This window comes from Castor canadensis, chromosome 6 (assembly GCF_047511655.1).
Source record: "Castor canadensis chromosome 6, mCasCan1.hap1v2, whole genome shotgun sequence".
NCBI classification, from domain to species: Eukaryota; Metazoa; Chordata; class Mammalia; order Rodentia; family Castoridae; genus Castor; species Castor canadensis.
Window position 1 is genome coordinate 166,284,929 of NC_133391.1, and position 144,179 is coordinate 166,429,107.

General features: G+C 36.7%; 1 protein-coding gene and 1 long non-coding RNA gene across 2 annotated transcripts; both read left to right on the forward strand.

The window, feature by feature from the left end:
* The first annotated feature begins 9,188 nt into the window (after positions 1-9,188).
* Positions 9,189-85,454, forward strand: LOC141423943 (uncharacterized). The gene is made up of 4 exons (XR_012448709.1): positions 9,189-9,351; positions 58,013-58,105; positions 83,768-83,873; positions 84,219-85,454. It is a non-coding gene; the product is annotated as an uncharacterized lncRNA (long non-coding RNA).
* An 11,667-nt stretch (positions 85,455-97,121) lies between these two features.
* LOC109674760 (DNA repair protein SWI5 homolog) lies at positions 97,122-98,827 on the forward strand. The gene is given in 3 exon segments (XM_074077885.1): positions 97,122-97,203; positions 98,220-98,500; positions 98,502-98,827. Coding segments are annotated over 3 exon segments (579 nt in total). The 3' UTR covers positions 98,718-98,827.
* The last annotated feature ends 45,352 nt before the right edge of the window (positions 98,828-144,179 follow it).

Here is a 144,179-nt window from a genome sequence, read left to right on the forward strand (position 1 = left end):
CTGCATATGTGTATGAACATATATGTACTGTGTAAATATATGTTTACACAGGTATATATTACCTTGCCTATTACAGATTACAAATGATCATGCTTTCTATGATCATTAAAATTTTCAAACACGCATGCACAGGAAATCAATGTGAGTCAACTCCCTGTATAGCTACATAATAATATTCAAAAGCAATGTTTCTATGGTGGCAGATAAAAAGACAAAACTCACCAACCAAACAACCAAAAAAAAAAAACCCTAAAAAATGTGTGTGTGTGTGCATTCACAGTGAGGTGGTGTTAGCAAAATCTGAGTATCAGAGTAGAAAATTGGTCCTTAAAAAAAATTCTTCTTACAATAATTAAAAAATTGTTTCCCTACTAAAGGCACAAAAGAAACAAGCAAAGCTTTGTTTGACTTTGGTGTCTACCCTTATGTTTAACAAATGACTCTGCTGTCCTGAAACTCAGAGGCTTCACTGGGGAAATGTGGAGCCAGCCTGGGAGAGTGCTGCCATGTTAGCTGGTGGCCACAGGAACCTCCTTGCCCAGTCTAATCCCAAGAATCCTCTCCATGAATTAGGGTTGCCTTTTGAGGGCATGTGTGCTGTATTTTGGCAGGATCCATTTCCTAGGAGCAAAGTTAGAAAGACATTTGTTTTCTGCCCTGTTGGCAGCCAGAGCAGTAACTGTGTCTCATGATTTTTCCTGCTTTTGTTGTTGCTGTGTTCAGTGCAGGAAGAGAAAGAAAAAAGACAGAAAATCGTATGGCCAATGGAGCCTTTACCCTGGCAATAACACACAAAGAACATCCAGCAGCTGGTCAGTTGTATCTGGAGACCATCTCCCAGTGCTTTTAAGATTTTCAGTGCGGTTCATCAAAGTTCCGCTGATTCTATGAGCTTTCAATTATGCTTTATCTAACGTTACATATATTTTCTTGAGCACATGGCTTATATTGTATGCATTAAGGAATATTTATGAACATATAATTTAATCAAGAATAAACACTCACTTGCACCCCTGTGTAAACTCTATCTAGCTTCAGAAATAGGATATTAAACTAAAATTGCACTTAAACTTCTTTGTGTTTTCCTGGCTATGTACCTCATTGTCCTTATCATCTATGTAAATGCTCTTTGAAATTTATATGAACAATTTCTGTGCCTTTTCTGTAGATTTATTACAGATGTACATATTCCTAAACAACATAATGTATAGTTCTTTCTCATTTGAATTTTACAAACCAAAATCTGTCTGTGTACACTGGTGAATTTCTGCTCTCGATGTGTTTGTGCGATATTCGTGATTGTGTTTACCATCACTTCATTTGCAATGTGTGACAGTGGTAAATCAACATGATGAATGTTTGAATCAGCTGAGAAGATTTGAAAACTATCCGTGCCTGAGTCTCACCACATAGTAGTGACTCTATCTCTTGGGGGTAGGCACTAATTGTTGGTATCTTTTATTTTATTTTTTTACTATTGTGCTGGGGGGTACGTTGTAGCCTTTACAACAGTTCTTACAATATATCAAATATATCGCACTTGAATTCACCTCCTCCACCATTCTCCTTTAACCTCCTCGGTCCCCATTCCTGGAATAGTTTCAGCTGGTCTCATTTTTCCATTTACATGCATGTGTATGCAGTGTTTGTACCATATTCACCCTCCTACTCTGTTTCTCCACCTCCCCCACCCCGCTTTGCTGCTAACAGTCCCCCAGACAGGACCATTTTTTAAATTAAACATTTTTATATTCGTATCTTTTAAAATCTCCCGATTGGAATGCCTACAAGTGCTTGTTGGCATTCTGTTGTGTCACGTTATTCTCTTCTCTTGTTTCTGTTGTCTTGCTATGACGCAGAAGGCTGATTCAAATGATCTTATAAAACACATTTCTTGAGGCCTTATGCAAGATTTTCTATAGGCAGTACAGGTGAGGATAACATTTTCTAAGTCATAGGATATGTGTTCAAATTTGCTAAGCTATAGTAATTTTTTATAATTGTTTCCATTTGTCCAAGTCTTGCTAATATTTGCTATTTTTCTAATTACTACTGAAGTGTGCATTTCCTTATATGACTTTTAGACATTTGAGTTTCTTTTTTTCCTGAGAAATGTATGCTCAAGTTTTTTCTCATTTTTCAGTTGGAAGGCTTTTTACTGGATTTGGACAAGATCATAATTTATTGTGAAAAACAGGACAAATTATATATGAACTTTCCCTGCCTTTATATGTGAAAAATTTCCCATTTGTAATGTGTTCTTTATTCTATTTCTTGTGTTTTAGGATGAAATCTTAATTTTAATGTATTATAAGTATCTGTCTTTTCCTTTATGGAATTAAATTTTAAAATGTTAAAGAAATTTTTGGTCACCCCAAAGTCATGAACCTATTCACCTTTAATATTCTTTCACATTTAAGTCTACAACCTATCTGTGGATTTAAATAATCTTTGCATTATTCTTGGTAGATAACCACACCTTCCAGTTCTGAGCTTTCATTCTGTTCTGCTGATATTCTGTTTCTCTTTTTCTCTCCCCAAACAACATTGTGTTACCATCAACAGATTATTTTAACAATTCAGTAGCAATGGAGGTAATTTTGATTATTCTTTTTCAAGAATGTCATGACTGTTATTGGACCTTTATTCTTTCAAACAGATTTAGCATTTTACTTACCCAGTTCTAGTAAAAACACATCTGTGATTGCAATTGGATTGTATTCAGTCTGTAAATGATTTAAGAATATTGATCTATTTATAATTTTGTATGTATCTATGAATATGGTATATGTATTATTTATTTTCTTTGGTACTTTTTGGGTCTTACAACTTTCTATAAAATGTTAATGCAATTTGTTAATTTAATTTCAGTTGTCTTCTTTTGCTTACAATTGAAATGATGTTTTAATTTAATTTTGTAACAGTTTTTGCTGCTGGAGTGTGTCAATTTTTATTATGATAAATATACTAAATATTATTTGTCATTTTTAGCATTTGTAATTATACAATTCAAAGGCAAGTTACGTTCATGTTGCTGCACAATCATTACTGCTCTCTGTACACAAAACATTTTCATTTTTCCTGACATAAACTTTATAACTATGAAATACAACTTACCTTTATCCCTTCCTTTCTATTCTAGTTTCTGTGTATAAGTTTCTGTATTTCTAGGTACTTCATATACATGGGATTCGATATTTGCCCTTCTGGATTGGGAAGGGCACTTAGCATAATGTTTTCAAGGTCAGTACATATAGTTACATATGTCAATTCTTTTTCATTTTAAAACTAATAGTCCAGTCAATATAGATCTTACATTTCATTTATTTATCTACGGACACTTGGATTGTACCCATCTCTGGCTATTGTAAATCGTGCTGCTATGAACATTGGTATACACATATCCATTGAGTTCCTGTTTTCAATTCTTTGTTATATAACTAGGAATAGAATTTCTGGGTCATTTTATAGATCTATGTTGAACTTGTTGAAGAACCTCCAAACTTTCCTACTGCAGCTGTCCCATTTTATGTTCCCACTGGCAAGGCACATGGGTTTGAGCTTTTGCACATAAATCACGATTTTAAAAATTATAGAAGTATTCCTAGAATGGGGAGAGGGGGAGTTAAGGAGAATGATGGCAGGGGTAAACTTAACTATGATATTTGGTAGGAATTTTGGTAAATGCCACAATGTACCCCCAGCACAACAATAAAAAAAATCAAACTAAAAAAATTATAGACATATAAGAGTCATCATTAAAAAGTCACATAATAGTCATAACTGTAATCATATAGTAGTCACCACTTAAAATTACAGTTAAGTATCATCCCATTTTGCTTGGACTTGCATTTCAATAGTGACGAATGGTGTGAACATCTTTTTATAAGTTTGCTGGTACAATAAGTTTGATTATTGTACCTTCGTTGGAGAAATGTCACTTTGTTGTTTCCTTTTATGCATATAAACTTTAATTTTGATGTACTCCAGACCATTTATTATTTTTTCTTTTTGTGGCCTCTGATTTTTGCATCATATCCATGGAATGATTACAAATATAATGTCATAAAGGTTTTCCCAAATGTTTCTTCTAAAAGTGCTATAGTTTGATCTGTTACATTTAGTTGGTTTCATCCATTTTGAGTTAATCTTTGTTTACAGTGTTAGGTAAAGTTTGAACCTTATCTTTTTGATTGTGGATATCTGATTTCCCCAATAACAGTTCTCAAAAAGACAGAATTTGATTTCATAGATACTTATTAAAATTTATTTACTGTAATGATTTTTCCATAGATAAACTAATCTATAGATAAATTTGGGCTTTCTTCAAAGATGCATATCAAGGGGCAATATAGCTCTATAATGCACCCCCCCTTTTTCTGATTTTTCGTGTCCTTGTAATTTCTTTCTACTTGGGTGTGTGCTGGATTTATTAACTTGTATTCTGTAGTGAACAGAATGCAGCAGATTAGTTTACAAAAAGATTGTGGCTTTCGTCTTAGGCATCCTCTCTTGCTCTTACACTCTTCCTTGGTCTAATGTTTTCATGGTGTACACAATATTGAGTGAACATTGCTAGTTGGCATCCTGCCCTGTTTCTTATTTAAAAGAAATGCTATTGCCTCTTGCAATTATGTGTAATATTTGTCTGAGTTTGGTGTGTGTGTGTTTTACATTTTTTATGAGGTTGCTAAGTTTCATTATAGTGTGCCAGAGGATTTAATTTTGCATATTTTATAAACTTTATTTTGTTAAACAGGAAGCATAGGGATTTACCATATATTCTTTGTTCTATAACACATACAAATTTCCTTGTTGTCGACATCCTTCAGTAGAGTGGTAAGTTTGTTACAACTGGTGAACCTGTGTTGACATATCATTACATCCACCAAAGTCCATAGTTTGCATTAGGGTTCACTCTTGGTGTTGTAAATTCTATGGGTTTGCATAAATGTATATGACATGTACTTGTGATTATGATATCTTCAGAATAACTTCATTGTCCAAATAAAAATCATCTGTGTTTTTCCTATTCACCTTCCTTTCACTCCTAACTCCTGCAAACACTGATATTTTTATTCTTTCTGTTGTTTTGTCTTTTACAGCATGTCATATAGTTTAATTCATGGAGTACATAGCCTTTTCACATTGGTAGCTTTATTTCTGTGTATGTAAGTTTCCTCCATGTGTTTCCATGGCTTGATAGCTCATATCTTTTTATTTCTGAATATAGTCCATTGTCTGAATTTACTGAAATTTATTTATTTCGTCACTTACTGCAGGTCATTTTGGTTGCCTACAAGATCTAGCAATTATATACAAAGGTACTATAAACAGCTGTGCACAAGTTGTGTGGAAATAAATTTTGAACTCTTTTGGGTAAATGCCAAGGAGTGTGACTGCTAGAATACAAAATAAGAGTATGGTTAAATTTTTAAGAAATTGCCAACTCTCTTCAAAGTAGATGCACCATTTGTAGTCATATAAGCAATGAACAGGAGTTCCTGTCACTATATGTCCTTGTCAACATTTAGTGTTGCCAGTGTTCTGGATTTTGGGCATTTTAATAGGTGTGTAGTGATCTCTCATTATTGTTTTAATTTGCCTTACTCTGATAGTATATGCTATGGAGCATCTTTTTAAGTACTTATTTGCCATCTGTATCTTCTCTGGTAAAGTGTCTGTTAATATCTTTTGCATTCTCACCAGTTTGCTGTTTTTTTTTTTGATGTGCTTTAATAGTTGTTTGTCTTGGAAAACAGTCTTTTTTAAAGATGTGTCTTTTGCAAACATTTTCTTTCAATCTATGGTTATCTATTTATTCACTAGAAGGTGTGTTTTGCAGAACATGTGTTTCAAATTTTAATTAAGTCTAGTTTATCAAGTGTTTTTCTCGTGGGTCATGCCTTTGGTGTCATATCTAAAATATTACCACCAAACTCAAGGTCATGTAGATTTTCTCAGTCATCTTCTAGGAAGCTTATCATTTTATATTAGGTCCTTGATCCATTTTGAACTGATTTTTCTAACGGGTGTCATCAATTCTGTGTTTAGATTTATTCCTTTGCATATGAATTTCCATTTGTGCATGCATACACCATTTGTTGAAAAGATGGTTTTTCCATTGCATTATGTCTGTCCTTTTGTCAAATATCAGCTGACTATAATTATGTGAATCTATTTGTGGACTCTATTCTGTTCTTTTGTCTGTCTATTCCTATAGGACTACCACACTGCCTTAATTCCTATAGTCTTATAGTTAATCTTAAAGTTGTGTGGCATTTGTCTTCTATCCTTCTCTTCAATATTGTGCTGTTTATTCTGGGTCCTTTGCCTTTCTATATAGCTGTAAAATCAGTTTTTCAATGTCCATGAAACACTTTCTGAAAATTCTGTGGAGATTGCATTGAATGTACAGATTAAATTGAGAAAAGTTGTCATCATGATAATATTGTCTTCCCACCCATGAATTTGACACATCTCTTCGTTTACTTTAGTTCTTTGATATATTTATCAGACTTAGAGTTTTCTTCATATGATCTTGAACATATTTTAATATATTTTACCTAAGAATTTCATTTTGGAGGGTGATGCTAATGTAAACAGCATGCTGTTTTAAATTTGAAATTCCCACTTTCTGAATTTCATTGCTTGTTTCTTGGAAAGTTATGTATATGTCTATTTATCTATCTATTGATAATCGATCTATCTATCCATCTATCTATCTATCTAAACCTTGTATCTTGCAACCTTGCTATGATTGCTATCAGTTCTAGGAGCTTTTTGTTTTGTTGTTGTTGGGTTTTTCGGATTTTCTAAGTAGATGATTGTGATATCTTGAACAAAGACAATTTTATTTCCTCCTTCCCATTCTGTACATATTTTACTTCCCTTCCTCTATTACTGAGTTAGGTAGAGCTTGCAGTATGATGTTTAGAAGAATCTGAGTCAGGACATCTTTGCTTTGTTCTTGATCTTACTGGGAAGCTACTAGTTTCTCACCATTAAATATTATGTTAGCTGTAGGGTTTTGGTAGGTATCTGTCATCAAGTTAAGGAGTTTTCTCCTTTTATTCCTAGTTTAATGAGTGTGTGTATCATAAATGTGTACTCAATTTTTCACATGCTTTTTCTGCATCCACTGAAGCTATCATACAGTTTTTCTTTTCTATGCTTGCTAAGCAAGTGCTCTACAACTTGTGCTACGTCCCTAGCCATTTTGTTTTTAGTTTACTTTTCTGAGAATGGATTTCATTAACTTTGCCTCATAATCCTTCTACCTCCATCTCCCAAGTAGCTTTCACTACAAGGCATCCACTACCATACCTGGCTATACTGACTGATTTTGAAAGTTGGACCTTTCTTGCATATCTGATATAAATCCAGCTTGGTCACAGGGGACATAATTTTTTATATATTATTTGACTGGGTTTGCTAATATTCTGTTGAAAATTTTGCAAATATGTTCATGAGAGATGTTGGCATATAATTTCTTACTCATTGCAAGACATTTCTTCTAGTTATGTATTTGGTTTTGGATTTGGGGTAATGCTGACCGTGTATCATGAGTATTTCCTCAGCTTCTCTCTTCTGAAAGATATTGCAGATAATTAGTTTAATTTTTTTCCTTAAATGCTTTGTAGAAAACAGCAGTGAATACATGGAAGGCTATGCTTTCCATTTTGAGAGTTTATGCATTTTTTAATTTGTTTTTACAGTACTGAGATTGTAACTCAAGGCCTCATGCTTGTTAGGCAGGTGCTGTTCCACTTGGGCCATGTCCCCAGCCCTTTTGCTTCAGTTACTTTGAGGACAGAGTCTCAAGTTTTTGCCTGGGCTGACCCAGACCATAACCCTTCTATTTATGCCTCCTATGTAACTGGGATGACAGGCCCATACCACCATGCCTAGCTTTTTTGCTGACATGGGATCTCACAAACCTTTTTCCCAGACTGTCCTCAAGCTGCATTTCCTCCTGATCTCTACCTCCCCAGTAGTTGGGTTTATAGGCATGAGCCACTGTGCTTGGCTGAAAGTTTAATTATTGACTTGATTACCTTAATAGTTGTAGGACTGTTCAGATTGTCTATTTCTTCCTGTGTGAGTTTTAGCAGATTTATTTTTGCAAAGAAATGGTTTACTTCATCTAGATTATCAAACTGGTGAATTTCAGTGTCCAAGGGCTCTACTCTTTCCTTCATTTCTGATATTAATAATTTTTCTATTCTTTTTTTCTTAATTAGTTTCTTTAGTTAGTAACTGTTTTGTATTGATCTTACACACATTTTAAAAACTATTCAATCTTTTTTCTTGTGTATTTTTAAATAATCATATATTGCTTTAATGTGAAAAATCGTGAATTATAAATTTGAATCAACTTTACATTCTTGGAATAAACACCTCATAGCTATGATATTCTTATTGCCATTTTATTTATTGATGTATATATTGGCCTAATGTTTCTTTTTGAAATTTCACATTGGTTTTCTCATTTAGGGACAGTATATGCTTCAGTGCAGGCCTTGTGCTTGCTAGTTAGGTGCTATAGCACTTGATCCAGGTCCCAGCAAATGCTCTTAAAGTTGATTACAGTGTTTCTTTCTCATATTTTTGTTGTCTAGTTTGCTATTAGGGTAACTTCATGAAGTTAGTCTGGGAATGTTTTCTCTTTTTCTATAATTTTCAATTATATTTTCCACATGTATGGTAGATCTTAATCATTGATACTTCTGTAAATAACCTTCTGTTTTAGAAAAATTTAAAGATCAAAATAACAATTTCGTATCTTTATTTGTTCTAGGGGTCTGAAATTGTTTTCTAATTCTTGGAACCTTTTGCAATACATTTCTCTTTAGAATTGTCTTTGTCAATTTTTCTTAGCTTTCAAATTTACCAACAACATCAGTTATAAAGCTTTTTATAATCTCTGCAGCATCTCTGCTTAGTCTCTGTGATGGTTGATTTTTTTATATCAGTTTGACCAGGTTAAGTGACACCAAGATAGCTGGTAAACATTATTTCTGTATATATTTGCAAGCTCATTTCTTGAAGAGATTGGCATTTGAATCAATAAACTGAGTTAGCAAAATCTGACCCACCCAGTGTAGTATTTATATCATTCAATCTCTCTAGAACCTGCATTTGCAAAAAGGCAGAGAAAAGCAAACTCATCCTCTCTTTCAGAGCTGGCACACCATCATCAACTTCTCTCGGCCATCTTAACTCCAGGGAATCAGGCTTTCAGACTTTGAGAGCTTTGCCAGCTCTTCCCTAGGCTCTGAGGCCTTTTATACACACTGAATTACAGCATCAGTTTCCCTGGCTACTCAGCTTCTCAGCCTGTGTAATCATGTGAGTCAATTTTCATTATAAATCCTGTCTTATTTATCTATCATCTATCTATCTATCATCTATCAATCTATCAATCTACCTATCTATCTATTTTACATTCTGTGGGATTTCTAACTTCTTTTTCTGTATTATTAGTCTTCTTAGAGATATTTCTTTTAACTTTGTTGTTACTGTCTTGTATTGTGGTTTGAATTTATTATTTTCTGCATTTGTTTTAATTGTTCCTTTTTGTTATCTCATTGTTTATTTCTAACTTCTTAAATTCATGCTTTGCATATTCATATTCTACCTTTCTTTTAAAATATGCTTTAAGGATATTCATTTTCTTTTGAGCCCTGATTTATCTGTGTCTGGTAAGTGTGTATTTTCATTATTAATTTTTTTCATGAGAATGTTTTCACATTCTTTAGTATTATATAAGTATTTTTCTTTTTTGGCTTACTAGAATTATTCTAAATATTTTATATGTCCCAATATAATGGTGAATTTGTCACTTTCTCCTTATAATATTTTCATATTTTTCTTTAAAATATTTAAAGCTGTTGCAGAGTGAACTTCTGGAGAATTGAACTCTTTATTGATAAGCAATGGTTTTATTTCCAGTAATATGTTATTTTACCTTGATTTCTGTCACTTGTAACCAGAAGCTTTAAAGAAATATGTTTTATTGTTTGAGATTATTTGAAATGTCAAATAGTGCAGTTTCTATGTTAACATGGTACCAATTAGTCAGTAAATCTGGATTGTATTTCTGTTTCATTGTCATCAATTTTCTGATCATACAATCTCAGTGATATTGAATTTTTTTAAAAAGGATACTCTGTAGAAGGCATTCATTACATTAAAGTCATATTTCTTTTGGACAAATATTAGCTATGGATGACAGAGGAGATTTTGAGAAGGAAGTGAGTAGACCTCTATCACTTAGTATATTATGGCTGTAAGGATAGGACAAATGTTTTTCCCATTATACCATCTATCCCATCTGTAGGTTTTACTTTAATTCGGAAAATATTCCAGTTGAGATCAGGGAAATATTTACTGAACTTGTTTCAAATCGTAGAACAAGATCAGAATGAGAGAGTAAGACTGCTAATTTTGCTTTTGGAGTATTGATAAGTGTGAAACAGCTAGCACAAATTCATTACCAGATTGGATTCCTTCAGGGCAGAAGTTGGTAAATAAGGAAGGGTTTGTTCAATTTCAAATGTTCTGAATTTCTCTTCAAGCCATGAAGCTTCTGTGGAGACAGTTTATGCATATGCATGGGGAGTATTAGCAGAGTTACATTTGAATTTCATATGCTCCTGGTTTGAATTAGACTGCTAATCCTTAGTATTTTAATATAACTTGCAATTTTCTTTTTATTTTCAAAATTAAAGTTTCCCACATTTTAAAACGCAATGTGCCTTATGTTCAACTATAGAAATTTTAGTCTTTGCCAACAACTTTTTTCCCATAATACACAATGTAGTTTAAATGAACTGTAGTACCTATTGTTTTTCTTGAGTGATACTCAAACTCTTACATTTTGTCTCCTTGAAAATGAACATGTATTAGTAGTTTTTATTTTATTTATTTAAAAAATTTTATTGCATCTTTTTTTCCCTTTATTGTGCTGGGTGGGGGTACATTGTGGCATTTACAGAAGTTCTTACAATATATCAAATATATCATACTTGAATTCATCCCCTCCACTGCTCTCCTTTATCCTACCCTCCCCCAATTCCTGGAGCAGTTTCAATAAGTAACATTTTTGCATTTACATGCATGTGTACACATTTTTTGCACCGTATTCATCCTCTTACTCACCTTCCTCATCCCCCTCTCACTTGTGATTCCCCCCACATTCCCCCCAGGTCCTGTTCTGCCCCTCTGCTCTCTGATTTTGTAGAAGAAAAAAGATAAAAGGTAAAAAGAAAAACATGACATTTTTGCTTGTTTGAGATAAAGGTGGCTACACAGAGAATTTCCTTGTGATATTTCTGTGTATGTATATATTGTAACCCCAATTGGTTCACCTCCTCTAATTTTCTTCATTCACATTAAGTAGTTTTAAAATTATTTTTGAAGAAAGATAGAAATAAGTTTTGGTGATCTACTGTACTCAACCAAGTTATATATATATATATATATATATATATATATACACACAAAACTTGTCACTTCATCAAGAAAAATTATTTCCCATTTGTCTAATTTCTATTAATTCTATTTTATGAAATTTTTTAAGAAAATATTTTCAAAATAGGTGATGATTTGTTGCATAATATTTCTTTTGAGAGTTGTAGTTGTTACAGTATTGCTTCCATTATCAATGAAGAAATGAAATATGGCTTCATCTTAACCACTGTTTCACCCAGACACAATTACAAACGGACTTACATTTCCCTGGACAGTTTTTTTTTTAAAGAAAATAATTTGTTCATTTTATGTGAAATATTTGTGACTATTTCTTCCTATAATTGGGCCACCAAAACTATATTTTAATATAATTAATCACACACATACACAAGGTGCTTATGCAGAATATTTCCCATCAATCCAAAGACATTCACATCTTAATTCCCCAAATTTATGACTATATTAGGTTTACATGGACAAGAATAATTAAGGTTAAAGATAGAATGAAGATTGCTAATTAGTTGACCATAAAACAGGGAAGAATTTATCTTTATATTACATTAGGGTGAGGCCAAATGTAATCTCAGTGTCTTTTGAGACATAAAATTTTAAGAGGAATTTGGCTCAATGTTGCTGGCTTTGTGAATGGAGGGAGAGGTCACAAACCAAGGAATGTGGACATCCTTTAGGAGTTGGAGAAGGCAAGGAAGCAGATTCTCTCTAGAACTTCTAGAAAAGGATGAACTCTGCCAACTTTATTGTAGCCCAGTAAGACCCATTTCAGATTCTGACTTCCAGAACTAAAAGGTAATACATTTATGTTGTTCTAAGTTAACAAAGTATATGGTAGTTTGCTATAACAGCAAGAAAAAAAAAAGCAGTGCAACAATACATAAGTTTGTATATATTATTTTGAGTAGAGAATAAAATAATTGCAAAGCTCCAATCTAGTTGGCTGATAGATTTCTTAAAGTTTATACCTTCTGATTTATCTACCTTAATCTAGTGATGTTCGTATGTGTCTAGTGTGGCTCAGTATAGAATGAAGGGCTTGCATGCAGTGATGAGGTAAGGATATTAAAACAAAGCAATTGGTATAATTTATTGTAATTCAAGCAAAATTTCAGATTATTTCAGGTAGCTATGTTCAGGTGGGCTTTAAATGGAAGAACTTTTATGGGTTATTAGTGTTACATGCAATTTTTTCATAGCAGGGCAAGAAAATCCAACTATCACTTGTTTAATTCTTTGTAAATACTAAATGGAAAAGTGCCAGCTACATTTTAACATCTTCAGAATAACTTTCTTTTTAATTTTGGGAAAAACAAAGATAAAGAGTAAAATCCCTGACCTAGAATGGATAACCTTTAAACTAAGTTCCTACATGTAGTGAGAGATGGCCATTAAAATATTTTATGAGTAATGTGCTAATATTTTCTGGGTTCAAGGTAATTATTTTTGTAGTCTATAGCTAACAGGAAAAATATACTAGTTTTTTTTAGGTGTTGTTATAGTAGGGTTGGCTAGCAAGAAATGCATAGCATGAATGTGCATTGGTAGACAGAGATACCCACTCCACCATTCCAGGGATTCCCTGACATATGGATGAGAAAGTAGGGAAAATGCAGAACCAGAGAACTGAATCTGGTGAAGTATGTGCATTATAAGTCTAGGGGATCACAGATTTGCTGAAGCTAGTGTGTAATTTCTGATTTGAAAACTGTCTATATTTAGTAGGGTGACTTACATGGGTGTTTGATAATTGGTTGTAGTAATGAATCAGGATATACAGAAGCCATCAACAAAAGAGCAGAGATTATACTTTTCCCTCTCATTAATCAGGAATTTCTAGTAAAGTAATTAGCGGGAATTGATGATTAACTGTAAAACCACTCTTTATTGAATGTGTCAATTATCTATAGTTCTTGTAGCCATGTATATTATATGAACATATCTATCTACATCTCTCTATGCTTAAGTTAATTGTGTTGACTGATTAGATCATTATATACTATCAATTCTACATAATACAAAGTATTTTATTTGAATACTCTCTTGGCTTTATAAAAATGTACAATAGAAGAATTTCCTGTTGTATCATTTAGGAGAAGATGTAAACTCGGTGAAATCATTGGCATTTGAACCAGTAAACTGATATTAAGGAGTAGGGTTTCTAGGCTAAGAAACCTGTGTGACTTCATGAATGAGAAGAATCAGAGTAGCAAAGGACAGATTCTATCCCAAAGAGAAAAAGAGAGGAAGATCATTGGGGATCAGGAAAGGGGATAGCTGAGAATTCATGGAAAATCAAAAGCCACCCAGAGAGAAGTAGAAAATAGTCCCCAGCAACAACCCCTGTTTGGGAGAGGGTGTTGAAGAGGAAGCCCAAGCCACAACCATAAGGTGAGCTAGGTGACCCTGGCAACAGACTGGCAGTTCTCAGCTCAAGAAAAAACAACAGTTTTCCCAAGTTTTAAATCCAGCATGGCAATTTTGAGTGATAGCGACTCCTCCTGTGTGATAAGCTAGCATTAGGGAAAAAAATCCATTTTGGTGCTCCCTAATGGGCAGCTATACCCAAGTGCCATTTGTGAGAGTGCCTATGTCTGAAACTGAGCTACTCTGAAAACCTGAAAATAAGAATCAGTTGCAAATCAGGGAACCTGTGGATGGACACCCTACATAGTGTTTGGGAAAGGCAGCTGTGGGAAGGGAGCAGGACAGATGAGGATGAGCTGAGGAATCTGGCCACTCAGAAACTCATGCTGAAAAATATGTGTGTATGGTGGGGGGATTGGTGGCTCTTCCCTCTGTGGCAAGGAGGTGCCCTTGCACTTGTGTATCATCACAGAGACTGTGAGATCCAAGTCTGAGCCTATAGCTAGAAAACTTCCTAGGCTCTGGAACTACCTACATGCTGAGTGAATGTGATTGCTGCCAATCAGAACTGAGGACTCTGAGTCCAGGTCCAATGGACTACTCTATTTATCCAGCTTCCTTGCTCCAATAGCAATAGCTCTACTGCTGGGCAGGATTTGAATCCTGTGAGACCCACAGGAAGACCACTGTCTTTTCTTGGTTTTCTCTTTCCCATACAGACCTCAGGGCTCTGTTTACTTTTTCTACTCTCCAATGAACTTGGAGGAAGTCCCGAGGCTTGGCCATTTTTCATCCCAGGTGCACAAACTAGGGGTTAGGAGTCAGAAGGAAACTGCTCATCCTACTGGCTGCAAAGCTCATTGAGGTCAGCAGCAGCTATGGATGTGCAAAGAAGGGAAGCATCTAAAGTGGAGGCAATCCTGACATTGATACTGACCTCAACTAGCTCCACAATCAACCTGCATACAGCACTAGCTTGACACACACAGTTCTTTCTGTTACAGTGGTTTGTTTTCTCTTCTTTGAATGGTAATGAAGATGAAGCCCTCAAGAGAAGACTACACACTATGAAGTATACTTACTAAAATTGGAAGAGATATCTGTCCCAACAGATATGATAATGACAATCTAGAAGCACAAGAAATATGAAAAAGTGAGGCAATTTGATACATCTAAAAGCTCATAATCCCTCAATAACAAATCCAAATATACTGAAATGGCACACATGCCCAACAATGAATACAAAATACAACCTTTACAAATGATTGGTGACCTCAAAAAGGATTCAAACAAATAACTGAATGAAGTACGGAAGTCAATTCAAGACTGCATGAGAAAGTTAGCAACATGGTTGAGATATTCAAGGAAACAAAAACAAACAGAAATGTTGGAAATGAGAAACTTGATAAATCAAATTAAGAAAAAAAAAAAGCACCAAGAAAGTATTACCAATAGACTAGACCAAGCAGAAGAAAGGCTATCAGGTGTTGAAAACAAGCACATGGATATATTATATTCATACAGCAATAAAGAAACAATAATAAACAAGCATGATTACAACTATCAGAACTCTGAGACATGATCAAGAGGCTGAACCTAAGAATCTCTGGGTAGAAGGAGGAGGTGAAATACAACTAAAGACATAGAAAACCTATAAGAAATTATAGCTGAAAATTTCCTACTTCTAAGAAAAGAGATGGATATCCAAGTTTAAGAGGCTTATTGCACCCCAAGTAACATGACCAGTAAAGAACCATGTCACTTTATAGTCAAAAGGCTAAGACTACAGAACAAAAAAAGAATATCAAAAGCTGCAAAAGAAAAATGCCAACTTATAAAGGAAAACCCATCAGAATTACATCAGACCTTTCAGTAGAAGCTCAAACACCCAGAAAAGCATGGAATGATAAGCTTCAACTTGTGAAAGTAAATAACTGCCAACCAAGATTACTATGCCAGCAAAGTTCTCTTTTAAATCAATGGAGAAATAAAGAACTTCCAAGATAAACCCAGGCTACAACAACTCATGATCACTAAGCCAGCACTGCAGAAGATATTTCAAGGACTCCTACACAGGAGGAGTCTTGATGAAGAAGAAAGATAGTTAAAGGCTATAAAAGATCAGGATATATAAACTTCAGTAGAGGAATAAGTAAATAAATAAGAAGAAAGAATCAAACATGCTCAACTCAGAAAATCAGAACACTCCTCAGAGTAACAAATCAGAAAGGAAACAACCCATGTTTATAGCAGCACTGTTTACCAAAACCAAGATATGGAACTTACCTAGGTGTCCAAAAACTGATGGATAAAGAAAATGTGGTACATATATAGAATGTAGTATTATTTAGCAATAAAGAAGAGTGAAGTTATGTTATTTGCAGGAAAATGGGATGGATGAACTGGAGATCATCACATCAAGTGAAATAAGCCAGACTCTCAGAGAAAATCATTGTATGTTTCCTCTTATATGTAGAAGCTGGAGCTAAAAAAAAGAATGTGAACATAAAAGAGGTTTACTGGTGGGGGAAATCAGTGAGAGGGTGGAAAAAAGGAAGGGGAGAATATGATCTAAGTGCCTTGTATGCTTGTATGCACATAGAAAAGTGGTAATGAAAACCCATTTCAAAAATTTGTAACAAAGTTAAAAAAGATAGTTTGGTTGTAGCAGGGATAAGAAAGATTAATAGAGCCTATCACTGGTGGCTCACACTTGTAATCCTAGCTACTCAGGAGGCAGAGATCAGGTGGATCACGATTTGAGGCCAGCCAGGGCAAATTGTTCACAAGACCCAATCTTGAAAAAAAGCTATCACAAAGAAAGGGCTGGTGGAGTGGCTAAAGGTGTACACCCTTGTTGCCATTTATCAGCTGGACCTGGGTGACCAGAGCCATAAAATATGAGGGGACTACCAAGTCTTGCTCAATAGCCACTTTAATGAAGATCACTTCTGCTTTTTATAAACTCCTTTTTCGCAGTGAGCATTTGGTCAGGAAAAGCATGTCAAGTACTATGTATCAAGGTTACATTAGCACAGGGAAGCGCAGTTGAAATTAACTCTCTGTTATGTCTCCTTTAAAGTGGGAACAGAGAAGCAGGAGAACCAAATGGTGAGCATAACCTTCTTCTTTACATCAGAAGGACACGAAGCCATCTGGGGAAACTTGAGCACTGTTGTTTTTCTGGATGTCTGGTTCTGAAACTTTTGCCTCAGTTCCTTGGAGCTTTCTAACAAGGCCAGATACCAACTCACACAGGCATGGCCCCACTGCTGGCTCCGACAGGCCCTGAGTTCAAACTCTAGTTTGCAAAAAAAAAAGAAGGTTGATGGAGTGACCATGATATTATATGTACAGTATATGCATGTATGGATGGATCACAATCAAACCCTCACTTTGTATAGTTAATGTGTGCCAATAAAATAATTTAAACATTCCTACCACATTCATTCTCCTACATTATGTACTCATATAAGAAAATGGAAAAAATCAGACCTATTGAAACTATTCCAGGAATGGGGGGAGGGGAAGAGAAAGAATGCTGGAGGGGGTGAATTCAACTGTGATAGATTGTAAGAACTATTGTAAATATCACAGTTTACCCCCAGTAACACAAAAATATGATAATTTAAAAAACAGCATTTACCAAGGGAGAATACATGGTGTCTAATCAGGACCTAATCCTGTTTGCATGCACCAGTACTCACATAAATATTATTAAGAGGAGGTTTAGCAAGTAACTGTGCAACAGCAGATGTATTTAACATTTATTGCATGGTTTTTATAACTACCTTGTATCATTTCATTCTCAAAAGAAAATGCTAAGAAGCATACACAATTATCCTGATTTTACAGTTGATGAAAATGGGGATGAGAGATGTATGTAATATGTCCAAATCACACAGTTATCAACAGAGTAACTGAATCAGGGTTTGAATACAGTGTTGCTTAGACCCAAAAGGCATGAACAAGATATTCCTGAAAAGCAAGTAGGGTCACGCTGTGCAAGAGCAGTTTTTATTTTGACACTTTCCAGTTTTTAATTGCTAAAATCACTTATCAATATCACTAGGTTGGGAGAGACCTCAACCCACCCTCTTTTTTTATTTTGTAGGCTGGGAAATGAAAATGAATAGTGGAGCAGTGGCTATGTTGTCATTCACTGTGGCTTACATTCTTATTTGAGTATTTTACTGAGTCTTATTTCTTTCCTAGGCTGCAGCTTCCTCACCTACTCCCCAACATCACTCTAGCTATGAGGGGTAAATGGAGGAACTGGCCTTAAATGCAGAACATAGACCTTCTCAGTCTTGGTCATATCAATAAATACACTGGACTTGTGCACAAAATAATCAGATTAAGCAGTTTTGGAGATACTTGCATACCTCTGTCTACTGTAGCACAATCCACAGTAGCCAAGATATGGAATCAGCCTAGGTGAGCAACAACCAATGAGTGGATAAAGAAAACATGGTGCTATAAAGAAGAATGAAACATTGTCATTTTCAGGAAATGAATGGAATTATAGATGATCATCTATAATTGATCAGCCAAGCTCAGAAAGACAGACATAGATGTTTTTACTCATATGTGGAATCTAGACCTAAAAAAATAATAATATGATTGATTGTAAAAAGAGGGACTGTTTTAGGGAGGACCAGTGGTAAAGGAGAAGGGAGAAAGGAATGATAGTGAAAAAAATGACTGAAGTGCTATGTGTGTGTATATATATGTATAAATATATACATACATATATGTACATATATTTATGAAAACAGCAAGTGAAGCCCATTAAAATCTGTTAAAGCAGGTCAGAGGGGAAGAGGAGTATTATGAAAGTGTGATAGAATGGCTCAAAGTACATTTACATGCATGCAATATTCAAATGAAACCCTTTGTACAATTAATTTACACTACTAAGATAGTAATATATTCCAGTTATGAAGAAATATGACAAGAAACATGGCAAAATGGCTGGGACCCCCACATAATGATTTATTCAACCATATTCAAAAAAAGAATATCTGTCTTGTCAGTGTTTCAGAGTGATACCAAGACTCTAACACAATGAAAGATGGCTGAAATGTTGGGTGATTTTCTTAGTGAGTCAGCAAATGGCAAATGTATTTCACTAAAAGAAAGCAAAATGAACTGACCACAAATGCCATGGATTGGAAAACAGATTTTCATGCTTGCAATATAAAAATGATAGAAGCCATTAGTTTGATGCATAACTCATAAGCTTCATTTCAATACCTTTTTTAGCATGTGCATAGATAAATGAATAAGGCATCGTTCATACATTTGTTATAGCCTGAAAACTCTTAGGGTGGGCTATTATCATCATGGGACTAGTACATGGCTCTGAATATAATTGATCTAAAATTTTTATGGGAAGAATTTCACCTTTCAGAAAGCAAGTTGAAATTCAAGAATCTCCAACATCATAAAGTAAATTCCTTGAGAAGAATCAATATATACTACTATTAGAATAAGAAGCTGTATTTTTAGTTTAGGTAAAAAAACCACTCCAAATAAAGCTAATATACTCTTAAGTTAAATCTGTATTTCTACATGCATTAAATTGCTAGGTCTACAATAATGAAGTAGCACAGACTGGTGCCTTAAACAGCAGAAATTATGTTTTCAGTCTGGAGTCTATGGAGTCATCAGGACTCCTTTTTGGAGTTGTACATGGCTATCTTTTTCTGGGTCTTCATGTACTTTCTGTGCTTGTCTGTGTCCTAATAGTCTCTTCTTATAAGGACATGGTTCTGTTGGATTAGGGCCCATGGTAAAGAGCTTATTTTGACTTAATGGCATTTAAAAAAACAATTATGTCCAAATTCAGTCACATTTTGAGTTACTGAGGTTGAAGATATCATTAATTAGATTTTGGTGAGATATAATTCATCCCATAACACTACCTTTTAAGTATAATCTAGCATTCTGACTATGGAACAAATATTGACATGTTTTATATGATAGAAACATTTGTGTTGAAGTTTGAAATTACAATTGTCTAGTGTGTGGAGTCTAACTAGATCATAAAGTAATATTCTCATTTTACACCATCTCAAGCTAGTTTCTATGCATTTTATTCCTTTTTCTCCCCAGAGGCACAATTTACTGCCTCTGGCAGGCTCAGACCCACTTTCCAGATGCAATAATTAATTAATTTATTCATCAAATATTTAGTAGAATGTTTGTACAGTTTCTCATTGCATCATCAGTTTGCCTCCATACTGACTAAAGTTGAGTTGAATTACAATGTCATTAATTAATGATGTTATGAAAAATAATAAAACAAAAAACAATAAAAGCACTTGGTTGATATGTGTTGGCAATGCAATAAATTGCTTTCATTATTTCATTAGCTCTGACAATGCTCCTATGAGGCAGAGAGAGTTTTAAAGCACATTGTACAGATGATGAAAATGGGTACTAAGAACTAAGAGGTTATTCCACAGCATCACTTTTCTACTGCTGCATAACAGATTATCACACATCTAACCAATTTAAACACCCTTTTATCAGTTCACAGTTCTGTAGGTCAGCAGCCTATCATGGTGTGGATGGGTTTTCTGCTTAGTTTATCACAAGGCTGAAATCAAGGTGCTGGTTTGGCTAAGTTCACATTTGGATGCCCCAGGGAAATTCTTTGTAAGGACATTCAGGTTGTTGACTGTGGTATCTATTTCTTTGCTGGTTTTTGTTTAGAAGACAACTCTCAGTTTCCTGAGGTCACCTGTAACCCAGGCCATTGGTGTCCTTCCATCTTCAAGCTAGCAACAGCATATCAAATTCTTCGAATGCAGCAAACTTTGACCTTCCCTTTTTTCAATCTCTAGATACAGATTCAAGTGGCTGATATGATTATGTTATTGTCACTTAGATAAGCTCCCTTTCTTAAAGTTAAATATGTCATGTAACATATCCTAATTGTGAAATTCAAATGTTTCATACTCAGTCTGGAATTATGCAGGTCATGAATAGTAGGGGGTGAGAAATATTGAGTACTATATTAAAATTCTGCCTAGTGAAATCATTTATCTGTGATCCTATTGAGTCTGTATAATCAATCATCCTGAAACCTCCATAGAATATATCCCTCTGCATTTAATTGCCTAGTACGCCTGGGGACTGGTTGGTAAGTTGTAAGAGGAATGTGCCAATTATTCAGACACAGGCCATGGTTGGGCCAACTTTGTTACTTGTACCTCTTGTCCTCTGCCTTAGAGTCATGAACTAGCTGGTCACAATTATAGCTGAGCAACAAGGCAAGCAGAAAAATGTAAGGCTCTTATACTTAGCTCAGAATTGTACTGGTTACTTGATATGCATTTTATTAGTTAAAGCAAGCCACATAACTGAATAAAAGGGACAAAGAAATATAATCTGTTTCTTTAGTGGGAAGAAATACAATGTCAAATGGCAAAGAAGATAAATACAGGGAGAAATGAAGAACTGAGACCAAATATGAACCTACCAGTTCATATTTGGCTATGCTTTGCCAGAGTAAACTTCCTCTCAGCATCTTTTGGGGCTTTCTAGCTAGCAGCTGTGCTGTGTGAATAGGTCAGCTCATCTCCAGTCACTTCTCTATGAATCATGTTCACTATTAGGTTGGCCAGTGGTTTCTATAATGAAACAGCAGATATTTTAGGCTTTGTAGACTATACTATATATTTTTTACCATTGTTGTTAGGTCAAGAGACAGGAAAGCAGCCACACACAGTATGTAAATAAAACTTCATTTACGAAATTAGCTGCAGACTAAATTTGTCCTGTAAGTCATAATTTTCTGATCTTTGGTCTATGTCCAATTAACTGAGATGTAACTACACCTGGTATTATGAGGCAATGCTGAAAAATACCATTAAATAACAAACCATGCCGAACAAATACTCATTAATTATGCTCAAAGCTCTGAAGAGAAACTTCAGTTTGACTAATCTAGGATAGGCATGGTTTGGTGGATCCTTTTCAGGCTGTGGGTTGGGTAGGCAGGGCTTCAGGGACCAGTGTTTCTTCTTGGACCCAGATGGAAGGGGCAATGGTTATCTTGTACAAGCTTTATTTAAGGTGGTTCACCAGAAATGGAAGATCCAAGAATGCTATATGAGGTCTCACATACTGTCTAGCCAATCCAAACATAAATAGCATGATCAAGTATATTCTGTCCTTGGTGAGAAAGGAAGGTGAGTGAATATTTGGAGAAAAAAATCCAAGTTATCATGCCTGGTCAAATTATAAAATATGAAAATTTTCTCATATAAATAGAAACAATGTACAAATGAACTCATTTCTTATAATAAGGTGGAGCAATTTTAAGCAGAGAGGAAGCACTCCACTTTGATTATGTATAGAGACATGTCTGTGTCATGATTTATTGATCCCCCCACCATTAATTCACTTTGGATATCCATCAGCTATTAAACAACAGGAAGAAAACTGACTAGAAGAGGCCGATCACTGCCCATAGAAATTATGCCAAGTAGCAATCAAGTTCTCAGCGGGTCAATTTGCAGAAGCACTGCAAGGAGGTTTGTAGAACCTCCTCTCCTGTTGATCAGTTCAATTTCACGCACTTCATGGTGCATCTGGGAGAGGTTAGATCATATAAAGCAAGAGGGAAGTCCAGATGCAAAGCTTACTCCTTGAGTTGCAAGCAAGTTTTTGTAAGCAAGTGGTTCTCAACTCTGGCAGGACATTAGGGTCACCTGGGAAAGCCGGTGAAGATAGTGGTTGTGGTAACAACTTGCCCCACTTCTACACAAAACCAGCTAAAGAAACTGCAAAGAAAATCAAAAAAATATTTGGCTCTTATTTACAACAAAACTAGGTAGCAAGGTGTTTAGGTTATCAATTGCTATACAACAAATTACCCCCAAAATTTGGTGCTTGAAATAATATCTTATTATCTCCCATGATATCTGTGGATGAGAAAACTAAAAGCTTCGATGACTGGGTCTAACTGAAGGTCTCTTCTAAGGTTGTTGTCAGATAGAGGCTGGACCTAGAATGCAGGTGCCAACACAGCCCAGGATTGGCTTAGCACTCTCTCTTTTCATGTGGTATCAGGCTCTCTGCATTTGAGATCTCCAGGTAGCTTGGACTTGGAGCGTTAATCCCCTGGGGAGTTCAACTGCTTATATTCTGGGTGAAAGCTTCAGGAATATTCTAGCAGACAAGGTGGAGGCAGCAGTGACTCAGACCCTGTCTCAGAATTAACTAGTGGCATTTATCCATATGTGCTTACAGATTCAGTCAAAACAGCTGGCCAAATTTCAAGGAGCAGAAGACCCAGACCTAACTTCTCTGTGGATGGTGTCATGACCACATTGCCATGTGACCATGTGGAATGACAATTATTCCTGCACCCATCTTTGAAAGTATTATCTTTCCTGTTCTCTGCATTCCAGGAATGTGGGGAGAGGGGATAATCGAGAATGGAGGGGGTGAATTCAACTGTGATATATTGTAAGAACTTTTGTAAATATCACAATATACCCCCAGTACAACAATAATTAAAAATGAAAAGTATTATCCAACATGTCTCCATGAGCCACCTCCTATACAAATGATGGGGACAAATTGTCCATAGGCCCAGCACTTAGTTAGTATTGGCATGTGTAGGACAAAGATGAAGCAGCAAGTAGCATGAGATGGCATTATGGACAGAAAAATCACAAAATAGCCAACATATTCGCTGTAAGCACAGCAGGTAGATTTTAAAATAATAGCCAAGCAGCTGAAATGATGAGAGATTTTCCAATAATGGGAGAATTTAAAGGTTCAGCTGGAGAAGTCCAAACTTATCTTCTCTTCAAACTGACCAGCCAGTGCTTCCTTATCAGGCAGTACCAGGTAAGAGGAGAAACTGCTGGAACGTTCATCAAGATTGAGTAGGAGAAGGCATTAGAGATAAAGGAAAAAGGTGTTCTGGTAAAAGTTGGAAAGAGCAGAATCAAGATATCTCAGGAAGCAAGTTATTATATTTTGGTACTATGCAAACACAATAGGATGTTGGTGAGCAAGCCGTATAAACTAAGGTTGAATGTGCTAGATTCAAGAATATAGTAGTGCAGGGCAGAAAACTGTCTCACAACACCTAGAATAGAATCTAAAAAAAGGCAAATGCCAACTAGACGCAAGAATAATAACAAAGGCAAAAAAAGATCACTTAGTGTTATTATTATCCTCCTGTCCCCCAGTTTTATGTTCAGAATACATAGCCAGGCAAATGAAACAAACATTTTGCTGTTGGAATTTCCATCCAGTTGCTTGTGCATTCATTTCTTCATTCACTCATCAAATATTTATCAAGCCCTATTATGGATCAGGAACTGTGGCAGGACTGGAAATATAGATTCTTTGTTTCTTTGCTCATTTGTACCTCCTTTATTTTATTCCCAGTCTGATCTTTTTTGGATCCTAACTCATTTTGCTTCAAATTTCTTTGATGTCTACCTAGTGTCAGAGCTTGCATTAGGTTTTCTTCAATTTGGCTTTTTGTTTTCTAATGTGTTTTGGATGGGCTAACCTCTGTCTTCTTGCCCTGACTTATAGAAAAGATCTGTCCACCCTAGACTTGAACTCTTGGGTCTGGCAGAACTATTGCTGTTCTCATGTCTATAGGAGTAGTCAGAAGTTTTGAATAGATACCACAGGGCAATTTTGATAGTTATTGAGGTCATACTAATGCATTGGGTACAAAGGAGCCACATCAGATCCAATGATGAAAAAGAAGACAATGTGTTCTTCATATTTTAAGACAGAGCTGTAACTTAACATGGAGTACCTCTCTTCCTGTAAATTCAAGAAAGGTTGTGCTAAATCTTAGACTAAAGACAACTCATGTTTGATTTTCATAAGCATTTATGTTGCTAATATTCTATGATTTTTGATTAAAGAGAGAAAGCATCCTATGACATGGTTATCAGATGTGTGAGAGACACAGTTGGAAATTGATTTTGAATATTAAAGATGTTCACAATACTCTTTCCTAAAAGTAATATCATGTTACTTTTATACAAGAGTGGATCCAAAGATTATCAGCAAATAGAGCCCACATTTTTTTTAATCAAAAAAGTAATTTTAATCTATTTTAAAACGAGAGAGATACATTCTTCTGTGTCATATTATACTTGAAACATTGATTTTGGTATTAAAAGTTGAAAAGAAAATGTTAGCAATTCAGAGACATCATGACAAAAAGATCTTGGTGTCCCTCGAAGGACTTTTACTTGTGAATACAACTTTGGGCAATTCTTACATTACTATGGGTTAATCACAATAAGTTGACTTTTTTCAGAACCATTTAACACTGCCCTTTTAAAAGCTGAAGAATGAAAATACAGATTAAGTAACTGATGCTAAATTTTTCTGTCTGACAACATTTAGTTAAAAGGTTTAATTGCTTCTTAAGGTAGTACTTTTTTTTCCTGGTGCTTAAATAGCAACATCAGTATAGACAGTCTTGTCTGCTTATAAGTAATGGCAATTAGTCACCCATTAAGCTCATTGAGTGTACCATCTGTTATTTAATGCATATGTGGGAGAAGGGGAGGCAAACTCTAATTCAGCCCTGTTTTACAGCACTTTGAATGGAGATTCTATTTGTCAAAACATTGATCTTGCTCCATCTTGAGTCTAGGCTTTGAGGGAGAATGGATAGCTTTGAATCCATACTGGAATTATAAGTCTTGTTGCAGATATAAATTTTAATCAATACAAAAACTTAATCTTTTCTTCAGTGAAATGGAAGGAAGTAGAAGTTCACAGAGCACTTGCACGGCACTTTCAAAGTCTTTTGGCATAAAGAATCCACTTGATCTTCACAGCAAGGTAATTTGTCCAAGAACATGGACAAAAGTTGAAGCTAGATCTTCTGAATTCCATCCAAATTATATTTCTAGTAAAGAGTATTATTTTAGTATTTGATGGTCAAATGCTTAATATCTGGTTTTACAATCTGGCTTTAATGGAAGACAATAAATAACTTGGTACTAGGAGTGTAGCAGGACCTTCTTTTCTGAGACTTGACAACTGAGTCCTATCTCTGAATAAGGATAGCTAATATTCCAACAAGGAGAGGTGTGCTGGGGATGTTCCTGAAAGAATGTCCTGGCAGAGGAGAAATGTGTGTGTGTGTGTGTGTGTGTGTGTGTGTGTGTGTGTGTGTGTGTGTGTGTGTTTGAGAGAGAGAGAGAGAGAGAGAGAGGGAGAGAGAGAGGGATTAAGGAATTCATTCACACATTTGTGGAGTCTAGCAAGTATACAACTGACAGGCCTTATGCCAACAAACTGGAAACTCAGGCAAGAGGTGATGTTTCAGTTTTATGACAAAATCCCTTACATCAGAAGTCTAGAGATTCAGGAAGGGTTTCTATGATGCAATCTTGGGCAGATTTCCTTCTTTTTCCAGAAATTGCATCTTTCTTGAAGCCTTAACTGATTGGATGACACCCATCCACATCATGGAAGGAGACCTGCTTTACTCAAAGTCTACTGATGTATGTATTGATTACATTTACAAAGTACCTTCTCAGCAACATTAGACAGGTGTTTGACCAAACAACATACCCTAGGCAATCTGCCATTTAAAATCAACTATCACAGTTGGGATTGGCAATTCCAATTGAATGGCGGTCACTCACACAGTTTGGGGCATAAAGGAAAGTGCATCAGAGAATGTAAAGTGATGCATCCAGCCAGGTGACCAGCTAGAAACTAGCACAGATCTTAAATGGTAAGCAATACCTAGGAGATCTTCTGTGTCTATCCCCAGTGGCACCAGTCTTTAACACTAAGTTTTTCCCTGTCAACCAACTGACTGAAGCAGCTTTGAAAAAGAGCATTCACCACTGAGAGTGAGTTCACTTCTGCTTTAGGCTGAAGCATCATCCCCAGAGTGATAGAATGTATGAGAGAAGTAGACAACTTCTCTGAACTATTACAGTCTCTTCTGCTCTGAAGATAGATAGATAGGAGGCTGTGAGGTGATGAGAAGGAATGTAGCATCATGGGGGACCAAAAACCCAGAAATGACTACTACTTTAATAGCACAGGTTATTGAGAAAGGTTTTTTAAATAGCCTGACAATTTTCAGAGATGGAAATTGCTTTTGAGAAGTGGGCAGGGAGTGATGGAGTCTGGAGTCACTAGGACATTTCAAATCAATACTTATTTATCCCATAACCAATAGACTTCTGCCAAACTCATATTAATAGGATAAGAATTCCTGCAAAATATTATTTCATTTAATTAAGCATTAGAGAAATTAACACAACAGCTAGTAGGAGGCAGATTTAAGACTTTTACTCTAGAACACTTGAATTTGAAATTCATTCCTTTTTTTCTTTTGGCTTTCCTGTGTTGCATTTTATATGTCTATAAAATTTCTCAAATTGATGCTTCTTTATAAATGTGATTTGAATGAGTGAGACTGTCAAATGTCATCTCAAATAAGTTACTAATTTCATACATGTCTTGTTTTCATACATTCTATTTATGTATTTGGCTTATGCTTACTTTAAACATTAAGAAATTATTTGGTGTCCATTTGAAGAGGCAGTTTTCAACCAGCTAAATAGATGTCAGAGTCATAATTTGATTCTTTAATTTAATTTATTTTATTTTTTTTTGGTGGTACTGGGGTTTGAACTTGGGGCTTTGCACTTGCTAGGCAACATAAGTAGATTCTTAGAAGAGCTGACAGTGTTTGTGTATATGTGTACCCTGTAAGCAATCCTTTCATCTTTTGAGGAGAGCTTCTGTAGGGGAAAGGTTTCCTTGCCAGAATGTCCCAGTCTTATCTGAGGCTTTTACTAAATATACTTTTGCCTCTTATCTTGTTAAAGGATTTGTCTTTCTCTTCTCCATTGCTTATGTTAGATTATCCTTGATTAACACTGTTTCCCAGGCTTCCTTCTCTTTTGTTCTTTTACATAAAAAGAACTTATCACTTTTACTTTAGTTCCCCAGCTAAGGAGAATTTGTACTTCAACACTGTAACTGCTATACCCTGCAGCTAACAATGATTTTGTGTGTGTGTGTGTGTGTATGCATGGGTACTATATATATCTTGTAAATTCAAATGGTAAATATATTTCTCTTCTTTTGATAGTTTTACTAGTAGAATTATGTCTTTCTGGGAAACTGCAATATTACCTTTATTAGAAAGGACAAAAACATTTATGGCAATTTGATGAAAAAGAATTTTGTTGCTTACCCAAAGGCATCTAAAAGTTTTGAATAAGAACCCAGAATCCAGGCATCTACAAATGTGTGAAAGTTGTGATTGACTGCATCACAACCACCATTCTCTCTTGGCCCATTCCCCTTGTGAGCAATGTGGCTCTAGCGATTAGTTGAAGTTCAGCATCTTCTCACCCACCCTAGTGATGGTGTCAAATGCAGGCTTGAGATGGAGGGGATATTTTTCTAGGAATAATTGCACTCAGATACTCATTCTCTGTCTCTCTGTGTCCGTCTACCTGTCTCTCTCACATGTCTTTTGAAAGTTCTTTTTACTAAGACTTTCTTAAATGAAATTTTTCTGACTTTGATGGCTTACCACATGAGGCACATTGTCTAGAACTCCTGTGCCCCTCCAGCATTTCTCTTTATCTACCCTGTAGCTAAGTTTCTTTGTGTTTCTTGGCTTGAACAAGTGTCACCACCTCTAAGAATATTTTCAGAGACACAGAGTCATAGCATGGTGAGATCATCGGTGCACCTCCAGCTTCTTAAGCCTCAAGCACTTGAATTTTACTGTGCTGCGAATATTGAATTTCTGATCTTTCTCTGGAGGTAAAAAAACATCCAGGGATAGTGTCCAAGTCACCAGAATAGAGTAATATGCTTTTTAAAAAAATTATTGTAGGCTTTTCATTTCATTCCTGCTTGGGTATTTCCTAACTATAGAACTCCTTCTTAGTGGTGCAAATTTTTTTACTATTCTAAGCCTGAACTTTATTTTAAATAGAGAGAATGTCTACTTTTAAAAGAGATTGTATATATGTGTGTGTATATGTATGTATATATATGAAAAACCATGTAAAAACCATTAAAAATATGGTACATTACATACTTCCTGTTAATAGAAAACATTCAATATCTTTACCAAATAATAAGTGAATATCTGCTCAGTTCAGAATTCAAAGAGTCAAAGTTGGTAGAGATCTTATATTTAATTTCCATTAACATGTGGGTTCTGTAACATCATTGTAACACCCACTAAAATAATGCAATAATGCCTTCAAGGTCACCAATAGCTCAATGATGTTCCTTTTTTTTTTTTTTTTTGTCAGTACTGGAGTTTTAATACAGGACTTTGTGCTTTCTAAGCAGGTACTCCACTGCTTGAGCCATGCCTCTAGATTTTTTTGTTCCAGTTATTTTGGATAGATGATCTAGCCTTTTGCCCAGGCTGTCTTGGATGACAATCCTCCTATTTTTATGCCTGCCACTATTGATGGTATGACAGGCACACCAAATCTGTTGAGATGAGGTCTTGTGAACTTTTTGTCCAAAGGTTGACCTAGAACTGTGATCCCCCTGATTTCAGCCTCCAAAGTATGTTGGGTTGACAGACACATATCACTATGCTCAGCTGTTGGTTGAGATGGGGTTTCACAAACTTCTTGCCCTGGCTTGCTTCAAACTGTGCTCTTCCAGATCTCAGCCACCTGAGTGGCTAGGATTACAAGCAGGGATGAGCCACCAGTGCCTGGTGAAGAACTAATGTTCTAAGTTTCTTCTCTTTCTCTCTAAATATAAACGTGTATCTTTTTCTGTGTTTAAGTTTTCATCATTGATACAACCTAAGCTAACCACCTTAATGGAGGAAGAATTTATTATTTTGGCTATGGTTTCAGAAATTTCAGTTTGTAGTCCTTGGCTGCATTGATTCTGGACCAATGATGAAGCAGAACATCATGGTGGAAGGGACATGTGGCAGAAGTTACTCACCTCACACCTGACAGAAAGCAGAGAGGGAGGAATGGGAAAAGAACCTTTAAAGCCATGACCCAGGTGACCTACTTCCTTCAGCTAGGCCCCACCTCCTAAAATTTCCACCAACCTCCCAAAATAGTGCTCCCAGATGGGTACCAAACATTCAACTCAGAAAGCTATGGGGGATGTCAACTCACATTCAGACCATAACAGTATGTTCAAGGATACATTGACTCTATTTGAGTTTGGATCATCAGCAAATTTACATGCTGTGTCATCTTTATCTTTAAAGTGATTAATTTTTTTAAAGGAAAATGAAGAATTTGGGTTATGGCAGGAAAATAGTAGCAGTATATTTTTGCAAAACTCATGAGAACCAAGAATAACTAGAATTAAAGCTCCTATAAAGAACATCTATATAAACAGGTGACTCCAAGGTGTTTTTATCATTTATAGCTGCTAAGCAAATCACTTCCAAACTACTTGTACAACTTAACCATCTCATTATATGTCTTCATTTTGTGAATCATATATTGGAGTAGGGCTGATTTTTCCATGTGACATGAGAGCAGAGCCCGCTCTGTGGTGCTCAAGCTAGTCTATGGGTTGAAGTGGAAGGTCAAAAATGGCTTCACTCTTCGCAGGCATGGCTAAAGGATCGGCTTAGCTGGTACCTTTGATGGAGGACATAATGTGTGGCTTTCCCAGCATTGTGTCCTCAGGGTTCCAAGTCGAATATCTTGCTTGGGTGGTTCAGGGATCTAGGAGAGAGTACTTTGGAAAATAAGGTAGAAATTTTGTGATCTTTTATAGCTCATCTAAGATATTGCATACCCCTATTTCTGGATACTTTGTTCCTGAAGTATTCACAAACTCTCCATTATAATGTAACCGAAATTACTTCATCCTTCTATTTTTCTCCTTCTTACCTTCGTCCCCTTCTTAGGGTGATTTCAATAGGTTTTAAAAAAAATCTATATTCATTCTTGTACAGAGAGTACATCAACCATATTCACCTTCCTATCCTCTTTCTTTTACCCTCCCTCTCTCTCATGTGTGACCTCCCCTTAGCCTGACCTGTTTTATATAATATTGTTTGTGTTTGGGTCTATATGCTACATATGAGAGAAAACATGCAGCCTTTGCCTTTCTGAGCCTGGCTAAGTTTACTTAAGACGATGTTCTCCAGTTCCATCCATTTATCTGCAAACGACAAAATTTCATTCTTCTTTATGGCTGAATAAAATTCCATTGGGTATAAATACCACATTTTCTTAATCCATCCATCAGTAGTGGGGCATCTTGGCTGTTTCTATAACTTGGCTATTGTGAATAGTGCTGCAATAAACATGGGTGTGCAGGTGCTTTTATTGTAACCTGACTTACATTCCTTTGGGTAGATTCCTAGGAGTAGAATTGCTGGATCATTTGGAAGTCCCATGTTTAGATTTTTGAGGAGCCCTGATACTGTTATGGAAAACTATGGAAAGTGGTTGTACTAATTTACATTCCTACCAACAGCATATGAGGATTTCTTTTCTCCCACATCCTTGCCAACATTTGTTGTGGTTTGTGTTCTTAATGGTAGCCATAAGAACAGGTGTGCAGTAGAATCTTAACATGGTTTTGATTTGCATTTCCTTTAATGCCAGGGATGTTGAGCATTTCTTCATGTGTTTTTTGGTCATTTGGACTTTTTCTTTATAAAAGCTCTGTTCAGTTTATTTTCCCATTTCTTCATTGGGTCACTGATGTTTTGGGAGTTTAGTTTTCTGAACTTCCTGTATATTCTGGTTATTAATCCTTTGCCAGATGTATAGCTGGCAAAGATTCTTCTCCCATTCTGTGGATGTGGTCCAGGTGTGAATGAATTCCCTAGCTTAGTTTCTCTTAATCTGAAGACTGTGACCCGAATCACTCTACATACACATACATATCCAGTATAAAGTACAGGTAAAAGTTACTTGTTATAGAAAGCCTTGTGAAAAAGGGATGAAGCAAGGACACATAGAAGTCACTATTCCATGTCAAATCTAAAATCCAGTTGGACTGGTTGGGTCCAGTCACATTGGGGCTTAGTCCTACATACTCCCTGGAAAAGAGTTTCTGTAATTCTCATTTCTGCCCTTTTGTCTCCAAGTTTTGCCTTAATTTTGTGGTTATGGGTTCCTTTCATTTCCATACTTGGAATTGAGTAGTTTGTAAATCTGCTTGCTACATTTTGGAAAGACTTTGTTTTGTTTTATACTTGTAATCTAGTTTGGAACAATTACCTTGAAAACTTTATATATTTTTTGAAACATATAAATATATAATCCACTCCATTTTTCTCCAGAAAAAAAGAGAAACCCAGGAATAAATATCTGTTAAATAAGTCCTTCTCTGTTTTGAACTCTTTGCAAAGTGGCTATTAGGAAAAACGCATAAATGTTCTGGAAGCAGCATTGTCTATTCTTAAGATCACTGAATAGATTTTGCTTTATTGAAATGCTGTATTTCAATAAAAAATATGAAAAAGGCACTGCTTTTCTTATTTTTGAAATCCTACCAAATTGTCTTAAAGGCATACCACAGATTCCTTGAGGCCATATTTCACCAGAAGTATTTTGGATTTAATTTTGCTCTTAAGACAGTGGTTCTTGTCCATGTCTGGGAGGAAATTCTTTTTCGCAAATGGGAAGTGCTATTGTCATCTGTAGGTAGAAATCAGAGATCCTGCCAAACATCCCACAGTGCTCAGGATTGCCTACAAGTGCCTACCCTCACCAACAGACAATTCTCTGTTACCAAATGTCAGCAGTGCCCAGGTTTAGAATCAGTGCTCTGAGGCCACTTATTTTTTGAGAATATTTCTCTGAAATTAAAGACTGTCCAAGAGTCTTTTCTTATTTCTTCTGAACATTAATTCAAAATTGAAAAGTTTATTTTTAGCTCAGTTCTATTCCTCATGCTTATAATAGGCAATAAGAAGAAGGCAGGTGGTCATTCTTTCATCAAGATGTCTGAATGTCCCTGGTGAGATCATCAAGTTCATTGTGTGTACTTCCTTCTCTACACATTACCATTCTAATAACAATGTCACTTTTTAGATTTTGTTACAGTAGCTCTCCTCTTTCACATATAAAACCTATGCTCCATTTTATGCTGCAAAATTTAAGAGCATGAAATAATAGTTGTCTTATATCTCACAATTTTTGGGGTCAGAAGTTTGATTAACAGAGATCACGTGGTGGTATTAAGAAGGCAGATGGGTGGGTTGAAGTGTTCAATTTGTTTTTCCTTGGGCACCTTGGCAGACATGAAAGAAGACCTGGGAAAACCAGAAATGCCAACAAACATAACCACATTTGGGTAACATTGTAAGTTGCTGATCTTAAAGTAGTCACAGATGGCAACAGAGACACCTGAGAAGCTTTCTTGCAAACTGGGAAATGCTGTCTGACCTTGTATGGTCTGGTGTCAGGATCAAGCAGTGTCATTCCTCTGTACTCTTGTCACTGCCTGCCGCTAAATAGAAGGAAAGTCATGGAATTTCCCAGTACACACAGTACTGGGATTTGAACTCAGGGCCTCTCACTTGCTAGGCAAGTGCTCTACCACTGGAGCCTCACCCCTAGCCATTTTCTGGTGGGTCTCACGTTTTTACTTAGGTCTGGTCTCAGGCCATGATCATCCTATATACTATTTTCTTATAGCTAGGGCCACAAGTGTGCATCACTACACCTGGCTTATTGATTGAGATGTGGGCTCACTATAATTTTTATTTTTGCCTGGGCTGGTCTCAAACCATAATCCTCCCAATCTTTGCCTCCTGAGTCTCTGGAATTACAGGTATGAGCTGTCATGTGTATCCTTCATCCATTTTTCTAAGATAATTACACATGGGAATGCCAGAGTCAGAGGTTCATCTGATCACAATAATGTGCATTCTGTCATTAACTTTGTTGGAGGAAGAGAGGGAAGGAAAAGATGACCTCTGTGAGAGGAATAACTTAGAAAATACTTACCTTATACAGAGACTTCACCTGTGTAATGACTATCACAACTCAGAGTTTGTGGTGACTCTAAAGCAGTGTCACAACATCAGAATCCCCAGGTTTTCAGAAAGTTCAGAAGACAATCTAGGAAATCTTTTCTATAAGAACAGAGTCTCGCCTGTGGGGAAATGTTAGGAACAGAATGTAATTAAGTAGGACAGGAACGATATGTGCAAAGAGAAGACAATTTTAGAGGAAGAAGGCAGACAAATCCAGAAGTAGGTTTCCAAGGTTTGTATCAGTAAAATTCAACATTCAAGGAATGAGCACTGCTGGGAAGTCTAGGCATCTCAGACCTGAAAATCAGAAGGGTGGGGATTCAAAGCCTTTTTGACTCAACCTTACCTTTGAAAGGTAGGGAAGGGATGACAGAGAGTACTATCAACCCCTTAAAACAACAGTGGGAACGAGAAGAAAGCTGTGAAAGCCACCCTGTCTGACAGTGCCTCCCAGTCACCACTCCCTAACAGACCAACCATGGAAAATAAACAAAAACACATATAATATAATTTTGATAAATAGTATTAAAGAAAAAATGAAAATAAGTGAATAACATGTCAAAATGTGATGATCTGAACCAAACAATGCACGAAGTAATTCTAATTTGATGTCACAATATGATAAAAGAAATATTATGATGATATAAGTAATGGATAAGACAGATTAGTAACACCAGATTAAAAAATATTTCTATTACACAACAGAAGACTGAAAACTGATCTTAGGTAAAATCAAGAAAGGTGGAAGGAAAATGCTTCTAAAAGGATTAAATTAAAAGGAACTCAAGAACCAACAAACACTATGGAATTCACAGTAGTAGAAATGGAGGCCTGGCATGGTAGTGAATACCTGTAATCCTAACAACTCAAGAAGCAATGGTCTGGAAGATTGTGAATTATGATTCAAAGCCAGCTAAGGTCAAAAGGTTAGTGATACCCATTTCAATACATATGCTGGGCATGGTGCTGCATTTCTGTAATCCCAGCTATAGGGAGGCCTAGGTAGGAAGATCACAGTCTGAGTCTGGCACAAGGCAAAAGTGAGATACTATCTGAAAAATAAACTGAGACAAAAAAGGGAAAAAGGTGAAGCTCAAGTGGTAGAGTGCTTGCAAGTGCAAGGACCTGTGTTCAAATCTCCATACCACAAGAAGAGGTAGAGGAGAAGGAAGAGGAGAGAATAACAGGAAAGAAAAAGAAGAAAGAAGAAAGAAGAGGAAGGAAAGAAGGAGGGAAGGAAGGAAGGAAAGAAGAAGAAGAAGAAGAAGAAGAAGAAGAAGAAGAAGAAGAAGAAGAAGAAGAAGAAGTAGAAGAAGAGAAAAAGTAAATTATAAAGGAAATTAAAAAATTAAAAGAAAGTATCAGGTATGAAAGACAAAGAAATATAGTATAAGTGCCTGGAATCCCCCAAAGAGAAAAAGTAAAATGTTGGAAGACAAAAGGTACATAAAACTATACCTCAAGAAAATTTTTTCTTAAATTAAAGACAATCTAACCTACTTACTGAAAAAGACACAATTTAGCATGCTGTTCTAGATCAGCCAATGCTGACACTATGTTGGACACTATAGAGTTAAATAATATTGGGAGATCTTTTGTCAAAAATTGTGGAGTAGTTTGTCAAAAAACCTGAGCAAGTTATAAGAAAAATAAAATATCAAAAATATTATGGTAAAGCCTAATGGGGCAATATTTTTATTCAAAGAAAGAATGAACCAAAGGTCTTATATCTAGCTATAATTTAAGCAATGAGCAAAAAAGATTATATAGAAGCAAAAAATTAAGAACTCAAGGAATTTCATAAGAGATCATCCCAAGGACTGTATAGTAATGGAACCTCAGCCAATTATGAGCCATTAAACACAATTTGGGATAAGTTTTAAAAGAAAACATTGAACATATTAAATTGTAGAATAAATAAAATTTGAAGGGTAAGGTCTAGAGCAAGCAGAAATCATAATAGGTTTGTCAACTAAATTTCCTGTCAAGCATTCACAGGGACTAAAAATATATCCTTGTGGTAGCTAATGGATTGAGAGGTAGAACATTAAGTGTAAAGGTTAAGATCACAAACACCACACCACCAATGCTATATTGTGACTGGGAATAAATGGGGGGAGGTGTAAGTGGTAAACTAATACTTTAAAAATCATTTATTGTAGTGAACTGATAGAAAATATCTTTAAAGAAAGAAAAGGGATAAGGTTGATATAGACAAGTTTTAGTAAAAGGGTAATCAATGAAAGAACAAACTTTTCTAATACAAGCAGAGATTTTTTGAAAAAAAATGAGAAACACATAGCATCATGCAACATAAAGTACAAAGCAACACTAAGATTCCACTTCACCCCTGTTAGAATAGCCATCATCAAAAACAACACCAACAACAGGTGTTGTCAAGGATGTAGGGAAAAAGGAACCCTTGTACACTGCTGATGGGAATGCAAACTAGTGCAACCACTCTGGGAAAAAATTTAGAGGCTTTTTAAAAATCTAAACATAGATTTGCCACATGATCCAGCAATCCCAATCCTGGGGCTATACCCAAAGGAATGTGACACAAGTTACTCCAGAGGCACCTGCACACCCATATTTATTGCAGCGCTATTCACAATAGACAAGTTATGGAAACATCCAAGATGCCCCACTACTGACAAATGGTTTAAGAAAATGTGGTATTTATACACAATGGAATTCTACTCAGCCATGATGAAGAATGAAATCTTATCAATTGCAAGTAAATAGATGGAACTGGAGAACATCATTTTGAGCAAGGTTAGCCAGTCTCAGAAGACTAAAAATTATATGTTCTCCCTCATATGTGGACTTTAGATCTAGGGCAAATGCAGTAATGTTGTTGGACTTGGGTCACATGATAAGGGGAGAGCACATATAGGAGGTATGGTGATAGTAAGAAACTCAAAACATGAAAGTATTTGATGTCCCCACTGCAGAGGAACTAATACAGAAACCTTAAAGAGACAGAGGTCAATATGGGAAGGGGATGAGGAACTAGTGAAAAGGTCAGGTAGAGATGAATCAACTTGGGTTGTAACACATTTGTATGTGGAAGCAATGCTAGGAATCTCTGTTTAGCTATCCTTATCTCAACTACCAAAAATGCTTTGTCTTTCTTATTATTGCTTATGTTTTCTCTTCAACAAAATTAGAGATAAAGGCAGAGCAGGTTCTGCCTGGAAAGGAGTGGATGAGGGGGAGTGGGTGAGGGGGAGAGGGAAGGAGCAGGGGGAAGGGAGGAGGAATGGCTCAAATAGTGTATGCACATGTGACAAAATGAATAAATTTTTTTTAAAAAAGCACATAGCAAGTCTTCTACTAAAAACTTCCTTCCAACAGTGTCCAGTCAAGCTTTGAGAACTAACTTCCCACTGATAGGAAATAGTGGAACTGAGAAGCAATAAGGAAACAAAGAAATGAAGCATTCCGGAAAGCTACTGATCCAGTCCCAGTCACAAACCAGGCACTGCATAAAATGGCAAGGAGTGGGCACTGCTTTGTATTGGAAGAGAATTAAGAGACAACAACCAATGAAGTGAAGGCATTTGACTGTGCAGTGTGTATTTAATGTTGTCAAGCGTGGGAGGCAGAATTTGAAGATGGACCTTTGCCCCTGGGGTTACTTCTGTTATCAGGCTAGGAAAAGGAGGTTATCTGGGTGGGCCAAACATCTTCCCATCAGCCATTTAGCATGGAAGAATTTTCTTTCCCATCAGCCATTTAGCATGGAAGAAACCCACTGCAAAAAGTGTAAGTGGCTCCCAGGAGGTGAGAGTGGCCCCTGACTGGCGGCCAGAAAACAGGACTTCAGTTCTACAATCTTACCAACTATCTTCAGCCAATAACCCAAATACTCCTGGAAGTGGACTCTTCCCCAGAGCCTAAGGAGTGAACACAGCCGGCCTGCCCCTGAGGGTAGCTCCTGACCGAGACCTCTCTTGAGCCAAGTCAACTGTGACCTACAGAAATTGTGGAATAATTAGTGAGCATGGCTTTAAGCCATTAAATTTGTGGCAATTTGTTATGCAGCAATAGATAACAAACACACAAAGCAATTATTATTTTAATTTTAGTAGTGTAATAAAAGCACTATCATTATATAAAAAATGACCTTACTTTTACAGATTCATACTGAAACACATAGAGATGTACTGGAATAGTAATAAGAGTTTTTCTTAAAAACACTTCAATATAAGGAGGAAATGCTTTAATTAAACATCATTTATTAACTTATGTTGGTCCACAATAGATGATTCTTTCAATTTTAAGCCTTTACAAGCTAGACCTAAAGTTTCTCATTTTATATATTTATCTGATATAAATATCAAGCTTTTAAGACAATGAAATTTGTAATCATTTCTCCCCATCTAGTGTTTGCCACCCACTTCTGGCTTTATATTTCCTTGGCAATTTCATTTACACAGCCCCTTGGTAAACAAGAATGTAACTCATTTAAGACAAGAGATTTAATTTCCTTTGAAGTTGCAACAAGCTGTTACAATTTCCTCAGCTATCTGGGATTTTAATTTCCTTTTTTATTTTATACATTTTTTTTTTTAACTTTCTCAGTTCTTCCTGTAGGGCACTCTTATCAGAGAATTTAGAAACAGAAAAGGTATCCTCCCATTCATCTTTCTCTCTCTATTAACAATCCTATAAACATTTCTCAAATGCTTCATTTTTGTGTCATATGTAAAATGATTGTAAAATTGTAGAAATATTACTTTTTGCAATCCCATATTACAAATTATTATAACTCCTGGATCTTTTGTCTGGTTATTTACAGCTCTGTTGGTACAAAGTCCCCATAAGTGCATACCAGAGAATTCAGGTACCTCCCTCCTTTACAAATGTCTGCGTCTAGGGAAGGAGTAGTTAAACAGGTGAGAAAAGTATAAACAAGAGAAAAGGCTTTCATGCATACAATGAAAGAAACAAGCAATGGGCTTGAGAACATAACAAGCAAAGAATTCTGCTATAGATAAAAGGTTCAAAGACCGCTCTAAGGTTCACTCAGTCTTTGAACATGAGCGAGGCACTAAGCACTAGTGACACAGTTGAGAGTTTTAAAAAGACAAAAAAAAAAAAAAAAAAATCACCTTTTGCAATTCCTAAGGGGATAGGCAAGGATTGCAATTTCAGCATTTTATGATTAATATCTTCCCAATCTGTTGCTGTCTCTTCTTAAGGCTCAGATTGTGATACCTGATAGATCACCTCCCTGAACAATAGCTAGTGATCAGGTTCTGAGTGCTACACAAATGCAGTACAGACAGTCAAGAGTTCTCATCAAAGTGTTTAGTTCCTGAATAATATTATAAATTACTATGTGTATTAGTGTGTAATAGTTAAGCAATTACCATTTTATTTTCTGAGTAAGTAAAAGTATAAATAAGTATAAATGTGCATGTGTGTGTGTGTGTGTGTTCATCGCTGGTTTCAATTTGCTAATATTTCATTGAGGATTTTCACATCTTGTTGATGAATGGCCTGCAGTTTTATGTGTCTTTGGCTGCTTTGGAATTATGTTGATTCTAGCCTTCTAAAATGAATTGGAAAATGCTCTTTTGTTTTTCTTGTAGGGTTAGAATTACTTCTCCCTTAAATGTTTGACTGAACTTAGTAGAATGTTCATCTGACAATAGGGTTTTCCTTATGGGGGAGGTATTTAACAGAGATTTTGGTTTCATTGTAGAAACAGGACTACTTATCTACTTCTTCTTGACTGAACTTTAGGGAGTTTGTGTGTTTGAAATAATTTGTTAATTTTATTTAAGTTATTGAGTTTATTATCATAAACTTTTTCATAATATTTCTTTATCATTCAGTTTTGGTTTATTATTTATATTTTTGCATCATCTATTTAAGTGATTCCTTTAATTTTCTTTATCATTTCCATCTGTTTTTAACTTCATGGGAAGATTCTAGTACTGATTTACACCTTCCTTTTTTCTCATATAAAACATAATATATTTCCTATCATTCAGGTCAGTTTTTTCCTTAGTTCTCTTTTGACATTTCATTAAACTTAGACTATTTTGAAGCATGTTCAATTCAAATTTTTTTAAGTACAGATTTTTGTTATTGATTTCTAATGACATTTTGTGCTAAGTGACCACATTTTGCATGATATTTATCCTTCAAGCTTACTGACAGTTGTTTTACATATGCTTGTTGAAGTTCCTGTGTCAATTAAGTTGATTGCTGGTGGTGGTCATTTCTTCATTTATTTGCTAGTGTTCTACTTGTTTAATCTACCCATTACTGAAAGAGTAGCTTTAAGGTGTTTTACTATTATTGTTTATATATTTATTATACATGTTTATATATAATTGCTTGTTTATATGTTTTATATAAGTTAGAAATTAGACATTGCCAAGCATACATTCATAATTTTATATTAACCATCTATTACAAATGGTATGTATTTCCAGTTCTACCTTCCAACTCAGAAGAGGACTCTTTTTAGCCTAATATTACATGATGCAATTTTCCTCATTTCCTGTTTGTACTTTTCACCCTTTCATTCAGATAATTGGATTTTATTCAGTTTCACAATCCTTATTTTCTATGAATGTGTATAAGTTCTTTTATTTTTACTAGTGGTGTTACTAGATGAAATGTATTTAGAATTTCCATTTCACCATTTGTTTTCTACCTCTGTTCTTCTTTTTTTGGCCTCTCTCTCTCTCTCTCTCTCTAGTGGTATTGGGGGTTGAACTCAGGGCCCTGCATTTGCTGGATCAGAGGATCTATCACTTGAACCACTCCACCAGCTCTGCCTCCTTTTATGTTAAACAAATATTTTTAGTAAGTTCTTTCTTCAAGACTTTTCTCTGGATGGATAATTATACAATTTGGGGATAGAGTGTGATATTTTCATATATTTTATATTGATTAGCTTAGACTACTTAGGAAATCCGTCATCTCAAATGATTATCATTTCTTTGTAATGAGAACATTCTGAGTCCTTTCTTTTAGGTATTTTAAATTACAAAATACAATACTGTTGACTATACTCATCCTCCGTGTAATATAACACCAGAACATATTTCTCCTGTCTGGCCATGACTTTGTACCTGTTTACCAATCTCCTCACCACTCCACACCTCTGCACTCGCCTCTGTTCTGCTTTTTTAGTTGTATGTCTTTGAATAGGTTTTAGTGGTTGATCTACAAATGATGATAAGCATCACTGGACTTTTGAAACTGATTTAAAATTAATACCTAAGTATTCCCAGTAAAATATGCTTATAACCAGCATATATAGTATGTACGTGTGAAGGTATAGTTTTCATCTTTCTCTCTAATATTTTCATCTATGTCTATAAAGCTTATATATGTTATAAACTTCAACATATGCTCTTGAAAGTTTGTCTTTAATCAGACATATATATCTTCTAAAACAATTAAAAGAAAAAGTAATATGTATATATACACATATATGCATATACACAAATGTAGTTTTAATTTTGTACACACATATTTAGTAGTTCTGACACATACACACACATATTTGTTTTATTGAGTCAAGGTCTTGTCCAGTCTGGCTTTGACATTTCAATCCTCCTGTCTCAGCTTTCCAAGTCCTTGGATTACAGGTGTGTGCCACCAAGTCTAGTTTTCTGATACCTTTTATTTCTTCCTATGTATCAGAGTTACTTCTAGTGTCATTTTACTTAGCTGAGTAAATGGCTGTAAAACTTTTTCTAAAGTATAAGTCTTCTAGATGTACATTTTGTCAGTTCTTATTAATATAAAATGCCTTAATTTCATCTTTCCACCAGACGCCAAATTTTTACCTGGATTTCTATTTTCTTTTGGCACTTTGAACTCTTTCATTTCCTCCACTCTAAATCGTTTTTGATTAGAGGCCAACAAATTAGTGTATTAATATTTTCTTATAGTGAGTAGTTTTTTTCTTACTGCCATCAGATTTTCTTTTTGTAATTTTGCTTTTAATACTTTTACCATAATGTGACTGAGTTTATGCATGTATGTAAGTGTGTGTGTATAAGCACATGTGTATTTATTTTACAGAGGGACCCTGAAACTTGCATGAGTCAGTAACACACATCTTCTACTAATTTGAAATATCTGCAACCATTAATACTTCAAATTAATTTCTGTCCTTCTCTTTCAGTCCTCTCATTCTTTCAATCCTCTCATCCATTCTATGGATGGCACAATAGCTTCTCTCTGGTCTCTGGGGTTTCTTTTATTTTTCTTTAATCCCCTTTTAGTCTCGTCATTGAATTGGATAATTTTACTGATTTATTGTTATGCTCATTGATTTTTCACCACCCCAATTTCTTTTTTTTTTCTTTTTTTTTTTCATTTAAGTTTTCCAGCTTCATTGACAAACAATTATATACATTTATGACGTACAACATGATGTTTTGATGTCCATATACATTGTGAAATGATTACCACACACTAATGCACATATCCATCATCTCAGATACACACGCACATCTACTCTCTTAGCAATTAAAAGTACACAGCATGGTTTCATTAACTCTGGTGGCCATGTTACACATTAGATACCCAGAATTTATTCATTCCACATGAAAGTTTGTACCTGTTGACAATTTCTCTGTGTCTTCCATCCCCCCACCATGTGACAACCACTATTCTACCTTCTGCCTTTATGAGGTCTACTTGTCTACATTCCCATATAAGTGAGATCATGTAGCATTTGTCTTTCCGTGCCTGGCTTATGTTACTTAGCAAAAGGTCTTCTGGGCTCTGTTTCTCTCTCTCTCTCTCTCTCTCTCTCTCTCTCTCTCTCTCATACACACATATTCTTTATTTGTAAGAATAAATTATTTATAACCTATTGATGTACATTAAGGTTGATTTCATATCTTGACTATGGTGAATAATGCTGCAATGAACATGGGAGTTCAGATACCTCTTTAAAAAACTGATTTCAGGTCCAGGAATGTAGCTGAAGCAGTAGAACACTTGCCTAGCAGGCACAGGGCCCTGGGTTAGATCCCCAGCACTGCAACAACAGCAGCAATAAAACAGAAAGAACCTTGATTTCATTTCATTTAAATGTATACCTGGAAGTGGAATTTCTGGATTGTATGGTAGCCCTATTTTATTTTATTTTTTTTATTTTTATTTTTTTTCATTTTTCTTTTATTATTCATATGTGCATACAAGGCTTGGTTCATTTCTCCCCCCTGCCCCCACCCCCTCCCTTACCACCCACTCCACCCCCTCCCGCTCCCCCCCTCAATACCCAGCAGAAACTATTTTGCCCTTATCTCTAATTTTGTTGTAGAGAGAGTATAAGCAATAATAGGAAGGAACAAGGGGTTTTGCTGGTTGAGATAAGGATAGCTATACAGGGCATTGACTCACATTGATTTCCTGTGCGTGGGTGTTACCTTCTAGGTTAATTCTTTTTGATCTAACCTTTTCTCTAGTTCCTGGTCCCCTTTTCCTATTGGCCTCAGTTGCTTTAAGGTATCTGCTTTAGTTTCTCTGCATTAAGGGCAACAAATGCTAGCTAGTTTTTTAGGTGTCTTACCTATCCTCACCCCTCCCTTGTGTGCTCTCGCTTTTATCATGTGCTCATAGTCCAATCCCCTTGTTGTGTTTGCCCTTGATCTAATGTCCACATATGAGGGAGAACATACGATTTTTGGTCTTTTGAGCCAGGCTAACCTCACTCAGAATGATGTTCTCCAATTCCATCCATTTACCAGCGAATGATAACATTTCGTTCTTCTTCATGGCTGCATAAAATTCCATTGTGTATAGATACCACATTTTCTTAATCCATTCGTCAGTGCTGGGAAATCTTGGCTGTTTCCATAACTTGGCTATTGTGAATAGTGCCGCAATAAACATGGATGTGCAGGTGCCTCTGGAGTAACAGTCTTTTGGGTATATCCCCAAGAGTGGTATTGCTGGATCAAATGGTAGATCGATGTCCAGCTTTTTAAGTAGCCTCCAAATTTTTTTCCAGAGTGGTTGTACTAGTCTACATTCCCACCAACAGTGTAAGAGGGTTCCTTTTTCCCCGCATCCTCGCCAACACCTGTTGTTGGTGGTGTTGCTGATGATGGCTATTCTAACAGGGGTGAGGTGGAATCTTAGTGTGGTTTTAATTTGCATTTCCTTTATTGCTAGAGATGGTGAGCATTTTTTCATGTGTTTTCTGACCATTTGAATTTCTTCTTTTGAGAAAGTTCTGTTTAGCTCACATGCCCATTTCTTTATTGGTTCATTAGTTTTGGGAGAATTTATTTTTTTAAGTTCCCTGTATATTCTGGTTATCAGTCTTTTGTCTGATGTATAGTTGGCAAATATTTTCTCCCACTCTGTGGGTGTTCTCTTCAGTTTAGAGACCATTTCTTTTGATGAACAGAAGCTTTTTAGTTTTATGAGGTCCCATTTATCTATGCTATCTCTTAGTTGCTGTGCTGCTGGGGTTTCATTGAGAAAGTTCTTACCTATACCTATTAACTCCAGAGTATTTCCTACTCTTTCTTGTATCAACTTTAGAGTTTGGGGTCTGATATTAAGATCCTTGATCCATTTTGAGTTAATCTTGGTATAGGGTGATATACATGGATCTAGTTTCAGTTTTTTGCAGACTGCTAACCAGTTTTCCCAGCAGTTTTTGTTGAAGAGGCTGCTATTTCTCCATCGTATATTTTTAGCTCCTTTGTCAAAGATAAGTTGCTTATAGTTGTGTGGCTTCATATCTGGATCCTCTGTTCTGTTCCACTGGTCTTCATGTCTGTTTTTGTGCCAGTACCATGCTGTTTTTATTATTATTGCTTTGTAATATAGTTTGAAGTCAGGTATTGTGATACCTCCTGCAATGTTCTTTTGACTGAGTATTGCCTTGGCTATTCGTGGCCTCTTGTGTTTCCATATAAATTTAACAGTAGATTTTTCAATCTCTTTGATGAATGTCATTGGAATTTTGATGGGAATTGCATTAAACATGTAGATTACTTTTGGGATCTAATGTCCACATATGAGGGAGAACATACGATTTTTGGTCTTTTGGGCCAGGCTAACCTCACTCAGAATGATGTTCTCCAATTCCATCCATTTACCAGCGAATGATAACATTTCGTTCTTCTTCATGGCTGCATAAAATTCCATTGTGTATAGATACCACATTTTCTTAATCCATTCGTCAGTGCTGGGGCATCTTGGCTGTTTCCATAACTTGGCTATTGTGAATAGTGCCGCAATAAACATGGATGTGCAGGTGCCTCTGGAGTAACAGTCTTTTGGGTATATCCCCAAGAGTGGTATTGCTGGATCAAATGGTAGATCGATGTCCAGCTTTTTAAGTAGCCTCCAAATTTTTTTCCAGAGTGGTTGTACTAGTCTACATTCCCACCAACAGTGTAAGAGGGTTCCTTTTTCCCCGCATCCTCGCCAACACCTGTTGTTGGCACCACCCCAATTTCTATCTATTAAATTTTTTCACTTCAAGTAATACACTTTCAGTTCTAGATTTTCTATTTTCTTCCTTTTTGAAGTTTAAATCTATTACTTTCCTTCCCGGTTTACTCATCAATGTCACACTGCCCTTGCATTAAAAAGCATATTTATAGCTGTGTGCCAGTGGCTCACACCTGTAATCCTAGCCAGCCCCAGCAAATACTTCATGAGACCCTATCTCAAAAGAAACCCCTTCATGGGGGCTGGTGGAGTGGCTCAAGTGGTAGAGTGCATGTCTAGCAAGCGTGGCGCCCTGAGTTCAAACCCCTGTATCCACTCACCCACCAAAAAAAAAAAACCTTCACAAAAATGGGCTGGTGGAGTGGCTCAAAGTTAGGCCCTGAGTTCAAGTCCCAGTACTGCCAAAAAAGAAAGCATATTTATAAGATGGCTTGAATATTTGCTGTATCCTCCACTTGGATATAGTTTTAGTCCATTTTAATTGTTATTATTTTCCTATATTCATATTTTCATGTGCTTTGAATGTTTAATAATTTACTAATTGTTGACTAAAAACTGAATTTTAGCAAATAGACTGTAGTAAGTAATTGAATATAATTGTAGTCTTAGGAGGACTTTTGGCTTGTTTTCCTAGAAGGCAGTTATCTTTGTTTCTTTGGTGGTTCTGAGAATCAAACTCAGTGCTTTATGCCTGCTGGGCAAGCATTCTTCCACTGAGCTACATCTCCAGCCTAAAGTGAATGTGGTAACAGTGGTTGTCTCTGCTCAGCAGTTTCCAAGTTTCAGTGCATTATCAGCCTCTGTTGGGGATCTGTACTGTGCTACTAGGGTGAGCCAAGACTGGTCAGAGTTTATATTTACCTTTGGAGTTTACCTCTTCTAAGACCCCCTTGCTATTGGATTGTCTCTCTAGGTGACCAGCTGCTTTATCAGCTTGGAGTTCAGTCAGCATGTCTGTGCTCATGCTGAAAAGCACTGACTCCTTACATGAGGCCACAAATTAACTAAAAACAGGAAAAGCTTGGCATCTGTCTCCATTTTGTATGTCTTTGCTCTAAACCATTTTCTTTACAGTAACTTTACAATCACCTTGTATTCCAAAAAGGACAAAACTGATAATATCCTTATGACAAAGAACTGGAACCATCTGAAGTTGCCACCCTCCCAGTGAGGACAATTATCCCAAGAATCCTCTCGAACAGGAACCAGATTACTCCCTCCAGGTGATAACTTCCAAAACTGGACCAGACCATCTGCTTTACTGAGATTGAGAGCTTCGCAGGTCCACACCAGAGCACACCTATGACTGTATTATTTAACTATGCATACCTTTGTCCCCTCCCCCAGTTCTTTTGTCTACTTACACCTATAGCTTATGTCTGTACCCCAAAGGTGGCTAAAGATCAGCTGAGTGCTCACTCTGCCTCTTCCCATCGCATGCCCTTAGCCATGTAACAAACCTCCTTTCTCTGCCTTCACCATGCCTCTTTATCTGGCATTTAGGAGCAGGTGGCTGGACCTGGCATATGGAATCTCAGGATTTTGGGCCTTGGGTCCAAAACTCTGGTTTCAGTGTTATGCTATAAAGTCTTCACACCCTGCTGCTTGAGCTATGTGCTGGTTGGGCAACTCACCAGGTCTAAAATACAACAATGTGCAAATCTAACAGGAGTAGGTCTGTCTCTAAAAAAAGGAACATCTTCTATTTTCCATCTGCCTGTTGCTGAGCTTTCTGGGTTTCTTGTGCAAATGAGCAGTTCAGCATTCAGACAGGGAGGTGGAGGCAGAATAGGAAGGGTTGGGAAAGGGAAGGGGAGGGCTATATTCTAATTTTTTTAAATCTCATTTCTTCTCAGAAGTTCTTTCAAGATATTTTCCTTAAATATTCTATTTGCCTGCTTTAATATGACATTAACATCTGCCATTTTGAAGTGACAGGACTAGTTTTCTGCTGTCACAGTCAGATGAACTGGGGAGAGTCTTCAAGCTAAAAAAGCATAGGCCCACAGTTCTTTTTAAATTTCTTTCATCTATAAAGCTTTTTTAAAGTATCTCTTTACTTTGGTCATTTTCTCCTGCTTTAAAATTCTGTTTTTAATAAAAGTGTTCATGTTTTATAATTATTGACCAATAGATGGAATTTTCAGATCTCTTTATGCAACCAGCATTGAAAGTCCTGTCTCTTTAAAATCCTGAGCCAATTCTTTTAAAGAAATGATAATCAGGAATTTTATGAAAACTTAGATCTTCATCTGAAGAATGACTGGGTTGTTACTAGATTTCTTTAGTGTATTCAGGCTTCATCGATACAGATCTAGGGGCTAAAACACTCTCCTGATCTTGAGACTTCTCAAATTTTTCCTTCTTTTCTATTGCATAGTAATAATGAAATAATTACTTTCAATGTCTAGATTTAAATATATTTTGGACAGAAGTGAATATTTTTATAACATTAAAATGTTAAATTAACTTGTGCTAGATAAAACCTTTTTACAAATTATTAAGATAATTTAAAATACCCTAGAAGAATTAAGCTCTTAGAAAACAAGGTATATTAATATCATGGTGTCATAAAAGTATATGATGTCATCATACATTACTCCATTATCCTTTATCTGAAACTACTGGGATCAAATGTTTTTAAAATTTTGTAGATTCTGTAAGTTTAATAATTTAGTTGTATTTTAGAATTACAGATTATCCACCTGCATATAAAGACATAGTTAGGATAAGATAATCACTAAATCCTGAAGGTTATATAGTTTCAAATGAGTTTTTACCTTTCTTGTTACACTCTTTCAATGTTTTCGTGATCAGATCAGATTTACTTACACTATCTTTAAAAATAATACATTGTCATTAGAACTTTTATTAAGAACATTTTGTATTTATATTTCCTCATTTTGAAAAAAAATCAACTGCATACCATTTAGACAAGAGTCAAGATCACATAGCAAGTGACCATTGTCTTGTCGGTTCTGGCTGGAATGATTGAATAGTGGCTATGAATCATGATTTTCTAATCAAGCCAGCAGGTAAGTCAGGGTGGTCTCTGGCCAGCTCCACTTACTGGTACAGAGTGCTTATCCTCGAAAAGGTAAATGCAGTGATGTGCTTCAAAACACTTTCCTTTGGATTTCTTTGTTTTGTTCATTCCAACCATTCCCCATGCACAACGCAGAGATAAATTTTGTAAGTAACAAATTAATGAAGTCTGTTTTAATGAGATTTGATAGTGTCTGCTAATGTGCCTCCTCATTTCCATGAACTTTTATTTTTACTAAGACCTTTGTTTTAATTCTCCTTTCCACATTCAACTTGCTATTCAGTAAGTGCCTCGGTGTACTTGGACTTCATTTTCATTCTTCTTCATCGCCAGAGTGATTAGCTACATTTTTTTGAAGTTAGTGCAGGCTATCCACATGAAAGAAGGAGGCAGAGGTAAGAAACGGACAGAAGAATCAGAACACAGAATTTTAGGCTAGGAGTTTCTGGTGTAGAATAGGAGGGAGAACATCTTCACTTGAGTTTCAAATGATATTCTACCTAGATTTATAAAAAGAGCAAACCTATATGTAAATTTGATATTCTATTGATCTTTGATACATGGATAATGTTACAGAAAAAAAGATTAAGAAAGTATAGAACACATATTATTTCCTGATTTGTTTGTTAAATAGCTACTTACTGAGAAATAAGCTTAGAACTTAGAAATAGACCAGAAACTCAGTATTTCTTGTTAGATTCTATCTGCAAGATGTTTGTCTCATAAACCAATATAGAATTCTATAATTGTATTTCTCTTGTTGCATTACCTTTATAAAATTTTGATATCTACATTGTTTTGTAACTACTATTTTATATAAAACAGAATTTTTCGAAATGAGCTGTATAATTAGAAAATTATATGATAATTTCTTAAATTTGCTTTGGATGGAAAGTTAGTGGAAGCAGAGACTGTTGTTTGTAGCTAGCCCAATGGTTATTAATAAATAATCCTGAAAGAAATGGGAGATTGATGACACTGGTACTCTGAGAACTCCATCCTTGTGTGAGTCATTTTATTTTGCTAGACTGATACAATAATTGTAAGTATTTTGTCATTTTAAAATTTATTGCATATCTTGTCGTCATAGAATGTTTACCAATCAAGGTAAGGAGGCAATTGTAATAGGACTAGATCTCCTTTAGTCATTGCAAAGATTATACATTTGTAACTTGAGGCTAGAATACAGTTTGAAAGGCTTATCATAAACTATCTTCTTACTAATTTATCAGCTTTTCTGGTAAGCTTTCATTTACTCACCAAGTATGGTTGTGTTTTGTAATTTTTGGTCTCACTAATATAGTTAAATGATCTCAACTAGTTTTCAAAGCCTATATACAATTTCATAAACTTAGATATTATAGCTGGACTTTTAAAATGGCACCATGTCTCAAATTTGTCTTCCTAGAACTTAAATATCTGCCCTAGAAGGTTCCAAGTGCTGCTTGGCTTATCACAATTACTGACAGTCCAGTCACATCCTTCTTAATAACTGGCACCCTCACGTTTGTTGGTTGGCATATTCATGTTTCTCTTTGTTTCATAAAAAAATTCCGTGACTGCTGAACTAATATCTCTAATTTAGGAGAGGGAAATAATTTAGCTTTAGAGGTAATACAATCTGTTTCCACAAAAGCAGGCACAGCTGAAAGAATCTTTCTAGAGTCCTGATAATTACTTTCTGTTATAGGGTGGCTAGGGAGGAGTTGATCAGTTAAATCAGCAATCCAGCATGATTTGTTTGACTCATTAGAATAACAAAAATTCCAGCTACGTTTTTGTAGCAATTGTGTAAAAGTATAAATTTCAAAAGCTGATATTGTTTATTATATTCAAATACATCAGAAGCATGTGTTGGATTGCTATTTATTAGTGAAGAAAACTGATTCAGAAGAAAATTTGATAGTTTATGTATAGTTGTTAGAATAAATAATGCTACAATGAGATTACTTAGGCAAGGTACAAAACTAGAACTGTACTGCAGAAGAATAAAATCATAACCTTTGTTGTCCTTTTTCTATTGGATGGAAATTATTGCACCTCTATCAACCAAGCTCATTTATAACTCATTATGGTTCTACACGTCTACCTTATATAGACTAGGCCTGATCAATAGTAATCAGTAAGTCAAACAATGGTACAGTTCCTCTGAGATTAGTTAATCCATTCCTGTTAGACAATGTATCAGTGAAAATTAAAAATACATGTTTTCTAGCCCTGTTTTCTAGAGGTTGGAAGACATTTCACTAATGATTATGGTTTCATGGATACTGCAAACACCTTTTTGCACCTTTCACATTTTTTCAGGAGAGGAACCACTTTCTCCAGAGAACCACTAAGTCCTGAACTTTCCATAGTACATTCATGGTTTGGTATTTATAATTGTCAATAGGGACAATTGTCAAAAGGGTCAATAACCTTTACAAAAGATCAGCATATTTCTCAACTTTGGACTATTTTTTTATATCAGAAATACATATACTTATAGGTAATTGCTTAAAATTTGCTTTCATTTCATACTTTGCAACCTAGGAAGTTTTAGAATGCTGGAATATGTAGGAGTCTAACTTAACGCTGTCTGAGGTGATAAAGTTCAAGGATAGCTCTTTCCATTTGAGAATGGATCAGATTCTTTGGGTCACAGCAAATTCAGATTGCCTAGGTGGAAAATAATGTAGGTAAAGAAAAGATGATGTACTTCCTTCATGGATAGCTATCTCTTTAGCTTTCATGTTTAGGAAAGACCTTGAAACCAAGGTGAGCTTGTGGCTTGTGCATCAGTACTGTATTCAGGAAATTTTAGGATTCAAAAATATGAGCTCATATTATTTTTAGGCTACATTTTTTTCAGGTAATTTAGAAAAAATCATATTTACTAAGGTTGTGGTTTAAGGGCATCTTTTATGATCAAGTTTTGCCCTCATGGCAGAGGAGTGGGAAGAACAATTTGTAAATGTATGTCCTGCTTTTTGGTAAATAAATGAAAGCAGACAGTTTTTCATGGATCCGCCTTTATCTCAAAATGATCTTTATGCCAAAGTGGCAAATTTTGAGGTGGCATCTTTTGCTACCTGAACCTTCATAGCCTTTGACTTGCTTTCATAGTTTATGTAAGTTGCTTTATCTCTCAAAAAAGTATTTGCTGAATTTTGTTAATATGTCTACCCTCCAGTAGGCATTTAAGAAATGAAAATTGGCAGAAAAAATGTAACTTTTGTCTATATGTAGTATATAATCTTGTGGAGGAGGAGAACAGATATTTATCAAATAAACACACACATATTTCTTAAAGTGTAATGAGTACTATCAGTGAATTAGCAGGGTGCTAGAGTTGAGAATCTGGGTATACTTGTGATGGACTGGGGAGGATGGAGATTCCAGGATGGTTTTCCTGTAGATTATTGCCTTTTAGCTTGGAGTTTAAGGATGACTCCAAGGACAAAAGGTAGGTTGTTAGCTTTAGCTATTTTCTTAGACTTTTAGAGTTTTTAAATTTATTTATTTTCAGGTAGGAAGAAATTGCTGTTGGGATTTTCACTTCACTTCAGGGAACTTTTGGTTATCAACTTCTGCATTTTTCCACACTAGACCATTCCAAACTTTTCACAAAGACCCTAGTCATCTATTTTTGCATAATTATTTGGTAATAACTGGGCAAAGAATTCCTCTTCCAGGTTTGGTTTAAGGGACAGAATGTGTTGGGGTAAGTGTGTACAATGCCCAGGAATGGTACAGAATGCTTTGTACCATTACTTTCTTCATTAGTGTAGTTCTCAATACATGCTTGGTTTGAATTGGGTAAACAGAAAAAATTACTATCCTCCATTAAGGTGCTTTTGACCCCATTTACTGTGCCAAAATCCCATGCATACTTTTTTGCCTGTACAAAATATAACCAATATGGGCATTTCAGAATAAGTTCAATTTATCTATAGCCACAGCTTTTCAACACCCCTCCATACTCACTATAAACTATAATTGTCATTTGGTAATTACAAGGGCTCTACTAAAAAAACAGTTGACAAGCAACAAGATGAATAATACAAAAGTATGAGTAGGTGACAAATCTTGCCCACTTTTTTGAGTTGCTAAGGCAGAGGCTCATTTTTCAAATATGACAGAATTGCTTAAATAGCTGCAATTTTTCTTTGGGATATTTAGGTTGTCATGCTACATTTGAAAAGCCAATGAAAAATCCATTTTATTTTTTGAGGAGTCTCACCAAAATGTATAGATAATTTTTAATTGGGTAGATGGAGGAATTTGCTCTTCATTAGAGAAATGAAATTAGGACACCATTATAATTTTTTATAAGCAAAGGAGGCTCTAGAAAGAGTTTGCAAACAACAATCACGTCAAAGATCACGCTAAAAGTGATAGGAAGACATGTAAATCTCTCTTTGCTAGATCAATGCAAAGTTGAGAATATTTTTAATAAAAGTTTATTGAAATAAGACAACAATTTCAACAATTTATTGAAAAAAACAACTGATTGTGCTGGTTGCTCATTAATTTTATATTTTCACACTTTGAAATTTTCACAAACAAGTCATACACTTGCCCCTAATGTTTTGAGTTTTCACTAGAAAATAAAACTGCAGGTTATTGCTGTACCTTTTTTTTCATTGCATTAAGGAAGTTACAACATATTAACCCACGTTATTGTGATTGTGATGTCTTATACCTGATAGCAACTTCCAGAAAAAAGGCATTTGAAGAGTCTTATTTACTCGTACTTCTGGATTCCTAATTTCCAAAATCAAAGAGGGAAGTCACTCCCAAATTGCATCAAGTTGAATAAAGCAAAAAATTCATTCTTATGTAGGATCATGTTTTCCTCAGCAATCTTAGAGTCAACTGCTATTCTTTCAACTTTCACAAATCATGCCTTTTGTTAACTTTACATTCCAGAACATTGTCTTTTATTTAACATCTTTCATTGGAGGAATTTCTCATAAGCAGAAGACACGAAAAATAGAAAATGCAAAAGCATCTGCTCCACAGTCATCCTGTAGTATCCAATTGATGGTAAAATGAACCGATAATATATATTCATACAGACGCAAGGATTAGTTTAAAAATGGGTACAAGTGGGTGGGAAGCAGAAAGTCACAAAAAGCCCCAATTCAAAATCCACTCCATCTCATGGAAACTTTAAGATATCCACAAACCAGATAATCACATAGACGATTTATTTTAGAATAAGATAGATTAGTACAAGATTACAGATGGCCTCAGGAGAAGGAAATACACAGGATTTTTTAACAGTCAAGGGTGACAAATGATAATTTTTTATGAATGCAGAATTAGACGTAGCCCATTCTTTACATGCTCAAAATCACTTCAGAGGGAAAAGTAGGTTGGTTGAGACAGGGATGGAGAGGAGAGATGGGGTCCAGGGCTGAATGTATGTAGAAATGGAGTGGATGGCTGCCTGCTTGGTAAATGCCTGGCCTTTAATACACTTTCCAATAATGACTTGGCTAGTCCCAACTGCATTTAATAGGAAAAAGAAAACAAAACCAAGCATTTTATTTCAGCACGTTAGACAAAATTTGAAAATTCTTAAGAGAGCTGACAATGTGTGTCTCAGATGAAGTCCTGTTTGCTTTCATGGAGATTACTGAGATCTTCAGTATCTATTTTGCTTGTCCTGTCAGCAGCACAATCGAATGATATGCACAGCAGAGGTGACTCATGGGAGAGAGGATGTTCTCCAGCTTCACACTACAGCTCTCTTCAGACCATTACGTTCTTCAGTTTATTACCTAGCACTATCACCGGCCTGGCTTGACCATGGTCATCACTGATATATGAGATATATCTGTAAGGCTAAAGGAAAAGAAGAACAGCTCCCTATTGTTATAAAATACTAGCATTATGATTTGAAAATTAAACCTCTCTATCACAGGCAATGAAATGCTATTATTTGACAAATACTAAAAATTCACTGAAAATACATGTCTATGGTTATGAAATGACTGAGCTGCTCTGCCCTTTGCATCAGGTGCCACCCAGCCATGTACAGTTGCATTTAAATTCTAAAACTCGTGCAGGGCATAGTGAGATTTTGCAATCTTAAATCTCTTTGAAAAAGTGAATTTCAAAATGACCTCCTTAGAGGAGTTGCTAAGGTGTTCGGTTCAGTTGTTGTTTTTTTTTTTTGTTTCCACTGTAGTCATTTTTATGTTGTTCTGACATTCAAATGATGAGTTAAGATCAAATTTCCAAAGTTACAAATAAAAACATTTGCCATTGTAACAAACATGCCCATAGTTATTCTACTTATAAATGAGAGAGGTGACAGGACTACAAAGCAGGACCAAATAGTATGTGAGGAACGGGGTGAATATAGCATATAAAAAGTAAAAAAAAGTGTTAGAATAATATTGTTACTCTTCAGAACAACTTTCACTTCCAATGTTTTATAAGTTAATATTCTACAACATGATAAACTGTTAATTAGGAGCATTTTCTTTCTGTCAGAGACACATTTTTCTGTTTATTGACAGATACCTACCAAATAACAGCCAATTATGTATCTTGGACCTTTAGTCAATAAGTAACATTCTTTTGGTAATCAAGTTATTCTGAGGTGCAAATTAAAATATCTCATTAACTGCTACCTTTGTGCATTTAAAAAGCATAGCTTGATGAAAATGAATTTTAAAAATGAAGCAAAACACTGCTGTACACATACCTTGCTCACATGTGAGCTCATCACTACTGGCCAAATAATCCCTTTGCCAGCCCAGGTGCTGGCAGCATCCAAGAGGCAATGGAAAATTTCAAAACAGATTTGTGGAGAGATCTTTCAGATAGTCAATACTACCTGAATTAAAACATATAAATTATAGGATTTATTGAGTAGTTGAAAAATAGCTCACATGCAAATTTGCTATCATTAATAATAATTCATTTGAAGTACTATTTTTCTCAAAGATTTTATTTGTCTGACATCAAAGTGGTTAGAGTGAACGCAATTATTCTAATAGTTTGTTAATTTAGAGGGAGCATTCAGATATACTTTATTGTCAGAAATTTCATTGCATTTTATTAATCTTTTCAACAAATATGTAATTGCTGTGAAGTGCAGTATACTTATTATTCAGGAGAAACAAAGATGAATTTACTCAACTGACATAATTCAGTTCTTACTGTGTGTGACAAGACTCTCTAGGGTCTGAATATGGCATAGTATGAAGCAAACAGGAAAATATCCTTGCCTGTGTAATCTAATTTTATATTCTATCAAGAATGTGGAGATGGATGATGAGACAGTGTTTGTAAATTACTGTTATAGAAAGGTGAAAGGAGAAAAGGTAAGTAAAACTCCTGACTTCATCTTTGGTATTTGCTGACCACTTACCCTCATATGACTTTCTCTTTCTGTTCTACAGCAAGCTGATAAGAAAACCTTGAGTTACCACTTGTTTTTTTTAAATGAATTTTGAGGAGGTATGGAAGAAAGGAATACATTTTATATAATGCTACAATGAGGTCCACTATTGACTTCTGACTAGCAGAAGTTTTAAGTGTAGTTTAAAAAAAATCTGTTATAATAGCAGTGGGGAGACAGAAGCCAGAGTATCTAGAGTTCAAGCCCAGCCTGGGCTACATAACAAGACCCTGTATCAACAAAAACAAGGACTGGGATGTAGCTCAGTGTTACATCCCCCAAGTCAGAGTGCTTGTCTAGTATGCACAGGGCTCTAGGTTCCATCCCAGCAATGAAAAAACAATCTGTAATGAACAGTTAAGTGAGTTACCAGAGTGCGAACGGTGAGCTCACAAAACAAAGATTTCAATGTAGACTTTGTTATTATCAAATGAGCTTAAAGGGACAAGTTGCAGTTAAAGTTGGAGTGGAAGAGCCTGCACTGTTGCTGCACACCAGCTTGTTGCTTGGTCTACATTTTCATAAGCTTTTGAGCAGGTACATGTTAGACACTTCTGCTTCATGGTCAAGACAGAACTTATGCTATCTATACAGGCAATTGGTTATTCTGTTCTTCTGTCCTTTTTCCCTGATTGTATCTACTGCCTTGTCTTGACTTACAATAATCTACAGAAACAAATGGTTTGTAGTTTATTTAGAAATAATACAGAAAAGATTGGTGTTATTTTTGGTGAAGAAAATTAGTTTTGTATAGTTTATTTCAAACTAAATAAAATGTGAATTTTCCTTAAAAAAAAAAAAGAAGAAAACATGTGTTCCCCACTTTGGCACTGGCAGGATGCTAAAACTATGTAAGACCTTGTTCTTCCCATCAAACGTGAATATTTACCTGAGACGCATCCTCAACTGCCCGTCATAATAAAATGAAAGCTAGTGTCATTTGCCACCCTTGCCTGTGTTTTCATTTTATTTTTTTGACTTGTTTACCAAACTGGTATTGCTTTCTCCAGAAAGTGAGGTTCCATAGCTTCTGGGTGTATGTGAGTCAGCTTACATTTCAATATGAATACCAAGGTTTGGGTGTCAGAGGATTGTGACTGTGGAATGTGACCACAGCCTGGAGAGAGGAGGTGTGGTTTGCAGGGAAAAGCTACAGAACAGCGGGCTGAAAATGAACTATGTTAGTGAAAAGTCTAAAGGAAGTCGGGTATGAGTCCTGGGCATTCCTTGGAGGAGGATATTCTAGGAAGAGAAACAAATTGTACAAATGCCTCGGGACAAGGGCATGCAGTCAACTCATGAAACATCAGGAGAGGGCTGGATGAGTGGCACAAGTGGTAGACATCAGCCGAGGAAGCTTGAGGCCCTGAGTTCAAACCACAATGCTGCCCAAAAAAAACCCCCAAAAAGCCCCGATTCAAATACCAAGGGAGAGGGGGGTGATGAGGCTGGATTTGAGACAGAAAGTGGGGCATAGGACCACAGGTACAGATAAGACTGGAGAAGTCCTGGTGGGAGGAACAGATGATACAAGATCCAATGGTACATTTTAAGGAGTTTTTGGTTTTTCTGAATAAGATAAAAAAGCACTAGAGAAATTTTTGAACAAACTTAGGTAATTTAGGATAACAGTAATCTAATTTTCAATGTAACACAATCTCTCTGTTGCTATTTTCGGAAATGACAAAGTTGTGGTTGGGTATGTGTGAGTATGAAACACTTGGGAGATGAAACTTGATGACAAGTTTACATGTGCATGGGTATGGGGGAAGTGATAAGATGTGGCTATATTCTCTTCTGAAAGTGAGCCAGCAGGATTTCTACAGATTGAACATGCAGTATGAAAAAGGTAAGTCAAGAATTACTACAAGGATGGTGTCCTATGCAAATGGAAGAGCAGGTTGGGTACCACACATCATACAATAAGGAGAATAGCAAGGTCAAGTACAATACTAGATTAAAAAAGTGACACTTGTTATATCATAGGGATGGAGATGGGTGAACTTTAGGGAGAAGGAGCAATGGAGCTAAGGAATGAAGAAACTAATTATATTATGTTTACAAACTATAGATTTGGGGTTTGATTTTCAGAATAAGAGTGGGGATTGGGAAGAAGTAAGGCCTTCTAAGTTCAAAGGGAGCAATCCTTCCCAGTTTCTCAGGGTACCACCCTATGGCCAGAACTACTCTACCCAATTCTAGCGATCCTCATTCCATCCACTCTTAGTATAACAGAGTTTTGTGTTCAAAACAGGTGGTTCCTTACCTTCAGTGAAGGCCATAATCTACCCATAATGGAGGAGCAAAGTTTTCTGGTGATCTGTCAAACTTTAGCACCTGTTCTCAGGTAAGATATTTTGAAACACATTATTAATGTACTAGTTGATTTGTGTTTTTAAGAAAGACTAGAAGGACATTTATAAAACCTGAGTTATTTCCAGTGATATATTAGAGACATACACATGATGACGAAATGCAAAACAAATCCCAATTTATAAAAAAAGACAGTGATTCTGGGTATGGAAGTTCTGATCTGGAATTGAATTTTTAACTAGGAGTGCTGACATCCGATAGACAAAGATTGAGTTCAACAGACACCAAATCAGAGCCCGAGATAGTTGTCACCATAACACCTAATACTGAAGCAAGGAATTATGTATGTGGTTTCTGTTATATTCCCATAGTTGATCTGGCTATTAGATCTATAGAAAGTGCCATTAAATGTCAAGAGGCTATAATTCCCTAGATTATTTAGATAACTGAGAGTTTTATAGTCACCTACTGATATAGAGCAAGGATCCCTCTGCCTGTTGTAATCAATCAGCCACTGAATTTATTTAAGATCTAGGTATTGGTTTTTTGTTAATGTCCATATTAACTTCTTAATCATTATAGTCTGTGATGATGAACAGGTTTTGGAATTGGATGGTGGTAATCGTTGAACAATTGTGCATATCCTGAAAAAACATTGGATTATATATTCTAAAAGGATGAATTTTATTACCTGTGAATCTCAAATGAAAGATTGAAATATATTCAAAAAAGACATATATTATTCACATGATCCCTAATATCCTGCGTATAGTCTCTTAAGGAAATGTGCTGGACAGCATGGGGCTTGTCTTAGCCATTCCCAGATGCTGTGAACACGTGGAAATCTCCAGGACAGCACTGAATGATGAGTCTCATCACGTTAAGCGTTAATGATGGCTGCTCTCTCTCTTCTCTATCCTCAGGGTCATAAATAGCTAATAGGCATTCTATATCATCCTAATAGTAGAGTGGAAATATGATTTACTAGTTTCAATCTCGTGGTAGGGTAAAAAAGTACAAAACTTAAAGAACTGTCCAAAAATGATATATGTACATACCATAATGTCCCCGTGAATGTGGTACTAGCATTGTTCTATTAATCTGAAATCAGAATAAAGTTTTAACAACTTGGTGGTACAAGATCCGTGGAACTTTGTGTCATCTTTTTCATGTATATTACTAACCTGCTTCTTACCCTTTCTATTAAAATTTTAAAAAGTCAGCCAATCACCAGGATATTTTAGGGGAGTTATTGACAGAGGAAGGACTGCATACTAGTAGTTCTATGCCAGCTGCCTGCAGCTTACACCTATAATCCTAGCTAGAGATCAGGAGCATCATGGTTCAAAGCCAGTCCCAGGCAAATAGTTGGTGTGACCCTATTTTGAAAAAAAAAAATCACAAAAAGGACTGGCAGAGAGGCTCAAGTGGTAAGAGTCTCTACCTAGCAAGTGTGAGGCCCTGAGTTCAAACCCCAGTGCTGCCAAAAATGAGAAACAGTAGTCCCTATGTTGTTTTACATTGTGTACTTGTTTTCCTTTGTGTCTTATGAAACAATAAGCATAGGCTGGGTTCAGGTTGGGTCCTTAACTCGAGCTACTTGCCTGTCCATTTCTATTATTTGTCTATCTGGATGAATTTGTTAATTTTCCACCTTTCAAACAGCTACAGAGTATCAGTTTGGAACACCTGCTGATAACCTTAAAATTCCGTTACCTCCTAAGCCTGTTCAAGACACCAACTAAATGACAACAGCCCATTCCAGAGTTTTCCTGCCATACCTTCATTGCTTACGATCTTTGAACCAATTGATTCTTTAGGCTAATACAAGTTCTCACAAAAATAACTTTGGTTTAGTCTATGTTTGGTAAGATTTGGAGATTTTAACATTGTTTACCAAATATTCTGGTTTCTTCTCTACATTTCTAACCTTCTTGTCAGGAAAATTTATACCATTGCACATCTGAACTCAATAGTAGTATTGAACTAGCTCTGACTAAAGACATTTGGACAAAAGTCATTTATATCACTTCCAGGCAACTTCATCATCTGGATCATGACTTTCGTGTCCATTTCATTTGTTCCTTTCTGCCACAAAACTAGATAATTTTGAGAACTTTTCCTTCAACTTCAAATATGCTCTTATAATCAAGTCCTTACTTGGCCTGTATGGTTTCTGTTATTTAGAAGGGTATCTCTAAGTTACTTAGCTGTCAGTTTATTGAAGTCATCTTATTGAAAATGAACTTTAATAAGACATTTTCTAAGTAGGAAGAAGAGAGCACATAAACAGCCCTTTCCATGAAAAGAAGACATGTTTGAAAGTTTCAAAGCCTAATGCCAGGTGATTAAGTGAAACTTAAACCCCATTCTCACCCTTGGTATTGGTTTATGGGGAGGCAAGTGGTATCATCTCTAGGCATCCTGAAATCTTCCCCTATCAACCATGACCCTCTTGACCTCTTACTTCTAAGAGTATACTCTGTTTGTGTGTGTGTGTGAATAGACTCATCCTTTTGTTATCATAGACTGTCAACCATCAATTGAGCCTTCAGGATAGTTATATTTTTCAATCTCATTAATGAGGTCCTTGTGCCAAATTTTGACATATGAGCAATGATGAAATTGTTTCTGCAAATTGCCTAGCTTCTTTCTTGCCTTACTCAAAGCCATAATAGAGTCATTCTTTTTCCCTTTCTTTCTTCACACCTTTACAAAACTGATACAGGAAATTAAACTGCTTTTCCAGAGACTTGTTCTATAGCATCTTTTTATTTTTTGGTGCTTCTTTTCATGTAATCTCATGTTGAAGAGTACAGCTTTCTTTACTGAAGCATGAGTAACAATTGTGGTACTAGCTAAGCAGTTTCTGCAAACTGGCTGCTGAAGGTTGAACTTCACATGGCAGGCAGTTGGGAAAGGGAAATGGAAGAAAAGTATAAGGAAACAAAATCAAGCAAGTAAAGCAAGTATCCACAAACACAAACTGGGGTCCATGACTATAGACTGAACTCTATTACAATTCTTCTTGCTTCTACCCCAGCACTGTGGATATCCTGTTGAAGTTGAGGCTCTTACAAAGCTAACTACTCACACTTGGTCTAGGAGGGTAAGAAGACAAAACAGGACCCAGGGGAAGATGCAGCAGTCACAGCTGCAGTTAGTCCTCACATCTGTGATGCAAATCAACAGCTCACTTACAATCTGTGTGAGCTAAAATTTGTTGCTGCTATACTTCCTGTCTCCATGTCTTACAGAAGACTGTCTTATAGTTCACACTAATAGAAACATATAGTATCCATTGGAGGTCAATCAAAAGACACTGACCTTCAAAATCTTTGATCATTCTGAGGATTTGAGTGTGGATAACTTGAAAATTAGTGGAAATTTTCCACAAAAATAGAAGAATTGTAAGAAATGCTTTTTCAGATTAGTCAAAGGACTAGAATCAAATATATTTCATTGAAGTTACCATTAGCTTTGAGTAACTCTCCTGTGAAAATAAAGATCATAAAATTATGTAAGTGTTCACTATATTTCCATGAACTACCTAAATTATTCCTTTTTAATATGGTCAATGAGAAAGATATTGTTTCTCGGGGTTTTATAGATAAAAAAGCATACAAATAGGTTTTAGGAGATTTGCTCAAGGTCACACAGCAAATAATTGGCAGAGTCAAAGTTAGAATCCAGATAGACCTGCTCAGGAACCCATGAGTTTTGCTGTATGCAGCAACACTTCACATCTTCTGGATGTAGTTAGATCTGGCACCTGATTTTTGCTCTGGAAATCACACAACTTTGATTTCAACAGACTTCCCTAACAAGTTTTAAAGGTGGGTAAAGTTTTATGAACAAACAGTAATATTGCTAGAAATTTTATCATAGTCATTTATTGTATTTTTCCCTCAAGATGTCCACCATCACACAGTATTTCGCTAAAAATAAATAAATAAATAAATACAAAACATGCTGACAGCATAACAGGAAAATGTGAGATGAACTGTGTCAAAAATAGAGTAAAAATGTGCCTAAAATGTTACCTGGGAGATTTTGCTGTAAAAAGAAAAGTCCCTTTTAAATAAATGTAAGATTATTTTGTGAATGTTATCTATATAAATGGAAAAAAAAAGCTACCAGTAGTCCCCTCTTGTCCATTGTTTGGCTTTTCAAGGTTTGTGATCTGTGATCCACCACTGTCCAAAAGTATTAAATGGAAAATTCTAGAAGCTTGAGAGGTATAAAAATTGCATGCTGTTTTGCTCCATCCAGCTCAGGGCATGAGTATACACGGCCTACCCTTGAGTCATTTAGTGTTTATGTTCAAGGACTCCTTTCCTTACCTAAAATGGCCTCAACATGCAAGAGTGGGCAACTCAAATATCAAAGACAAGTCATAAAGTGGTTCCTTTAAAAGCAAAGGCAAAAGATTAACATAGGAGCATATGTGTACAAAAAAGTGTGTGTGTGTGTGTGTGTGTGTGTGGTGTGTCTCTACATACATAGCATATGCATATGGTGTATACAGCACATATATGTGTAGATAGCCTAATATGCATAATGGAGTATATGATACATATATGTGTGTATGTTTAAAAGTACTATCTGTGCTTTTAGGTATCCAATGGGTGTCTTAGAACAGATCAACTACTGATAAGGGGCACTACTGTATCATAATTTAGGCTTTTGGTTATGAATTTTCTTTCTCTGTTTAATGAATTACCACAAATCTTAAAAAGACCTGCTTTTATTATCTCAGAATTCTGTAAGTTAAAAGTCCAGGCTGGCTCAGATTCTCTTTATTAGGGTCTTATAAGGACAGAATTGAGAAGTTAGCTAGGCTAAACTCTTAACTGGAGGTTCTGGGGAAAAAAAAATCTTTCCCAAGCTCATTCTAATTCCAGGGAGAACTTATTTCCTTGAAGGTATAGGGATAAGGTATGTGTTTTCTTGCATGTTGTCAGGTGAAGGGTTACTCTCAGCTTCTATAGGTCATTAACTGGTTCTTGTGCACAGACCTCTCCTTCTAGAAGGTTAGAAATACTGTCTAGAATCCTTCTAATGTTTCCAAATTTTTTGCTTTTCTCCAGCCAGAGTAAAGCAAAGGCTCCTGTGATTAGATTAGGCTCACTGAAATAATCTCTTTTTCTAAAAGGTTGTTTTGGTCATATGAGATAACATAATTGTAATTGTGGGCATAACATCAGGTGCTGAAGATTACAGAAACCATTTTTAAAGTTCTACCTATCACAGGTTTTATAATCTATGACCAGACAGAACCCAAGCTGAGTAGGTTGGGATAAATTAAGAACGAAATACTGCAATGAATAAGATTTCACTTAATGTGACCATTAAATGAAATTTTATCAACTCTCCCCAAGAAGCTTATCAGAATGTATGACCTACTTTTTGTAATTTGGTCAGGCACAAAAATGAGTCACTCTGAATTCAAGAAGATTAAAAAACTCTAAGAGTAACACTGTTAAAATTTCACAGAAGGTTTGTCTGTAAAACTTTTACTTGGTGTCTTAGTGTGGTTCACCTCTCAGAGTGGATTTGTTAATACCCTTGAAAAGCTCGACCTGAAATAGAAGTATGTGTCTCCTTAAATCCAGTGAACAGAAAATCCTGGTGGAAAGCAATGATTGAAAAGTGTTGAGATAGAATGTCATCTCTATCTCTTTTGTAAATTCAGATGTGAAGATGAGTGACATCATAGGCCATTTTTAAAGGTCCGGGAAGTGAGAATCTTGAGGAAGAGGTTATAGATGGTGTCTCACTAAAGTGGGATGCCAGCCATGGGTGGTGACATCATATTTTTTCTCCCTTCTGTATGCATGCTTTCCTCATTTTTATATGTTTGCATGGCAGCCCAATCATTTTGAAAGTGAAAAGACCAGAGATATTGGCCATTTTATAGAGAATAAGCTCCATAAAACATTTCACTGGGAATAGAGATTCAATCCTGTTGAAATAATCAAACCAATTTAAGAAGTCCTTCTCACATCTCATTTTCCCTTTAGATCTAAATTCTCATCCTTATACCTAATTGGCTAATTGCTCTCCCATTGTAAGGAATCAGTGACCAAGAATATGTACTTAATTCACGTAGCAAGGCATTCATTTTAAACAATCTTAAGCACCTAATGATTCCTGTCAAGTGTTCTTGGGAGGTTCTCTCAATTACTCCAGCTGGTTGTGCCAATGGATAATTGCACTCTGCTAAACTAAACTGACCTTGGTTTTATCCTATCTTAATCTCTCCCCTAATTTATTTTTTCTCTTTTCTTTTTTGTTTCTTCTTCTTCCTCTTCCTCCTCCTCCTTCTTTTTTCTTCTTCCTTCTTCTTCTTTCTTCTTCTATTTTCCTTCCTTCCTCCTCCTCCTCCTTCTGTTCCTCCTCCTTCTTTTATGGCAATACTGGGGTTTAAACTCAGGGCCTTGAACTTGCTAGGCAAGTGCTATATGAGTTGAGTCACATTGCCAGCCTGTTTTACTTTAGTCATCTTTCAAATAGGGTTTTGCCTGGGTGGACCTAGAATGTGATCCTCCAATTTATACCTCCTGCATGGCTGGAATGACAAGCTTGTATCAGCTTGCTAAGCTTTATTGGTTGAGAAAGCGTCTTATCAACATTTTGCTCTGGCTGGTCTTGAAGTTTGATCCTCCCATTCTCTACCTCCTGGGTGTTAGGGTGAACAAAAGAAATGGAAAGGAGGGACAAGAACAAACCATCAGAAGGTTCAGAATTTTGTATGAAGGTCCTAAGTCTTAAAATTGCATGACAGAGGGAGCTTATAAAAGCTTTGGTGTGTGATTAAGTTAACTGTAATCTAAGAGTTGCCTGAAAGATTTTCTAGAGTCATGTTAAACTAGAACCTAGTTTTCTATGTCCATAACATAACAAGGCTATCTTAATTTTGTTCTGCTCTGAATAACATCTGTAAGAAACTGTTGTAAGGGAAATTTTTATCAAAATAATTACTATTGTTTTCTGTTGATCTTGTCAAGCTTTTAAAATATTTAGAAAACAAAATCTTAACAAAACAGTTACAAAATTTACAGAGTTAATGTGTCAGTTTAATACATGCAAAATGACCAGCTAAAGTTCTTTTTTATCCAAAATCATTACATCTAAACCTTTGGTATATAAAATGGTTAATGAAATTTTCAGCAGTTTGCTGTTTGTAATCAGTAATATTCAGAAAAATCCTCCCAGTTTTACAGTCCTGTCTTAGCCGAATAAGTGTTACTGTATATGTAAACTGTACCTGTGCATTAGGAAATAAGGCTATTTGGAATCACTAGCACTGTCCCCCTAACTTATAAGACATCTAAAGTTTTGACTTTTGTCAGTGCTGTACACGTATTATCTTACCTAGCCAAAAATTCAACTTTACTCAAAGAAAAAAGTTAATTAACATGTATATATGACATCTGTATTGATGTGATACTGTTACTCCCTCCCTTACATATTAAAATGTACTTATGTTCCCTAAAATACAAAACATAGGAAGAAACCATTACCATGTAGATGTTCTCCAAATTAAAACTGTTAATGATTCTAGACTTGTGCGGGCTTGTGTCCACATGTTCCTAATTGTAACAAGGAGCACTTAGTGTTGCTGTTTTAATGCTGTCAGTCATAATTATTTTTCCTAAAATGCTGTCTGCAATGGAAATAACCAGATGTTCTGACTATTCCCAAACTTCTTTTCAGTATTTTAACCATGGCTAGTCTAAGTCTTGTCATTCACAGTCTGGGTCCTTCTCTGGAGCATTTGCAATAAAACCCCCAAAATGACTCTAATGAATACCCATTTTTCAATTGAGTCAGCCTTTTAGATATTTGCATTTGCTGGCTTTTTGAATTCTCTTTGCAAAACTTTTAACTGTTGTCTGTTGACATTCTGCAGCATTTTTTAAGTTGTCAGGATGTCATCTATAATCCAGAGAGAATTAAAAATGGATGTCAGGTAAGCCCACTTCTTCTAAAACTCTCTTATTGCTTGTAATTTGGCCACACGGGTCTTAATTAGCACTGACTCACACCTGTCTGGCCTTATGCTTCCCCTCCAATGTGGGACCTGAGGAAAATATCTTGGAAAAGCTATTCGTGGCAACAAGGGACTTTCATTAACCAGAACGGTCAATTGATAAAATCTTCAGAGGAGACTGTTCTGAGACAGTTTGGAGATAAGAGGAGAAATCTGCCACAATCCGGATGGAGTCACCTGTGTCAGACCTTACAAAAGCTACTAAAGCCCAGAGATTCTAATGAAGTGATCTTACACACGGCTACTAATCATCCAAGCCTTTGTAGGAACTTCTGACAGAAGGCAATCTCAAATTTTTGACCAAGACCTTCTATTTAAATAAAGACAAAAAAAATGACCATTTTTTTCCTGACTCCAAATTAGTCTTTTTAGCAGTCTCTGAGCCATTCTCCCCTGCAGCCACCTTGGAATGCAGATAACAACTCCAGAACCCCCCAAAATGAGAACTGAGATAATGACCAATCAGGTCGCACCTGTGGTTGGACTGTTTACTACACATCCCTTTGTCCCCTTCTCTCAGTTCTTTTGTCTATTAAACCTATATACCTCATTTTCCTTCTCATGCTGATGACCGATAACTGCTAGTCCATATGCATTTAATAGCATGTCTCCCTTTATCTTCCAAAGCCTGCATTCCTTTTTATAGGTCACCACTCATAAGCTTGTAGAAAGAATGCTATTTTTATGTCAACCACTCCAGGATCATTTGTAACCACTTCTCCACAATAAATCCTGTGCTGGCCTTGGGCTGTCTTCCCCCCATACATTCTGTGTCTCTTCCAGTCTAACACTGGGTAGCTGGGATTATAGACATGAGCCACTGCACACCGTCTCTCCTCTAATTTGGAAATTTACCTTCTTTTAATATTCTCTCACCAACCCTTCAAATGATTATTGCTTCCCCCTTTTTAATGTGTATCTACATTTAGGTAACGGCAATCCATTTTTATCCAGTATGTTACACCCTGTCTTGTTGGATCACACATATCACATATGGGACTTTTAAGTTGTGTTCTTAGAGCTTTCTAGATCTTATTTTCTTTAATCTTCTCAACCATGTGGTGAGCAAGGGTTTATGGGTATGAGGATCTATGAAGAGACAGCTGTAATGTTCAGCTCAGCTTTTATAATCCTTGGGCAGTTTATTTCCTAATCATGACACCTGCCTTTCCTTATCTTAGAGCATTTACTTTAGAAAATTTACAGTTGTAAATTCTTTCTCCGCTTCTTTGAAATGTTAATCTTTTCCTAACTGTTTGTCAGTTTTATAACCAGGAAATGTTTTTCTTCTCAAGGACTTCGTAGCCATGTGTTTAAAATAAAATTGCTGAGAATGATAGGGTCTCTGACTCCCAGTCTCTGGGGAAGAGCAGGTGAATAACTTCATCAAGTTCCAATGAACAGACATAGATAGCCTAGTTATGTTGACCAGCTTCCCCTCCAAAAAAATCCACTAGCTCACCACAGCTCTTAGAAACTCTCTTGCCTTTTATTTTCTCAAAATCGACTCTAGTTCTCTCTCTACAAGTCTTAAGTAATGTTGCCATAATTTTGAATAGTCTTCCTTGCTTATTTGACTTGTCCCTTGAAATTTCTCCTTGACAATTATTTAAAAAAATAATTACTTTGCTTTAAAGGAAATAAGAAAATAGTTTATTCTGAGCCAAATATCAGTGACCTGGTCTGGGAACATGGATTAAAGTTACTCTGAAAAATAAGTTCTGCTGTGGAAGAGGTTACATTAAATTTATATGCATAGAGGAAAAAAAGTTATAAGTCAATCTATTTCATAAATACTTTAGCAGGGGCATTGGGTAGGTGAGCAATAGAAAGATGGGGAAATCTGTAGGATTCAGAATTAGCATTAGACTTGGTGGAGGATAGAGGTCTGCTAAGCTTAATTTACGGATCTACTAGTCACAAGGATATTAGGTCAGATACAGAGGTCAAAAGTAAGTGACTATTAAAGGGCCAAAGAAAGCCCAAGATGATTTTGACTTTTAATGTGCAACATTCTATCTCTCCAGCCATATGATGTTCTAGTCAGCCATACCACTTCTTAGAGAACTTCAGTTCACACAGTTAAAATAGGTTGAAAATGTTTTCCAAATTCAAGTGATTGTCACGGTGGAAAGTTGATATTCAAAGCCCCATCTTCAAAGTCTGAAGCCCAGGATTTCAACTCTACAAATAAGTCCCTGAAGATGGGCCTACACTGGAAATTAATGTGGAAAAATAGTTCAGAAGCACAGATATGGACAAATAAGAACCTGACTCCTTATAAGGAAAGGCAGTGAGCTTTTTAAAAGCCAATTTAAGATGGAGGTAGAGAAAAGTAAACTGAAAAGTATCTTCACTTTCAGCCTGCTAAGCAAAATGTTGTGCTCCTTGGTGTTGGTAAACTAAAGCTTCTGGCTCCAAACAATGCAGAAGGGGAAAACCAGCAAAAGGATAACTGAAAAAGTTAAGGACCCAATACAAGCTTGTAAGAGTACACAAAAAATTAATTCATTTTATCTCTCAATTATAATGATTTTGTCAAATCTAACCTTTTACAAAGATAGTTTCAAAAACTGTCCATGTAAAAAGTGATTTTTAGTTGTTCTTAACAGGCCAGAGTTTACTTAGTGGGCACCGATAAAAGATGATACAAAATATGATGCTAATGTCATTAAAACCCAGCCTTGATTTTGAAGTATTATTTGTTTCAATCCTGAGGAAATTTGGAAATTGAGGGGACAAGCAGAGAAATCACTTTTATTGAAATGAATAGTTGTTTTAGAGTCACAATGAAAAAGAGTGAATCCTGGAGTCTGTTTCAATTAATTAAGTAACTTTGCAGAGGAGCTTATTCCAAGTTGATAAATGTCCAGCTCATAAGATTGACATGGGTGATACGGCAGCATTTTTATTATGTGATTGAGATTTTTCTATTGTGCCCTGTCCTCATAATATTTACTTTATTGTGACATAAAAACAGACTTGACTACTCTCTCATCTCTCAGCAGCCCAAAATTTGTGTTTTCACAAGAAATTGCCACTATTGTGAGATGATGTGTGGACTTCCTGCCTCTGCCTTATAACATCACAAGTGGAGTGGTTTAAAACAAGAAATTCTAGAAGAATATTTTTTAGGATGGTAGAAATCTGAAATTAATGTGTTGGCAGGGTTTATTCTTCCTGGAGTTTCTTAAGAAGTGCTCATTACATGCCTCTCTCCTAGTTTTGGGCAACTTTTGGAACTTCTTGGTATTTTTTGACTTACAGCTTCATACTTCCACTCTCTTCTTCCATCTTCCTGTGGACTTTTCCCTTTGTGTCTCCAGTTCTGTCTCTTATAGGGACACTCATTGGATTTAGGATCTGTCAACTTAGTTGAGGATGATCTCATTTCAAAATTTGTTCTTTAATTACATCTGAAAAAAACTTTTTACAAATAAGTTCATACTGAGTTTCTGGGTGGACATGAATTTCTGGGGACAATATTCAACCCAATGTAGATGACAAGAAACTATTGTGAAATATCTGGAACAACTGATACTGCTGTTGGAAATTTTTCTGTCATCATGTGGCATTGAATTCTTTTTTTTTTTATTTGGATAGATGTTTTCTTTATTTTTGTATTTGTTTATTCACATGTGCATACATTGTTTGGGCCATTTTTCCCCCTACCTCCCACCCCCTCCTTTACCCCCACCCCCCCCACTTCCAGGCAGAATCTGTTCTGCCCATATCTCTAATTTCTTTGACGAGAAAACATAAGCAATAGTAAGAAAGACAAAGCATTTTTGCTAGCTGTGATAAGGATAGCTATACAGAGAGATTCCTAGTGTTGCTTCCATGTAAAAATGTGTTACAATCCAAGTTCATTCATCTCTACCTGACCTTTTCACTAGTTCTGATCCCCTTCTCATATTGACCTCTATCACTTTAAGGTTTCTGTATTGGTTCCTCTGCAGTGGGGACATCAAACACTTTCATGTTTGGGTTTCCTACCTATCCCTATACCTCCCGTGTGTAATCTTTCCTTAGCATGTGACCCAAGTCCAACCACATTGCTGTATTTTCCCTAGATCTAAAGTCCGCATATGAGGGAGAACATATGATTTTTGGTCTTCTGAGCCTGGTTAACTTCACTCAGAATGATGTTCTCCAGTACCATCTATTTACTTGTGAATGATAAGATTTCATCTTCTTCATGGCTGGGTAAAACTCCATTGTGTAAAGATACTACATTTTCTTAATCCATTCATCGGTGGTGGGGCATCTTGGCTGTTTCCATAACTTGGTTATTGTGAATAGTGCCGCAATAAACATGGGTGTGCAGGTGTCTTTGGGGTAACCTGTGCCACATTCCTTTGGACATATCCCCAGGAGTGGGATTGCTGGATCATATGGCAGATCTATGTTTAGATTTTTAAGAAGCCTCCAAATATTTTTCCAGAGTGGTTGCACTAGTTTACATTCCCATCATTAGTGTAAGAGGGTTCCTTTTTCCCCACATCCTCTCCAACACCTGTTGTTAGTGGTGGTTTTGATAATGGCTATTCTAACAGAGTGAGGTGGAATCTTAGTGTGGTCTTGATTTGCATTTCCTTTATGGCTAGAGATGGTGAGCATTTTTTCATGTGTTTTTTGGTCATTTGAATTTCTTCTTTTGAGAAAGTTCTGTTTAGTTCAGTTGCCCATTTCTTTATTGGTTCTTTGATTTTGGGAGAGTTTAGTTTTTATAAAAAACAAAATTTTAACATATGCTTACAAAGCATGAGATTTTAGCTCATCTTTAAGACCAGAATAATCAAGTGAACAGTTGATACAGATTCCTAGTTTTACTTTAAAAAATTAAAATGCATATGTGAACTGAACTGTTATGCATCTTTTTTCTTTCTAGAGATGTGATGGACAAGTAATTCTGATCAGTAATCATCTATTAATACCGTAGTAAACCAAAGTAGAAAGATGACCAGTGAAGCTGTTTGCTACCTCATACTCACACTGAGCTAGATGAGTGGATCAGTAACTCAGCAAGAGAGATTTTGATAAAAAGAAGAAATTAGAGTCCCTTCCTGCCACAACAGAAGAACCAACAAACAGATTTACACAGAAAATATTTTAAGCAAATGTATGCAAACACACAAAATGTGCTGTAAGAATAGATAGCTTTCTAGCACAAAGCACACATGGGTGCCCAGTAATATAATAATGTTAATGTAGAAAGCACAAATAAATATCAAGCACAAGTGATAACACTTTGATCTTCATGTGAGGAATCACGGAGGTTCTAAGACAACACTCACTAGGTTAATGTGAGTATTCATATATAATCATATTTTGCCAAAAAATTATTGATAAATTTTTGAAAATAAACAAGATCTCTAGATAGAAAAAAATAGCTCATAATAGATTGTAAAATACTCATGATAAGGATAAAATAAAAACTTGTAGAAGAAAATCCAGGAGAAGGATTAAGTAAAGATTTCTTAAATGCAGCACAAGACACATAAAACATAAATAACTGACAAACTAAATTTGTAAACTAAATTACTCTTTGAAAATCACTGTTTATTTCCAAACATGGTGCTGAGAGTGTATCAACTGCAGCATTGATTTTACAAATCTATATGTTATCAATCTATACACACATGTATTACATAAATATTCCCAAAACATAAATAAAATTTGTAGTTAATAGTACCATACTTTTAGACCTTGATTTTAAAAACATGGGGAAAATTTGAGCACTCTGTCAAAGAAGGTACACAGTAGGAAGCAAATTCATGCAAAGACATTAGTAATTAGAGAAATACAAATTTAAATCACAATAACAAAGTACAATAGCTAAAATCATAAAGATTGGCAAATCTAAGTCTTGGCAAAAGTATAAAAAACCCAGAATTCTTGTAAATTATGTGTGAGATATTTTTAAATGGCACCACTACTTTGAAAAATTGTTTCATACTCTCTTATGAAACTAGTCACTCAACAGATGGCCTAACAATTCTAGTTGTAGATATACATCCTAGCTTTATAACCATATGTCCATACAACATCAATAGAAACTTTATTAGTAATAGTCAGAAACTGGAAACAAGCAGAATGTATGTCAACTGGGAAATGAATAAATAAATTATAACACTGAGTTAGTTTTTCATTGTTGCAACAAATACCAAATAGAAACAACTTAAAGGGGAAGGCTCTATTTTAAGTCATGTCTCAGTCCCTTTGAGAGGTCTCAGTCCATGGTCAGCTGGCTTCCTTATGTTTAGCCTGTGGCAAAGCTGAACCAGTGTGGAGGAAGGCATGATGGAGGAAAGCTGCTCACCTTATAGTGGTTAGGAAGCAAGGAGGGGTTATTTCATATTCAAACAGGGGTTATTTCATATTCAAACCATAACAAATATATTCACTCAGTTTCCTGCTACATGACAACAAATACACAACACTATGCAAAGTAAACAAAGACAAGATACAAGATATTCTATACTATATACTGCATTATTCAATTTATTTGAAATTCTCTACTAGGGATATTATAGAACTGAAAGTACAACAGTGATTTTTCTGGGCAGAGGGTATATATAGAGATTGACCATAAACAGTGGTCAATAGTCAAATAGTGAAAATGTTTTATATCATTACATAACTAACTACCTGCATATATCATTACATAACTGACAAAACTCATCAAATTTTATAATAAAATTATTGAGCTTTATATAAATGATAATTTGAGTTTATTTTAAAATAGGCAGAAGAGGATCAATGAGTGGTCACTAAAAAATAACTATTCAATGTATAGATCAGAAGAAATCTGAATTTGTTTTAAGAAGATAATCCATAAAAAAGAAAATAATCTGTGAGGCTTTTTTAGACTTAATTCTATATTGTACTTTCTTCATATGAAGACCTATTAACTTCCCTTATAAGAGTGGCCACTTGTCTCTCATGCACCTTTCTTCTGCAACGTAAGTGTACTCCATGTTTTTCCATCCTAAAACTCAAAACTCAGCTCAACATACACTCCAGTTATTTTATATTTCTCACTCTTATAGTGAAGCCCTTGGAGTAAAAAAGTTCTCTTTTTGTTTGTACTTTCCACTTTGGTCACTCCTCAACCTGTAGGAATTGAGCCATTACCTCTCTCACTGTATCTAAATAACTCACAAAACATCTCCACATTCAACAATTACATTAGTTATGCCCTTAATTTAATCTCTACTGACCCACTGCAGTAGACTTCCTTCATGTTCCTTTTCAGATCACTCTCAAGTCTATCCTTCTGTTTCATCATGTGAATGCTGTTATTTCCTGGCCCTGGCATCAGTCCTTCTTTCCTTGCTCTATGCACTATCCCTGAGAAGTCTTTTCTATACCTCTGGCTTTCTTTCCCATACTGCTTATATGTTTGATGATTCCTAGTCTAGATCTATAGAATTTCAGATCCATGTAGTTCAATACCTACTGAATATCATCCAATGCCTATTAAAAGGTGGCAAGTAGACATTCAGAAATTAGCATCCAGAAATGCAAACAAATACAGATAAAATTTATAGATTCAATTATATGAATGAATTTCACATTTTACTGAAGCAAATTTAGAAGCAGATTGCTATACAATAAATACTGCACTTCTAATCATATAAAATTTAAACACTATTTAATAGTATTTAAAATACTGTTGGAATATTGTAATTTAGTGAATCATAACTATGAGGCAAACCTAACAAAAATTATGGAAAGGATTAGCATAAAATTCAGGCCAGTGATGATGTTCAGTAGGGACTTCTGATGTGTGTTGACTTATATTGTGTATCAAAAGTTATCATATTCTTGATATTTTAGAAATTACATGTGCATTTTTGTATCCATGCTTTAAGCATTTCTAGCATATATGTGTTAAGAGTATTTGTGGGTTGTTAAAACAAAAATACTTAGACTTGAATAATTTATAAATAATGTTTTCTTTCTCAACAATCCTAGAGGGTGGGCAGACAAGGTACAGCAGATTCGCTGTCTTGTGAGGGCTTTCTCTCTCCTTCAAGGATGGCAGCTTCTAGCTATGTCCCTCCCATGGTGGAAAGTCTCTTTCCTAAGGGCATGAATCCCATTCATCAGAGTTCCAACTTCATGGCATAATTACACCCAAAAGGTGCCACCTGCTTATACCACAGTGGTAATTAGGTTTCAACATAGCAATTTGGAGAGTGTCATAAACATTCAGACCATATTAATATACCTTATATTCAATTACAATAAATCAGAGAAATGCGATGAAGGGCAGCTGTAAGGAAAAATAGCCCAGACTCATGGAACACAAGCTCCTTTGCTGAAGTACTAGAGGGGAAAACAGGAGTGGAAGATGGATTATTGTCTTTATTTTACACTGAGTGGGGCATCAGCAATGGCTTTTATTCAGGTGAAAGACAGAATCAGAATTACACACTAAGGAATATACTAGTAATCACTGAGATGGTTGATTAGAGTGAAATATAAAAGAGGAAGTAAGAGGACTACTCCAGGCAATTCACCAGTAGGCAGAGAAAAGTGAGCTGAGATATAATAAAAGCATTAAAATGACCACATTAAGGTAAAGTTTCATGAACATATAAAGTGACTTTCCAAATACAGCAAAATATTTAATTACGAATGCCAGTGTAGTAAAAATAGAGATGGTCAAATATATTTATATCATTTGATTCAAGAAATTATCTAACACTCATAAATATTAATATGGCTTTGCAAGGAGACATGACGCGGGAAATATAAGAAACAATTAGGGTTTTTTAAGTAATTGTTCATGATTCTACTCTATTATAAAAATATTCTTTAAATCCATATTGTGAAGTGAAAGAAGCCAGTCTGAAAAAGCTACACACCGATTGACTGCAGTTATATGGCATTTTGGAAAAGGAAAATGTATGGATATAGTAAAAGAGAATTAGTGTTCAGGGATTTGGCGGTAGTGAGGGACACATTAATAGGATGAGTATGGGGAAATTTTTAGGGCAGTGAAACTATTCTGTATGCTACTATAATGCAGATACATGTTGTATATTCTCAGAAACTCATAAAACACACAACAGAAAGCACAAACCCTAATGTAAACTATGGGATGCTGATAATTATAAAGTTTCAATGTTGGTTTGCCAGCTACATCAAATGTACCAAATTAATGCAAGATGTTAGTAATGAGAGATTGATAGGTAATTGTGCAGGGCAGTACTGTGTTTTATGCTCATTTTTTCTATAAATCTAAAATCTGCTTTAAAATTAAAATGTATCAGTAAAAATTAACCTTTCATATCCACTCAACAGGCTAGGTAACAGTGACAAAGTATTTTCAGCCTAAAACATTTCACTGGCTCGAGAATGCATTTTTCCTTAAACATTTCACTGGCTTGAGCATGGTTACTTGGTTATTCTCTATTTGTGTCTCCTTTGTGACTAGAAGAGGGAGAAACCACAACCTGGAGCATTGATATAATAGGGAAGGAGAGAGTTCAGTAACCCAGACTAGCTTGTTGAGCTTCCGTCCAGAAATAGGGCCTGGAATTTCTGCTCACACTTTATTGGATCAGGCTCAACATATGAGCACACTTAACTCAAGAGAAGAATAAAAATCCTGCCATTTTTCCAAAACAGGAATATTTGATGCCTGGAATACTGACTTCCTCAAGCACCCTCTATTCTCCAGATAGTTTGTTTACTCTCTTTCCCATTCACAGAAATGTGCTCATACTTACCTCAAGGAAGACAATCCAAAAATCCTATCTAGTCATGGTATTAACACAATGTAAAGGGCCTTTGGGTTAGATGCAGAGGTCTCCTCATTACAGAGTGATGTGTCTTGCCTCTATATCATGTAGGAGTGTGGCTCTTCTTTATCTAGTGACTTGTGGTTTAAAAATGAATGTTATCCATTATTACACCTGGAGGCAATGAGTACAAAATGACTATAGTAAACACTCACATTCTGAGATTTGGAAAAGTGTGACACCCACAGCAGTCAGTCACTACCTCATTGCAATTCTGAAATCCTGTGGGCAGATATAGTGAGGATCTCCTGCCCTAGAAATAGTAAGTGCTCTTAGAATAGGCTCTAGTTCCTGCTAAATTTTCTCCATGGATCTAGGAGGTCCTTCCTTTATATTGACATCACTTGACTTTATTATAAAGGGGACCAGTGAAAATCCTTCCTAGGAAGCGGAGCAGCTTTCCCAGCCTATATTTTTCTCATACACAGTGAATGACCATCTAAGTTTTCCTTTAAGTATGAAAAGTTTTGGCTGACAATTCTTGGAATATAATGTTCCATACATGAACTCACTACTTACCTATTTGATTACAATCAGGTCAAATATGCTATTAACAATACCTACAAGTCTTTTCTAAATTTACTTCTAGAATTAGTATGTCAGTACTTCCAAAAATATATGCAAATTAATACAATTGGAATTGTAAGACCTTTCCTACCAGTTATCAGCAAATGTAATTTACAAGAAAATGACATGTAGTATGACTGAATACATTGAAAACAAAATAATCTATAACTACAACAACAAAACCCTGAAGGCTCAACTATGTGCTTCATTTGTAAGGAAGAAAGTGACAGGAAAGCTCTCTTGCTGGGGAAAGATCTTTTACTTTGAAAAGAGGCTTCAAAGTAAGGTTTTGTATTGGACTACAGGAGGTTCAGCAGCAGGTCCACTTGAAGGTGGAATTGACCTTGAAGAGAACTCACTTCTTTCAGAATGTAGAGGTGAAAGAAAAAAAATGCTCTCTTAGGGGAAGTATATGAAGAAAACTGCTTGGTGAATACTTACTTCTCACCAGGAGGAGAGGATCTGGAGTACCAGGGAAATCTTTTGGTTGAAAATAATTTTGAGTGGCTTCATGAATGTTTTCTGGATGAGGTGGATGAAGGCTGACTCAATGTTCTTTTTCTAGAAGGTGTAGTTCATCCACAAGTTGAGATTTGGACTTCTCCAGCTCTTCATAGGTTTCCTCCAAACTTTCTACTACTGTTGAGTCTTTCTCAGAACTGACATCCTTCAAAGATGACTCTCTAGATGGTGGATTTTGATATTTCTATAGCCCAGTGGCATATAACGATCCTGAAAAAAGGAAATCAGAGGATGCCAAAAGGCACCCATTGGGTCCCATAACCAGTGAGAAGCAAAGCCCTCTCCAAGTCCACAAATAAGAAACAACTAACCACAAGAATGGGTTACAATGACTTGCAGCTCAACACTCCTGATCCCCTGCCACTGAAGTTCCCGCGGCTCCAAGCTCCATCACTCGGCAGTAAGTCCTGCTTCCTGGGACACACAGGAATTTGGAGCTCCACACTCCTCCCTAACACAGGACCTGCTATCTTCACCCTGAAATGCCAGGGAAACCAGCAAACCTGTGTAAGCAGGTCCTGGTTCCCATTGCTCCACAGGTAACAAAAGGTGCAAGCCAGCAGGCTTGGCTCTCCTAGCAACATCAAAGAGTGAAAACCCCAGATTCCCCACTGAGGGGAGGAAAGCTATAACCTGCTACTCTACAGGCAGCACCAGAAGCCCACCACTTTACACTGCACCTCCCTGCAGGAAAGTCACTTCTTGACTGTTCAAGAGCAGGAATTCTCCTCCACTGAGTGGCAATCTTAATCTGCTGGCACTAGGAGGCCTGCACCCTCAGTGCATAGAGACCAAGCACTCTCCACTGTGACTGCAGGGGAGCCCCTGCACCTACCTCAAAGAGCAGGAACCCCAGCCCCCTAAATGAGGGAAGAAAGGATGCAACCAGCACCACAACAAAAAACCCTGCACAGGGTAACAAACCCAGCATACACCTCTCTGAGGAACACTGCTAGAGCTTCAGGATTAAAAAAACCTCACCAAACACAGGGTCACCTATCTACGTTAAAAAAAAAAAAAACAACTCTAATGGCCCTAAGAACACAAGTAGACACTAACACAGTGATAGTAGAGAACTGAATACCTCACTGTCACCAATAAATAGATCATTCAGACAAAAGGTCAACAAAGAAACTTCAGAGCTCCTCCACACATTAGACCAAATAGACATGGTTGAGATATTTACAGAGTATTTCACCCACAACTAGACAATACACATTTTTTTCTGCAGCTCCTGGAACTTTCTCCAAAATAGATCATATTTTAGGACATAAAGCAAGTATCAACAAATTTAAGATAATCTAAATAACCCCCTGCATCATATCAGGTCACAATGGAATAAAACTAGACCTCCAGAACAACAACAAAAAAATCCCTGGAGAATACTCAAACACATGGAGATTGAACAACAAACTGCTAAAAAACCAATGTGTGAGCAAAGTAATAAGGGAAGGAATCAATAAGTTCCTAGAATCCAATGACAATGAAAATACAATCTACTAGAATCTGCAGAACACAGAAAAGGCTACGCTTAGGACAAAGTTTATAGCTATAAGTTCCTCCATTAAAAAAAAGAGAGATCTCTCAAATAAACAATCTAATGATGCACCTTAAGCTCCCAGAAAAACAAACTAAACACAAAATCAGTGGACAGAGAGAAATAATAAAGATCAGGGCTGAGATTGATGAAATAGAAACCAAATAAACTATACAATGAATCAATGACACAAAAAGTTGGTTCTTTGAAAAGATTAACAAGATTGAGAAACTCTTAGCCAACATGAGAAAACAGGGGAGGGAGATAAAATCAGTGATGAAAAAGGGGACATATCAACAAATACTCCACTCTTATTCAATGTAGTTTTAGAATTCCTAGCCAGAGCAATAAGAAAAGAGCAAGAAATAAAAGGGATTCAAGTAGGAAAGGAAGAAGTCAAGCTATCTACATTTGCAGATGATGTGATCCTATACCTCAGAGACCTCAAAAGGTCTACAAAAACAAGACAAAACAAAACAAAAATTACTAGAAATCATAAACTCTTGGCAAAGTAACAGGACACAAAATTAACATATAGAAATCAGTAGCTTTTCTGTATATCAACAACACACAGCCTGAAAAAGAAATCAGGGAAACATCAGGTCCATTTACAGTAGGCTCAAAAATAATAAAGTACCTCAGCATAAATTTAACAAAAGAAACTAAAGACCTTTTTAATGAAAACCATAAACTACTGAAGACAGAAATTGAAGAATACATCAGAAGATGGAAAGACCATCCATGCTCATGGGTTGGTAGAATCAACAGTGTGAAAATGGCCATACTACCAAAAGCAATCTACATGTTCAGTGCAATCCCTATCAAAATCCCAATGACATTCTATATAGAGATAGAAAAATCAATCGTGAACTACATATGGAAACACAAAAGACCTCAAATAGCTGAAGCAATTCTGAGGAAAAAGTCCAATGCTGGAGGCATCACAATATCCGACTTCAAACTATACTACAGAACCATAACAATAAAAACAGCATGTTATTGGCACAAAAACAGACAGGAAGACCAATGGATCAAAATAGAAAAACCCATTCATCTATAGCCAACTGATCTTCAACAAAGGAGCCCAAAACACATGAAGGAGAATTGACAGCCTCTTCAACAAATGCTGCTGGGAAAACTGGATACCTACATGTAGAAGACTGAAACTAGATCCCTGTCTTTCACCCTGTACCAAAATCAATTCAAAGTGAATCAATGACCTTAATATAAGGCCTGAAACTTTGAAACAATTCTAAGAAGCAGTAGGAAATACACTAAAAAAGATAGATATAGGGAATGATTTCCTAAACAAAACTCAAAAGGCTAAGCAGCTAAGAGAAACAATGAACAAATGGGACTACATCAAATGAAAGAGTTTCTGTACAGCAAAGGAAACAGTTACCAGACTCAAGAGATAGCCCACAAATGGGAGAAAATCTTTGCCAGCTACTCATTTGACAAGGGACTTATATTCAGAATCTACAGGGAACTCAAAGAATCACAGCCCCCAAAGAATCAACAGCCCAATGAAGAAACGGGCACATGAATTAAACAGGGAATTTTCAAAGGAAGAGGTACAAATGGCCAGTAAATACATGAAGAAATGTTCAACTTCCCTGGTTATAAAAGAGATGCAAATCAAAACAACACTTAGATTTCATCTCACCCCAGTTAGAATGGCCAGAATCAAGCGTAATAACAACAACAAATGCTGGCGAGGTTGTGGTGAAACAGGAATCCTTACACACTGCTGATGGGAATGCAAATTAGTATAACTACTATGGAAAGCAGTATGGAGATTCCTCAAAAAACTAGAGATGGAACTGTCATATGATCCAGTGATGCTGCTTCTGGCCATCTACCCAAAAGTATGAAAAACAACATACGGTAGACCCCTGTACACCAATGTTTATCATAGCACTGTTCACAATAGCCAAGCTCTGGAAACAACCCAGATGCCCTACAACTGATGAATGGATCATGAAGTTGTGGTATATATACACAATGGAGTATTACTCAGTCAGATGGAAATATGAATGTGATTCAAAACCACAGAGAGATATTACTTTAAACCTCTTTGGAGGATTACTACAAAAAAGAAAAATCGAAGAAAAGATTAAAAACAGGAAAGTAATAAAATTCTAAATTTTGGAGAGAATGTGAAGAGATTAGAACCCTTGCACAGTGTTGGTATGAATATAATAGTGTATATTATATGGATAATGTATAAATTTTCATCAAAAAATTAAATTATTGCATGATTCACCAATGCTGTTTCTGGAAATATTTCTGAAGAATGAAACAAGTATCTCAAAGAGATATTTACACATGTTCATTACATTATTCATTATCTACTGAGTGATAGAAGCAACCCAAATATTCATCATTGTAAGAAAGGTTATCCTTTCTATCCTTTCTATAAGATGTGGTAGATACTTACAATGGAATTATATTTAGCTTTAAAAAGGAAGGAAAAACTTGCAGATGGCACAGCTTGGATGAACTTTGAGGACTCAGTGAAATAAGTTAGATGAGATATACACTGAACAGTGAGGCACTTAGCAAGTTTTTGTCAAGGACTGAGTAGGCAAGGAGACTTGTTAGTGGATATTGACTTTAAGCTTTGCAAGAGGAAAATGCTCTAAGATCTCTTACACAGCAAAAGAGTTAACATTTCTGTGCAATTCACCTGTAGTTGGATAAGATGGTAAATCTTAGGATAAGTATTTCTTTATTACAAAGAGGCATAAGAATTGGCACAGTGTGAACGTCTAAAGGTTTTTCCTTTTTTGCAGTTCTACGGGTTGAATGATAGCCTGTACCTGCTAGCCAGATGCTCTCTCACTTACACCACTCTGACAGTCCTTTTCATATTAGTTATTTTTTGAGATAACTAATAAAGGATTTCAGTTTTTTGCCAGGACTGGCCCTCAATCCTCCTATTTGTGGTTCCCTGAGTAGCTGAAATGACAGGTTTATGCCCTCACAACCAGCCAATTGTTGAGATGGGGTCTCCTGAATCTTTTTTCCAGGCTGGCATCCAAATGTGATCCAATTTCTCCCTCCAAATAGCTAGGATTATAGATATAAGCCACCAAGCCCTGCCTTAATGATTATGTCTTTGCTTGTATTGTTTGTTTCCTAGGAGAATTATTCTCTTGAATAAATTAATATGACTTAAAATTATTTCAGCTTTCTGAATTAAAGGGCATAGCATAATGTCTTCATATTCAATATTGTGTGAATTTGTTAGTTAATTGAAATGAATATGAAAAGTTTAAATTGTCTTATGATTATTTTGGTTTAATTGTCAAACTTGGTTTTCTGCCTTTATCCTTCACTTAAGAAAAAAAAACCCTAATAACTGTTTAAACATAAGACTAGTATGTGATTATATACAGGCAACAACAGGTAGTTATTTGCTTATGGCTTCCAAAGAAAAGGAAAGATGAACTAGAAACTCATGTAAACTTACCTCAGACTCCTCACATGGAGTCAGACTTGGCTTTGGGTGTCTTTACTATTCTATGTAAGGCCAAGTTTTAGATTTTGCCTATGTATGCAGAAAATTGCTCTTACAAAGGACATTTTTCTTTCCAGCTTAATTTTAAATGCTCTTTAAAACTGCAAAGCCAACACATTTTGACTTCAATTTAGAAATGCTACAATATGCTTGTGAAAATTAATATTGTCCTAACAATTCGTAGTGGCAATTAATAAAATTAGATAATTTTCTATAAAATTGCTTATCCCATTGGCTATTTTAATGGCCATTCTCTTTTAACACATACTTCTAATATTTATGACTCACTTGTGACATAAATTGCCAGTCTCAGCCAACTTTGTGAATTGAATTTGGTAACAATAGTGAAATAAATAACCAAAATAGACTAGGAAACTCAGGGATCATCTTTAGAGTTCAAGCTCTATGGCTTTAATGCCACTGAAACAGAAATCCTTCTGTAATGACAAAACCTACAGTAACATATTCGAGACAATACTTTAAATATTATGCCAACTAGTTAAACAATATTTCAGTTTGCTTTAAGTACTTCTTGCTTTTATTATTTTAATGAAAATATGTTTGGATAGGTTTATTAAAATACTATGCTAGATTAGATTACTTTTCCTTTTATCCTTAAATTTTGTCTTTGGTACAAATTTCAAAATCACAATTTTGCCAAATATGATTTTAATTTTTTATATCAGAATTCAGCTATGATTATTGTGAGAACTTTTGTAAATGTCACAATGTACCCCCATAAAACAATAACAAAAAAAATCAAAAAAGAAGTTTAAGATGACTCTGAAACATCGCTCTGTTGAAAGTAGTATCTGTCTATAAATCACACAGTTATTTCAACATTTGTTGTACCTGTCTTTTCCATCACTCATAACACTATCGGAAACAGTAAACGTCAAAAGTTGATGATTAATAGCCTAACATAGCATTTGCTTTAGCCTGACCTCATTTGTTTAACACTAGGTTGGCTTTCTAGTTTAATTTTTACTTGTTCCTTATTCTGCACAATTTTTACTCTTTAATTGTATCCTTCTTATTCTTTTTGTTTGCTGGATGAAATATCTTATAAATGAGAACACTAACAATCTTAGCACTTTGAATCTCTTAGAAAATCTAAGACACTGTTAGAGCCAATCACTTATTTCATTTAAAGCTCTATTATTTTTCTCTACCATGTACAGAGAGTGTGCAAACATGCAAGACATGTATAATATAACCATTCAACCTACCTGAAGGATATTGCTGGAGTTGTAATTCTCATATTTTTAATCTATTGGTCTCTTGAAGTCACTTAATGACTTCCAAGATTCAAATAATTCTTGACAGAGTTAAAATGTCATTTCAAGGCTTGTTGGTCCCAGTGTAGCTCCTCTGAGGTCTACCTTACTCAGAGCTGGGAAGAAGAAGAACTCCCACGCACAATTTTTTAACTGGCCCACATGTCATTATGGTTTCCACAGTTAACGAAAATCACTTCTTCGTCAATGACCCAATCTGATTGAGGAAATGATAGAATGGAAGGGGTAAAAATACTAAAATCCCCTATTGACACATTCTCATTGACGACTCATTTTAGACAAATGCACATGATGGAAACATAACCATTTACATTGTTTTAAAAATACCTTAGGTTAGAGATTTTAACCAAGTACTTTCTCTTTTTCTCCCATTCTGAGCCACACCACTTAGTCATTTTCATCCCGTGGACTGCATGCAGACTAGGGAAGAAGTTAGGTTGCAGTGTGGTCTATCTCTCCCTTACGCCCAAGAGCATCATTCTTTGTAAGTACCATGAAGAAGTTTTTCAGATTCAATATCAAATGTCAAAGCCTGATCCACATTTTAGCTCCCTGTGTAAATGGAAGCAAATTCATTTTGAAGTCAACCAGCCCATAAATGTAATCCTGGGTACAGTATATATTCCCCTTATGGCTTGTGCAATGCACTGTAATTTTCCAAGGCTTGTTTTCTTTATTTATAAACAAAATTGGGTTATACTTGACTTACAAGATTGTGTAATCATTTTATGTTGCACAGCGTGTGAGAGTGTCTACTATAATATCTGCATGCTTAATGACTCTCTTCTTTTTCTCCTTCACTTTCTTGAACCTCTATCATGGTTGATAGGTAGCAGTGATGATCAAGAGAGAAGCCCATGGGTTACTCCTCATTTTAATCTTGTTGGAGAACAGAGATTTCAAGAGAAGGCAAAACACAGAAGTAAAAGGACCAAAAGGAGAGACATAGGAGAGACATCTCTGTTTGTGCCACTACTTAGAAATTCTCTACCATATTTCCTGAATACCTTATTTGTGTAATGACAGTGCTTGAATTAATATTCACAAAGTTATCATTCAATCTGGGCATCTCTAAGTTGCTTGCAAAATAAAAGCACATTTAACTTGACTTCCATTTTTTGCTTAATCAATAGAGTGCTGTTGCTAATTGTTTCAATATCAAAAATATATTTGTAAAATATAATTTATTGGTTATAATTTCTTATTTCACAGGTGTTTAAGTGAACTTGTTTTGTTGCATGGAAGACTTGCTATCTGGTATGATTGTTGGTTGGCATCATCTCCTAAGGAGTTTCCCTTTATCACATAACTAATCTATTTTACCATGCTATGTTAATATTGTTATGCCTGGGATTTCATCAGCTACCTTGGGCAAAGTGGTTTTGATTTTGTAGATAAAAAGTTTCTGTCATATATTTCCTCTTTTTTTTTCTCCTATAAAATTGATTGAAAAAACTAAGACTAGTGTTGACTAATGGTAAAGTGGTAAAAGTTAAGGAAGCACAAAGGTAATATTTTAATTGAGGTGTTGAGCTATAAACTTTGAGCTTCAGAGAGATTTAATAGTAAACATCAACGAATTTTACTTTTTCTTTCTCTGATCTACACTAAAGAAAAACATGCTTCTGTTTGCTCACTTATTCTCACATACTAGGGAGATGTCTTAATGTTCTATATTGCTCAATATTTTAGATGTGAATAATTCTAGATAAATACAGAGTTTAATACAGGCATTGAGTATCTGACATTGATGACCTTTCACGAAATGAACTTATCATGATTGAAGTGAAGTAGTTTATAAAATGTAGGAATTAGTTCTTCCTTGATAGAAGTATTAACTGTTGCTGTGAAGTCCCACAATTATATATATATATATATATATATGTGTGTGTGTAAAAACATTAAATTATGGTAGTTTATAGCAAATATGTCATTCAATGCCCTAGGTATAAAATAATAAAAGTAACACGTAAAATAAGTACAATCTATTTGCCTTCAGAGTATTATTCTACAACCTTTCAAAGCCAGTAGTCCCACCTGCGCTTCACTGATATCCAGTAATTTATTCCAGGACTGTGTTCATGAAAATAAATGCAAATATCTATCTCACAGTGCATTTTTAGCCTTGAAACTAAAGAAGTAAAACACTTTGGTTCATTATGAGCCATAGAACCTGTTGGCTTAATGATGCTCATTCTGCCAAATAATGAGATTGATTTTTAAATACTATGATAACAATTTTGTTTATAAAACTGAAATAGGGAGGAGGGAGAACATGGGGAGATGGTGCAGAGTGTGAGAATTCCTGAAGGAATAGTTAACCAGAGTATAAGCCAGAGAGCATAATCCAATGGGTTACATTTCTGAAACCAAGGCTAATTCGAACAACTATATTATTTCCAGAACAGCTCAAATCTCTCCAAATAAAACAAATAATAATCAGAGGAAAGATTTGAAAGTCTATTAAGAGTGAGGTTATGGATACACAAGCAACCTTCCAGGACATTTGGCCTTGTTTCCTGGATTGTGTGCATGACAACCAAGCTCTTTCCATCCGACAAGACTCAACATTGCACCTAGCACTGCAGTGGTAGAAAGCTTAGTTCAAAGAACGGAATAAACATTGAACTAAAAAGTATACCAAGACCAAGTGGTGCACAGTTATATGACTTGAGTGTGACTCCAGTCATTCAGAGATGCCTTTAATAGTTTAAAGATCAAAACATGGTAATGGATATTTATATACTATGCAGTAAGTGATATGGCTAGTGATATTCAATTACTTGTGAGATACAGAAATAGAAGAATAATCTGCTTATTTTGCACAGCCAGTTTTGTAGAGCCTTCAACCAATTCAACTACCTAGCTAGTATTATTCCTAGGATATAAATGTACTAAATTGTTCAAATCTATGTTTCATACAGACTACATTCAGAAGTCAATAGTACTTGAAGGTAGAGTAGTAGATTAATAAAAATAAGCAATAGTAAAAAAGTGTTATCTTGTACTGAGAAAATTCAGCCTTCCATAGGATCAATGTAAAGGTAACTTTTCCTACCAGCACCTGTCAGAACCAAGATGGCCTCACTCAATGTGAAGAGCTCTTCTAAGTCATGCCTGTCCTCTCTGCTGCCACCAAGTGTTCCAAAATAAGAATCATTTCTTTAGTTCAAGGCCTTCACAAATGCTTGGCCCCTCAATAAATATTTAAATTTAAAGACATTAAAGCAGGTAAAATGAGCAGTTTTAGTGGGGTAGGATGGAGTTGAGACAAAGCTTAAATAAGAATAAAGGATTAAAACCTTCCATTGGGAAAAGGAGAAGATTTGCAGAAAAGACTTGATACTTTAGGTAATAGCTTACCTATTCTGAACCTCCATCAAACATGGGTCCTAATGAGACCATTGCCTCCTTTCTATGTCAGTGATTCTCCGTCACAGTTGGAGGTTAGCACTGGCCCACTGACAAGATGAATAGATTCTTTAAGGGTAAGAATTTAGGAACTTTTATGGAAGTTTGATTTTACTAGGACATCCCAATGGGTAATCAGTGCTCTCATTTCCTTAAACAGACTGAAGAGTGTTCAGGTGTTGATTTTGCTCACCATGTGCTGTGGTACAAACTCTGTAATAGTCACATTCAGCATGAGCTCATTATTGTGTGCAGTATTTTCAGGTATTTTTCAAACTTAGCTAAAAGTATACAAAAAGTACATAAAAAGCAGAATCTATTTTTATTAGAGGCTATCCTGTATCTTTATGGAACAAATTCCCAAAACTGGCTGTTGTTGTTAGAGTACAAATGAGTTTTTGAAATACAGAGGCATTTGTTTTATTTTGTGTGAAACTTAAATATGAATATTATGAGTTTAACTGAAATTGCTTTAAAATATTTCCCTACTTTTCCCATCAATATATTTGTGTAACTAAATACTTGAGGGTCAACTTTTTTTTTTTTAAGAACCAAAAATCCCCAACTATAACATTAAGTTTAGTGTTTAACTAATAACTTCTGGTCAATTATGATTGCAGAATGACAAGATATTACCAGAAATTATCTCTATAAATCACTACAAACTTACTTTGAATAAATATAGTTTATGGTCTTTAAACCATTTTCTCTCTATTTATGGCATGTCTGTTCTAAGTTTATTGAACTCTGACTACTGAGACTCATGTTAAAATATTTGTGGTTATTATTTATGTTTTTATTTTTTAAATTTTAAGAATTAATACTTATTATACTTTGTATTTCATAAAACTATTGGCTCACAATAAGAACTAAAAACAAAACAAAGTCTGCAAGCGTAAAGGCCATATTCATAACAGTCACAGTTGAACTCTTACATGCTCAGCTGTAATTTGCAATTGGCTGACTAACAAAGACAGCCTTTGGCAAAACTTTCTGAAGTCTCTAATTCCATTACTTATTTGTGTGGACTCCATCCTCGTACATTTTAGCAAATCAGAACATTTCCAGTGATCTCATATCTTGCTATCTCTGCTTAACCAATGCATACCTTAAGGGGATTAATTATCTTGTTTCACTGACATTTTGTTATATTGAAAAGAATTTGAAATGTGTGAGCCATTGACCTGGTGGGTTTTGGAAAGCCTTTATACACTATAGAGATTAGGTGCATGTTGTAATGTGATTTTGCCTGTAGGAAATGAAATTATTCAGAAATGGATTAACCCTTTGGTTATTTAATGCTCCACTCAGTGCATAAGACCAACAGATACTTCTCTACAAATTATGGCTTCATGAGTCCAATGAATTTACTGTCACACTAATTATTATTCACTAACAGCCTGACATTCTAACCACGTGTGTCATTCCTCTGGCATTGACTCCAGTTATTGTATTATATATATATATTTATATATATGTATAGCTATATGTGATATATATGTGTGTGTATATATATATATATAACCTGGAGTGGGTAAATACTCAGAAAGGATAATGAATCACAGTTGCTAAACTGTTACTAAAAAAAGAGAAAGAAACAAGGATCCAGGTAATACCATGGATGAAATAATTTTTAATTTGAGGTTATTGTAACAAAACCTGTAGCATGGATTTTTGAGCTTGAGAGGGACAGACTTTCATCTTTTGCAAATTTTGAGAGAAACAGGAGATGCCTGCACCTAAGAGTGGGTAAAAGCAGAATGGTACATGCTTACATGTTTTACCCTTTTCCAAATTCTTCTTCCTGATCTGGTTAAGCCTATGTTGCCTCAAAGAGAAATCCAGGAAAATACAAATATATATACATGCAAGGGTAGTGAGAATGAAACGATATAGAATCCATATTATTCATCTTATAAGTGTACATAGTATATTCTGTTCAATATTATTCTATGTCTTACCCTGATTGCTCAGGAGAGATGTGGTACTAGCTCATCTGTGCATCATCTCATTAAGTATGTCTCAGGAGAGCTTCCAGTTGCAGGAAATCCAAATGAATGCACTTTAACCAAATAAGGGTTTGTCTTATTCACATGACATTAAATCCAGGGAAGACAGGCTTTCACATTAATCCAGATGTTTAGGGACACAACAAGGTACTAAATTTCTTTTTGTTTTTCTCTTCTATCATCTTTGGTACACTGACTTTACCAACATGCTTCTTATCTCAAGGTTCCCAATTGTAGGTGCACATCTAAGCATTATGTACAAATACCAGATCACAAGAAAGGTACGAAAAGGCCTTCATCTTGGGAGGCATTGTCTTTTTATGCAGGAAGAGATGCTGTTGAGAGACAATTCCTCATGAATTTTTCAGGCTTGCAATGTTGGCTTTTCTGAGGAAAGGGCATGTTTGAAGAGCAAAGGTCTGGATAGCAAGAGACTCAAGACACCATCTCCCTTCTTTCTCTCATCTGGACATATTTGCTTATATTCTGAGATATTAACCTGAAGGCTTTTTCCTACTCTCAAAAGAGTGGAATCATTTACATTCCATTTCAGAGTGAAAATAAGATCTCTTTCTCCTCTGATTGTAGAGTGGCAGATTGCCAACTACCTGATATGAGCTAGTGTTGGGATTTCTCTCCTGTGGTGCCTACTAACTTGCATATGCATCTGGCTCTCACTGCATTGCACCAGGACAAATGGAATCTGGTCTAAAGTATTTCTAAGGCTGATGCATTTTGAGAGAGAATTAAATAATGTATTTCCTTAACACAGAAGTCTTCTGTTTTTTCATGAGAAGATGTGTAGTATATAAAAATGTAGAAAGATAACTTGTTAGTTTGCAAATAAGAAAGGCCTCAAACTCTTGATAGGTTCTACCTTAACAGGAGGGAGAAATTCTTTCAGCAGTTTTTCTTTTCCATTTTTTAGTCAGGATAAAAGCATATGCCCAATCTTAGAGAAATAAATGCTCATGAAAAACTGAGAAGATAACTATGCCCATTCTGGAATTACATTTTTAAGGAAGTATTTATGTGTGGGTAACCAATGGATGTATCTTCCAAAGACTATGAATCTGAAAATCAGTCAAGAGTGAGTATTTGCCAATATTGGACAATAAATTCTGTCAAGTAACTATTTAGATTATATTTGAGAATACTTAAGAGCTTGGTATAGGTAGATACAGTTGTTCAATGCAGGTTAATTTAATGAGTGGATATATATTAGATAATTAATACATCCTATTTCTAAAAATATAAACTGTGTTCAATTAATTGAAATAGCTATGCCATGTAACAGAAAAGAAAGCAAAAATATATATCTATGTCACTGAATGAGAACAAGCTATTTTTCAATTGATTCTGGAAGTTTCCCACACTAGATAAAAAAATTCCACTGAATTATGGTAATGGCATTTCATGTAATACTTTCTTTCTATAGTTCCAAGGTTGGTTTGGATGTTCCATTTGTACTTGCTATGCAGACACTTTAATACTCCAGCTCTGTCAAATTTCTATATGATTTATAAATTGGCAGCTAAAACTTCAAGGTTGTTGTCAAGGAAAATGTTCTATATTCTTTAAAATGCATTTATAGCCAGAATCAGGTAAACATGGGAGCATGTATTTATTCTTAGTGACTTTCTTGTCACAATATATGGGTTTTACCTATCAGGTAAAAAGTAATCTTATTATCTGTGCCATGAAATAAATGTGTCATCAGAAGAAACTGTGTTCTTCTCTTACTTATGTAAGAAACTGAAAATTATGTGCATTAAACTTCTTTTGTTTTTTTAAAATTTTTATTGTTGTCCTGGTGGTACACTGTGGCACTTACAAAGGTTCTTATAATGTATCATATCATACTTGAATTCACCCCTTGCAACATTTTCCTTTAGCTCCCTTTTCCCTCATTTCTGGAATAGTTTCAACAGGTTCATTTTCCATTTTCATACATGTGTACACAGTATTCGCACCAAATACACTCTCCTACACTCTTTCCTTACATGCTCCCCCCTCCTATTGGTACCAGTAGGAATACCTCCCCTATTTATGCACTCGTCTTAATCAAGTAAATGATGTAACATGAGATGACTGTCTACAACAGTATCTCTGTAAGACTAAACTGTTGGCTAGATTATGAAATAAATTAGTACTGCCAACTCTAACAATAAGAATGTAATACATGAAGCAAAATTATAATTGTCTTTCTCAGTTTTGACAGCAAGTACTCAGACAGCTTTATAGATAGAAATCACCTTTACTATTACTTACTTAATTAATGTGTTAGTCACAAATAATTTAAATGACCCATGGAGGCCATGTAATAGGATACCACCACCTTTAGTGCTGGGTTATCAACAAGGAAGCTACAAGTTACACACTACCTGGGGTTCTTGTTTCTGACTCTGTCTAGAGGATTAGCAATCACTAGGCAAGCATTTTACCATTGAGGTCACACTCCTAGACTTTTCACTTTGGCTTATTTTTCAGGTAGGGTCTCACTGTTGCTGGCGCTGGCCTCTGACCACAGACTCCCTACATTTGCCTTCCACTATAGACGAGATTGAAGACATGCACTGTCACACCTAGCTTGTTTTTAGAAATAGGATCTCAGTAGCTTTTTGCCTGGGCTGGCCTTGAACTGAGATCCTCCCATATCTTCCATCCATGTGGCCATGATTACAGACATGTGAAACCATGCCTGGTCCCATAATCACCTCTTAGAACTTAAATATTTCCAACTAGACAAGAGTTCTATTTTGGTATATTGTTATCAATGTTATTATTGTCTAGAATCAATAATAACAGGAATACCAAAATTACATAAATATTACAAATGTATGGGGAGAAAAATATGATCATTCTCCTCTCCTTAGAAAATGAGGTAAAGAGGACTGGAATAATGACTGATGTTGAGGGTATGGTAGGATGAACACATTGTGCCTAAGTATCTTCAAAACACGGACAACTGTGGACCCACTGGGCAAGTTAAAATTGGTTGTTAATTATCAACTGTGTACAAATAGCTAATAGATGTATGATGAAATCTTTGATATCCTTAGACATAAAGGGAATGCAAATTAAAACTACACTGAGATCCCATCTCACTTCAGTCAGAGCAACAATGGTCAAGAAAAGAAACAATAAATGCTGTCACACATTGTTGATGGGAGCATAAACTAGTGCAACCTCTATGGAAGCCAATGTGGAGGTTCCTCAAAAAACTATGAAGAGACCTACATTCTGACCCTGCCATACCACTCTTGGGCATATGTCCAAAGGAGCACAAATCAATATACAAGAGAGATGCCAGCACACAGAGTGCAGCTCTGTTCACTGTAGCCAAACCGTAGAATCAGCTGAGGTGCCCAACAACTGATGAAGGCATAAAGGAAAAAAATGCATATATTCAGCTACAAAGAAGAATGAAATTTTGTCATTTACAGGAAAATGGATGGACTAGAGATCACCATGTTGTGTGAGATGAGCCAAGCTTAGAAAGCCAAATAATGCACATTTTTGCTCATATGTGGAATCTATACTTAATATGATTATGATATGATGATAGTGATGAGACATGAGTGCAAATGGGGTTCTGTCTGGGGAATCAGCTGGAGTGGGGAGGGAGAGAGAAGAGAGTACTGAGGTGCTTAGGAGGATTGAAGTATGTTACATATAGTGGAATAGTATATATATAAACTATAGATATTCATATACATACATGAATAATATATGTATGTTATATGTATTCATATATATATTCATATATATCTTCATATATATATATGAAGATAATAGTGAAACACAAAAAACACTTTGTACAAAGGGTATGAGGGGGAGGAGCTAAGGGAATATAATAGAGGGAATGAACTTGTTCAAATTATAGTGCATATTATCTATGGAATTATCACAATGAACCCCCCTTATACTGTTGATGTATGCTAATAAAAAGTATAAAGTAATGTAATAGTATTTGGCAGCAACATCTTCACCAAGTGGACAGACTTCATGCCCAATTGCTGGACATGAGCTCTTTTATCTAGAGCCAATCTGGTCATTTGTGGCAAGTGTCCTGTCAGGCAAAGTGGGAGTGGGTTGCTTTCACCCTGATTGTGGCTGGCAGCCACTTGTGATGCCTGTTCTTCCATGTCAGTTAAATTGTGGCTTCCATTCTTAGATTGATCTTTGTGGAGATGTTTTCTGGCATAAACTCTCTATGCAGCAGAAACCAGAAAAAGAACATCTAAAGTACTTCACACCTTTGATCACTGCTGGCCTGGTATGAATTAGAATTGGTGACCTGGAGCTAAAAGCCTTGGACTTCCCTCACCAATTATTCCCCTGAGTTGTCCACTGTCCCATATACCCCTGATGACCAGCCTTCTTCACCTGCCTGGGGTCTGACTCTAAAGGAAAATTAAACACAGTTTGTTTTCCAACTATACCCTGAAAGCAGAATCTCACTCTTAAAACGTTTCATCCATGAAGGGCAGTCACAGTTACACTCATTGGGAAAAATAGTGCCAGTACCTCGCCACATAAAGAATTGTTGTTGCATTTTGAAAGAAGAGTTATAGTCATCCCCTGGGGTTAGAGATCCCAACATATAACTACAAGCAGCATTTTTACACTTATTGAGTCTGGCTTTAATTGACTGGACAGTCAAAATTGCATGCAGCCAGGAAAAATGTCAACTTTAATCTTCTCACAGTTGCTTCAGAAGAGAATTAAGCGGAAAGCAATTTTTATCAGAATTAAGCCAATATTGTAGGTTTACAATGGAAAAAGTTAAGGTGACAGGAGAAATGAAGAGGTATTTAAATGCATTTTAAAATGCATGCAATATGCTAGGCACTATTATTGTTCCTTGTTCTCAAGTATTGTATTTAATTGTTTCAATAATCCTATTTGCTATAACAATTTATTTAATTGTTATAATAATAAGTAACTTTGCTTTGTCCTGACCTAATTGTTTTTCACTTTATAAAAGAGGAAACTAAGTATCAGAAAGTGAAAGAACTTGTCTCAGTGCTACAATTAAAATGTGACCGATAGGGGTTTTAAATCTAGATCTCTGACACTAAACTCTATGAGTTTCCAGTCTTCCAATGTAGGAAGGCTGTTTATACTGCATTATGTATTATACAGCCTTCATGATACTAAAAGTGTGACATGGAGAAATATGACTTTACACTATGCTTCACCCAGCTCCATCTCTTCCTTAGGACAGAAACAGCCATCCCCAGGTAGCTTCCTTCAGAACTTGGTGTAGCTGTGACATTGTGGACCTTGCACCATTTGCATTGAAATCTTTTGGGAGTAAATCTGCAAATTCCTCAGCTGCATAAAAGACTTTGAACCAGATTCTTTGGGTCCTGACTAAGCATGGTTAGCAAACTTCCCAAGTAACACTTAGGTATGTAAGCTTAAGAACCACTTTTCTCTGGAATGGGAGAATGTGACTGAATGAATGAGGCAGGCTTTTCTTGCTTCAAGAATAAATATCCCTAATACTGGTCCAAATGTCAGTATGCCTCTAATGTTCCAATGGAGTTGGTACAGCCTCTCAGAGCGGTAGGTGACAATCTATGGGTGTTATTTCTTTTTTTTTTTTCTTTTATTATTCATATGTGCATACAAGGCTTGGTTCATTTCTCCCCCCTGCTCCCACCCCCTCCCTTACCACCCACTCCGCCCCCTTCCTCTCCTCCCCCTCAATACCCAGCAGAAACTATTTTGCCCTTATTTCTAATTTTGTTGTAGAGAGAGTATAAGCAATAATAGGAAGGAACAAGGGTTTTTGCTGGTTGAGATAAGGATAGCTATACAGGGCATTGACTCACATTGATTTCCTGTGCGTGGGTGTTACCTTCTAGGTTAATTCTTTTTGATCTAACCTTTTCTCTAGTACCTGTTCCTATGGGTGTTATTTCAAAGATCACACAATTTCTTTAGCGTATACTTACATATTTGAAAATGTCAAAACATTTTTCTCTCTGATAAAGTAGTAAAATCATCAAATTAGTTATTATTATTATTATTATTATTACTATTGTGATTGTAGGTAATTTGAAGATTTTACCATAAATCTGTCAGCTTTGTTTGTGGAGCATTTGAAACACAAAACTCTGACAATGTATTTTAAAAGTATACCCATTTCTACCATGGGTGTCCAGCCAATTTGGGCAGCCACACATAAAATAAGTGGTTTATTTATCCAATGCATAGTTGGACCCCAAGCTACCTGAAAATAAAACTGAGGGAGGAATGAGAGTGCCTCATAGGGACAGGGAACAAAAGCTGGCAGAGGAACACATCAAAGCTAAGTGCTGTGTTCTGCGTGGCTTTGTCTGGGAAGACCTCTGCTCACACCCTGCTATAGAGACCTGCCCACCTCTGTCTCTGACACAGTGGGCAAATGCTCCTCTGCTTCTCAGAAAGCCACATGCATCCCGAGTTACATCTTTCTTTAAGAAGCTCTACAAGAAAGTTAGGGCTTCCTCTACATGAGGGAAAGGAATTTAAAAAGAGATCATAAAATTTGGCTCTTATTTTACTACCAACTATTGATAGGAGCCTAAATTATTCCAGCAAAAAAATCATGGCTTTTAATTTCTTGACAATAGCAATGTTATATAATGTATAAGTAACGAATATTTGTCAAAATATATGCCCATATAAGTATATATTTTGTATAGTATACCATATATGCTATATCATTTACATAAATGTAGAATAGATGCTTCTGCATGCATGCAGGTATAAACATTTGCACAATTATTATTTAAGAATGCTATCTAAATAATATAGGTATTTTCAATGAGATTCATACCAACTAAAATTGAATATTATTTTCCTGAAATAATGCTCATTACTGTAAATAAGATACAGAAATTATAAAATAAAATCTTACTGCATAGTTTTAGCATACAGTCAATTTTTATAGGCCTTTTTTTCTATCTTGGTGACTTAGCTTCACTAAAGAAAATTATGAGCTAAATAAATAACATATTCCCTTGCCTATGAATTGCATTCAAATGTTTATTTGGTGTGATAGGCATTTTCAAAACTGCATAAGTTTCCATATGAAATGCATCTGACAAAGAAAGGGAAAAAAGTTTTAGGTTGGAGGACATGTGAAAAAAGAAGTTGGGTAACTAAGAACACATCCTGACTTTTAATAAAGACAGGAATAAAAAGTAACAACAGGTATTAAGTACTCTCTAATCTTTTTGGTAAAAGCAATTTTATATTGATCAGAGAATTAGTGTTTCATGTTTGCCACAAAGTATGCTCAGGCAATCAAGAAAGCCAATATTTTCCTCCACATCATGTACGTTAGTTACACTGGGCTACACTGTGCCCAATCTCAGTAGCCTCACTGAAACCCAGTTATTTGCCATTCGCTCCATTCACCCATAATGCCATGGTCGGTAGCTCTGTTCCACAACACTCATTCTTACATGGGAGCTGGGGTCACAGGGACCTCACCCTCTGGTCTTTTGCCTGATTCTGCAGCACAGTGTGACCTGAGGGTCATACACTGGCAGCAGCATGCTTGGCCCAAAAGTTTATGTAAGCATTTTTTTCCCCTCACAGTTCCTTGACTAGAATTGTTATATAGCCTACCCAAAAATAATGATGCAGGAATAGAAATGATCCCATGTGCTTGGAAGGGGAGAGATGAAATATATGGCAGCACTAGTGACCACCACAACACCTAACCCGTTGATGAAACCATTTGGTGAAGCACATATTCTTTGACTGATGAATATTTTTTAATAAAATCAAATTCTCAGAGTGTCAGTTTTTTTTAAACTAATGTATTATTATTGTACTGGGGGCACATTTTGACATTTTCAAAAGTTTTTACAATATATCATAATTGAATTCACCACCTCCATCATTCCCCTTTATCCCTCTCCCCCAATTCCTAGAATAGTTTAAAAATGTCTCATTTTCTCTTTTTCATACATGTGTACATAATATTTCCATCACATTCATCTTCCTTCACCCTTTCCTTATATCTTTCCCAACTTCCACTGGTACTAACACCCAGACAGGATCTGTTTCTTCTTCTTGTTCTCTGTTTTTGAAAAAAGACTTTGCTGTTTGTTTAAGATAGCTCTACAGGGAGTTTCCTTGTGACATATATATATGTATATAATGTTATAACCTGAATTGGCTCATCCCTTCTATGTTTAAAGGACAGCAGTGTCATTTTTTTAAATTATTTTCTTATGTTGAAAAATTTAATGAAGAAAAACAAAATTGTCATGTTGGTTGGGAAGGTAAGAAACATGCAAAGAAAAATGGGTGAACTTAAGAACCTTCAAAGCATAACTAAAACACTGGAGAACTTGATAGAGAGCAGACATGCCTGGGTAGGTGCAGGTACCTAGGGTGGAGTGATGGGCTAGTTTTTTGCAAAACTGGAAATCCAGAGCATCTGATTTTCATTGACAAAATATTTTCAAAGAATTTTGAGTAGGAATAGAAGCTGAAATTCAGAAGTTGAATATGACAGCGATACTTTTATAAAACTATGACATTGTGATAAATTCCTTTCATGGGATCTATCTAATTAGCACCAAAATATTACATATTCTTTATCTTAAACAATTTTTCTTATTTTAATTGTAAATTTTAACTGTAAAAATGCACTCACATTGAACACAGACATATATCTATCTATACTATTTCACAGTACCTCCATATCCATTTTTCTGAATATACAGAGACCAAGACAGAGAATATACAGAGAACATAAAAAAAATGAGAGAGAGGAAGACAGACCAAATACTAAACTAAAATGCTAACATACCTAGTATAACTGTTTATAATTCCTCACTAGTAGCTTTTGGCCTTGTACAACTCAATTCTGAAACTTGTGCGTTCTACTCTGTAAATCGGTGATTATGAGAATCAAGCAAGATACAGTCTATGGCTAATACTGAAGTATCATGCAAAATTTAGCTTGCAGTAACTGTATAGTGCCTTAGGAACAAATGAAAAAGCTACAATTGGATAACTGGACAAGGATCAATTAGCTGTATTTTCCTTGGACACATAAGAGAAATGTCAAAGAGGAGTGTCAAAATTATACCTAATCAACAAGCTGACTGGTATTCCAATTCTGTAGGGAGGCAAGGGTCTTTGACATTCTGCCCAGAACCTTTCCTTTCTCTAGATTTATTTTCTGAATAGGAAAGGAAAAGACTGTTGGCGAGTCAGATTGGTTAATCATAAGTTTTCATTTCCACACGTTGGCATACATGATATATAGGTTGACTTAGTACATTGGTCTTTTAAAAAATTCACAGCTCTGTTATAACTATAGATAATTGAAACAATGGACTTTTTATTTTGGTTCATCTTGCCAGTCTGATTTTTAAAATGGTATTCTCGAGCTTTCTCTCCGCGTAGCTTTACAGGCGACGATTTGTGGCGTCCATCACGAAACTCTAGTTACCTGGCGGATCTAAGAGGCTGCTCTCCCGCTGTTGCCCTGGACCCTCCTGCGCTGCACAGTCCCCCTACCCGGGGGCCTCGGACCCCAGGGCTCAGGAGGACTGAACCAGGACTGAACCGAAGTTTCCATAGGGCCTTCCGGTCCCCTCGCCCTCTCCCTTCTCCCAAGTCTGGCCAGGCTGATGGGACCAGTGAGGAGCTCCTGCATCTTGACACTCAAGAAGCTGAAGGATAAGAGGGACATGCTGGAGAAGGAGATCGATCAACTAATATCTGAAGGCTACAGTGTGGATGAACTGGATGACCACATCTCTCAGCTCCATGAGTATAATGACATCAAGGATGTAGGGCAGATGCTGCTGGGCAAACTAGCTGTGATCCGAGGTGTCACCACCAAAGAGTTGTATCCAGAATTTGATCTGGACTTGAATGACTGAACAGTGGCTCCCAGCTTCTTGTCCACAGCCCACAGGGACAGCAGATACAGACATGAGAAGCAGTGAGCCCAGCCAGTGTACATATAGAGTTTCCACAGAGAAAGTGCAAGAGGCCCTTTTCTTTTCTTTTTGTTTTATTACTCATATGTGCATACAACGCTTGGGTAATTTCTCCCCCCTGCCCCCACCCCCTCCCTTACCACCCACTCCACCCCCTCCCTCTCCCCCCCACCCCCTCAAGACCCAGCAGAAACTATTTTGCCCTTATTTCTAATTTTGTTGTAGAGGGAGTATAAGCAATAATAGGAAGGAACAAGGGGTTTTGCTGGTTGAGATAAGGATAGCTATACAGGGAGTTGACTCACATTAATTTCCTGTGCATGTGTGCTACCTTTTAAGTTAATTCTTCTTGAACTAACCTTTTTTAGTTCCTGGTCCCCTTTTCCTATTGGCCTCAGTTGCTTTTAAGGTATCTAAGAAGCCCTTTTCTAAAGAGCCCAAACTAAGTCAGGAGGGAGCAGAGAGAGGAGGGGAGCAGGGAGCAAGGGATATTGCCTGAAATGTCACAGTGATGCTTGTGTCTGGATATGTGTATCCCATTTGTTAATAAACCTGTGCAATCTTGGTTAAAAAAAATAAATAAATAAAATGGTATTCTCTTACAATTGCATTCTGAAATTTCTATGTCAATTCCAAATTAGTACATCACAAATACTGAAATATCACATATCCACATTAAGAATGAAAACCAACATCTATATGACATATAAGCTATCCAGATCCTTATTCCAAATTATCATTAAATAAATAAGATACTGCTTCCTAGAAAAGGTGATGCTTTATAGTTGCACTGAAATATAGAATGTGAAGAAAATTTCTATGTCGAATGTTTCTCGATATTGATGGAGGTAGGAAAATTTCGGAAGTTATGTGTGATCTAACATGGCTGGGAGGTTGAGAGAAAAGTAGAAAAGAATTACATTAATGAGACCATCAAATTCTATGCTCAGAGACTTGGTTTATGAGGGGATGGTGGTAGGGAGCCACAAAAGATTTTAGAGTAGACTGAATTTGATTAAAACTATTCATAGTGATTTCTGTATTCTCAAATTTTTAGCTGAAGGAATGTAGGAATATTTCTGTTTATTGGGCTATGCTTGTTGTATACCACAGAGCCTGCTAGGCATATCTTAAACAAAGTAAAGCAGTTTAGTTAATCATAAAAACAGAGAATGGTGAAAATATCCATTTTTTTGAAATGATATTTTTAAAAGATACCAACTATGTAATGTTGGTTCAATTTATATTAAAGATAAACATTCAGGATGAACAAATATTATGTGTGAATTTTTCATTTTAAATACCTCTATGGTACATGAAATTACACCTACTTGTACCTTAAAGACTGATAGGATGATAATAATTATCTTTTAAATGAAGTCAGAAATCTTTGATATACATTCATAGAACCCAAGCAACTTCATGAATTTTTCTGCTTTTACTAGATTTCTTGTTCTTCTTAGAAAAAGAGTTCAATAGAGGAGAATAATAAATACATTTTATAAGTGTGACTTGCCTGTTTTGTCAGTAATTTGGCTTGAGATAGACTAAGAATAGAGATCACACTCACTTTGGTGATTTGGTACTGAAGTAAAGTCACTCCAAGACTTTGTCTACATTTCAATATTAGATTTTGGCATAGTATCGTGTGGAAGGCTGAAATCTGATAGCTTATCTTAAGGTTTGGTTAGAAAATAAAGAAGCATAGGCATGTTAATTTCTAAACAAGTATCATTCTAATTCCATGACCATATCTAAAGCATGTAGACTCAAAGTTATAGTACTGGTTTCAAATGATCATTTTCTAGACTATCCTTCCTGACCACATCCTCAACAGTCCAGCTAATTTGTGAACAAATATCTTCATTGTCCTCTGCTTAGTGAGGGAAGAAAGACAGCATATTTCTTTGCCAAAAGGTATAATTGGAGAAGCAATTTTGAAATTAAAAATCATAAACAGGTATAAGAGATATATTCAGCCCTAAAAGATAAGCAGGGGTATTTCTATCTGTCCTCATTGTGAAGATTTCATTTCCCTTATCACCTTTAGCAATAGACACCAGCTCTTTTATGCTCAGTTATTTAGCAACTTGGAAGCTGCGAATCCAATATCTAAGCATAGCAAAGCATAATACACTATCTAAATCCATTTCTTTATTTAATGAACAGTTCTGTAATTCCTCTGAGTAGTGTGATGGAAGAATCTGTACTCACACAGCCATTACTCAGTAGAACTGAAAATACTGGGCATGAACCTCAGTCCCCTGCTTTGTTTCAACATGATGCTAAAGTGTCAGAAAATCTGGGGATCCTGCAGACCTCATGGTTTTCTATCCTTAGATAACTTTTTGCTAAAACTCAGATTCTTCATCAGTAAAATGGTGATTTTTATAGATCCTACCTCACAATACCATTGCTTGAATGAATGAGGATAATTCATGGTCAGCATTGTGACTGGACACAGAAAGGACTTCATAAATGCTACCTATTAATCTCCATTTAAATTTGTGAAAATTTCAGTGGAGAGTCCTAGAAAACTTATTCAATGTCTCTACCTTTGAAAACAATTGCTTCTCTTTTCTGTGGTTTCAATACAACTTGCCCTCAGAGGTGGACATGCCTCATTGGTCCACAGGGAAGAAAATATGACCCAGCATTAGTCATGTTCCTTTGCTGTGACTGAGAAAAACAAGGTAAAGGAGGAAAATTAATATTGGTTCATGGTTTCAGAAGTTTTGGTCCACTATTGGCTTGTTGCCTTCATCTAAAGCCTGCAGCAAGACAGAATCATCATGACAGAGGACAAGACTGAGGGAAGCAGCTTAGTTCATGGCACACAAGAAGCAGAGAGCACAAGAAGGAGTGGGTCTGGAAATAAATTCCCTTCAAAACTAGGCCACCCCTTCTCATAGCCAACTTCAACAAGAACTCATTGATTGATTAATCCACCAATTAATCATTGATTGGCTAGAACATTCATGATCCAATTAATTCTCAACATTGCTACTTCTTGGGGACCAAGTCTTGGGGACCACATGACATTCCAGGGACACTTCATGCCCAAATAACAGACCTCGATCTTGCATATTTCTGGAAACATTTGTCAAAAAAATAAAGAGTGGCCTCATAACTCAAGTAAAATAAATATAATTCTTTCTTTGATAAATTTTAGAAAGGAAAGGAAGAAAGGAAGGAAAGAAGGGAAAAAAGAAAGAAAGGAAGGAAGGAAAGAAGGGAAGGAGGGAGAAAGGAAGGAAGGAAGAAAAGAAGGTAGGAAGGAGGTTATCTCTCTCTTACCTTGGACTTTTAAGATGGAAGTGTATGAATGAGGGTCTTTATCAAGAGTCTGTATTACTCCCAGAAAATAAGCATGGATACAGGATTAATTTAAAAACAGCTAAGAAATAGAAGGAGAGAGAGAGAGTGAGAGAGCAAGCTAATAACATTCAATGTGGTTTTCAGCTTCTAAAGTCATATTTACTTTAGCTTTTCTAACTTTTCATCACAAATACAGGTTCCCACACTTGCAAATGAAATAGTCTTAACCAATTCAAATACTGATGTCAATAGTGACCTGTTACAAATGGCATATACTTAAGTGCAGAGCTCTTTAAATTGTGCTATCATAGATAATGTTTTGGTAGTTGGGATTGTTGCCTATTTTTGTAAATTGGTAGTAAAGTTAAACTTACATTCATCATTAACTTGCAAAATATATCATCCAAAGTTGAAGCTTGGGGATTCCAAGATGGTGGCTACAGGGAGGAAGCAGAAAGCGTGCCTCCTAAAGTAAAATCTTGCAAAGACCCTGGAGATTCACCTTACAGGAAAAACCACTGAGAAGAGGCAAAACTTTGACTCCTCCACACCTCCAGCCAGTGCAGAGAATCTCTACTTCATGTTAAAGGGAGAAACCAAGAGGGCTCCCATACTGCCAGACAGCAGCACCCAGATGGCTGGGAAGTCACAGACCACAAGGTGAGCTTAGCGGTACCACGGTACTCCCACAGACAACCCTGGGCCAGATCAGCATAGTCCCCTGGACAGACCGACCCCCACCCAGGGAAAAAAGAGAAACTGAATAAAAAGCAATAACAAGAAAAAAGACACGTAGAAAAGTGGGCAGAGCATCCTGAGCACCCTCATAACAAGCTGGCTGAAGAAGGCAGGAGTGGCGGCACACACCCAGTAATCAGGAGTGGGAAAGCTTGTAAAAGTGGCGGTGGGAGGAAAACTCCACAGGAGAGGGGGGAAAACCCACTTCCCACATGAACTGTAAATAAACATGCAGGCCTGAGAACACGGGTGCAGTGTCACCTCCCCCAGTGTGTTTGGAAAGGGGAAAGCTTGTAGCAGTGGCATCGTGCCCAGGAGAACTCTGAGTAAACAAAGCCTGCAGGGCCAGGAGAGTGATAAGCTCACTCCAGAGATCTGCATAAATAAAGCCTCCAGAAACAGCAGGCTGACAGCAGCAGGCAGGTGAGTCACAGCCTCAGATAGCCATTCACAGAACTCTCTCCAGACTCTTTTTTGTCACTCTTCCATTGATGAGACAACAACCAAACTACACCTGCATGCTGAAAAACTTACTGAAACTGTATTGCATTTGAACTTGGGACACTTTGTGGTGTTTTTTGGTTTTGTGTTGTTTTGGATTTTTTTAGTTTTTTTCCCCTTTGATGAGACAATGACAGAACTACTTCTGAGACACCATATCCAGGATTGGAGGCTGTGGGACTAACACCAAAATTATTAAGACTGAAACTTTATTGCATTTGAACTTGGAGATTATTTATTTATTTATTTATTTATTTTCAGTCCTCTCTCTGTCACTCTAATGCCTGCTCAGCTTACTCTTGATTAGTACAATATCTCTCCCTGTTTATACATTTGAAACTTTTTGTTTGTTTTGTTTTTTCTATTTGTTTGTTCATTTTTCCCTTTTTCTTTAACCTCTTTGCTTTCCATCTCCTCTCACCCTTCCATTCTAAATATCACCATTGTTATTATTACAAGCTAGAAAATACTTAATTGCACACAGTACAGGGACAATAACAACACCAAGGGCAATGATGGAAAGACAGAAAAAACAGGGAAACCAGTTTTGCCACAGCAAAAAATTAGTACAGGAACCAGAGGGGAATGAAGAAAACAGGTACTCAGATCCAGACTCCAACAAAATGAAGATAAACTATGCCAAAGAACCCAATGAAGTCCATAAGAACAATCTAAAAGAAGAAATACTACAGGTACTCAATGAGAATTTTATAGAGATGATACTGGATAGGGTCAACCAAAATGTACAGGAGACACTCAAGAAATTCCAAGACAACAAAAATAGAGAATTTGAAAAAGCACAAGAAGAAACTAAAGAAACCATAGAAACACTGTATAAACACCAAAGTGAAACAAAGAACATGATTAATAAAGACATAAATGAACTCAGGACAAAAATAGACAACATTAAAGAGGAAATGACCCAGGATATGGAAAACCTTAGAAAAGAATGAAAAAGAATTGCAAAACAAAACGGAAGGCCAATCCAGCAGAACAGAACAAACAGAAGACAGAATCTCAGAACTTGAAGATGAAATGATAATTAAAGGAAAAACTGAAGAAATATTCGTTAAACAACTCAAGACCTCTGAAAAGAAAATGCAAGAACTCACCAACTCCATCAAAAGACCAAACTTGAGGATCATGGGCATTGAAGAAGGAGAAGAGGTGCAAGCGAAGGGAATGGGTAATATATTCAACAAAATAATAATGGAAAATTTCCCAAAATTAGAGAAATCTCTTCCCATACAGATGCAAGAGGCCTCAAGAACACCAAATGGACCAGACCAAATTAGAACTATGCCACGGCATATTATCATTAAAACAACAAGTACAGAAACTAGAGAAAGAATATTGAAGACTATAAGAGAGAAAAATAACACACAAAGGTAAACCCATCAGAATCACAGCAGACTTTTCAACAGAAACATTAAAAGCAAGAAAAGCTTGGGGTGAAATCTTCCAGGCACTGAATGAAAATAACTTCAACTCCAGGATACTCTACCCAGCAAAACTATCAATCAAAGTAGATATAGCAATAGAAGTCTTCCATGATAAGCAGAAACTAAAACAATATGTGACCACAAAGCCACCACTACAAAAGATTCTTCAAAGGATTCTGCACACAGAAAGTGAAACACAACATAACCATGAAATGGCAGGCAGCACCAAACCACAGGAAAAGAAAAAGCAAGAAAGTGGGGAGTAACCTCAACTTATGTACACACAATCAAACCTTCAAACAACTAAGACAACTAAATGAGAGAAATCATCACATACCTATCAGTACTAACACTTAACATTAATGGACTTAATTCCCCCATTAAAAGGCACTGTTTGACGAAATGGATTAAAAAGGAAGATCCAAAAATTTGTTGCTTACAGGAGATCCATCGCACCAACAGATAAGAGCATAGGCTTAGGATGAAAGGCTGGAAGAAGATTTAACAAGCCAATGGCCCCTGAAAACAGGAAGGAGTAGCAATACTTATCTCTGACAAAGTAGACTTCAAACCTACATTGATAAAATGAGATAAAGAAGTACATTCCATACTAATAAAAGGGGAACTAGACCAAAAGGAAATAACAATTAGCAACCTATATGCACCCAATGTCAACATATCCAACTTCATCAAACATACACTGAAGGACCTAAAAGCATATATTAACTCCAACACAGTGGTTGTGGGAGACTTTAACACCACATTATCATCAATATATAGGTCATCCAAACAAAAAATCAATAAAGAAATCCTGGATCTAAAATATACCATAGATCAAATGGACCTAGTTGATGTCTACATAACATTTCACCCAACATCTACAAAATATACATTCTTCTCAGCAGCCCATGGAACCTTCTCCAAAATAGATCATATCCTAGGGCACAAAGGTAGCCTCAGCAAATATAAGAAAATAGAAATTATGCCATGCACTCTATCTGATCACAATGCAATAAAACTAGAACTCAACAACAAAAGTAAAGACAAAAAACATGCAAACAGCTGGAAACTGAATAACTCATTGCTTAATGTACAATGGGTCATTGACAAAATAAAAGAGGAAATTCAAAAGTTCCTGGAAGGAACTAGAGAAAAGGTTAGATAAAAAAGAATTAACCGAGAAGGTAACACACACGCACAGGAAATCAATGTGAGTCAATGCCCTGTATAGCTATCCTTATCTCAACCAGCAAAAACCCTTGTTCCTTCCAATTATGGCTTATACTCTCTCTACAACAAAATTAGAAATAAGGACAAAATAGTTTCTGTTGGGTATTGAGGGGGTGGGGGGGAAGGGAGGGGGCAGAGTGGGTGGTAAGGGAGGGGGTAGGGGCAGGGGGGAGAAATGACCCAAGCCTTGTATGCACATATGAATAATAAAAGAAAAAAAAATTAGCAAAAAGAAAAAAAGTTCCTGGAACTCAATGAAAATGAAAACACAACCTACCGGAACCTATGGGACACAGCAAAGGAAGTCCTGAGAGGAAAGTTTATAGCCATGAGTGCATATATTAAAAAGATTGAAAGATCCTAAACTAATGACCTAATGTACATCTCAAACTCCTAGAAAAACAAGAACAAGCAAATCCCAAAACAAATAGAAGGAGAGAAATAATAAAAATAGGAGCTGAAATCAGTGAAATAGAAACCAAAAAAGCATACAAAGAATTAATGGAACAAAAAGTTGGTTCTTTGAAAAAATAAACAAGATCGACAGACACCTGGCAAACCTGACTAAAACAAGGAGAGAAAAAACCCAAATTAGTAGAATCAGGAATGCAAAAGGGGAGATAACAACAAACACCATGAAAGTCCTGGAAATCATCAAAGACTACTTCAAGAAACTATATTCAAATAAATTCGAAAATCTTAAGGAAATGGACAGATTTCTAGATACATATGATCATCTAAAACTGAACCAAGAGGAAATTAATCACCTGAATAGATCTATAACACAAAATGAAATTGAAGCAGCAATCAAGAGTCTCCCAAAAAAGAAAAGTCCAGGACCTGATGGATTCTCTGCTGAATTCTATCAGACCTTTAAAGAAGAACTGACACCAACCCTCCTTAAAATGTTCCACAAAAGAGAAAGGGAAGGAAAACTGCCAAACACATTTTATGAAGCCATTATTACAGTTATCCCAAAACCAGACAAAGACACTTCCACAAAGGAGAGCTATAGGCCAATCTTCTTAATGAACATTGATGCAAAAATCCTCAATAAAATAATGGCAAACTGAATTCAACAACACATCAAAAAGATCATTCACCACTCCCAAGTAGGCTTCATCTCAGGAATGCAGGGGTGGTTCAACATATGAAAATCAATAAACGTAATAAACCACATTAACAGAAGCAAAGACAAAAACCACTTGATCATCTCAATAGATGCAGAAAAAGCCTTTGATAAGATCCAAAACCATTTCAAGATAAAAGCTCTAAAAAAACTAGGAATAGAAGGAAAGTACCTCAACATTATAAAAGCTATATATGACAAACCTACAGCCAGCATTAAACTTAATGGAGAAAAACTGAAACCATTCCCTCTAAAATCAGGAACCAGACAAGGATGCCCACTATCTCCACTCCTAGTCAACATAGTACTGGAATTCCTAGCCAGAGCAATTAGGCAAGAAGTAGGAATAAAAGGATACAAACAGGTAAAGAAACTGTCAAAATATCCCTATTTGCAGATGACAAATATATACTTTGTCATATATACTTTAAAGACCCAAACAACTCTACTCAAACGCTCCTAGACACCATCAATAGCTATAGCAAGGTAGCAGGATATAAAATCAACATAGAAAAATCATTAACATTTCTATACACTAACAATGAACAAACTGAGAAAGAATATATGAAAACAATTCCATTTACAATAGCCTCAAAAAAAATCAAATACCTAGGTGTAAATGTAGCAATGGATGTGAATGACCTCTACAAGGAAAACTATAAACTTCTGAAGAAAAAGATGGAGGAAGACTATAGAAAGTGGAGAGTTCTCCCATACTCATGGATTGGTAGAATCAACATAGTAAAAATGTCTATACTCCCAAAAGTAATCTACATGTTTAATGCAATTCCCATCAAAATTCCAATGACATTCATTAAAGAGATTGAAAAATCTACTGTTAAATTTATATGGAAACACAAGAGGCCACAAATAGCCAAGGCAATACTCAGTCAAAAGAACAATGCTGGAGTTATCATGATACCCGACTTCAATCTACATTACAAAGCAATAACAATAAAAACAGTATGGTACTGGCACAAAAACAGACATGAAGACCAGTGGAACAGAATAGAGGACCCAGATATGAAGCCACACAATTATAACCAACTTGTGTTTGACAAAGGTGCTGAAAATATATGATGGAGAAAAAGCAGCCTCTTCAACAAAAACTGCTGGGAAAACTGGTTAGCAGTCTGCAAAAAACTGAAACTAGATCCATGCATATCACTCTATACCAATATTAACTCAAAATGGATCAAGGATCTTAATATCAGACCACAAACTCTAAAGTTGATACAGGAAAGAGTAGGAAATACTCTGGAGTTAGTAGGTTTAGGTAAGAACTTTCTCAACGAAACCCCAGCAGCACAGCAACTAAGAGATAGCATAGATAAATGGGACCTCATAAATCTAAAAAGCTTCTGTTCATCAAAAGAAATGGTCTCTAAACTGAAGAGAACACCCACAGAGTGGGAGAAAATATTTGCCAGCTAAAGATCAGACAAAGGACTGATAACCACAATATATAGGGAACTCAAAAAACTAAATTCTCCCAAAATTAATGAACCAATAAAGAAATGGGCAAGTGAACTAAACAGAACTTTCTCAAAAGAAGAAATTCAAATGGTTAAAAAAACACATGAAAAAATACTCACCATCTCTAGCAACAAAGGAAATGCAAATTAAAACCACACTAAGATTCCACCTCACCCCTGTTTGAATAGCCATCATCAGCAACACCACCACCAACAGGTGTTGGCGAGGATGCAGGGAAAAAGGAACCCTCTTACACTGTTGGTGGGAATGTAGACTAGTACAACCACTCTGGAAATAATTTGGAGGCTACTTAAAAAGCTAAACATAGATCTACCATATGATCCAGCAATACCACTCTTGGGGATATACCCAAAAGACTGTGACACAGGTTACTCCAGAGGTACCTGCACACACATGTTTATTGCAGCACTATTCACCATAGCCAAGTTATGGAAACAGCCAAGATACCCCACTACTGATGAGTGGATTAAGAAATTGTACATTGAGAAAATGTATTTATACACAGTGGAATTTTATGCAGCCATGAAGAAGAATGAAATGTTATCATTTGCTGATAAATTGATGGAATTGGAGAACATCATTCTGAGTGAGGTTAGCCTGGCCCAAAAGACCAAAAATTGTATTCTCCCTCAAATGCGGACCTTAGATCAAGGGCAAACACAACAAGGGGATTGGACTTTGATCACATGATAAAGTGAGAGCACTCAAAGGAGACATGAGGATAGGTAAGACACCTAAAAAACTAGATAGCATTTGTTGCCCTCAATGCAGAGAAACTAAAGCAGATACTTTAAAGCAACTGAGGCCAATAGGAGAAGGGGACCAGGAACTAGAGAAAAGGTTAGATCAAGAAGAAATTAACTTAGAAGGTAACACACACGCCCAGGAAATCAATGCGAGTCAACTCCCTGTATAGCTGTCCTTATCTCAACTAGCAAAAACCCTTGTTCCTTCCTATTATTGTTTATAGAGATAAGGGCAAAATAGTTTCTGCCAGGTAGCAAGGGGATGAGGGGGAGAGGGAGGGGGCAAGGAGGTTAGGGAGTAGGTGGGGGAAGGGGGGAGAAATGACCCAAACATTGTATGCACGTATGAATAATAATAAAAAAACAACAAAGTTGAAGCTTTAGAGGCTTTGGTTGAAACTCAGTCAGGATGCTAGAGTGTACTCATCGCACTTACTGACATTAGTGGGAGCTTGAATAAGGAGACATGCTTCAGCAGATGTTTCCTTGAAAGCATACAAGAAATGACATGAAACTTTGATATGAGAGAACCTTTTAAGTCTGCAGGAAATCATCCAAAATGGCTGGTTGTTAGATTATTCCTGGGACTTCCATAATTATAAAGTTCAAATACTCATTTCTCAGAGAAAACTAGTGGAATTCAAAATAGGGAAATGAGAACCAGTAGACAGAAGGCCAGAGAAAATGTAGCAGCTGTTATCTTGCAGGCCCTTCACAAACACCATCTGATAGATGCAACCTTCCCGATCATTCCTGAGGTGGACGCCGTCCACTGTGAGGCAGCTAGAGTATGTGATTTAGTTTATCTTATCCTTCAGCAAATAGGCCAACATGGAAATATTTAAGAGGAAATTTCTGATGAGATCTGTAAGGTACTATAAGGAATAAATATGAATGAAATAATCTTAATAATTATCTAGAACAATGAACTCAAGAAATGTTAGATATCATAATTGTATGTATTATTAAACTCTCAAGCACTCTTACTAAAGATTAAAATGTAAAGTGTAAGTATATTTTACCCCCAATGTACCTTTCTTTGGAAAAAGTGTGTAACTCTGATGAAGCTCTCCTCCCAACACTGAGTTCAGTCATGTCATAGAAACTGTCCCACACCTGGCAGCCCCAACACCCTGGCAATAGCCATAGATTCAGTTTCAGGCACAACCTGTAATCAAGAGGTTGTGTCTTTACTGAATTGCTGAGCTTAGAGAATCTTACTGTCAGATCACTGGTAGTTTCTTTCCCTGCCTTTTGACAAGAGTTCTCCTGCAGCGTTAAGTCACGTGGTGGAAACTCTGTTCACTGCTCAAAACACATAGGTCACTTGGTAATACAAGCTCCCCATTTTGTCCCCATAATGTGGTCCCTGGACATCATTCTTTGATCATGTGAGCTACATGAATGTTTTTCCAGAAAATAATGTCCATGTTTTGTTATAAATGTAAATACTTATATAAATAAAAACAATCTCCAATGAGTTCATTTCACTCACTAACTTACTGTCCCAACAAATATGAATGACAAAATATTCTCAGTAGAAAATTAACCTACATTACAAAGGAGTATTTAAAAATAAGTTAATATGCAATGTGGTCTTACAGGATTTCAGAAACTGAGGGAATCTGATGGTTTGGAATGATGGACAAAGCCTCCAGGAAGGTGAGGAATTAAAGCAAGACTTGGAGAGTTTAGATAAGTAGGGAGGGATACAAGGATGTCCTGGTTTAAAGTGGTCTAAGTGAGAAGAAACTGTGAGGTTCCCTATGTCTAAGGAACCACCATTGGTAAGTCTTGCTGCGTGTTGCTCATGCTCTCTCCAGTTAAGAGCAAATATTTTCTCATTTCAAAGTCTCAAAGACAGATAAACCTAACTGGGGTATATTTTACCCACATATGAAAATGTCACAATGAAACTCTTTGTACAACTATTATATACTAATAAAAAAGGTAAAAAAAAAAGAAAAAGAAAACTAGACAATTGTAAAAGAAAAAAAAGAAGAAAAGTAAAGGAAAAAACCCATCTATGGCTGTAATCAGCTAACCTTACATGATGCAGCCTTGTGAAGCCACAAGTTGTAAGACTGCTTTCACTAGTTGATTCTGTTTTAGTGTACCTACCTCATTTTTAGCTAGAATGTGAGTGTTTAAAAGAAATTCAAGACATAGTCATACCTCCATCTCAGATAAGTGACTTGGTGAAATGTCACATTTTCTTCAGTGAATGAGTGATCCATAAGAGCACCTAGCAGACCAAAAGGACACAGATGATGTTGGTGGACCCTGACTTGAGACAGGTCATCATCATGAACAATGACTGTATTGAAGGTGGTGGAAACTAACATTTGATCTGACTTTTGGCTTATAAAGCATAAACAAAGTTTCATTGTTTTACAAATCCACAATAAGAAACTGATGTCTTAGTTTACCTTATTAACTTATTATCCTTTTATCAATTAATACTCCCTAAATATGAAATTTTTATAGTATCAGAACTCCAAAAAATTGGCAGAAGAAGAAAAAAGGAGAAAGGAATGATAAGTAGAAATGATAGCTCCTTATGGAAGGCTGGCTTAGACTATCTGCCCCTTTTACTGCTTGAATGTCCCTAATTGATCCCTGTAAAAGCAAGTTTCAAAAGAAGAGCAGGAAAAAGATTAGATGCAGAGAAGATAATATTTCTTGAATGTTCGGTTCGCCAGAAGACAGACATGGTCATGACTCAAGTCTACTGGTGATCAGCTATTTAAGTTTGGCTATTGCCTTGTCTCAGTTAGAATGAGTCATGTATCAACATCAGGAAGAAGTGGTGAGAAAAAGAACATTATACAATAAATCCAATTTATGTTCGGCCATTTCAGGTTTAAGTGTACCTAAGTACTGACCAAGTTTTCCTGTGGGAAATAAGAAGGAAAAAGTAGCTCATTGCACTGTTGGTGAACTTGATACAATTTCTCAACTGGGAGAAATATTTAAAGTATTCAATGTGATTATGTTTCCATATATTAAGCAATTGCTCCATGTCATGCACTGTATGTGCCATAACTCTCTGAAGTGGATATTTTAATGTCCATTTTAGGCAAAAGCGAATACAACGCTTAAAACGTGTGCAAACTTGCACAACTTAAAACACAGAACCAGTGTGTGTTAGTCAATTTTCCATTGCTATCATAAAATAGCTCAGATAATCAAATTAAAAGGAGGAAAAGTTTATTTGAACCACATTTCCATAGCTTTTGGTCCATGGTCATTTGGCTTTGTTAGCTTGGGCTGGTTGCAGTACCACACTTAATATCAGAACATGTGGTACAGAAGGTCTAGTGCCTCTAAAGTAAAAAGAGAGCAGGGGTCTGGTTCCAAATATTCTTTTCAAAGTCATCTAACTTCCTCCACTAATCCCCACCTCTTTTTAGTTTTTTTAATTTTATTATTCATATGTGCATGCAAGGCTTGGGTCATTTCTCCCCCCTGCCACCACCCCCTCCCTTACCACCCACTCCGCCCCCTCCCTCTCCCCCCACCCCCTCAATACCCAGCAGAAACTATTTTGCCCTTATTTCTAATTTTGTTGAAGAGAGAGTATAAGCAATAATAGGAAGGAACAAGGGTTTTTGCTGGTTGAGATAAGGATAGCTATACAGGGAGTTCACTCACATTGATTTCCTGTGAGTGTGTGTTACCTTCTAGGTTAATTCTTTTTGATCTAACCTTTTCTCTAGTTCCTGGTCCCCTTTTCCTATTGGCCTCAGTTGCTTTTAAGGTATCTGCTTTAGTTTCTCTGCGTTAAGGGCACAAATGCTAGCTAGTTTTTTAGTTGTCTTACCTATCCTCATCCCTCCCTTGTGTGCTCTCGCTTTTATCATGTGATCAAAGTCCAATCCCATTGTTGTGTTTGCCCTTGATCTAATGTCCACATATGAGGGAGAACATACGATTTTTAGTCTTTTGGGCCAGGCTAACCTCACTCAGAATGATGTTCTCCAATTCCATCCATTTACCAGCGAATGATAACATTTCATTCTTCTTCATGGCTGCATAAAATTCCATTGTGTACAGATACCACATTTTCTTAATCCATTCATCAGTGGTGGGACATCTTGGCTGTTTCCATAACTTGGCTATTGTGAATAGTGCTGCAATAAACATGGGTGTGCAGGTGCCTCTGGAGTAACCTGTGTCACAGTCTTTTGGGTATATCCCCAAGAATGGTATTGCTGGATCAAATGGTAGATCAATGTCTAGCTTTTTAAGTAGCCTCCAAATTTTTTTCCAGAGTGGTTGTACTAGTTTACATTCCCACCAACAGTATAAGAGGGTTCCTTTTTCCCCGCATCCTCGCCAACACCTGTTGGTGGTGGTGTTGCTGATGATGGCTATTCTAACAGGGGTGAGGTGGAATCTTAGCGTGGCTTTAATTTGCATTTCCTTTATTGCTAGAGATGGTGAGCATTTTTGAAACCCCAGCAGAACAGCAACTAAGAGATAGCATAGATAAATGGGACCTCATAAAACTAAAAAGCTTCTGTTCATCAAAAGAAATGGTCTCTAAACTGAAGAGAACACCCACAGAGTGGGAGAAAATATTTGCCAACTATACATCAGACAAAGGACTGATAACCAGAATATATAGGGAACTTAAAAAACTAAATTCTCCCAAAACTAATGAACCAATAAAGAAATGGGCAAGTGAACTAAACAGAACTTTCTCAAAAGAAGAAATTCAAATGGCCAAAAAACACATGAAAAAATCCCCACCTCTTAAAGATTCTAGAACTTCCCAATAGTTCTACAGGCTGTCAACCATGGCTTTAACACATGGCCTGCGGGGCCATTTCTGATCCCAAATACAGTATAAGAGTTCAACCCTTGCCCTTTGGCTTCAGGGGAGAGTTAAGACACGTTTCGAAAAGATGGGCTAATTGACTGAATTCCTTCATAGGAAGGAATGAGAAAGGTGAAAAATAGCACAAATTATTTGGATTGAACATCTGAAGAATAAGTTGCTGTTATTTGAGATAGAGAATGGGACTTGTTGAAACTATTCCAGGAATTTGGGGAGGGGGGATAAAAAAAATGGTATAAGGGATAAATTCAACTATGACATGCTGTAATATACACAATACAACAATAAGAGAAGAAAATGGATAGTTCATGTTGTATCCCACATTTCAGGTGCCTACTAAATACTGAACTGAATCGGCATATAGGAACTTGATTATAGGAATTATGAATTTGGAGAAAAATCAGAGCCTGAGTACGTAAATTTCAGTGCCCTAAGTTTAAAACTAGTCACATCTACCCAGGAGACTTTGTGCAGTGACAGAAGGAGTAGATGCTAATTAGAAAGAGCTAGTGATGCTGCCTTTCAGAGGTCATGGAGTGTTATGACCTAATTGCATCATTCCTTCCTGCATCCATATTTTGGGGGGCATACCCCTCTCCCAAAATGATTGTATTTGGAGATAGGGCCTTTAAAGAGGTGATTAAGGTTAATGAAGTCATAAGGGCAGAGCTGTAATCTAGGAAGACTGGTGTTCTCATAAGAGAGGAGGAGACACCAGAGATTCATCCTCAAAGAGGAAGGTCACGTGAAGACAGCAAGAAGCAGGAGTGTGTCTAGGAGGGAGGCCACAGCAGAAACCAGACCTGCAAATACTCAGATCTTGGACTTCCTACTTCGAAAACTGTAGAAATAAATTTATGTTGTTTGAGCCTCAATCTGTGGCACTTTTTTTTTAATGGATGCCTGGCAAAGTTATCTACTGAGAGCCCTCAGTCTAGCAAAAATGAACCTGAGAATTAGTTTCTAATGAGGTGGACTGGAAAATGGGCCACAGATGATGGGCCTGAAGTCATGTAAAGGCTATATTTCAAGGACAGCATGATCAACATTGTCAAAAGAGGCTAAGAGGACTGAGCACAAGGGCCTTCATTTTCCTACAGCTTGGCTGAAGTATGGACAGGCTTCTTCCCAGTTCAAGGCCCAGAACTCTCAATTCATGCTGCACTTACTGTAGAAGATCTGGGGTTATAAACCTTCTGCTGTCACTTCCAGAAATAAATCTCTTTAGAAGCTTCTTATATTTTATAACCTAGGAATATCTTCCTGAAGGACTGAAGAGCCACTTCTGTGAAATGTAATCATCAAGGAAGATAGTTTTCCTATCAGTCAGTTTCTTTGGGAGAGTTTGTGCCCAAATTAATTTTTATGGGTGCCAATTAGCAAAATCTAGAAGTCTAACCACAGACAAAAATATTCACAAATTCAGGAACAACTCACTTGGCTAAACTCATGGCATTGATCATCTTTTTTTTTGCGGTACAGAGGCTTGAACTCAAGGCCTGCAGCTTGAGCCACTCCACCGGTCCTTTTTTGTGATGGGTTTTTTTTCAAGATAGTGTCTCGAAAACTATTTGCCAGGGCTGGCTTTGATCTGATCCCTGCCTCCTGAGTAACTAGGATCATAGGCTTGAGCCACTGGTGCCTGATCATCTTAACCTGAATATCTGCCACTATTTTTGTACAAGATCACTCCAGTGATGATAAACTTTCCCACTTTCTTTTTCATCAGAGTTTATTTTATACTTTATTGAAGTATTTTTGAAAAAAGTCGTTTGTGCTTGTTTAACTTCTCCTAGTTCAATTTTTGCTTTGACAGACCAATGAAACAAAGACTCTGAACTGATCACTGGGCTTACATATGTTATTGGTAGTCTAATGTTAATGAATATGTTTTCAAAATCTCAGTAAGTAAGTTGATATGAGGGAGTTAATTCACTGGTTTCCATATCTAACTTATCTAACTTTTGAAATTAATGACTTATGCTACACATAGTCACTTCACCTTGATCTACTTACAAATTTTAGTTATTCGATAATTCTAAGTATTAGCTATTTAAATATTTTGGCATATAGACTGCTGGAGTATGAATGCTTTTGTTCCTTCCAAAACTCATTTTGAAACTTAACTCATGAAACAGTATTGAGAGGTGTGACCGGTTGGAGGTGATTCAGTCAGGGGACAGTACCCTATAAAAGGGTTCAGCAGAAGCAATTCTCCCCTGCCTTCTGCCATGTAAGGACACAGTGTTTCTCCCCTCTGGAGGACTCAGTGCTCAAGGTGCCATCTTGAAAGGAGACATTAAATTGCTCAGGATCATTGATTTGGACTTCCCAAACTCCATAACTGTAAGAAATAAATTTTGGGTTTTCTTTTTAAATAAACCATTCAGTCTATTATGACAGCACAAAACAGACTAAGTAAGATACACCTTACTATTTAAACCTGGATACCAAAAATTTCAAATTGCAAAGTTAAGGGCAGAAATATATTGAAGTAGAATAAAGATTCTAGACTATTTTCCCTCATAGATTGCCCAGTAGATAGGATTATCTTCATGGCATTTTGGAAGCATACTCCCAAGTGTCTCTTTAAAATCCTAGGGCAGGGGGAGAATATTGCATTTGTTTTTTCTCATTTCTCATTAGTGCTTTTTTTGCCCTCATACAATTCATTTATGTAAAGTTTTTTTCTGGTTGAGATTTTGATGAACAATTAAGGCAAAACCTCCACATTGGTGTCAACCAATTGCTTTTCAAAACCCAATGCTTAGCTTGGAGATTTGCCAACAAATAATCAAGCAGTAACTAAAATTACCTTTGCTATCTGAAAAATGACTGTTAACTTCTACTATGCATAAAAGTGACAATTGCTAATTATATGGAAATATTTCAACTTAATAAAGTAAGAATGGAGTTGGCTTCCTTATCTTAATTCCCTCCCCAAAATGGTTTGATGTCCTGATCTACTTAGAACTTTTTTCTTGTTTCCAGATAGAAATCATAGAATGATATTAGAAAACTCACCAGAATGTGTTTAAATCAAACACTTACAAACTACCTTTCAGTTAAGATTAAGATTTTAAATCTATCCTACTTTTTCCCTTGTCAGAAAAAGTATACAATCATTGAAGAAAGACCTGAAAATATATGAAAGCTAAAACAAGCAAACAACTTGAAGTGTCCCAAGCCACAGGTAGATAGCTGAGAGTGTGTTACTACATTCTAGATATCTTCCTATTCCAAGTGCATATTGATGATGGTTAAAGTTTTGAAGAGAGCATTAAAGAACACATATGCATACCATAAAATTGATACAAATATCTTTATGTGTCAGAAATACAAAACAAATGGAAAACATTGTGCAAAGCTGATGCTCTGAGGCTAGAGACTAGAATTCTAGTAGCCCACAAGCAGAGGCCAAGGGTTGCCTTCTTGGGAAAATGAGAATAAGTGCTCCCATAAGAAGTAGCAGATCAGGACACTTTGGGCCATGAAAAAGGCATCCTAAGGTTACATGTATTCAAAATAAATTTAATGTAATTTGAACTGGAGACATGAGGAGCAGGAATATGGGGAAGGGAGAGGTTAAGGGGAGAAGAGGAAGAGGGAGAGGGAGAGAGGAGAGAGAGAGAGAGAGAGAGAGAGAGAGAGAGAGAGAGAGAGAGAGACAGATTGAGGAATTGACTCATGACTGGCAAGTCCAAAATTTATAGGACAGTCTAGTAGGCTGTAAACTCAGGCAAGCTTTCTGTTTTACAATCTTTGTTTTTCTAATTGATCAGTAACATTATTTTTTAAAATATTAGAGCATATTCATTATGAAAAGAGGATTCGTTGTGATATTTCCATACACACATATACTGTACTTTGATCATTCACCCCATTATTTTTTCTTATCTTTTTTATCCCCCCCTTTATTTTACAGTTTTAAGGTTTATTATACTATTTTCATAACACATATAACATGCTTTGATCTTCATTCACCTCCCCAGTCCCTTTCCTTTCCCCCTCCCACTAGTCATAATGGCTATCATTACGAAAACAACAAGAAGCTGTTGGTGAGAATGTAAACTAGTGCAACCACTATGGAGGCTCCTAAAAAACAAAAAATATAATAGAACTATCATATGACCCTGCTGTACTACTCTTGGGCATATATCAGATGGAATATAAGTCAACATACAATAGAAATACCTGCACATTCATGTTTACTGCAGACTATTTATAGCAGTTAAGTTGTGTAATCAGCCTAGGTGCCCATCAAACAATGAATGTTTGATGAATGTTTAAGAAGATGTGCTATCTCATAATCTTGAAGCAGAGTGCTTTTTCTAACAAGTTTGAGATTTTGTTCAGAGACACTTTAACTGATTAGATGAGGCCTGCATTATAACCAGGGTGAATTCCTCTACATGAGATTGTACATGTTAGTCACATCTATAATATAATTCCACAACAACATCTAGACTAGTATTTGGCCAAACAACTGGGCACCAAAACCTACTCAAGTCAACATAGAAAATTAACCATCACACTGACCTCCTCCAAGTAAACAGCACTTTATTTGCAGTTTGATTAAGAACCTAATCCTGACATCATTATTAAGAACACCACCATTCACTTTTAAAAATGTCTCAGCAAGGAGAGATTTTTATCTCTGAGGTTGAATGTCCCTGATGATGGACGACCTGCTTCTTACCTTCTGGATCTCCCAGTATTCCTGCATGGCACATTTGAAATATCTATTTTGACAAAGAAAATAAGATCCTGGTTTAAATTTTGCTACTTTGCATCTTAAGTAACCTAGAACCATAACATTTGTATTGGGAGAAAATATTCTTTGTCCCAAAGAGGTGTGGTGACCTTGAGGATGTACTAGTCAGATTGTCATGTGCTGAAAGCATATGGACAGGGACATTGCTGCCTTCTGAAGTCATCACCACACCTATACTGAGCACTCACTTTTACACTCTTTTGCAAGACTCTCCAGTTAGTGTCTGAACAACCAGGAAAATAACTGGCCCATTCCTGGAGAGGAAGACTTTTCTGACGGGTGACTTTGGCCCTAGCACTCACAGATACCCTTATGAAATTTCCCTAGAGTTTCTCTACACTTTAAGATGCTCAGCCTTGTCTTTCTTCTACCTTTCTTCATGTCTTCCTTCTCTCTTCCCCTTATGGTCAAAACCAGCATCTTGATCTAAAGGTTCTTCAGTCACTGCAGTCACCTGTAGTATCTTTCATACTTTTCCTCACAGATACCACTTCTAATAAGCTCATTGCATGTTTAATTCTCTCTTTGGATCTGTTTCTCAGAAGACAGGCTCAGAGAGGCTGTTCTCCAGTGCTTTTCAGAGGTGTCCTACAAGTCCAATGGAGAATGTAGGACATACAGAGGTTTGGAAGAGGACCAAAAAAAAAAAAAAAAAAGCAATGGACAGGGATTCTCTCTTCCTAAGGAGAAAATTTCTTCACAGCCCCAGAAACTCAGCTGCTTAGCATCTCACATTCTTTCCTCAGTATTACTAAAAGCATTTAATTGCAGGTATCATGTCTCTGACCCAGTTTTTTTATAGGGCAGTTTGTGCTAGAGATTGACCTCAGGGCTTTGTTTCTGCTAGGTAAGTACTCTACCTATGGGCTATATCACCAGCCCAAATACCTTGTCTTTTCCATGCAGAGTGTCTGGATCAAGAGCAGTTGGTTCAAACCACAAGAACAGACTAAATCAGGTAGGTGACAAGACTCACAACAATTATTTTAATAGAGAATTTGATAGAAGCCATTGGCAAGAAGACATTAGGGTCATCAAAAGGCAAATAGGGGCCATGAAATGTCACATAGTATGTAAAGGAAGCACATACTACTTCCAGGTATTGGAAACCAAATAAAAAATTGGAATTATTGCAGAGATGGGATTGAGTCCTGTGATGTGGACTTTGGAATTAACTCCAGCAAGCTGATACTGTTATTTATGAAGGACAAAGTGAGACTCTCTTGAAAGTATGGAAAAATTGTGAACTATATTTAGCCATACTTACTGGAATAATTGCCATTGATGGACTGATAAGACATTGCTGGACTGATTTTGATTGGATTGAAAAGTAAGATTCATGTCTTTTCCTTTTTTCTGGTCTTCTCCTAGAATTCCTGGATGACGAATCCTTACAGGATGTCAGCTGGTAAAAGGGAAAGCATGGTGTTTAGAATCTCAATGTCATAAAGTAAGGGGTAGAGTGGTGAGATTCAAGCTGAGAGATAATAGCTTAATAGTGAGCACACCCTGCTGTAAATACTGCTGTGCGTCACCCACTGACCAAAACCTTTGGGAGTGACTAGATGATCTGCTTCTAAGGTATGGCCCTTGGAGAGTTTAAGTATATTTTGTTTAATGAAATGAACAGTGGAATTTTTACTTGTTTATTAGAAGTGTAGACTGTGCTAGTCTTCAAGGTGACTTATAACCCATAGCTTTTTCTCCCCTATTTTTCAAACACAGGATTGATTTATTTTTTGATTTCTTGTGGTTGATAGAAACAGCAATCCATTTCCAACCAATGAGTTGAGTCTGGAAATACTGTGTATCCTTTCTGGGCTGCTGTAAAATACCAAGGCAAAAATCACACTGAACAATGAACAGAACTTAAACAAGGAAGGACAGGAATGTGGAACAGGTCATGTTAAGATAAGGGTACTAGCAGGCAGGGGAGGAAAAAGAGGGAGAATAATGGGGGGGATGAACCAAACCTGGGTATTTTATGTGCATAAATGGAAATCTCACAATAAAACCTCCTGTACAACTATGTTAAATTAATAAAAACATTTTTTAAAAGTTTAAAGAAATAAAACTCATCCAATACTCATATTCAGAGTGCAAATACTTATAACAGAGTAACAGTTAGTGGTTTATCATTAATTGTAGTCTTAAAACCTTGTCAAAATCCAAATGATTAACAGTGCTAAGCATAAACAACGGAATAATTCATCACTGAAAATAAACCAGTTTTCGCTTTTAAAATGTAAACGACACACATTTAAAAGGATGACTACAGACTGCATTCAGATCTGTGTCTTTAAAATTGTACACAAAGCAGAACGAAAGCTTTAGTGCTAGTAATCCTGAAAAGTACCAAATGGTTCTTTGAATATTTATTTTCATAAGGTTATGCTGGATATTTTCTACAGCAAATATCATTGTAACTTTTAAGAAAGCCAGACTTTTAATTATTAGGATAAAATTGTATAGCTTCATTATGCTACTTTATGTTTCTCATCTTGTAATCCATTTGGATAGGTGCAGAATTGGCCTTTGTGAATAAAAGAATAGGCAGTGGCTTTCAGGTAACAATGATGATCAGATTTGTTTTTGATTCATATTTAAACTGTAGTCTCCAAGTATCCAGAATGTTTATTGGCCAAATTAAATGTTGAATTCCTTCATTCTACACTTTCACTCTCACCCTTCTGTTCAGCCTGATTTAATGCCCAGATTTGTAGGTTCAAACAGGATTGTACTTAAATGTCAGGGTTTGCAGCACACATTCAGCATGCCAGACACATTTCCCTTAATCCAGTCTTAAGTTCTCTGGCACCTCTTGGGTCACATCCAACAAAAATAGAAAAATGAGCTTGGATTGGCTAAAATCAGAGATCTGACTGACTCCAGTTTTCTGCTTTTCACAACATATAGTACCTGATTTGCCCATGATCAAGTGAGATAAAGGGGATGTTCTACAGAATGAAGAGAGAGGTCACGCTTACTAAAATCCTGGCTTTGTTGAAGTCTGATACAGAGGAATTCCTCCAGGGAAACCCTCCACAAATTGGTGATAAAGGCACATTTATCATCTATTGTGTCACCTCCATAATTGTAAGAAGGTACACTTTCTGAGGTTTTGTTTCAGTTTGAAAAGTACTCACCTCGATTGATTTAAGATAAATTACAAATGGTGAATAAGCAGAGACCAGATTGTTAAAAAGCCCTCCAGTTGGAGGTGAGATTGATTTGCTAACAACATTACATTTGTAGAAGCTCATTAGATGATTTAAAACATTTTGAATAAATTTTTTACTTTCACAGACCACACAAAAGAAATGATTACTACTTCACAGAAGTAGTAATCATAGAAACCCCCTCAATTTTTTAGCCTACCTACCAGTGCTGGCCCCACAACATGAGGTTCAGGAGCTTCTAAATATCATATCAGGGCTGTCATGTACATGTGGATACGATCTATTATGAAAGTATCAAAAATGTATTATAAATGTATTATGAAAGTATCATAGTTAAACAATCTTACGGTACAATGATCAATCAGGCAATAGTGCAAAACTTTCTGACCTTGCTCCCATCAGTCTCATTTTCTATACCGATGACTTTTTTTGTGACTATTTTATCTTCTTATATTGGATTTCCTAGGCATTTTTCTCCCATTTTGTGTCAGCTCCAGGAGTAATTTTGGTAGGGAAGCATGCAAGTATGGGCTCTCTGGGATCCTGTCAGTAGACAGGAACTACAGGGCTTTATCTACTTAAAGCTTTTAGTTATTCCCATTTTTTTGCAGTAAAGCACAGACAATGACAGGCAATGACAATGTCATCCACTCCAGCATCCTAAAGCTGATGTATTATTAAATCTACAAAGATTCTCCTTTTTAATTTACCTCAATAAACCCCATTTTCCTATAAGAATGAAAAAGAATGAGAATCCTGCTCTGCTATAACCACCTTCTAATCTTTGTTTTACACCGTATTCCCAACCATCCTCCCTCAACTGCCCATTCCCCGAAAAAAGAAGTTTGAAAGTGGCTAGATCTTGTAAAACATAGAGCTAATAAAAGTAGTATTTAATATTGTAGCTTTATACTGACATGTGACTCTAATGGCCAGGTGAAGATGGACAGAGAGGAGATGAGATGGGGGCCTGAAAATCAAGGAAACCTAAAACTCTGCCATGTATCTAAAAGTCCCAGAAGTTAAGCATTAGCAGTCTCATCTCCACAAAGGAGTAGAAAATATAATCATGTCTGAACTTGTTGCCACTGTGTTTAAGCAAGAAAAGCATTATGGGTAAATCACCTTCTGGCTATATAATACATATCAATCAGTCAATCAGCCCTAAAGGAGACTGAGCTTCTGTAAAATCAGAATAAAGACCTGGTACTTTTGTCTAGTGATCTGAATGTCAGCTGTGTGAACATGGTGAATGACAGTGTACATAAAGCCCAAAGAGAATTGTAGTACAATTTGAGCACTAATAGCATTAGCACTTTAGTAACAAATGATATGCAAAGAAGTCTGGAATGGAGAGATACAATTTAAGCCTTCAGAAAACTCCTACTATGACCCCATTGGCATGATCTTCCTTTCAAATGCCATCCTAACCTTTGATTGCCAACTTCGCTTTGACTCTCAGTCTCATCAGTTTGTAAAAGCATAAAGGTTAGCTTTCCGTTGTAGGAGTACAAGAGCAAAGCTGAAATCATGAAAGAAAAGAACGCTGATATGTCATGGGACTGTTGAAACTTGAAGTTACAAAATTAATCAGCAAGCCCTTTCCTCCTCTCCTCCCAAAAAAGCAGCAACAAATAAGAGACAAAGGAAGACTTGTCCTTCAGACCTTTAGGAGTATCATAGTTGGACTTCCCAAATGTCACAGACGAAGGTGGAGGAAGACCCTAGTTAAAATGCAAAATAGCTCTTACCCCAGAAGTATTCTGTGGTAGAAAGATTGAAATCAAGGCTTGAAAAAGTTAATCTTCAAAAATTTTTTTTGGCACAAGGCAAAAAGAAACCCTTGATTTTTTTTTCTCTTTTTCAATAGAGAGTAGTTGAATTCAATTATAGAGTTCTAAATTACATGATTCATTTTCAAGATTTAAGATTTGATTCCTGACTAGTCTGTAGTGTAAGGTCGGGTCTGACAATGGGAGCATTTTGGTAATATCACATTGCTACTCAGGTAAAGGATGGGTGAAAAATAATGGTAATTATAACATAGCCTAGCATTTAAAAATAGTCTTAAGTTAATTTAACATGTTAGTATTGTAGTTTTTCTTATTGAGTTATAATGAATCAACAAATCACAGGTCAGTTTAATAATAAACATCAAATAGACTTTTAAGGATGCAGTTCATAATTGTAAAACAATACAAATAATAAAAACTTAGATTCCTTTTCTGTTTATTGGAATTCCTTGTATCCACCCTTCAAGCTGCCCTCAAGGTTGGTCACATCATTATCTTTATTTATGGACATGCGACTGAAGAGAATTACTTAAATGTCCCAAAGTCACTCAGATGGCAGGGGTAGGATATAAATTCTGGCAGGTGATCACTTTCTGTCCATGATTCACAGGCAGGTTTTGTAAGTGACAAGATATTTGTGAAAGCACCTCTCATAGACTCAATGCCCAATGGATGCTCAGTTGATTTCATTTCAGAAGAACTTCATGAGGCCAGAATTTCCAGGAAACATGGTAATTTGTGGATTTCTCACTCAAAAACTCTGAATGTAAACAATAAGCTGAATAAAGGTACATTTGAATTTATAGTTAAATACAGCTGTAATGACCTATATCTTAGTAAACTATCTTCCCCATGTAAATAGGAAAAAAATTCATGAAAACATATTCAGCATCTTTACCCATAAATGAAACATAAATCAAAACAACCCTGAATTACATCTCATCCCAATCAGAATGGCCATCATCAAGAATATAAACAACTACAAATGCAGATGAGGATGCAGGGAAAAAGGAGCCCTCACACACTGTGTTGAGAATATAAATTATAAATCAGTATAGAGGTTCCGAAAAACACTAAAATTATGACTGCCATATGACCCTGCTATACCCTTTTTTGGGCATATGTCCGAAGGAATGTAAGAGTATCCATGTTTATCACAGCACTATTCACAATAGCCAAACTGTGGGACCAACCTATGTGTAATGGGAATTACAAAAAGGAAAAACTTCTGGTGTAGCCAGTTTGCATGCTGGCTAGTTTACCCTGCTTGTTAGTAAGACTGACATTTTTTTCCCTCTTTGTCTACATGCTGGAGATTCCAAAGTTAACTCCCTTAAGTCTTCAATTAAACCAGAAAATCTTCTACCTCTTATTTCTCTCTGACCACCTGCCAGCCAAGACATGTAACTTCAGGTGCCAGGGCACCTAAAGAACCAAGGCCAGCAGTCATTCTGGACACTCATCCCTTTAAAAAGTGGACATTTTCTCTCAGAAGTGGGAATGACAGAGTTTTGAGAGGTTGACTCTCCCTGTTCTCCTCTTCGTCTGATGAATAATAAACCTTATTTCCTTTTCTTCAGAAACCTTGCTCTTGTCATTTGTGAATTGGCAGTAAGTCCAGGGTACTGGGTTTCTGATAAAACAAGTACGCAACAACAGATGTATGGATAAAGAAAATGTGGTATATACACATAATGGTCACTTACAGGAAAATGGATTTAAGTACAGATCATCATGTTGCATGAAATAAGCCAAACTCAGAAAGACCAATATCACGTTTTCTCTCACATGCATAATCTAGACCTAATTAATAAGAATCACAATAACAACATGACATGAATGTAAAAAGGGGGCTGTTGAGAGGGGAACTAGCAGGAAGAGAAAGGACAAAGGAGAGAATGATGGGAGGTGAATATGTTGAAGTATACTATAAGTATGTTTGAATAATTGTGATGAAACACTAAAAATGTAAAATAAAGGTGGGATGGAGGAGGAAGATAAGAAAGAGAATTTGATAAAAGTACATTATATGCATGCATGGAAATACCCAATGAAACCCCTTTGGACAATTAATATATGCTAAGAAAAGTATAACCAAATTGGTTGTGTTTTGTGGAATATAGATCAATTTTACTTGGCTGTTTGGATGTTCTAGATAACTTGATGTGCTTGCTGACTTTGTGGCCAGTTAAGGTGTTAGGCACATAGTGGCCTAGAAAAAAAGATCTCCTCCTGATATCTGATACTGTGAATGAGTCTAATGGGAACAGGAAAGACTCACTGGGAGCATCATTCAGATTCAGATTCAGATTTCCTACTTTCTACCCTTAGGTTCTTGGAGAAGGTGGGCCAAATGTTAATTTTTAAATACATTTAAATATAAGCTCATCTAATAATACATTTGAATAATGCATGTTTATTTGAATAATTTGTTAAAATTTATGTTTTAACAAACATACTTTGGTAAACAGTAATGTTTCAGAATAATTACAAATGGGGCAAATCCAATATTCTCTACCTCAGCCTTGAACCTCCCTAAATCCTCCCTTGGAGAAGCTGACATGGGCCTGAGTTTCCAGGGGACTTTCTGTACTGGCAGAGGTCTGACTGGAGAATGGCCCCTCACTGGAAACTGGACCAGGAGAACCATAGGAACTTGCCCACATTTACACACACTGACTCTGGAAGAGCTGCGACTAAGAACGGTGATGAAAAAAAATAAAGCAAGTACATAGCAGTGTTATAAAAACTTGTGAATCACTGAGGAAATGTAAATGTTATTATCATTATGGCTGATGGCGTTATAGTAAGTAACAATTTAGTAGAGGGAGGGCATTTCCTTATTGTGTAGAGACACATCAGAAATTTATATTTCCTCCGTATGGCTCGTTTCATGCAGCAATTTTTGAGTCATAAAAAAGGGAAAAGCAGTTTTCATGATAATAATAGTAATAATGGGAAAAGCATCTGCATTGTAACTAGAGATGTTGTCAGAACTCTTGCCATATCTGGCTACTGTTTAACTTACAACACTTTTTCTTCCCACTCTGCTCAGAAAAGCAACACCCCCCCCCAAGCAATTCCCTGCTTCCTCAAGGCTACTGAGCAAGGCTGGGGTGGTGATGGGGAATCTGAACTTAGGAAGAGTGCATTCTATAGTGTATCTTTTTCCTAAGGCTCTTTATGTAAACTCCCACTTCCTAATGTTCTTTGTGATCAGGAGGGTTACAGTTATAGTAATAAAAATTAAAATGCTTATTTTGAGACTATGGGCCTTGTGTGGTGGGAAAAGATGCAGAGATAGAGGGTAAGGTGTAGAAAGAAGACATGTACAGTAGATTGAATGCCCTAAGGGCCCGATACATTTCCCTTTCTGAAGTCTTTGTTTTCTCTTTTGCTGAAGGGATATAGATTATTTCTCATGTTTTGAATCTGAGGTAGCATTGTAAGGTTTGACTGAGTAACATGTAATTGAGGGATGTGAAAGTTTCCAAGTCAAGACCTGTATTAGTCAGGTTGTGTCACTACAACAAAATACCAGAGTCATCTATGAAGACAAAAGGCTTTTTTAACTTATAGATTTGGAGGTGCAAAGTCCAAGAACTGAGATGCAGGGTTGTGTGGCCTCTAGTAAATGCAGTGGATGGCTGCAGATCATGGTGCAACCTGTGTAGAAGGAAGCAGTTTTGGCTACAATAGGAGTAGGAGAAGAGGTAGGTGAGGCCAGTCTTGCTCTTTTGATAGCAATCCTCTTGCTGGAACTGAAGGAATTGCACAAGAACTACCAAGGGTTTGAACATGAACTAACTCATGCTGTCTGTGATTGAGCGCCAACCACCTAGGTCCTATCTACCCAAAGGTTCCATCCCTCACCAGTACTGCCCTGGGGACCAAGTTTGAATCACAATGGACCTGTAAGGGACACTGAGACCATATGCATAATATAGCAAGGCCCTCAAGGGGCCTTCTATACTTCCACTGCTACAAGAACTTGTTATGGGAAGACTACAGGAGCATAGGAAAGCCAGAGGAACAAAGTTGAGTCACCCAATATCCAGCAAACCATCAAGTGTGAAAATCCATCCAGCATTAGCAGAGCTACTTGGTCTAGTTGTAGCTGGCTCTCTCCATATGAGCAATCAACAGTTATTGTCTGTGCTGTTAGTTATGTCTCATTAGTACGGCAATAGGTAAGTGATACAGCTTGAGATGGATGGGGATGATAAGGAAGTCAGTAGAGAAAACCATTTGCCTGCTTGGGGTGAAGTAGAAGAATAATTAATTGGATCGCTGATCTAGTATAAATGAACATAGTTAGCTGGTTTAATGACATCAGTGAAAGCAGATTACATGTACCTTTGATTTAGTATTCCTGGGGCTTCCAATCTTAAAACCTTTCTTGCAAGAGATTACATATTATCAGTTAATTATATCTGTTGGGATTTATCACTTGCCCCAGGTCTCACTTCAGTATCAACAAAACATTTTCTTAGTCACTTGTAAAGAACCTTTTGATTTGCAATTTTCACTTTCATTAAAATTTTGCTACTTCCATTTTTTTCATAAACAATTTCGGACAGAAAATACTTGCAGAAAAAAAGATGACATATTTAAAATAGAATACTTTGGAGAAGATTTAATAAGCGACTACTTACACAGATTCAGATGAAGTAAACTGTAAGATATATCAAACAGGACCAAGTGTTAGAAATACTGGGACTGAGTAGTAACTCTAGGTTGTTTTCTGCTACCTGCAAAGAGAGAGCCCTTTACAGAGAGCCTTGCAGATAGGGAGATGTTAGAATAAATATCCCAATAAATATCTTTAAACTCCTTCTACAGAACCCAATTATGTACAGGCAATACATGTACAAAAGAGCCCACTGAGGTAGTTGACACAGAGAATCTTCAAAACCCAAGGTGGAGAAGAATGAAGGGTTAATTCAAAGGGCCCAGTATGGCCAAATGGCTCACATACTTTGTGTGTTTTGCTAATAGGCACCCCTTTTTTAAATGGCCCAGCAGGAATCCTGGAAGCCTTAGTTACCATTTGAAGTATATTGACTCACAAAGTTGTGAATCCGCATTTAGATGTAAGAGTATTAGCATTATAAAATGAAAAGCTCATATTATGCCTTTGGTTGACAAAACACTCTACAATCCTAAGAATCTCAAGAGCAACTGCAAACCTGCCGCAACAGAGACCAGCACTCAAGGAGATCAATCGGCACTTGGTGGTAAATTGATTTCCTTGAGTGTCCAGGGTAGAAGAATCCTAGCAGCAGAGGCCATCAATCTTGACTACAATCAGCACACACCCAACTATCAATTCACCTTTTCTCTCTGCTGGGGCTTGACCAGCACTACTACCCAAAGGCTGGATTCACTGTCATAATATTACATAATTGCCTCAAAGCAATATTTGACAGAGGTGTGGTGATGTGTACAGGACCTTGATCCATTAGTCTTACCACAGCATCTGAACATGATGGATACATATGAGGTGAAAGATTGTAGAGCAGACACTCTACAGGGATGGTTTTTTATCTTCCAAGATGGGGGTAATCGTCTTATTTCAAAAGTATTATTCCAAGCTGTGTCTATTAAAGGTAAAATGCATGAGCCTGAAGACAAAAGTATAGAAATGTGAGTGGCTCAATGTTCCTGTGCTCCCAGTGATACTCTTGGGCAATTTCTGCTTTCTTTCCCTGACATTTAGGTTCTGCAGATTGAGGCCCTTGCTGCCAGGAAGGAATGTTCATGCCAGAAGACACAGGGTCAGGGCGAATGGTACTGAACTTTACAGTGTAGCTGCCACAGGTCATTTACAAGCTATACATCTTTACATTACATTTTCTGTGTTTTAATTACTGGCATTCTGGGTTTTTTTTCCCTGTTGATCTGGTTTTAGTTAGTATAGTCACTATGATAATAAGAAGGTATGACTTTCACTAGAGACTTTTAGGATCCTTCTAGACACTTTTATTAAATAACATATTAAGGAATGAATGGCTTGATGCTGGGTGAAAGTAGAGAAAACCTCTTAATGTCTTATTAAGTTAAATTTCTTTTTATGGTCTTTTCTTTCTAAGCAGTTACAATGTACTTATAAGGGAAGGCAAGATGCAATGAAAAGATTACTGAATTGAGAACTGAACCTGCAAGTGGGTCCCAACTTTTTTATGAACTCAGTTTTAAAAACCAGAGGAATTTCCCATTTCTCAACTAGCTATGCATGTCCACCCATTCCATCTGGTGACCACAGGTAAACGGGGCCTGCTGTTCTCTGGGAGGAACACCCTCCCTCCCATGGAGTGTGGTCCTTCCTATAAAGCCCACTACCCATATTCCAGCTGAGCTGCTACACTCTGCACCTGAGAGTCAGCCTGGCAGTCTGTGCTTCCAATAAATTCTCTCTCTATACATGGTGTATAAAAAAAGTGTTTATGAACACTTTTCTGTTTTGAATCTTCACTTCTGCACTATGGGGAGGGGGGAATATATCAGGCAATTTTGAATTCTCTTAAAAGTTTTCCTGAAGGAGCTTCAATTATAGATGGCTTTGCCATGTGTGAAGATAACTTACTAAATATCACTAACCATCCATTAACAATTCAGAATTGAAAAAAAATGCATACTAAACAGCATTACCAAGAAAAAGTTTACTGGTTGTGAACACATGGAGAAATATACCATACTCCTGAAATAAAGACACAGTATCAGTAAGCTCACATTTTTAACAAAATGATGTATAGATTTAATGTAATCCCAAGTAAAAATTTTATTAAACTAAAATTTTTATGGAAATTAGAATTTCCTTGAAGATCCAAAATAATGATGAAAAGAATAAACAAATTTGAAAACTTACATTACCTGATTTTAAGAGTTTGTATAAAGAGACAGGAGTAGTTGAAACAATGTTTCTGTTAGGTCCCTGGCATCCATGGGGCAGCTGAGGGGTCCCGGGGCTGTGAGTGAAACCAGGCCCCTGATTTATGACCGTTTGCAAAACTCCCCTGATTGTTCCCCTGCTTGCAAAACCAGAGGAACTTCCCGTTTCTCTACTAGCTACGCTGTCCACCCATTCCATCTGGTGACCACAGGTAAACGGGGCCTGCTGTTCTCTGGGAGGAACACCCTCCCTCCCCAGCAGTGTGGTCCTTCCTATAAAGCCCACTATCCATTCCAGCTGAGCTGCTACATTCTGCACCTGAGAGTCAGCCTGGCAGTCTGTGCTTCCAATAAATTCTCTTTCTATACATGGCATGGCCTTTGTTCGGCAGTTCCTTACATCTGGTGCCGAAACCTGGGCTGGCCCCTTGGCTTTCATGTCCTGCCCTCTCCAGGACCCAGACTGCTGAATTGACTCCACATGTCTACAGACTGTGGATCTTGGACCTTACTGCCTTGCCAGCTCTCCCATCCACCATTAGCCTCTCTTCCACTGCTCTCCACCTGACCTACTCCTTTCTTTGGACTTGGTAAGTGTCACCCTTCTTGGGGCTGCCTGCTCTCTCCTCAGAAGTCATGGCGCTATGCCATGTATACCTCCTATGCCCACTGGGGCACCCCCCTGCTTAGCACAGGGACACCTGGCTAACTGGTTGGGCATTCTCTATGGATGGTGACCCAGGCCAGGATACCTGCCCTTGGGAACCTGTTCAGGTGACACTTCCCCCTCCTTCTCACTCTCTCTCTCTCTCCCTTTCTCTCTCTCTCTCTCTTGCTCTCCTTCTCTGTCTTCCTTTCCTCTGCCTAGGGTGAGAGCTCAACAGCCCCTCCAGCTTACTTTGACCAAACAGCAACTGGACGATTCTGCTTTCCTTGCCTGAGTCACGTAAGGGAGGCTAGATCTTGACCTAGATCTATATTGGCCTGACAAGTAAACTCACTGAGGCACATGCCTTGCTCTCGCTCTCTCTCTCTTTTCTTCCAACTACATTATGGGGACCACACACTCTAAATTAGATGCATCCATGCCCCTGGGATGCCTTCTTCACTCCCTCAGGTACCCTGGTCTCCAACACGATACAAAACCTAAATGACTAATTTATTACTGCAACACCATTTGGCCTTAGTACAAGCTATACAATCAATCCCAATGGCCTGAAAATGGTACTTTTGATTTTCACACACTTATAGATCTTGACAATTTCTGCCATCGCAATGGCAAGTGGTCTGAAATTCTGCATGTCCAAGCTTTTCTCTCTCTCGGCTCTCAACCCTCCCTGCTCCAATCTTGTAACGCTGTTCAAATCCTCCTTACCAGTGACAAACCCCCTTCAAAATCTAAAACTCTTCCTAGCCCCTCGCCCAAAGATTCTTCCCTTACTTGTGACCTCACGGGTTCTGTCTGCCTGCCTCCCAACTCCTCTTCCTGCCAGTCCTCTACAACAATCTCTTCTCCCACCCCATCCTCCCATGACTGAGACCCCCCTCCTTCAACCCCTGCTGGCTCTCCTAAACATCCACCACCATATTCCCCTTCTATAGCAGTTGCTATTGACCCTGAGCCATCAGCTCCTTAGGGACCAACACCGCCAACATTACCCTCAGCCCTTGCTATACCTTCACCCTTCTCCTCCTCACCCATCTGGTACCCACTCCCATACCTCTTCCCAAGCACACCCAGCCCATCTATCGGGAGGTGGCAGGAGCTGATGACATTATCAGAGTCCATGTGCCGTTTTCCATGATTGACCTCTCTCAGATTGAAAAGAGACTTGGCTCCTTCTCTAATGACTCAGTCTCCTATATTAAAGAATTTAAATATCTAACTCAAGCATATGATATGACTTGGCTTGATATATATGTTATTTTTTTCCTCCACTGTAACTTCAGATGAGAAGAAAGAGTTTGGTTGGTAGCCCAGGCACATGCCGATGACATCCACTGCACTGATCTCACTCTCCCTGTGGGATCTATGGCTGTGCATAGAGCCATATTGGGACTACCAAGACCCCTCCATGCTACCCACCTGGAATTATATGCTCACCTGCCTCTTTGGGGGCTACAGACTGCTTCCCACAGGGCAGTCAATTTTGACAAACTTAGAGAAATTATTCAGTGTTCAACTGAAAACCCTGCTGACTTTTTGGGATGATTGACAGAAACCCTAACCTGCTATACTAAGTTTGACCCTTCCTCAAGGGCAGGAATGCTTATTCTCAACTCCCACTTTATTTCCCAATCCTCCTGATATTTGAAAAAAAAAAAAAAAAGCAACTTAAACAGGCAGGGAATGGCCCTCAAACCCCCCAAGGAGATCTTGTAAAAATGGCATTTAAGGTATTTAACAACCGAGAGGAGGCCTGAGACCACCATAAGGCCCAGCTCTTTGTGGCTGCCCTGAGGCCACCTCCTCTGTCTTCAAAAAGGGCTGGACAATACTAGGGAATCTCCCTATATAGCTATCCTTACCTCAACTAGCAAACCCCCCTGGTCCTCTTATTAATGTTTATACTCTCCAACAAAATTAGAGATAAGGGCAAAACAGTTTCTGCCTGGAAGTGAGGGGATGGGGGGTAAGGGAAGGGGTGGGGGGAAGGGGGCAATAATGACCCAAACATTGTATGCACATATGAATAGAAGAAATAAAAAAAAAGGGCTGGACAATGCATGCCTCCAGGGGCCTGCTTCAAATGCACCAGATGCGACACTGGGCAAAAAACTGCCCTTCACCTCGTCCACTGCCAGGACCCTGTCCACAATGTGGCCAGAATGGACACTTCCAGAGTGGAAGGTCAACTGCCCTTCTTTGCCTCTACAAGGTAGGTCAGTCTCCTGTCCCCATTTCCACCAGACTGAAGGCCTCATGGACCTTTTGGGCCTGGCGGCAGAAGACTGACACAGCCCTGGGACCTTGGCCCCCTTCCAGATTACCTTGGAGGAGCCCAGGGTAACTGTCCAAGTAGCAAGTGGGCCTCAATCACCTACTTGGTGCTACTTGACTTCTCAGGCAAGCTTTATCCTTCACCGATCTCTGTGGTGGGGGCGGACGGTCTCCTCCACCAGCCAAAAGTTACTGGCCCACTATCATGCCATGTATTGGATTTTCCCTTTACACATTCCTTCTTTATTCTGCCCTCCTGCCCCACTTGTGCCCAGGTCTCTCCTCAGGAAGGTCTCAAACCACCCCCAACCTTCTCAGCCCACCAGCTCTGGGGCAGTGTACCTGGAGAAGACTGGCAGGTCAATCTTACCCACATACTCTGCTTAACTCCACGTTCTGTCCAACTAAGGGATGCCAATCTTCTATCTTCCTTACCTTTGGTATATGGAAGGCCTGCTCTGTCAGTTTTGACCTTTGGCAGCCATTTTCTCCTTACTCTTTATCATCCCTTGCCTTTTTAGATGCCTCCAGGATCGCCTAGGGCAGCTCAGTGGACAGACTTTTCACCAGATGCTACTCCGGCCTGCCAACAACTGGCTATATCTTCAAATGAGATCTAAGGGAAGCCACCTGCCTCAGTCCCTGGGGACTTCATACATTCCAGCCAAAGCCCCCTCCTCTTTTATGATGCCCCCATCCAAAAAGAAGCAGCTAGATCAATCAGAGCCCATACTACCAAGAAAAGGCTGGAATGTTAGGCATCCATGGGACAGGCAAGGGGTCCTGGGGCTATGAATGAAACCAGGCTCCCTGATTTATAACCACTTGCAAAATTTCCCTGCTTGTTTCCCTACTTGCAAAACTATAGGAACTTCCCGTTTCTCAACTAAGTATGTGTGTCCACCCATTCCAGTTCCATCTGGTGACCACAGGTAAGTGGGGCCTGCTGCTCTCTGGGAGGAACACCCTCCCTCCCTGCAATGTGGCCCCCCACAAAGCCCACTACCCATTCCAGCTGTGCTTCCAATAAATCTCTTTCAACATGTGGTGTGCTCTTTGTTCAGCAGTTCCTTACAGTTTCCATGACAGGCACTTGCATGAGATGACCAGGCCATCACAACAAAGCATTGTCCAGATCTAGTCTTACATGGACATAGCCAACTGATTTTAAGCAAAGGAAGCCTCTAATTCAGTGAAAGAAAGAAAATTACATCAACAAAAAGTGCGAGAACAATTGGTAGTTTCTATGGAAAAACACAGAACTAACATTACCTTACTCTATGTGTGAAACTTAACCTAGATGACTGGAAAAATCTAATCTAAAAGCCAGAAAATGAAAAGCTTCTAGAAAAATAACTCTATGAACTTGACGTGGGGAAATATTTCTTAGTATGACTCCAAAATAAGTAAACATAAAAAATAGAAAACATAATTTGGACTTCATAAAAATTAAGTATTATGATTATTAAGGTACAATTGAGAAGATGAAAAAGTCAAACTGGGTGTCGGTGGCTTATGCCTGTAATCTTAACTACTTAGAAGGCTCAGATTAGGAGGACTGTAGTTCAAGACTAGAAGGGGGAGGGGTGACAAGGGACTAAGGAGACCCCATCTCAGTGGAAAAATTTGGACATGGTGTCATGCACCCATCATTCCAATGATATGGGAAGCATAAAATAGAACCCAAATGGTCTATGCTGGCCTGGGCAAAAAGCAATACCCTGTCTCCAGAATAATCAGGGCAAAAAGGGGCAGAAGGCATGGCTCAAGTAGTAAAGCACCTGTTTGGTAAGTGCATGTTAGCAGTAAATATGAATGACAAATAGCATATTCAGAATATGCAAAGAATACTATCACAAGTAAAAAAAAGACAACCCAATAAGAAAGTAGACAAAACATATGAGCAATTAATAGAAGAAGATATCAGAATGGTTGTGAACATATGCAAAAGTAAACATCATCATAGTCACTGAAATAGAGTCCATAAGTTCACTGAGGGTGAGGGAGTCCTCAGGAGCGAAAGTCAAACCTTGGCACTTAGTTTCCTGAGACAAGGAGGTATACAGCACTGTAATGTGCAACAGAGCTGGCTTCATCCAGAAAAGTCTTCTGTGCTCTTTCCTTGGTCTTCCTGCCTCTAGGAAGGAAATAGGCAGCCTACTTACGTCTTAATGGTCAAAGAGTATCCCATAATGTGTACATACCACATGTTTCTATTCAACCAAAAACTTAGAAGACAGGATTCTGAATTTACTGAACATAAAGAAATGTTAAAAAATTTAAGGTGATGAATCTGTTAATTAATTACCTTGAGTTGATCACTTTCTAACATATACATGAACCAAAACATTACATTGTATCTCATAAATATATGCAAACATCATGCTAACTAAAAATAATAAAAAATAAAGACATAAAGATGAAAATGTCATGTCAAGTAAAATAATAATAATAAAGACAAAAAATAGTTCCAATTGGTGTGAACAGAAGTTTGATTTGAATAAAGGCAAGGTATTCCGGGCAGCTCAATTATTGTATTTTAGCAGCTTCACGAATGCTTCTTTGTGAGTATGTCTGTGCATGTGCCAATCCTTTTAACCTTTCTTTAAAAGGTTTTATTTATCTTTCAACTAACAAACAAAATTGTACACATTTGTGGTGTGTAACATGATATTTTGAAATATTCAGATGTTGTGGAACCACAGCTTTTTGAATTAAGAAGAAACTGGAGCCCATGGAAGAAAAAGCCTGTCATGTTACCAAAAATACACATTAAGATGCTCCTTTGAACTTTTATGGATGGAAGCTTTGATCACTTACCAGAGATAAGTAGAGATTCTCCTGGTTTTCCTTACTCACTCTGGTTCCCGAAAAGTCCAGTGGTCATCTGGCCAGTTAGGGGTATATGAAGTAAGAATGGGATTTTGTTCATTTCATTTACAATGGGTCTGTTTGGTTTTTGAATATATACATTCTTATTTCTTCAGTTTCTGAATATGGATTTTAGTATAAATATACTCAGCAAGTACAAATATACTTAGAATTCCTACATTGGTTCTTTGTTGAGTTAGAGGTCTTATAACAGAATTACTTAAATGGAAGCAACTAGGTGTGCATTTATCTACAAAACTGAATGACCTGAAGCAGTCCTGTATTTCTCCAGGGTCTTCAGAAATTACAGTAAGCCTGCCTTATTTGTGGATCTATGACAGGCAGTTTCAACCAAATATGGCCATATCAATGACGACCAGTGGAACAGAATAGAGGACCCGGATATGAAGCCACACAACTATAACCAACTTGTCTTTGACAAAGGTGCTAAAAATATGCAATGGAGAAAAGACAGCCTCTTCAACAAAAACTGCGGGAAAACTAGTTAGCAATCTGCAAAAAACTGAAACTAGATCCATGTTTATCATCCTATACCAGTATTAACTCAAAATGGATCAAGGACCTTAATATCAGACTGAAAACTCTAAAGTTGGTACAGGAAAGAGTAGGAAATACTTTGGTATAGGCAAAGACTTTCTCACTAGAACCCCAGCAGCACAGCAACTAAGAGATAGCATAGATAAATGGGACTTCATAAAACTAAAAAGCTTCTGTTCATCAAAAGAAATGGTCTCTAAGGTGAACAGACCACCCACAGACTGGGAGAAAATATTTGCCAGCTACAGATCAGACAAAGGACTGACAATCAGAATATACAGGGAACTAAAAAATCTAAACGCTCCCAAAATTAATGAGCCAATAAAAAAATGGGCACGTGAACTAAACAGAACTTTCTCAAAAGAAGAAGTTCAAAAGGCCAAAAAACACATGAAAAAATGCTCACCGTCCCTAGCAATAAAGGAAATGTAAATTAAAACCACACTAAGATTCCACCTCACCCCTGTTAGAATAGCCATCATTACCACCACTAACAACAGGTGTTGGCAAGGATGTGGGGAAAAAGAAACACTTTTACACTGCTGGTGGGAATGTAAACTAGTACAACCACTCTGGAAAAAAATCTGGAGGCTACTTAAAAAGCTAGACATTGATCTGCCATACGATCCAGCAACACCACTCTTGAGAATATACCCAAAAGACCATAACACAGTTACTCCGGAGGCACCTGCACACCCATGTTTATTGCAGCACTATTCACCATAGCCAAGTTATGGAAACAGCCAAGATGTCCCACTAGTGACGAACGGATTAAGAAAATGTGTATTTATACACAATGGAATTTTATGCAGCTATGAAGAAGAACGAAATGTTATCATTTGCTGGTAAATGGATAGAATTGGAGAACATCATTCTGAGTGAGGTTAGCCTAGCCCAAAAGACCAAAAATTGTATGTTCTCCTTCATATGCGGACATTAGATTAAGGGCAAACACAACAAGGGGATTGGACTTTGATCACATGATAAAGCAAGAGCACACAAGGGAGGTCTGAGGATAGGTAAGAAACCCATAAAAAACAAGATAGCATTTGATGTCCTCAATGCAAAGGAACTAATGCAGAAACTTTAAAGTGACAGAGGCCAATAGGAGAAGGGGACCAGGAACTAGAAAAAAGGTTAGTTCGAGAAGAATTAATTTAGAATGTAACACATATGTACAGGAAAGCAATGTGAGTCAACTCCCTGTATAGCTATCCTTACCTCAACTAGCACAAACCCTTGTTCCTTCCTATTATTTCTTATACTCTCTCTTCAACAAAATTAGAGATAAGGGCAAAATAGTTTCTGTCTGGTAGCGATGCGGTAGGAAGGGAGAGGGTGGGGGTGGGGGGAAAGGGCAGGGGTGGGGGGAAGGGGGGAGAAATGACCCAAACATTGTATGCATGAATAAAATAAATAATAAAAATAAAAAACAAATATGGCCATATGAATATGAAAATATGCAAACATATTAAAAGGATGCTTTCTAAAATTTATGTCATTATCTTTCCTTAAAAGGAAATCTGTGTATACATCTTACTTATCTTTTCAAATATTGTTATGTACTTTAAGTTATAATTAGTAGTTATATTATGATAATGAACAGGTTGCTTAATATCGAGTGAATTGTATAGTATGATTTTGTTTAACTTTCTTTTTCAATTTTTCCTTTTTTGACATGTAAATTCTTTTTACCTTCTATAACCTATCTATGCAGTCTTTTTATTTGATATAAAATTTGTCATGCACCTACTTATGCTTTTCACTTTCATGCATTCAAACATAGTAGATGATATATTAAAGCCATTTTTCCCTTTGAGTCTTCTCCTTGGAACCTCTACTTGCCTGGTCACATCTAGACTGGTTTCATTTAGGAGTGTTGCAAAGGTGGTGTCTCAATCTCTTCTTGGCCTTTCTTTAGTCAAATCCCTTATTTGCTACATTAATAATTTCCCATTGTCTTGGTTTGCCTTTCTTAGTTGGTATGTGGTGTGACATTCATGGAGAGTAACTATTTTACATTCATGAATGAGCAAATTACTATTATTTTCGCAATTTTTGGAGCAAATTTCTAGAAGAGACTAAGGAGTTCAATATCTCCACATGAGAATTTCTACCATTAATCCCACTTCAGACTCCACCACTTTCCTTTAAATGCAATACTTACAAAGGTCATCTCAGCTTGCTTTTCATCAGTACTGGCTCCTGAATGCCTTTCAGGTTTCTTTTCTCTGAAAAATATGCCATGTTTAATAGCTTACAGTCTCCCAAACATTTGACGAAATCTCTTGTTCACTACTTTTTTTCTCCCGTTATTATTGTTTTTGAAGATTTATGTTTTGAATTTTTTATACTATTTTCTACTCTTCAAAAGCATGAACAAACTCACCAGTTCAAGGTTGTCACAATTATAAGCTCATGGAATGTTAGTGGCAAGGGATCTAATACATTTCTTGTGCAATCAACTCAGTTTTTGAAATGCAGACAAACCAAGTTCATGCAGGTAATTAAAAGTAAGGCTGGAGTAAAACAAACATCTTCCGATCTGGTCTTTCTATTCTTTAGGCTTTTTTCTATGATCAAAAATTTTTGATAACCAGGTTTTGTACTGTAAGTTAAGGATAAAAATTTGAATAAGAAATTTTATCTATGTAGCTCAAAGTCTAAATTAGTTGGTGAAAAGAAACATTTGGAAGTTCTAAAAGTTTAATAAATATTATATTATAATTTTAAGTTTAGCAAATGTGAAAAAAATAATACCAACAATAGAAAGTAATGTTTGACAGATATTGTCTGAATGAAAGACACAAAGCAATAATTTGTAACTGAAGTCTTAATTAAAATAATTGGAATACCCAGGCAATGTTAGGGAAGAGCTAGGTATTTAATATATTACAAAGAAGGTAAATATAAATGTGGTGTAACAATGTTAGATATTATGTTCTGGTTTTAAAATGTCACTTTCTTTTTCTTCTCTCTAAATAGCTTTTCATCATGCTTAATTGCCTTGGCTAGGCAGAGTTCTTGGTCCAAATTAGTCTTATCTCAAGACTGCTACAAGGCAATCTTTCCACAGGACTTTCACTGCTAATCTCAGATGGCTTTAGTTTCGTGGTTATTAATTCGTGAAGAATGGCTTCCTGGGTAACTGATAGTTTGTTTGTGAGTTATGTTTCATCTTCTTTGGCAGCTGTGTTCTTCCACTGATTCAGTGTCTCTGTGGACTATGACAATGGGAAGGGTATTCAAAAATTGCTCAAGTAAAGCCCCTTTTCTTGAGAGCACACACTCGGTTGAACACGTGGTGCTCAGTTTCATGAGCTTTTCTCCTCTGGCATCCATCAAAAAGTCAACCTAGTACTACATAGTTAGTTCATACTCCATATCCTGAATGGGGCATTCAGTAGGAGCTTTGTATTATGATCAGCTTACAAAATATGACCTCTGATATGGATGAACAAAGGAAGTTATGTGAAAAAAATTCACTTTTATTATAGTTGGACAGAGATTAATCATTTTCTTATCATTTATTATTTTCATTGAAGAAATAAGGAAAAGGAAAAAGATACAATATCCAGTCATTATTTATCTGATTTTTTGCTTTTACTTGTGATTTCTATACTTAGATGTAAGCAATTTGGACTGTCCAGTGTTTCAGTAAAGCAAATTATATATATAAATCTGCATATGCATCTATATGTACTACATACACAAAGACACATAAAACATGCATACATTGCATACATTTATGTATGTTTATATGCACATATACTTGCATACATGCATATGTGTGTGTATGGATGGATTTTCCCTTTAACTTTAATTTGTACATTTTTGTATATTATATTTTCAATACATGTAAGATGGAATAAGGAAGTACCTAAATTCTGTCTAATTGATACTTTTATTAGAACAGACTTCAGTGAACTGTTTTTAGATACAGTTTATTGCTAGATAAGCCTAACTTATAAATCTGCTTGACTCTTCAATTCTAGAATTAAAATAAAAAATTATTAAGCACTAATCAAACATTCCCACTTTAATGTCTTACAGAAAATCCCTTGTGGTTTATAATTCATGATCTCATAAGAATTCTTTATCCTGTTTAGGAAGTCATGTAAAGCATGCTTTGTTGCAACTTTTCTAATTATTGTGATTTATGCCCACAATTTATTAAAACTTTATTGTAGGAGGCCAATTTAAAAATGAATGTCACCAAAAATATTAAGAATTAAGTACAAATCTTCACCTGGATTCATCTCAGCAATAAAATAAGTGTCAACCAAAGTGAAAAAGTTCTAAAACATGTGATATAAATGTGAATGATTAAGAAATGAACAGAGTGTATGAAATTTTATCTTTCAAAGTGATCCATTGTTATTAAATGAAAAGCCATTGTTAAATGTTTTAAAGAGCCATCCTTTGATTAAATGAACTTTTAAAGCTTCATGTTTTAAGAAAACATTAGAAAATACTGAAATTAACTTTGAAGTTAAAAGTGAGGTACAATAATACTCTGTATACTCTGCTTAAGTCAAAATTTCAAGCTTTTGGGACAACGGAACAAAGAAGTGGCAGTCTTCCTATTATTTTGTGGTATTAGAGAGCCTGAGGGAAGTATTTTTATCAGTCCCTCAGCTGGTCTGGCTGGTGAGGAGTCAGTGATTAATGTGCTTCTCATTGTCTCACACAGATCGGTTTTCCAGTCCATATTACTGCCAGATGATCAAAGTAGTTCTTGTAAGATTTTTTCTTTTTTGTTTTTGTTTTGGTGGCACTGGGGTTTAACTCAGGGCCTCATGCTTGCTAGGCAGGTGCTGTACCACTTGAGCCTCTTTAATATGACCGAATAATGCCCATAAATCGCTAATGATATATGGCATGTTAATATTATCACAAATATTTTGAAATAATTTGCTTTTAGTAAGAAAGGCTCAATAATATATTTAGAGTTAAAAAATTCTTTAAAATTTGTGAGGACAATGGAGCAATGCTTTTGTCTAATTTTCATCCAGGTGATTGGGCAGATTACTTAGAAGCAAAGTAAACATGAGGGGTTAGTGAGGCCGACTAAAATTAGGAAAAGTTTGGGACTCTTGGGAAAAATATTACAACTCAGATTAACCATGCTTTGTCTCAGGAACCACCCTCACCTGGCCAGGAACCACCCATGCCCCACCCCACTCAATGATTATTGGATGGGAATCACTTGGTTCTCCCCTTAGCCTAGGTTAGCATAGTTTTTAAAAGTACCCTGGGAAGGGAAGCATGCTCTTTTGGCCTCCAGATTCCACCTGAGTCCCACCATGCTCCTCTTTGTATTTTCCTTTCCCTAACTTTTAATAAACTCCATTTACACCCAAGTGTTCTGTGACGGATTCTTTCCGTGGGACCTAAAGAATTTGAAAGTCTTCTGATAACATATGGCACCAGAGCTATTAACATTGTTAGGGATACAGCCAGGAGTTAAAAGGTAAGGTGCTATGCTTATTGATTTGTTTTCTTCTAACCCTCCCTGTACTCTGGCCCTGTGTCCTTTCTGCACCAGACTTGCTCCAAGGCCCAGGGGGATGCACTACATTAACCTGTGCCATCTCTCCCCCGACACGTGGGCCTCTTGCTGTGCATCAGCTTATCGTCCAGGTCATGCTGCTGGGAGATACTGGGATGTGCTGCATTAGCCCAGCTCCATGTTGCAAGAGGCATGCGAGTCCTAGGCACCCCCATAAGCCACTGCTGTGTCCACATCCTGGTAGACACACAGCCAAGGAGGGTGGAACTACAGGGGTGGCCTGTGCCATGGCTCAAGTTCACCATCTGGCCCAAGTGGAGAGGGTGGGCAGGACTGCCCCTGAGGCTTTAGGCATCAGCCATGGTAGCTGCTGCCTCAGGCCGTACTCCTCTTTCCTGCAGTTGTCATGTCTCCACCCTTCTCTCTCACCACCTTCCTTGCACCTCCGTTTCAGGTCTCTGTGCCTGGCAGCCTATAGCCTCCTCTGCAGAAAATGTGCTGTGTGGAGAACACTTGCCAGGGTTTCTGACCACCAGGCCTAGGAGGCATGCTAGCCATGATAGCTGGGCATTTGTTTCCTTAGGCACAAAGACTGGCTCCTCTCTGCCTGTCTCCCACTATAACCTGTCCTGTGCTATGGGTGTTTTCCCACTGGTGTCCTGGAGGGCAAGTGAGGGCACACCCCACCTAACCTGCCCCAGGCCTTAAACTACTTAAGAAGTGCTGCCAGAAAAAATGGCCTTGGAGGTTTGTCTCAGTTCTTGCCTCCAGCTAGAGAAGATTCAGTGAAAGTGACAGTAAAGTTTGTTGGGAAGGGAGAGTACTTTCAACAGACTGAAGGCAGGTTGTCTCAAAAGTGAGAACAATAGGGTTAGGTTATAAGGTTGAAAAATTTACTGAAAAACTGTATGTATGGATCGTTTTGGCCCCTGGACAGATTTCCTAAATTTGGGTCATTGTCTTGTTATAAGAGACATTGAGTGATCTATGGGTTCCTGCTCTAATTGGTAGAGAATTTCTGTTTGAAATTCCTCACCTTTGTTCTGTCTAGCTTCTTGGTTGGATTTTTTGTTTTGTTAAACTCAGTTGTGAAAACCATTCTGCTTCAGGCAAGTTGATGTTTAGAGTGGATTACTGTTGCGTAGAGAGTGAATTAAGCTTTAGGGTAGTGGCTAACTTCCTGTGATATCCTCTGGGCTCTGGCTACCTGATCTTAGTGATTAGTGGAGTTAAAATTAAAATTAAATGAAAGGAAAATGATTTCTGCCTGTGGCCTTCGTTTATGCATACTGCTACCTATCTGAGGAACCCAGGGATGTGTTTGAGCCCTGATATCAGTGCCAGTCTGGGAGCATCAGATCAGAGGCTGAGAGGCTTGCAGCACCAGCCTTGGCCCTGCCAGCAGTAGTAGCCAGCCACATGCCCTGCTCCTGCTGTCA